This window comes from Tubulanus polymorphus, chromosome 10 (assembly GCF_964204645.1).
Source record: "Tubulanus polymorphus chromosome 10, tnTubPoly1.2, whole genome shotgun sequence".
In the NCBI taxonomy this organism is placed as follows: Eukaryota; Metazoa; Nemertea; class Palaeonemertea; order Tubulaniformes; family Tubulanidae; genus Tubulanus; species Tubulanus polymorphus.
The window spans coordinates 12080524-12206981 of NC_134034.1; the positions used below are offsets into that span (position 1 = coordinate 12080524).

A 126458-nucleotide genomic window follows, 5' to 3' on the forward strand; every position below is an offset into this window, starting at 1 on the left:
TGAACTATCGAAATTTCCTGATTGACATTAGCGCAGATTTTCTTACAATGAACCATATTTCACAAGCGCCATCTATCGACGATACGTTGAACTAAGGTTTCTGGGCATTAGACGCTGTTATCGAGTCGTTTCTAAATAAGTTCAAATACGTTAGAAAAATAATTACGTTGCCTAATTAACTAATTTTCGAGTAATTTGAACTGGTTTTGAATTCATAGATATATTTCAAACACTGTAAAGAAACATTTCGGGAGGTTTTAGTAACTTTTTATGGGGCCTAAAGTGTATTTCGATGTTTTGCGCCCTCTGTTGGATTTCTGCTGAACTAAAATCGCAATAGATACTTTGTTAAGATTTTGATAGAATTTTCAATACATTTTAGACTTGGTTTCTTCATTTTCTAGTTTTTCCCGTGTTTTAGTTGAAGTGATAAATTAGTAAATAAATCATCTGTAATCTTAAAAAATTCAGTGTTTGGTTTTTTTTCAACTGGATGCTCGTCAACTGGATACTGGATTACTGATGAAGATTATCGTTTTTACAGTACCCAAAACTCTGATACGAGCCTCTGTGATACTGGTTACAATGAATAAGTTGAGAGAAGCTGAAAAGGAAAGCAAATGAGGAAACTGCTTAGTGGAATACACTGGTACATTGCCTACGTATTACGACATGATCGCCATCTATTGGAATTTCCCTGAACTATCGAAATTTCCTGATTGACATTAGCGCAGATTTTCTTACAATGAACCATATTTCACAAGCGCCATCTATCGACGATACGTTGAACTAAGGTTTCTAGGCATTAGACGCGGTTATCGAGTCGTTTCTAAATAAGTTCAAATACGTTAGAAAAATAATTACGTTGCCTAATTAACTAATTTACGAGTAATTTGAACTGGTTTTAAAATCATAGATATATTTCAAACACTGTAAAGAAACATTTCGGGAGGTTTTAGTAACTTTTTCTGGGGCCTAAAGGGTATTTCGATGTTTTCCGCCCTCTGTTGGATTTCTGCTGAACTAAAATCGCAATAGATCCTTTGTTAAGATTTTGATAGAATTTTCAATACATTTTAGATTAAGTGAGTTAAACACTGTTTTAAACACTATATAACGCATTTTCCCCCGGGTTTAGATCCGGAATTACATCACCACTGATCCAGAGCCTTGTAGTGATGGGTAGATTGAGGTCCTAGGTTCGAACCCAACTGAAAACTGATTCAGAGCCACTTAGAGGCTGTTTCCGCGATCCGGATGCTGAATAGATGCTGTACAGGGGTGTCCCGGGTTCGAATCAAGTAATTACAGAAAGTGGTTGATAGTGATCCTGATGCTTAATACAGGATGTACAGGGGCGTCCCGGGTTCTAACCGGTAATCACTGATACTGATTCAGAGTGACACTGATGCTGAATAGAGGATGTACAGGGGTGCCCCGGGTTCGAACCCAGTAATCACTGATACTGATTCAGAGAAACACTGATGCTGAATAGAGGATGTGTTTAATTCACTTAAAATGTAGCGGAAATTCTACCAAAATCTTTACAAAGGATCTTTTGTGATTTTAGTTCAGCAAAAATCCAACAGAGGGCGCAAAACACCGAAATACCCTTCAGACCCCATAGAAAGTAACAAAAACCTCCCGAAATGGAACAATACAGCGTTTGAAATATATCTATGATTTCGAAACCAGTTCAAATTACCCGTAAATTAGTTAATTAGGCAACGTAATTATTTGTCTAACGTATTTGAGCTTATTTAGAAACGACTGAATTTTTCATTGTTAGTAGTTCCCTGAAATTCCGTGTGATGGCACCACCTTCTTTGACGGTCGTTTTCCTTCCCCGAAAAATTTCAGTCGTTTCTAAATAAGTTCAAATAAGTTAGACGAATAATTACGTTGCCTAATTAACTAATTTACGGGTAATTTGAACTGGTTTCGAAATCATAGATATATTTCAAACGCTGTAAAGTTCCATTTCGGGAGATTTTTGTAACTTTCTCTGGGGTCTGAAGGGTATTTCGATGTTTTGCGCCCTCTGTTAGATTTTCGCTGAACTAAAATCACAATAGATCATTTGTTAAGATTTTGATAGAATTTTCAACACATTTTAAATGGAGTGAATTATACACTGTTTTTAACACTATATAACGAATTCTTGCCCCGGGTTTAGATCCGGAATCAAATTACTACTCATCGCCAGTATTGTAGATGATGGATAGATGGAGGTCCCAGGTTCGCAACCAATCTCTGAAAACTGATTCTGAGCCTCTTAGAGGCTGTTTCCGTGATCTCGATGCTGAATAGAGGATGAACAGGGGTGTCCCGGGTTCGAACCTAGTAATCACTGATACTGATTCAGAGTGGTCCCGATGCTGAATAGAGGATGTGCAGGGGTGTCCCGTGTTCGAACCCGTTAATCACTGATACTGATTCACAATGTACTGATGCTGAATAGAGGATGTACAGGGGTTTCCTGGGTTCGAACCCGTTTTCATTTCTGATACAGATCCTCAGTGGTCCTGATGCCGAGTAGAGGATAAATAGAGGTGGCCTAGGTTCAAACTCAGGTATTTCTGAACCCGATTTTGTATGATCCTCGTGATGGATGAGAAATGAACCGGAGTGACCTAGTAACTTAAAGCTGAATAGATGATAAATTACAGATTTTCAGCCGTGCCCTCAGGTTCAAAACCGGTAAGGAATACATAAAAGGTGTTTAATTCACTTCATCTAAAATGTATTGAAAATTCTATCAAAATCTTAACAAAGGATCTATTGTTATTCTAGTTCAGCAGAAATCCAACAGAGGGCGGAAAACATCGAAATACCCTTTAATCCCCAGAAAAATTTTCAAAAACCTCCCGAAATGTTTCTTTACAGTGTTTGAAATTTATCTATGAAATCAAAACCAGTTCAAATTACTCGTAAATTAGTTAATCAGGCAACGTAATTATTTGTCTAACGTATTTGAGCTTATTTAGAAACGACTGAAATTTTTCGGGGACGGTAATACGACCGTCAAAGAAGGTGGTGCCATCACACGGAATTTCTGGGAACTATTAACAATGAACAATTCAGTCGTTTCTCGATAAGCTCAAATACGTTAGACAAATAATTACGTTGCCTCATTAACTAATTTACGAGTAATTTGAACTGGTTCCAAAATCATAGATATATTTCAAACACTGTAAAGTTTCATTTCGGGAGGTTTTTGTAACTTATTATGGGCCCTAAGAGGTATTTCGATGTTTTGCGCCCTCTGTTGGATTTTCGCTGAACTAAAATAATAATAGATCCTTTGTAAAGATTTTGATAGAATTTCCGCTACATTTTAAGTGAATTTAACACATCCTCTAGTCAGCATCGGTGTTTCTCTGAATCAGTATCAGTGATTACCAGGTTCGAACCCGGGGCACCCCTGTACATCCTCTATTCAGCATCCGTGTCACTCTGAATCAGTATCAGTGATTACCGGTTCGAACCAGGGACACCCCTGTACATCCTCCATTCAGCATCGGGATCACTCACAATCACTTTCTGTAATTACTTGATTCGAACCCGGGACACCCCTGTACATTATCTATTCAGCATCCAGATCACGGAAACACCCTCTAAGTGGCTCTGAATCAGTTTTCAGTTGGGATCGAAACTAGGACCTCAATCTATCGATCACTACAAGGCTCTGGATGGGTAGTGATTCAATTCCGGATCTAAACCCGAGGCAAGAATGCATTATATAGTGTTTAAAACAGTGTTTAATTCACTTCGTCTAAAATGTATTGAAAACTCTATCAAAATCTTAACAAGGGACATATTGTGATTTTAATTCAGCAGAAATCCAACAGAGGGCGCAAAATATCGAAATACCCTTTAGGCCCCAGAAAATGTTACAAAAACCTCCCGAAATGGCTCTTTACAGTGTTTGAAATATATCTATGAATTTAAACTCAGTTCAAATTACTCGTAAATTAATTAATTAGGCAACGTAATTATTTGTCTAACGTATTTGAACTTATTTAGAAACGACTCGATAACCGCGTCTAATGCCCAGAAACCTTAGTTCAACATATCGTCGATAGATGGCGCTTGTGAAATATGGTTCATTGTGAGAAAATCTGCGCTAATGTCAATCAGGAAATTTCGATAGTTCAGTGTAATACCAATAGATGGCGATCATGTGGTAATACGTAGACAATGTACCAGTCCACTAAGCAGTTTCCTCATTTGCTTTCCTTTTCAGCTTCTCTGAACTTATTCATTGTAACCAGTATCACAGAGGCTCGTATCAGAGTTTTGGGTACTGTAAAAACGATAATCTGCATCAGTAATCCAGTATCCAGTTGACGAGCATCCAGTTGAAAAAAACCAAACACTGAATCTTTTAAGATTACAGATGATTTATTTACTAATTTATCACTTCAGTTTCAACTAAAACACGGGAAAAACTAGAAAATGAAGAAACCAAGATTGCACAATAAACTCTATCTTTACAATTAAACCAATGACAGCAAGAAAGAAAGACCACGAATTTTATGGGAACTAAATAAATAAGTTCAAATACGTTAGACAAATAAATACGTTGCCTAATTAACTAATTTACGAGTAATTTCTGATTCTGAGTGGTTCTGATGCCGAGTAGAGGATAAATAGAGGTGTCCTAGGTTCAAACTCAGGTATTTCTGACTGATTTTGTACGATCCTCGTGATGGATGAGAAATGAACCGGAGTGACCTAGTAACTTAAAGCTGAATAGATGATAAATTACAGATTTTCAGCCGTGCCTCAGGTTCGAAACCAGTAAGGAATACCTCAAAGGTTTTTATCAAGCAAATGAATTATCGAGAGTAACAAAATAATGCTTTTAAGAGAAAAAAAATAAAAGCAGACATCAGATCGCAGATTCGAACCCGGGTCTACTTTTCGTGAGGCCACCATTCAACCAATGAGCCATGGCACTTCGAGACCAAACCAAGCGCATAGTCAATGTCGTTTCTAGGTTTCTGGGTATAGTCAAACTGCTCAGAAATATCGATCATTCAAGCTATTGTATTTTAGTTTTCAGAGATTTGTTTCGAACCTGGAACCTCAATCTATCCATTACTACAAGGCTCTGGTTGAGTGGTGATGTAATTCCGGATCTAAACCCGGGGCAAAAATGCGTTATATAGTGTTTAAAACAGTGTTTAATTCACTTCATGTAAAATGTATTGAAAATTCTATCAAAATCTTAACAAAGGATCTTTTGTGATTTTAGTTCAGCAAAAATCCAATAGAGGGCGCAAAACATCGAAATACCCTTTAGGCCCCTGAAAATGTTACAAAAACCTCCCGAAATGTTTCTTTACAGTGTTTGAAATATATCTATGAATTTAAAATAAGTTCAAATTACTCGTAAATTAGTTAATTAGGCACCGTAATTATTTGTCTAACGTATTTGAACTTATTTAGAAACGACTCGATAACCGCGTCTAATGCCTAGAAACCTTAGTTCAACATATCGTCGATAGATGGCGCTGTGAAATATGGTTCATTGTAAGAAAATCTGCGCTAATGTCGATCAGGAAATTTCGATAGTTCAGTGAAATTCCAATAGATGGCGATCATGTCGTAATACGTAGACAATGTACCAGTCCACTAAGCAGTTTCCTCATTTGCTTTCCTTTTCAGCTTCTCTGAACTTATTCATTGTAACCAGTATCACAGAGGCTCGTATCAGATTTTTGGGTACTGTAAAAACGATAATCTTCACCAGTAATCCAGTATCCAGTTGACGAGCATCCAGTTGAAAAAAAAAACCAAACACTGAATCTTTTAAGATGACAGATGATTTATTTACTAATTTATCACCTTAGTTTCAACTAAAACACAGAAAAAAAACTAGAAAATGAAGAAACCAAGATTGCACAATAAACTCTATCTTTACAATTAAACCAATGACAGCAAGAAAGAAAGACCACGAATTTTAAGGGAACTAAATAAATAAGTTCAAATACGTTAGACAAATAATTACGTTGCCTAATTAACTAATTTACGAGTAATTTCTGATTCTGAGTGGTCCTGATGCCGAGTAGAGGATAAATAGAGGTGGCCTAGGTTCAAACTCAGGTATTTCTGACTGATTTTGTACGATCCTCGTGATGGATGAGAAATGAACCGGAGTGACCTAGTAACTTAAAGCTGAATAGATGATAAATTACAGATTTTCAGCCGTGCCTCAGGTTCGAAACCAGTAAGGAATACCTCAAAGGTTTTTATCAAGCAAATGAATTATCGAGAGTAACAAAATAATGCTTTTAAGAGAAAAAAAATAAAAGCAGACATCAGATCGCAGATTCGAACCCGGGTCTACTTTTCGTGAGGCCACCATTCAACCGATGAGCCATGGCACTTCGCGACCAAACCAAGCGCATAGTAAATCTCGTTTTTAGGTTTCAGGGTATAGTCAAACTGCTCAGAAATTTCGGTCATTCAAGCTATTGTATTTTAGTTTTCAGAGATTTGTTTCGAACCTGGGACCTCAATCTATCCATTACTACAAGGCTCTGGTTGAGTGGTGATGTAATTCCGGATCTAAACCCGGGGCAAAAATGCGTTATATAGTGTTTAAAACAGTGTTTAATTCACTTCATGTAAAATGTATTGAAAATTCTATCAAAATCTTAACAAAGGATCTTTTGTGATTTTAGTTCAGCAAAAATCCAATAGAGGGCGCAAAACATCGAAATACCCTTTAGGCCCCTGAAAATGTTACAAAAACCTCCCGAAATGTTTCTTTACAGTGTTTGAAATATATCTATGAATTTAAAATAAGTTCAAATTACTCGTAAATTAGTTAATTAGGCAACGTAATTATTTGTCTAACGTATTTGAACTTATTTAGAAACGACTCGATAACCGCGTCTAATGCCTAGAAACCTTAGTTCAACATATCGTCGATAGATGGCGCTGTGAAATATGGTTCATTATAAGAAAATCTGCGCTAATGTCGATGAGGAAATTTCGATAGTTCAGTGAAATTCCAATAGATGGCGATCATGTCGTAATACGTAGACAATGTACCAATGTATTCCACAACAAGCAGTTTCCTCATTTGCTTTCCTTTTCAGCTTCCCTGAACTTATTCATTGTAACCAGTATCACAGAGGCTCGTATCAGAGTTTTGGGTACTGTAAAAACGATAATCTTCATCAGTAATCCAGTATCCAGTTGACGAGCATCCAGTTGAAAAAAACCAAACACTGAATTTTTTAAGATGACACAGGATTTATTTACTAATTAATCACTTCAGTTTCAACTAAAACACGGAAAAAAAACTAGAAAATGAAGAAACCAAGATTGCACAATAAACTCTATATCTTTACAATTAAACCAATGACAGCAAGAAAGAAAGACCACGAATTTTATGGGAACTAAATAAATAAGTTCAAATACGTTAGACAAATAATTACGTTGCCTAATTAACTAATTCACGCGTAATTGCTGATTCTGAGTGGTCCTGATGCCGAGTAGAGGATAAATAGAGGTGTCCTAGGTTCAAACTCAGGTATTTCTGACTGATTTTGTATGATCCTCGTTATGGATGAGAAATGAACCGGAGTGACCTAGGTAACTTAAAGCTGAATAGATGATAAATTACAGATTTTAAGCCGTGCCCTAGGTTCGAAACCAGTAAGGAGTACCTCAAAGGTTTTTAGTAAAGCAAATGAATTATCGAGAGTAACAAAATAACGTTTTTAAGAGAAAAAAAATAAAAGCAGATATCAGATCGCAGATTCAAACCCGGGTCTACTATTCGTGAGGCCACCATTCAACCAATGAGCCATGGCACTTCGCAACCAAACCAAGCGCATAGTCAATGTCGTTTCTAGGTTTCAGGGTGTAGTCAAACTGCTTAGAAATATCGATCATTCAAGCTATTGTATTTTAGTTTTCAGAGATTTGTTTCGAACCTGGAACCTCAATCTATCCATCACTACAAGGCTCTGGTTGAGTGGTGATGCAATTCCGGATCTAAACCCGGGGCAAAAATGCGTTATATAGTGTTTAAAACAGTGTTTAATTCACTTCATATAAAATGTATTGAAAATTCCATCAAAATCTTAACAAAGGATCTATTGTGATTTTAGTTCAGCAAAAATCCAATAGAGGGCGCAAAACATCGAAATACCTTTAAGCCCCAGAAAATGTTACAAAAACCTCCCGAAATGTCTCTTTACAGTGTTTGAAATATATCAATGAATTTAAAATAAGTTCAAATTACTCGTAAATTAGCTAATTAGGCAACGTAATTATTTGTCTAACGTATTTGAACTTATTTAGAAACGACTCGATAACCGCGTCTAATGCCTAGGAACCTTAGTTCAACATATCGTCGATAGATGGCGCTTGTGAAATATGGTTCATTGTGAGAAAATCTGCGCTAATATCGATCAGGAAATTTCGATAGTTCAGTGAAATTCCAATAGATGGCGATCATGTCGTAATACGTAGGCAATGTACCAGTGTATTCCACAATAGGCAGTTTCCTCATTTGCTTTCCTTTTCAGCTTCTCTCAACTTATTCATTGTAACCAGTATCACAGAGGCTCGTATCAGAGTTTTGGGTACTGTAAAAACGATAATCTTCATCAGTAATCCAGTATCCAGTTGACGAGCATCCAGTTGAAAAAAAACCAAACACTGAATCTTTTAAGATGACACAGGATTTATTTACTAATTTATCACTTCAATTTCAACGAAAAACACGAAAAAATCACTTTAATTACTGATACTGATTTAGAGTGGTCCCGATGCTGAATAGAGGGTGTGCAGGGGTGTCCTGTGTTCGAACCTAGTAATCACTGATACTGATTCACAATGTACTGATGCTGAATAGAGGATGTACAGGGGTTTCCTGGGTTCGAACCCGTTTTCATTTCTGATACAGATCCTCAGTGGTCCTGATGCCGAGTAGAGGATAAATAGAGGTGTCCTAGGTTCAAACTCAGGTATTTCTGAACCCGATTTTGTATGATCATCGTGATGGATGGGAAATGAACCGGAGTGACCTAGTAACTTAAAGCTGAATAGATGATAAATTACAGATTTTTAGCCGTGCCCTCAGGTTCAAAACCAGTATGGAATACCTAAAAGGTTTTGGTTTTTTTATCAAGCGAATGAATTATCGAAAGTAACAAAATAACGCTTTTAAGAGAAAATAAAAAGCAGACAAATTACCGCAGACTCGAACCCGGGTTTAATATCCGTGAAGCCACCATTTAACCAATGAGCTATGGCACTTCGCGAAGAAGCAAAGCGCATAGTGAATGTGGTTCCTAGGTTTCTAGGTATAGTCAAACTGCTCAGAAATATCGATCATTCAAGCTATTGTATTTTAGTTCCAAGTTTTTCCACCAGGGTTTCAAATCGACGGTTCTCACATTCAGATGCATCTAATCGATACAAAATTCCCCCGAAATGTTACAAAATCACGATTAGGTGATTCTGACGAAGTCTGATTACAGTGAAATCAGTTTTAAAGTGGTCAATTAGACAACGTAAAATTCGGACGATAGAAATTCGAAACGGCTGTAAAACTGTGATCAGTTACCTCTGGCGGGTAAACCCGGAACTAAAGGAAGAAACGATAATGGGATATACTGCACTTTTTTCGAAAGTTTAAGAAGTCGGTACATACCGCAACAAATAGTAACGTTTCCTAATATAAGAAAATTTATGAACCTTTTTACGTCAGAAAACCCAAACGTCCTAAGGAATCTTGCAGTTTTTATAAAAAAGGCACATAGCCTCATCTAGCCTCACCTCATCGCTGTTCCTGGTATACACGAACTTTTCAAAATAACTTTTCAATTGTAAATATAACTAGTTATTGTATGACTAGCAACTGTTATTGTATAACCGCAAACTGTTTATTTTGTATGTATCCTGTGCTCGCAAAAAATGTACAATTTTCTGGAGCAATAAATTTGAATCTAATCTAATCTAAAAACTGAGAGGACTTTTATACAGCAACATACCAGGGAAATAAAACTACGATAAGCTTTCGGACTATTTTCACTTGTAGGTTCGGGCTGGTTGGAAATTTGCTTGAATCTTGGAGTAATCATTTGCTGGAAACGGCATTTCCAATATTCTGTACTTCGATTTAATCGAAAGATTCTGTAAACTCGACCGCCGATCAGACCACTATATCTGTACTTTCAATACCAAACGCCCTGTTCGCTCCCGGCAGGTGTGGTGGGCTTTGTAAGCGACACCAAATAAAAACAAATCAAGCGAAATCTACCAATTGACTTTCAGATCAAAAAGAAAAGTTCGGAATTTTAAGAATCTTTTCACATTTATTCTTTAAATCGAAAAAAAAATCAAATTCTGAATGTTTTTACTGTGGTACACATGAAATACCAGTAAATTGCCATTCCTAGCAGAAGGTCCTTGCTTAGATCCACTTATGACGTCATCAATACGAAATCACCTTCCCGGTACTAGTGATATTGTAGGCAATTATTGATGATGTCATAAGGTGATTTTGAAGGAGATCATTAAATATTAGAAACATGATGATAAATCAATATCTAATCAATCTAATTCTTCACAAAATAATTAATCAGAGTAATTAGCATTTCTGACAACGAACCAATCAACCAAAAAATTCAATATATACATAGATACAAATTGATTAATTGCTTATTACAATTATAAACGGACTGCTCAATTAGTTCATACCTCCATTACAACTAAACTATGAGTCGTAGTTTCAATTCAAGGCTTAACTTAATTGTGAAGTTATGATTTCCCAACTAACTAAGGACCCAGTTCTACAGTTGTGAGTTAGGGTTAACTCCGAGTTCATTTTCAATTCGTTAACTCAGAGTCAAATCTTAACACAGAACTGTAGAACTGGGCCCAGGAGACTCTTATAGTTTATGTGATCCGCGTGAACTGAATACACGAAGGAGATCCGACAATATTTTCAGCCAAAGATGAAAAAACTCAAATATATATTCATTTTCTCGGTCCCTTGTTAGATTCGTCGTATCGATATCTCGTTAGTGTAATCTGTATCGGTACGCCCGATGATGGCTAAAAGTCTTTAGGCGAAACGTTGCTCAAACACTTTTAATCAAGAAATTTACATCTTTTGCTGAAATTATTGTGAGATTTCCTCGTTTATATGTATATATATATATATATATATATATATATATATATATATATATATATATATATATATATATATATATATATATATATATATATATATATATATATATATATATATATATATATATATATATATATATATATATATATATATATATATATATATATATATATATATATATATATATATATATATATATATATATATATATATATATATATATATATATATATATATATATATATATATATATATATATATATATATATATATATATATATATATATATATATATATATATATATATATATATATATATATATATATATATATATACATATTAATATCTTATTGATCTGTAAATACATAAATTCATTTTATTCAATATCACAAAAAATGTCTTATACCCGCCGCAATATAATCAATAACCGATCTAAGTCATAATCTATGGTATGATTTTTTCATAATTTCGACTCATTATGTCGAATTTCGACTTAATAAGTTGAATTTCGACATAATAAGTCGAAATTGCGAAAAAAATATCTCGCATGTCACCTAGGGGCTTCCGTACTGAAAGCTTTGAATTCTTCTAAAAACCCGTTATATATATACCCGCTATATATATATATATATATATATATATATATATATATATATATATATATATATATATATATATATATATATATATATATATATATATATATATATATATATATATATATATATATATATATATATATATATATATATATATATATATATATATATATATATATATATATATATATATATATATATATATATATATATATATATATATATATATATATATATATATATAGCGAATTCTAACAGAGTTTCCTAATATCATTTTAATGCTATGTTACCTTTAAAAACGATGCAGACCTATAAATTTCGATATATGATGAGATCCCACAATATAAAAGAGAGAATGTTTCCTTGAGCTCGTAGTTCATTTCTACGGTTCGACTACCGGTACATGTATATATGCTAATAGATCTCGTCCGTTGAAAACCGGTGTCATAGCATGAAATTCCTCTCCTAATTCATGTCCCCCTCCCTTAAAATAGATCTCAGGATTAAGGGTTAGGGTTGGGGTCAGCTGCCCCATTATAAGCCGTTTATTTATCTATAGTCGGGCCAAACGTGGCACGGACCCATTTGGCACCCGTGTGAACAGTTGTACCGGGCCAAAATTGGCACGGGCCAAATTTTTCCCCGGCCAAAAACGCTATTGTGAACGCGGCTATGAGCTATATGACTAATCTGTCATCATCTAATGCTGGGGCACCTGACCTCCGGGGACCCGATTCTTTGACACCTTGTATTATTATATTGTGGGGATACATCGTTACAACACAGATTCGCAGTGTTTCTTAAAGATCAAGTTATATTTTCAATTCCCTGAAATAATTCAACAAGCAAGTATCGCGAAGATATCTAGCGATTCGAGTTCGAAGGAGGTATTTCAAATTCCACGTATTTCTAAATATAACAACATTATTTATAAAATAAACAAACAAAAAATGATTAAAACCCGTACGCGAAAATTACATTTTAAAATTTCTTAGTATATATTCTAACGCTGATTTATAATGAACATACGTAAGCATGTCCGTTTTAATAGGCGCATGCGCATTAACCGTACTATTCTACGAAGATTGTCATCCATTCTTGAGGTGGTGATTTTTCAAATATAATCTAAATTTGAAGCTTTTTGTGCGCAATTTACAAGAAGATGGTGATGATATTCCGCAGCAATGCGTACATTATACCAAAAGCTGTTTTTGCTCAAAGCTGCCACAATACAGGTCTCTACGACAAACGGCTTCTTGGCCAGTTGAAGAAATACCTTGAAGACAAACTAAGACACTTAAGTGACATTTTGACCAAAGTCGGAGCCATTTCCGAAACTTATAGTTACAATTTTGAAAATTGCTCACAGATGCTAGCCGACAAGTCACTACTCTCTTAGTTTTTCATCATATTCAGTACACTTATAACCGGTCACTTGAGTTCGTAGCATTTCAATTCGTCTCCATATTCACCACTTAAACGCTTCTATCGTTCTAGCACATACAGTTTGCACTCACTATGATTGTACACCCAAAACCGGACAATAAATATTTCAGCATTCACCTCAGCTTCGTAATGAACCATAGAACCACAGACCCATAGAACCATGTCAATAAAACGTTAATGAAACGAAAATGAAATTCGGTAGCGTTTATGTCCGTTTTTCGTTTGTCTCTTTTCGAACTACTGGCCAAATCCCTGCGATCAGTCGATATTTAAAGTTCAGTATAGTTTAGAATCCACCTCGGCGCAAATTCTAAATTCAAAGTAAATGTTTCGATCGAACGAGAAAAGTTTCTCCTCCGAATTTGAATAGAATTCTCGCTATAATCGGTCAGTCCTCCGGGGGATGTTGCGTCGGCGTGGTGTAGTTAACGTTTTGACCTCAAGGTGGCAGTGTATCATGTCATTCCTCCCGACACGAACAGTCGGACACGATGAAGTTCTCCAACACGAAGACGCTCAGAACGGAGTTGTTGTACAACAGCACCGGCAGCGATTGCATTCTATGCGGCGAACAACAAGACGAATACTGAAATTTACATAAATTATAATATATTCAAATTAATCGATTATACGCACAGCGATTGGTCGGTCCAGAGAACTGGAACGCTAGCTCCTAAAAAATCCGCTAGGCACTGTTAATAATAACGTGTTTGGCAGAGCCTCTTCCAGGCCCGTAGGCAGAGGGGGTTACTGTGGTTACCGGTAATTTGCATTTGGCTGATAGTGCCCGTTTTCTGAGATGTACTTATGATGATTTAAACCACTTTACTTTTTTTTTTACCTAGGACACACTTTCCACGAAAGGGCACTTTCACATAGACACAGGGCACCTCTTTCATAAAAAGAGCATATTAGAGGGCACCTTTTCCACAAAAAGGGCACTTTCATTGACGTTAAAGGACAGTTTCCATGCATAAGATGGAACCAGAAAGCGCCCTTTTATATCAAAATAACCCCCACTCTCTAAATCCCGCCTATGGGCCTGTCTTCAGCGTTAGAGCGATAGACAATATATTTTCGATTTAGGAAGAGAACATTCAATCTGTTTAATTAACGCCGCTAACAAAAAGATCTACTCATATTATACCTGTTGTATGGTGTTGTAATTATGCGGCGAATCGTCTAATTTCCATCCGATTTTCGGACACGATCCCGTACAGAATCCGGTCTGAAATCCAGCAGGCGCCACGATCCAATCATCCCATTCTAAATCTACACGTCATCGATGAGAAATATACAACACAATTACATTCATAATTACCGCAATTCTGATGCAACGCACACTATGATGTCTTACTTTGTGTATTGTTATTCCAGAGAACATAGAAATGTGAAAGGCGATATAGCCTTAAACCAAAATATATTCATAAATAGATTTAAAACCCACTATATACAGAATTTAAAAAAATCAAAAACGAATTTTATTCATGTATCAAAAATTAAAATCAAAAGACACCTGGCGATGGATTCTAGAGTCCGAAACGTCGATTTTAATTTTCAATTTTTTTTTAATGCTTGTATCTTTCGTCAATGTCAATTTTAAAAATAATCTATATCTTTACCTGAAAATGTGATGTAAATTGGTCTCAACACGCAGGGTCGTCGTTTCAGTCTAGAGGACACTCCTCGCTTTGAACGCTGCTGTCGCTCAGTGACCGTTGACTGCGCAGCCGCAGTGAAAACCTCCAAATGCGGTATCATAGCCATATTAACGTCTGACGTCACGTTAGAACCAACATCTGAAGTAAATGAAATAGATGTAAGCGTCTAAGCCGTATAGTTTATTCCTGGTGAGGAGCCGGGCAGAGTGTCTGAGGTCTTCCAGCTAGTGCCAGACTTGCCATTTAATCAGGGGCCATTGTAAGGTTGTGGCTTTGAGTCCAAATGTGCTCTTTTGATAGAACCAAAAATAATGAGTTTAGACTGGTCTTAAGGTGTTAGATAGGCTATAGACCTAAAATCAGCTTAGACTGGTCTCAAGTTGTTAGATTGGTTATAGAACCAAAATGAGCTTAGACTGGTCCTGATATGTTAAATTGGTTATAGAACCAAAATGAGTTTAGACTGGTCTTAAGTTGTTAGATTGGTTTTAGAACCAAAATGAGTTTAGACTGATCTTAAGTTGTTAGATTGGTTATAGAACCAAAATGAGTTTAGACTCGTCTTAAGCTCTTAGATTGGTTATAGAACCAAAATGAGTTTAGACTGGTCTTAAGGTGTACGATTGTCTATAGAACATAGAACCAAGTTTTGGTTAGACAGATCCTGAAATCTAAGAAACATATGCCTGTGCAACCAGCCTTAAAATATCTACAAACCTCGATGGTCTGTCTTGTAAATCACTTATATTCCATTTAAAAGTGAATATGGCGTAGTCCAGTAGCAATACATCTCTAGGGCAGGTTTTAATCCCCCTCCAAAATTTCCAATTGCCAATTCATTCATTATTATGAACTCAGCTGGAAATTCAACGTTCAGACCACTACATAGATATGTAAGGCGCCACTGTGGGTGGCCCGTACACCGAAGATATTTCCCCTTTTTATAAGTTAAAGTTTTGATAATATAGAATTCTACCTGAATGTATATAACGCGTTTTGTATGATATATCAACACGTTGATATTGTAACAGGTAAACGCGTTGTTTATATAAAAATCATTACACTTCGGTAAAAACGCTAAATTCCTCGCGCTTGTCGAGCTTTTCGTAAAGCAGCGCTAAACATTAGTTCGACTGGCGTTCAAAAAATGTGTTTTAAGAACTTCATCTGAGACATTTTGAAAATGAACCACAAACACCTAACATTAGACATTTCATCAGCACACATTAAAAAACTGATCGTCCTCACTTCACATGTGTTCAGTGCTTCATCTGAGACATTTTTAATTGAAAATGAATTACAAACACCAGACATTAGACATTTTATCAGCAAGCTTTCAAAAACTGATCGTCCACACTTCACATGTGTTCAGTGCTTCATCTGAGACATTTTTAATTGAAAATGAATTACAAACACCAGACATTAGACATTTTATCAGCAAGCTTTCAAAAACTGATCGTCCACACTTCACATGTGTTCAGTGCTTCACCTGAGACATTTTTAATTGCAGATGAACTACAAACATCAGATATCAGACATTTTATCAGCAAGCTTTCAAAAACTGATCGTCAACACTCCATCACACGCGAATGTCTGAGAAGTGGTTCGAAGCCAGTAAGTTGATATAGTCCTATATATACCTGTATTAATAGGCCTCTTTTCGCTGGTACAATTAATCTGTTTGAAGTATCTATGCGGGTTGATGCCGTTATCGTGGCCATCTTGAATTCGTATTTCCAGGCCGTGGTTTCTCTTTGGGAAACGTATCCAATCTTTGACGACCGATTTCAGATCGATTACGATCCAACCTTCGTAGTCGCGTTTCGTTGTGATTTGACGCACTTTTTCTCGTTGTCTGCGACGAGCTGTAAAACGAACAAGACTTCGATCAAAGCATCATTTTAAATATGTCCTCGGGCTATTTGGGACGATAAGCGCCTCGAAAATGTATCCCAACGGGCCCAGGTTTCCCAAAAATGGTTACGTCCTAAACCGATTTAAGATAAACTGAATGAATGAAGAATTTGATTCGATTTCAGAGTTAAACCGTTTTGTGAAACTGAACTCAGGATCACAAGGCCCAGTCCTTCAGTCCAAAAGTGGTTTTAAATCTTCAGACTGATCTAGAGTTGTTAGATTGGTTATAGAACCAAAATAAGCATAGACTGGTCTTAAATTGTAAAATTGGCCACAGAACCAATCAGATGAGCTTAGAACTGGTCCTAAGTTGTTAGATTGATTATAGAACCAAAATCAGCTTAGAATGATCTTATATTGTTAGATTGATTATAGTGAATATAATAATGAACTTTGACTATGCAACAGATCCCAAGATACACCGTTGTCAGCTGACCTCTTCTCTTTCGTTTGATTGGTCGGTTGTATTTGTAAACGCTGATAAAAATGTCATTCGCGTATCGTCTGCTGCGCTGGTTACCTTGACAACCACAATCTATCGGATTAAATAAAGAACATGAAATTAAGAACATTGAATTTAATTGAATTGTTAAAATGAAATCGGGCCGTGGTTAATATATTCATCGGTAATCATAGACAAGTTTTCTGTCTGATGTCAGTAAGATGAAAAACTAGGAGAGAATCTGATGTTCCGATTCTAATCTATATGAGCCATTTTCAAAATCCCATTTTGATCCATTTTCAGCAATTTTCAAAGAGGTTCATAGATTTGACTCAACTCGTCAGGTATTCTCCTAGGTTTTTCATCTTAGTGGGTTTTTCACTTTTACTTCTCAATTATCTGGGAGTACCCGTGTTAGTTACCTTATCGTCGGTGGTAAACTTTCATAATCGGATGGGCTTTGTGAAAATATATGATCGTGAAACTAAACCACAGACAGGTTACTGACTTGGACTAGCCGAATATTTCGAATATAATCCTCATTTTGTTTTTTTTTTTCATTAACGGTTATTTCTTCATCAATATCAGACAGTCGCTTGTCTGGAAACCGATGATTGTTCTCTTTCGATGCCATCAGGTTCGAATCCCAGAACCGAAGAAGGATGATAAAAACAAATGCACACAAACCTGATTGATTTGATTTGTAAAGTCGTAGACTGGCGCTGGTCACTGTTTTATAGATCGTTTTATCGGCAGGAACATCAAAATACATCAAATACATTGATTTATCGGACCACACAGCTTCATTAGCTTTATCCCGGTCATCACCTACAAATACAAATCCACCAAACAACGAATTAGATTTAAACTTCACCAGTTCCACAGTTGTGTGGGTTTAATTTGAATCTGCATCCAGTTTCACAGTTGTGTGGGTTTAATTTGACTGTGGACCCAGTTCCACAGTTGTGTGGGTTTAATTTGAATCTGCATCCAGCTCCACAGTTGTGTGGGTCTAATTTGACTGTGGAACCAGTTCCACAGTTGTGTGGGTTTAATTTGAATCTGCATCCAGCTCCACAGTTGTGTGGGTCTAATTTGACCGTGGAACCAGTTTCACAGTTGTGTGGGTTTAATTTGACTGTGGACCCAGTTCCACAGTTGTGTGGGTTTAATTTGAATCTGCATCCAGTTCCACAGTTGTGTGGGTCTAATTTGACTGTGGACCCAGTTCCACAGTTGTGTGGGTTTAATTTGAATCTGCATCCAGCTCCACAGTTGTGTGGGTTTAATTTGAATCTGAATCCAGTTCCACAGCAGTGTAAGGATTCAATAGGTTTCATTTCAGACCAGTTCAACAGAGGCAGTAAAATCATCACTTACACGACGCCATATAAACTAGTAACCGTTTCGCTGAGTGAGAATGGTCTGATCTGGAATCGATCTCGCGAGATCTCGCGCGATCGTCTGCTTCGCTCTCCGCGGTAGTCAGATTGTAAAGTTGCAGAAATCGTTGTTTCTCCTCAGCCGGTATTTGTTGCAGCGATCTGCGATTGATGCTGGGTGCTCTAGCAAGTCCTAACTGCTGCAGAAAAGCGGCTCTTATTTGCATCAGACGCGACTGGCGATCCCTGCAAAATATATCGAATCTTACATCTTATATAAGCCATCGTAATATTGGCCGTCAATATGGCCGTCAAATGTGTCCAGGGCGAGGTCCAAATACGACGCGCTTTGGCACGTGTCTATATACACGGTCTAAACAAAGTAAGAATTATTTTTCAAAGGAAACTTTTTTCATTTTCTCGGAACTTTCATCGACTCAATCCCTCTCTGACTCTTCACTACCCTTTGGCTTTCCCTCCAACTACTTTAACGGCCATACTCTTCCCGCTTTTAAGCTCCCACTTCCGCCCACTCTTCCCGACAGCGTTCGGTTTCATTCTTCTTTTAACTATTATCGTGTTTATGATGGAAACTGTTTTCGATTATCAGCGGGATTAGTAAAAAAACAACACTCTCCCCGGACACAATTAGCCGCATTAAATGCAGCGCAAAAACTCATTGCAAGATGAAAGGTTTTCCGTAAGTACGCGGGGGTGGTGTACTTCATTCGCAGCCGAAAAACTAGTTAGTTTTAAACAATATTAAGCGGAACTAGACTCTCGGTTCGCAGAGCGGCGGCGGTCGTGTCCGATGACCTTGTCCGTCTGCGGTCGTCTGCTTTTAGACTCTTTACTTCCGCTACAGCTCACCCTCACGTGGTATTATAGACTAATAGACCCGCCGTGGTAAAATCGGATGCCAGCGAAATGTACACAAACACCTTTTTCATCTCTACGAAATACGGGAGGATTACTCCCCACGTCGATACAGGTCAACTCGGATATAGGAAAACTCATCCGATCCGATCCAGATTTTGATAAAATCTTTTTTCTCTGAACCAAATTCCACAGTTCTGCGTTACCTCCAGTGATGAGCATACTGCGTTAGCTGATGACTACGAAGAGTTATCATTAAAATGAAATGTCTAATGTCTGGCGTTTGTAGTTAATTTTCCAATCAAAAATGTCTTAGGTGAAGTACTGAACACACGTGAAGTGTGTGCACGATCAGTTTTGAAAAGCTGATAAACCGTCTAATTTCTGGTGTTTGTAGTTCATTTTCAATTAAGAATGCCTCAGGTGATGTACTGAACACATGTGAAGTGTGGACAATCAGTTCTTAAAAGCTGATAAAATGTCTAATGTCTGATGTCTAATGTCTGATGTTAGCAGTTCATTTTCAAATAAGAATGTCTCAGGTGAAACCTAGTCAACCAGTTTTTAAGCGAACCCATTTCGAAAAGAACACGTATTTTTTTTTTATTCCATGATTTTCTGCGTTTCTGAATTATTTTTTCCGACGCATTTCCATTTCTATTTTCCACCTTATTGCGGCCCGGATGATTATCGATTACAATCAAAATAATAAACAGCCGGGATGCAACGCGTATTGCTCCAATTCCTGCTCGTTTTCCCGGAATACTGAAACGGAATCGGCCCAGCCGCCATTTTGTTATGAACTACATCTATACTTCCGATGATCTAGATCACTGTGACGTCATAATATCGAACGGGATAACAACCCGTCGCGGATGAACACAATTTTCGTCTTCTCTCGGCTTGTACTGGTGCGGCCGTATAATAACAAGTCTAGTCAATATTTGAGGGTTTTGAACTAGTACATTTTTTCGCGCAGAAAACATTCACACGAACGTGACGTATTCATACGGATCTGAAAAACGTCCGGTTTAGAATTTGCAAATAACTTTTCAAGGAGAATGACTTCTCTAGACAGGCTTTCACGAACGCGGTTTCCAGACAGTGATATCCAGGCGAGAAATTTTGCAAAAGCTTTTTCTCGCTCGGGTTCAATTTACGGTGTGTTTTCTGCTGACATTGTCGAGGCTTTCAATGCCCTTGTCAGCAGGTTTTTGTTGTTCATAGTGTGGAAAAAAGTCCAAAAGATCCGAAAATGAGTCCGATTGTGGCGTCACTTTCCACGGTTACTTGTATTGCTAATTCCGAGAATATTAACACGATGAAGGAATTAGGGAATTTAACCGAAAATAGAAGAGCATATGCTTACTCGCGTCGTTACCGAAAAAAGGAAAATCTTGATTGGTTCAGTATTGAGCTGCGGGGTATGTGGCCTAAAAGGGATCGAAATATCTTTTGACATTCACATGTTCGACAGTGATGTCAATTTTTTTTTTCAGTTTAATTTGTTTTCCATGGTGTCAAGTTCAAGTGGTAAACACAAGAATGAACACGTTTTTCACTCTCTTAACCGACAAAGACTGTAGAGTTCGAACCGTCGCGTAATGTCTAGCGTTTGAAGAGTATATCGGCGAACTTTTCGTCCTCGGATCTCGGAGCGAGCGGCGTAGACGGTCGTACGAGCAAGAGACGGGCGAGCGACGCTCATCGACCCAGTTTCGGAAAGCAATACGTCTGCGAAGAAGATTTGTGTGTGTGTGTGTGTGTAATAGACCTAAAAATCGAAGACGAACTCAAAGCGGCGACGCAGGCGAGAGAGAGAAGAGAAGGATTGATTCGATACGGTTGGCGTCGTCTGTGCTGGTACTCCGGGTAGTTTCCTTCCAATTATCAACGGTCTACTGGATTAATGCTGTGTATATTATCAATAATGGTCGCGGCGCAGCAGAGACTCAGACTGCAGCAGCTCATCGCCGTCAAATACCCTCTCATAATACATTTACTTATATATACATCGAGGGACTTCCTGATTTTTCCGCCACTTAAAAAACGTCTGGTTTCAACCGCGGCTGGTCGTCAACAATGTCGCATCGCACTGAGGGTGTTTACACGCGTGGACGAGACGAGGTCTGCTGCACTCTGGACCTGTTCCATGTCACGTATCCAGAATGTGCACTTGTTAAAAATATTATTAAATATATAATATATAATATATATATATATATATATATATATATATATATAATATATTATTATTATTATTTAATTATTTGACTCGGAACCCAATCCGACCGTTTTGTAAATATCAATTTGACTCTGAATCCAGTTCCACAGTTGTGTAGGTTTAATTTGACTCTGAATCCAGTTCCACAGTTGTGTAGGTTGAATTTGACTCTGGATCCAATTCCACAGTGTTGTGAGGGTTTAATTTGACTCTGGATCCAGTTCCACAGTTGTGTAGGTTTAATTTGACCCAGGATCCAGTTCAACAATTGTGTAGGTTTAATTTGACTCTGAATCCAGTTCCACAGTTGTGTAGGTTGAATTTGACTCTAGAACCAGTTCCACAGTTGTGTGGGTTTAATTTGACTCTGGATCCAGTTCCACAGTTGTGAGGGTTTAATTTGACTCTGGATCCAGTTCCACAGTTGTGTAGGTTTAATTTGACCCAGGATCCAGTTCAACAATTGTGTAGGTTTAATTTGACTCTGGATCCCAGTTCTCGAGATTGACATCGGATCCAGTTCCACACGGCATTAATGCAAAGCATGTATAGGTCACAACGTCTAAACATAAACGCCATCTAGCGGCGATTACATGACCTTCTAAATCAATTAGCGCAAGATTTGCGAAGTGCAATTTCGTCGTCAATAGTTGTGGGACGAGTGGGTGGGTATAAACCGTGTCGTTAAAACGTCGCTATTCAGGTGCTACTTGTCACATTGGCGACATAAAAATCTCATTATCCGCGGGCTAAATCTGGCAATACGTCAAGCTTAATCGCCGTCTCAATCATTGAAACAAACCACGCGCCCGCATCCCCTGATGACTTTGATTTAATCTATACCTCCTGACGACGGAGGTGAATAAAGTACATTGAACTATTTCATTTTCGATTAAACCGGCTCACCCCGTCTTCGCCTGCCAGGGTCTGCCGCTGGTCTGCCGTGGAAGTTCACGCCAATAAGAAAGTCGCGAGGAACGGGTCTGTCTAAAGAGAACATACCTCTAACCGCCCTTTGATTTTTTCGTTTCGGGTGAAATATAAAACCCAGTCCGGGTTTTAGCTGATATCGAAGATTTCTGATTTCGAGCCCCAAAATGTACAATTGACAACTACATTATTTTAACCGAAGCCAGGACGGATGGATAGTGGGCCTAGGCCACGCATCCAAACCATAATTACTGGGCAGTTCTATTACACCCTCCATTTAAACCACTGCTATATCATGATATCATTCCAAAAGTTTCAATGAAATTTCAATTCTTCAACTGAGGAGAGGGATATAATAGATAATAAATTTTGAACTGTAGTTTTTAATCTTTAAATTGAAATCTTACTGTAAAAACCAGAAATGTGAAAAAAAATTTATAAAATCTTAGTCACATATTTTATTCATACAAAAACAGATCTCGACAATTGATCATTCCGTACCTTGTATATGTTTTGAAATACAATGTATTTTCATTTGAAGTGGTTAATGAAATAAGTGGTTAAGATACGTCATTTGTTTTTTTAGATAATCTCCCATTCTCTGAGTTGTTTAGTCGATAATGAATGCACTGAGAACCTTAGTGTCAGTGGTGCATCGCAAGACACACACGAACTTCAGTACACACAGTATATGACGGAGCGCAACGCTCAGGACTGGGTGAAGTCCTGAAATGAATCATTCAGGCTGCATCTAAAACACTAAAATCAAAATCGGAACGAAAGAACCAAAGGGTGGTTAGAGGTATATATAGAAAGACCCGCGAGGAACGAGACAAACAGACACTGGCACGTGGGGATGGGGTGAAATGTACTTTATCAGCGGAATGTTTTGTATTTCCTACACGTCAGGCTGTCAAGGATTAATAGCCGAAATAGTCTTTACGGCTATTAGATCCGCGCTTCTCAGAGGCTGTAGAGAATCAGTTTACAAGATCCCTTTGTCGAGAGAACAAAAATCAACGACCCGCACCGGGATTCGAACCCACTTGCAAGTTCTTTGATCCTGGACAAAAGGACAGGCGAACTGTTTAGATTGGCCTTGTGACTCTAAAACGAATTCGTTTTAGAGTCCATCGGACAATCCACTAAACTGACCGATGGAAACCGAGAACTTAAACAGAACTGATCCAAAATTTGTTCCCATATCCCATATTGTAAAACTGTTTCGGAATTATCTTTCTTATAAGTTTCGGATACTTTCAGTTCTAGACTATTCCGAATTCCGGATAGGACAAGTCATAAAAGCGCGCAGAGCATTAGTTTCTTTGCGGTAATTCCTAACCGTTTTTTTTTAAATATCCCGACAGCTCGGATTACGATATCAACCATGTTTACCGCCCAGCTCTGGTGCAGTCTACACAAATAAACTTATATACGTTTATTTTCTTTACCTTTTTTTGATTAGCATTTGCACCAATTAACTGGTTAACACGTGTATTTAACCTAAAACATGAACCGCCGTCTGTCGCGCCTGGATAAGAGTTCAAAATCCGACATTATTATTATTATTATTTTTATTAATATCATTATTATTATTATTATTATTATCATTATTATTATTATTATTATTATTATTATTATTATTATTATTATTATTATTATTATTATTATTATTATTATTATTATTATTAATAATATTATTATCATCATTTTTATTATCATTATTCTTATTATCATCATCATCATCATTATTATTATTATTATTATTATTATTATTATTATTATTATTAATATTATTATCATCATCATCATCATCATCATCATCATCATTATTATTATTATTATTATTATTATTATTATTATTATCTTTACTTTATTTCCTGCATAAATTATAACATAGTATAATCCTGTACAACAGTTTTCTAAAAATATGATTATATGATCATTATGAAATGTTACAATATATCAGCGGGACAACATAAAGAATCGCAAACGTAATGAAATCAAGTATTTTGAATGCATTAGGTAGGTCATTAATATAGATGAGAAAAAAGAATCGGACCCAAAATAGAACCTTGTGGGACTCCGCACGTGGATAAACAAGAGTTGGAATAAGAGTTGGCATGCACTTTAAGCCCCCCTCACTCCCATCTATGCCTACAATCCCCCAATCCCAGCGATATGTACCCACTCACACCGCAGTCCGGTGTTATCTACGTGCATTTATAAAACATACGCGGAGTTTGTTCGATATTCGGTTTTGGTTCGCTTTTTTCCCTACGGAAATCCTACCAGATTGCACTTTCTAAAGCAGACCATCAGCTTCGCGAGGGTAACCTTCAAGATCATTTTTGTAAATATCCAATAGACAAACTTTACCTGATTTTTTTTTTTGATGAAGTCGAAAAGTTGTTAACTCAATTTTCATTCCGGACCCACTCAATTAGTTTAAACTGACCCTCCCGGCGTGTATGGTTTGTTTCATTTTTTTTTTTGCATTTTATTTTCTCACGACTGTGTTGTAAAGCGAGAGGGTATCATTTTTATAGTTCTGCGCTATAATCTAAACGAATATATTATTATCATTATCATTATTATCATTATTATCAGTTCGTTTACAAAAAAATGCTAATCTACCTCAATTTCTAACTCAGAACTGTCATACTAATTCGTCATCTTTTGAAATTTTAATCACATTGTCATTGCATTTCTTGATATAGATTAACAGTGAAAGTCGCCGTATTTGCGATGATGTTTTTATCCAAATGACGAATTACACTTAGAAGTGGAAATACAAATTGAGACTCAAAAATAGAGACGATTTCAGTAATGCGACAGCTTTTAGATGCCGACTTGACGCGTTTTCTACGAATGGGAAATTCAATACATGGTTTCATCAGCATTCCTGTCCTTCGAATTTCATAAACGTAATGCGCTATTTTCAAAATAGGAGACAAATTCTATATCACGATCAAATATTCGTCATTAAAACATTCGAAACGTGCTTTACCGAGAGCATTACAGCCGTGCTGGCAATGCATATTAATGATCTAATGCGATTGAGATCGGTAATAACTAAGACGGTCTGACGTACCGCACAAAATCTGCGCCGTTGATTACCTACACAATTCTGCATTTCTCGCTCCAGACGGAGAGAATGCGAACGGATTATTGACACTTGTTGTGCCCTTTTTCTAGAACGACATACTTTTTACCGTTAAAAAGAATTACTGTTAATGCTATAAAGCCGTGCGCAGATTTGGAATACATTTTCCGAAGCTAGTTATAACACAGTCGATGCTTTAGATTTAAACCATAACTTAGATCATTCATGAACCTGGGATCTGGACTCAGAACTAACTACTGCTTTTGTCTACGACCAAAAATCCGGAGGGTCCCATTGCAAAGTCAGAATGATCTTCGATCTTAAGACTGTACTCAATTCGTTAGATTGGCTACTGAAGTTAAATGGTATTAGACTGATTCTAAATCGAAGCCGTAAAATCCCTCTATCGGATTTGTCAAAAGCTTTTGATACAGTCGATCACGAAAAATTATTGTCAAAATTGGATTCTTATGGAACTAAAGGTCAAGCTTAAATGCTGGTTTAGAAATAATTTGGAAAATAGACAACAAACATTTCAAATTGGCAATTTTGTCTAAACTCACTTTACATTTCGTCCTATTTTTGACTGGACTATATGATAAACGAACATAGATTTAAGCATTTCAACCCGCCATTGGTCAATACGCTTTGATCTGGCCGATAGATTTTCAGAAGAAAAACCCGTTTTCTTTTTTCAGGTCTGATTGCGTCTTACTCGAGTCGATGTCTAGAAACTAGTATGAGGACCTACACCGAACTAACCCGGGCGAAAAAAATGAATCCATAGTTCTGGCGCGCGCGGTCGTCGTCGGAAAGTTGGTTCAAGATCGAACATCAATTTTCCACGCATTACTAGACACTAATGCCAGAGTATTGATCGCCTATACATATTCATCTCCTACTTTTAAAATGCGTCTACGATCAACAGTATAATTACATACACTCAATCGGGTTCAGCGCGTTCACGTTCGAACTCAGATCATAATTTTACCTAATCTTTATTCGTTTTCATTCGTCGGTCTTAACTGTACATGATCATTCCGGCCGAATCGAGGAGAGTCCTGAGATAGATCCCCGTCCGACCCTGATTCCTGAGGCAGTAGAGCCCTCACGGACCGAATCGAGGATTCCTGAGAAAGATCCTCACCCGACCCTGGTTCCTGAGGAAGAAGAGCCCTCACGGACCGAATCGAGGATTTCCTGAGAAAGATCCTCACCCGACCCTGGTTCCTGAGGAAGAAGAGCCCTCACGGACCGAATCGAGGATTCCTGAGAAAGATCCTCACCCGACCCTGGTTGAGAGATCCCAAAAAGATCTTCAACCCACCGATCGAATTGAAGGTTCCTGGTGAAAACTCTTACGAGGTCCAGATTCAAATATAACCTTTCAATGACCATGAGTTTAACGAGTATCAAACTTGGATTGGTTAAACTCTTCTGCATCATATCTGGGAAATGAGTTATTCTTAACTCCTATTTTCCTGGCTCCACGTTATGTACGTCAAAAAACCATAACAAACATAAAACGTAGTTGTGATAATCGACTCAATATTATTACGGTTCTCGACGAGCGTCAGAAACGGGAATCCAGCCTTCCCGGGACGTAACGCGTAAAAAGGAACTTTTTATCGGTAGCCTTACTGCACTTTGTTCGCGCGTACTTTCAACCGGCGAATAACTCGTAGTCGGATGCGCCGTAATAAAAAGTAGATCTACAACCAGACTATAGACGCGGTGTGATTTTATCTACCGGATTTCTCCGCATCTAAAACAACGCAACGGAACTGTTAAAGCTATTTGCGTCGATAGTATAAGAGTCGATCGGTTTCATATGCTGTCGAAATGATGAGATCTAATCCCCTGAATTGTCGCTCAGACTAGTTGTATCGTAACCGTGGAACGTCCAACGATCATGTCGTCACGTCATCGCCCTGTCATTGTGCTGCGCATACACGAGATATAGGGTTCTCGGAGAACCCTCTCCCCTCGCAGCTATTGTGCAGGAGCAGTTGACTAGAACGGACCAATGGGTGTTTGGTGAACCCATCTCCTCACAGCTGTGGTATGGGAGAGCAGTGGGGTTCAGGGTGAACCTCTCATCTCACAGCTGGTGGTGGGAGAGCAGTGGGTTCACGGTGAACCCCTCCCTTCGCAGATGTGGTGGGGGAGCAACAATCAGAACAGTCATGTAGGTTCTTGGTGAACCCCTCTCCGCCAGTGGTGGGAGACCAACAAGTAGAACATTCACGTGGGTTCTTGGTAAACCCTCTCTGCTCACATCTGTGATGGCAGAGCAGCTATTAGACCACATTATTTTTGTACAGATAATTCAGAATTTTACCTACCTTTCACGGCCAACGATATTGTCAATAGCCGCCATCTTCCTTCGACGTTTCATTTGTCTTTTGATGCGATGCAGGGCCTCGACGGCGAATTTCCCGCTGCGATTTTCCCGCCAAAACGACGACGAGGCTGCAGCCGATGACGAGTCGGTGATGTCGTCATCGACGGCGGAGTGATTCGGTCGGCGAGCCAAAGTCACCGACGACGCGACCGATTCACGCCCTTTGAGGTTATTATCCCCGCAACCTCCGCAACAGAAAATGTTAACGACTGAAATCACGGTATAAATGAAAACCGAAGTCGACCGCGACCAAAACATAATTTTCGTCGTTTAGTATTTTTGCGTGTCACTAAATTTCGCTAAATTCCACCGAACAAAAGGAACTTTCAAACTATCTCTGTCCCTAACACTAGGAACGAATGCAGATTTTTTAAAAGTTATTGTTCCAGTTTTTTTTTCTAAAGTGAAAATCTAAAAGTATTCAAAAATGTCTTCTTTTCCGATTAAGCGTTAGATTCGTGAGTTTGACTAATAGAGAATTTATTTCGCGCAGTAGAGTCGGTCCGCAATACGCCAACGACGACTAACTTTCCCGAGAGTCCGGTAAGATCGCGCGGAAGCAGTCTGACGCGGTGTTGAGCCGGTGAAACAATAAATAAGATGTATTTTAACCAATCAGTGACGCCGATACGGGACAGCAGACGTTGTGCCCGATGTCTGCTCCGAGCACGTGCGCGCGCATCAGAGTTCAAACGGTTCGATCGATTAGAGGTTTCAGTTGTTGCGACAAGTTGCCTCGCGTTGCGCGGGTCCAGTCTATACGTTGCGCGGGTCCAGTCTATACGTTGGCCGTGCGACTTTTGCAAGGTTTCAGAAATACCGCATAATGGACATTCAAAATCGAGATTACTTGTCTCTGTTTATGGACTGTAGATAGCGGAAATTCTAGAGCAACACCAACAATCAAGTGGTCGCCCATGGCAATATATATTCATGAATATATATATATACCGATTAAGATAATCGATTATACGTAGTAAAAACCTTTAAAGTATTTTACTATCGCTTACTCCATTTACCTCTCGTAACGCTCAAATTACTTTAAATAAAAACGAATTCTGTTATTCCAATTTTTTTCACTATTCCTCCAAAGTACGTATTCGCGTTTATACAGGATGTCGAACAACGCGCATGCGCCGTACGTTTCTACTTTCGGTTTTTTTCGTCCAGTACCATTGACATCATCATCTAAATGACGTATTCAAGTTGTCGATTCCCGGCAAATCGATTTCGTCATCGTCTGGTAAAAAATGAACGAATATCCTTGTTCCGTTGGCGATAACAAGTTATAATTTCGATTGGCACCAAGTAATTCATGAATTCCAGGCGAAAACTACCGCTGCTCGTTGCCTTTAGAATTTCGATTCGCGGACGGACCTTCTCGTCTCTACTTAACCGACGATGAAGTATATTTCTAGAAAAAAAATGCTCTACTTTTTCGAGCGAAAATCGCTAAATTAACCCTTTCGTACAAAAACGTATATATATAATTAACATACGTGACCTCTCGCAACGTTATCCGGTGACCTTGACATTGCGATGAGTCGTTGAAGGTTAAAATAGTTAGAACAACACGCGGCTGAATAGAAACGATGATTATTGAACCATCCAGACTAACAAAATTCGATACCTTCTCCTCGTCGTCGCGCTCTCAATCCGGTCGTCTGCTGCGCGTTCTCCTGGTCGATTAGACGGCGGCGGCGAGTTCGTCACGCTCAGTAAGCGCTGATATGATATGGTACACACCGCGTAGATCGTTGCGGTGATTATAATAAAAATATCCTCCTTTCGATTGAAGTCGTTTTCGTCGTTTAGGGACGCGGTACCTAGACAGGCGATGAACTATCGAGATCACAAGAGTGCTGAATCGCGGACACACGCTGTGCTATGCCAGACGTCAGACACACATTCGATCGTGACGTTCTTTCACGTTACGCAAACACCTATTGAAACACCTATGTAAATGTGTATATATACATATAAACACGAATTTCTAGATCTGTCCGCTATGATGATCGATAGTTCGTTTTATCCAGTGCGTTCAAATATTGGGACGAAATTCTAGGTTTGGAAGATAGATCTTTAAATCCAAGGTCATTTACGAGGTTCCGCTATACATAAAACTATAAGTTCCGTTTTTTGGTGTAGATCTCTTAGCGGTACGCGCTTGGTTGTGTGTGTAATAGTACGCGGTCTCTATGTTACCCGTGTATAAACTCGCGTCGATCAGTCTGCTGTTACTAGAAAATGTATCAAGTATAAGTTTGCTTTTTCTCATCTTTACCTCCACGGTGCGGTGGTGTTTTGCGTTGTAGCGCGGAGGAGCTGATGCGGATGGCATGAGCGGCAACCCCCGAGAGTAGAACCTGCTTCTTAATCGTAAAAATAAATCTTTATCTCTTTGTTTACCCGCTGTAGCCGCCGTGCTTAAAGGTATCATCGCCCAACAGCCTACACTCACTGATTCAAGGTTGAGCCTTGATTTATGTGTATTCTAATATATAATTATAGGCGTTCTGTTGGCTGCCAATCTTATATTTTGTCAAACGGACGGATTAGGTCTCGATTTTCAGGTTCGCGTTGGTCACGATGGACCAAAATGATTGACCTTATCCACTTTCGTCACTTGTGCAGTGTTCACATTTTTACTTTTTACTTCAGTTAGCCGTTCGCGCTTGACAGCCGGGATGACACGCAGTCAATCCAAGTTTAAGCTCATTTTAAAATCTAACAAAATCAAAACCCAGTCTAATAAGCTCAATTCAGTCATACAGCCAATCTAACAACTTAAGACCAGTTCACACTCATTTTGATTCTATAGCCATTCTATAACAGCAAGACCAGTCTTATTGATTTTATAGACAATCTTATTACAATATCAAGCTAAGCTTATGACGGTGCAACATTTTGAAATCTTCTGTTTGATTGTTTTCTTAAATATTCTTTTGAGTCTACTACACAGAGCAACCAGCCAGTCGCGGCGGCAGGGGAGCGGATATGGGGAGGGGGGATAAAGGAAATATTTCCACCTCGGAGATCAAATCTCATTCCACGTATAACCGCAATCATTTTATCACGCCGATATTTTCTCCTGGCGGTCCAATCATTTCTAAGATATCTGTCTGCGTCTTGCGTATGTATATTTAGGCCTGTATATGTTTCGTAGTTAAATGTTAAAAAGTAAAATGGCCGCCGTCCAAAACCGCAAATCAACTTTACTATACAAAATGCGAATCATTGTTATTTTCCTTAAGGCTAAACAAAAATGATACCTTGTTTCTCCGCAGCGGCCGGGTCATTTTAGTAAAATATGATAAAATTTGTAAACAGTTCATTTCTATAGCGGCCGGGTCTGTTATGGTAAAATTGATCACGATTTAAAAAAAAGTAATGTATAGGGTAGATAGGCGGCCGGCCGCGTCAACATTTAAGCTCAGCAGAGCGGAGAAACAAGGTATCAATTTTTTTTTAGCCTAACATGTTTTTGTGTCGTTTTTTTTTTCTAGAATTTAAGAAACCAATCCCTCCACAGCGCGAAAACGAATCCTACAAACCAAAAAACTGACTCTCCCCTTGAACTGAACTCTGGAAATATAAACATCGTTAACGATATTTCCGGGACAAAGAAAAATCAGACACAGACAACTTTTCAAAACGCTTTTATTTTGATTCTTATTCTCGTTTTCTGTGAAGTTATAAAAAGATATCCGTCGTCGTTTCTCTTGTAACCTTTGCGTTACGACGACTGGCCAGACACCTCTTTATCAAACGGGGTCGAATTCGAGATGCCACGCCGCCATCCAGGCAGGCACACCCAGGCTATTGTCGTTCCCACGCAGAGACGAGTTGGCTAATATTGCAAACAAAATATCTATATGAGAAATGTCAGATTGATCAGATCGCACAAGAAGGTCGCACGTGGCGTTCCGAGAATTCATTTTCAAAACAAGGTGTATGTATAGAGACTCTCAAGGAAATGTATTTTTCTTTAAAAGTTTAAACTAAACGAGAAGTGTCTTATCGTTTATCATCGAAGAAAAATTCCGAAGTTGATCCATCAACGGAACGATGAACTGATAAACAATTTTTGATTCGTCGTTTTGCAGTCCATGGCCGAACTGACAGCGGAATGAATCTACGGGGCTTACTCCTGGGTCGAAGAACGAAACACAGTCACAAAATAAACGACAACAAATTCAGTTGAAATGATTTAGTAGGACGATACGGGAAGTTTCCCAAGTACGGCGATGGTTAGAACAAATGAATTGAATTATGAAAGTTTTGAAATAGTCGAAATTATTGTTGTTCTTGAATCCCAGTTTTTCTAACTGTAGTTTAAAGTAGCCAACTATATAATTCCCGGTCACCAAGTGCACATATACAAAGTCGCCACAATATACCATTGCTGTGATAATATAAGATTAGAGTCGTCTAAACAAGTTAAGTTATATTTTGTACATATATGATACCCGTTTTACAAAGTAGAATGTTATTTGCCGGTGAAAACTAGAATTCACAAATACAAGAGACAGCATTACGGCTGCAGCTGCTAAAACTATTGGGTTTTTGAGGTTTTAAAATATTCGATTTATGATCGTTAATCAATCTGTTCTTGATAGTCACTCACAGATAACGATGCTGGGTATCACAAGGTGAACTATGGCTCCCCTTCTTATCTTCTCTTACGACCCCAACCGAAACCGCGATCTGAAAACGAGATAATGAATCTTTAATAGGAGAAAATTTTCTTCTTGATGCAAGGTTGGGGATGATGATCCTGATAATAGTGTCCACCAGTCGTTTCTTTGATTAAAAAGATGCTCCGTTCGACAGTGGCAATCGAGGATTCCGCTTGTGGCAAGCGATGATCCACCAGGTGTCGCTAGTGTGCATCCAGAGAACTACTCCCGAATTTCTTATTAAATTCAATGAAAATCTGTCCATAATCTCTAAGAATGATGAACTGAATTCGTGCTATGGACCTTTAACAACCCCCCCCCCTCGCTGCTAGAATACTCACAGCCGAAGTATTGACAGTCTCTTCCTATATAACCAAAGTAGCATCTGCAGACCCTCGAATCATTGATCAAATTGACGCAGACGCCTTTTTTACACGGTCGAAGATCGCACGGTTTCTTCCCTGATGTAGAAAAAAGCATTAGAAGTCATACGGCACAAGATATACGACGTACGATATACGATTAAGGCTTTACAACACGTACTAGTTTCGCAGCTCGTTCCGGTGTAGTAATATGAACATGAGCACGTCCTGGATCCTCGCGATCCGTTCCTACACGAACCTCCGTTCTTGCAAGGACTCTTCTCACATGGCGATTTCTCTGAATAAAAAATATACAAATTTTTAGTTTTTACATGGTTAGCCTTCTCGTATATTGAAACTCGGAGTTATCTATTTATAGCACACTTCTATTCATTTGAATTGCTTTGATGCATTCATCTGTTCCCAAAACCCACCAGCCGCACACCTGCCAGGAATGAAATAAGGGGGTTGAAATTGAAATGGGAGTACAGATATATAATTGGTCGGTCGATTTACAGAATCTTTATTCAAATCGAAAGGCATAATTTGGAAGTTTCGTTTCCCCCTCCCTCGCATCCCCACCAGTAGTGGCTAGTGTGCAACCGTCGCGCACGGTTAGATCATCCCCATCATCATCAGTAAAGGTAACCGACCTGTCTCGCATCGCGGTCCACGGTAGCTCGGTGTACACGCACACTTGTATTGTCCTGCGCCCAGATTCGTGCACGTTCCACTATTCAAACACGGTTTCAACTGTTTACAAGGATCTTCAGCTGATGAGAGAATGAGAACAAAAATAAACTGTCGTTCACAAAATGGAGACTGAAGCCTATATGGATGACCCACAATATGACCCACATGATGATATATAGATGACCCACAATATTGAAGATAGAGCATATATAAATGACCCACAATATTGAAGATTGAGGATATATATAAATGGCCCACAATATTGAAGGTTGACAACGAAAATGAGTTAATCTCACGGTTCTGGGTGGTAGTATGCATCTACCCATAGTTAACCACCTTTAACCGTTGTTTTTATATGGACAATAATTCGTGGCTCTTTTATATGCACTACATATATTACAACTAGTTTCAATTTATAGTCTTATATTTACCTATCTGGCAGAATTCGCCGCTGTATTTCGCTTGGCATTTACACTGGAATTTACCACCAGGTTTTCGGATACAACTGGCGTTATTTTGACATTCGGTAGCGGCCAAATCACACGCATCTGTAACATAATATCGATTCATCAAGCGGGCTATAGAAGTTCTACGAGATATAAATATGGCTGCCTCTAGTCATAGTTTTAGAATCTTATTTACACTCAAAACTCATTACGGGTTTGCGGATGAGACTAACAATCAGAAATTAAAGATTACAAATTAGAAATTTAAAGTTTTGAAAATTATGAAACTCTTTCGTAATCGGTATTCATAAAGGTTATTTGTTCAGATGGCTGTTATTGTCAATTTTTTACGGATTAAAAATAGAAGGACAAATAGTACAGTAAATCTACTTGTTAGGATGGAATTCTATATTTCTCTCAGCTTTTTCTCAGCAAAGCCTTTTGTGCTAGTTGTCAAAGCTAAAAGGACATATATCTATTTGACAAAATAACGTAAGAGTTTTGGTCGATCGAGTGGTTCATTCTATCATTGTGTAATGACTGCTTTAAACTCGCATCGATGGCACACAATTCGATGACGTCATAGGGGGAGTCCGGAAGCAACGAAATCGCTATATTGTATACCTTCCTCGCAGTGAGCTCCTAAATAACCATCATTACAGGCACACCGGTATCCAGAGGTTTTATTCGAAGAGTCCATAACACAATCACCGCTGCCACAATCAACATTGTGACATTTGTCAACTAGAAATTAAAAATAAATCGAATCATTAGGAGAAGTTTGTTCGGTTTTTTGTTCATCTTGCTTTAAGTCGTTCAGCTCTTGGTTTCTCAAAACTTGCACTATTAAATCGTTTATTCAACCTCATGACGGGATCACGGCCGTCGAAGTGTTTGTTGCCCGCACACTGTAAGTAGCCAGCAGGACTATAACCCGGTTGGCACTGATCCTAAGGAGTTACTGAAGCTGGTCTGATAATTATCATTCTCAGGAGTTTTGAGACATGTTTTACCTGTTTGGCAATGTGTTCCCACGTATCCGCTTGCACAGTTACATCGGTATCCAGAACTTTGACTGGAGTCTCTCATACATTCACCACTGTTACAATTAATATTGTGACATTTATCAACTAGAAATTAGAAATATAAATAATTAGAAACAGTACGAGTATTTTATTTGCTTGTATTTGTTTATCTTGATTTGTCCTGTTCGGATCTTGATTTTTCAAGTTTAACCTTATTCTAAGTAATTTGCTAGGTTATTTGAGCATTCCTATTGGATTGTCCATTGAACCTCTCGACAGGACCACTGCCCGCAGTTTCAAACTTGTCTATCCAACTTTTTTGCCATCGGAATTTCTTATTCTAGATCTTTGCTCTATGTCGTTCCGACCTTGTTTTCTCAAAACTAACTCTATTAGATTTTTCATTTGACCCCATGACGGGACCACGACATTCGAGCTGTTGCCCGCACAGTGTAAGCAGTCAGCAGGCCCACTCAGCGTTGATCCCACGGCGCAACCGAGGACGATCTAGTTTTTTTCCAATCCCAGGCCCCAGTTCCCAGAGTTTTCAGACTCGCTTACCTTCCTGACAATGAGTTCCCACGTATCCGCTTGTACAGTCACATCGGTATCCAGAACTTTGACTCGAGTCTCTGATACATTCACCACTACCACAATCAACATTGTGACATTTATTACCTAAGATTAGAGGTGAGACAAAGATATAAATGTAGAAAAATATTTCACGAAATCAAACACCCGAAATCTACCATGAGAAGACTTTTCATGAGTGAATTTAAGGGAAGAATTTTTACGATAGCTTTTTTTAGCGTCGTAGCAACGCCGAAATACTGGCCCCGAGGGAAAAGCTATTGCAGCAGTTCTCAGCATTTGCTGGCCGGAAACCGCCCTCGAAAACAAGGCTTTAGTAGGAATGCTATGGTAAAGTTGAAAGTTAGGATTTTTAAAATGCCTACGTTGTCCACAGTGTCTTCCGATATAGCCATCATCACAGTCGCAACGATATCCGGATGGTTTCTTAGAGTCTCTCATACAGGTACCTTTGCGGCAGTTGATATTGTGACATTTATCAACTAGATAAAAAAAATGAAAAGAACAACTATAGACTATTGTTTGTTGAAAAGCAAAATTAAATCCGTTCGAAATTACGAAATAGAATGTAAACCCAGCAATGGTGTAACATATGAAAATCCCACTGAAAATTAAGTCGGAAACTTTCCCTTGAGCTGGTAGTTTATTCAACGTTTCTTTCGACGATACAGTCGAAACGTGGAATAAACTACTAGCTCAAGGAATACGGTATTCCTGAAGATGACTATTAGGATATAGTCGAAACGTTGAATAAACTACACTAGCTCAAGGAATACGGTATTCCTGAAGATGACTATTAGGATATAGTCGAAACGTTGAATAAACTACACTAGCTCAAGGAATACAGTATTCCTGAAGATGACTATTAGGATATAGTCGAAACGTTGAATAAACTACACTAGCTCAAGGAATACAATATTCCTGAAGATGACTATTAGGATATAGTCGAAACGTTGAATAAACTACACTAGCTCAAGGAATACAGTATTCCTGAAGATGGCTATTAGGATAAAGTCGAAACGTTGAATAAACTACACTAGCTCAAGGAATACAATATTCCTGAAGATGACTATTAGGATATAGTCGAAACGTTGAATAAACTACTAGCTCAAGGAATACAATATTCCTGAAGATGACTATTAGGATAAAGTCGAAACGTTGAATAAACTACTAGCTCAAGGAATACAATATTCCTGAAGATGACTATTAGGATATAGTCGAAACGTTGAATAAACTACTAGCTCAAGGAATACAACATCAGGGAAGTAGTTACTATACCTGTCTCACAGTTGTAGCCAATGAATCCAGGCTGGCATTTGCACCGGTATTGACTGGTGCTACGCCGGGAACGCCCAGAACCAGGCGGCAACATCAAGTTCAGCGAGCCCGCTTGATTACTGCCCATATTCAGGGAGCCTACTCGACTATTGCTCAACTTCAGGGAGCCCATTCTACTGTGTGATGTTGCTTGACAAGTGCCATTATTTTTACACTGGACTCCGTAACAGTGATCCACTGAAACAGAAAACAAATAAATCATAATCTAACACAAAAACATATCTGGAATAAAGCTATAGGTCTATGGAAACCAACTTTAAAACACCAATCTATAAGCCTATCTTAATTCTGTAACCACTGGCAGCTTAAGACCGGTTTTTTAAAGACTTCGCAACTTGGCCGGACTGTTGCTATAACCGGAACTGTACCTGTTTCACAGTTGTTTCCGATGAATCCGGGCTTGCAGCTGCAGCGGTACAGACTGGCGCTGCGGCGGCTCAGCTTTAACCCGGGCGGTAGTAACCAGTCTGGTTTATTGTTATCACCCAGGTCCAGAGAACCTGATCTACTACCGCTGACGACTCCTGTCGTCGCGCTGCAAGTTCCACCGTTCATGCATGGTGTTCCGTGACAGTGATCAACTACAGATAGAAAATAGGTATTCGAACATAAAAATAAATCAAGGATTCGAACCCAACTGAAAAATGTGGGCAAGCTGAAATTGCGTAACATGAAAATGTGCACAACATGGTGGTTGACCAAACAGAATCATATAGAATTAACCACTTTTGGGATATGATAGTAAAAGACGTGGGTGGAAATTGAGCTACATTGAAAATAATGGAAAAATATCAGTCGGAATTTGATAGAAAAATCCGTTGTTGGAAATAGATAGAAAATGCACTTCATGAAAATGTACAACGTGGAAAATGACCAACATAAATTTGAAAGAATAATTCAGTGCTAGAAAATAGCAGAAAAAAGCAAAATGGAAAATGCACAACATGTCAAATGATAGAATTCTATCATTTTCCGTGTTGTTAATTTTCTAATTCACTATCAACTAATTATTGTTGGCCATCGTTGGAATTAGCACAACATGATATTGGTAGAATAGCCATCGTCGTTACTATCACTGACAGTGTGTGGGAAATCCGGGATTCGAACCCAATCTTAAGGAACATGATGCGATTATCGTACGGAAATTTCGCGAAGAATTGCGAGAACCGACTTAATCTTATCGAATACGATCATTTGAGTGTCGTCTTATGAAAATTTCTCGCACTTACCCTGTCCGCAATCGAGTCCTTTAAAACCGGATTTACACTCGCAAGCGTAACCCTGCGCGTTCATATCGGCTAATTTACATACTCCGCCATTTAGACACGAGTTGCTCTTGCAAGGATTTCTCTCTGAAATAGATTGTTCATCAGTTATGTTGAAGGTAAATCTGTCCTACGGATTATCATTATCACAATCGATGAATGGTGAACGCATAGAGTGAAGCCGTGCCAATCACTGTGCAAAGAAAACTAACTTACATAACGCATACATTATTATAACCGTTTTACGGCATCAAAAATGAATTAATTTTGCCGGTATTAATGGTTTTTGATGTATTTCTTCTGGAGCCTAGAATTCATCTCTTTCAAAGATGATAAACTTATCTTAGAAAAGTCGTAAAGAATGACGACATGATGACCTACTTTCGCATTTCGTTCCGACAAACCCGTCCTTGCAAACACAAGTGTATTTCGAAGCTTTGCCGTCGTCATCATCGCAAGTTCCATTATTTTTACAGACGATTCCAGCGCAATGGTCGCCTGCAGATGAATAATGATTTGAAAGTGAATAGTTAATCAAGTTCTTCGATGTTGTTGTGTGTGTGTGTGTGTGGGGGGGGGGGGTAGGGTAGGGGGGGGGGGGGGGTAAAGGGTGTTGGGAGGTGAGAGGGGCGCTCACTTACTGTATTGGCAGAACGAACCCTTGTAACCGGGATCGCATTTACACGTGAACGCTATCTCTGATGATGGCACGCATTTTCCGTGACCCCATTCACAAATCGTTTTTTTGCAGATATCTATACGAATAAGAGTGAAAAAGATTCTTAAAAAATGATTGCCTCGTATGATTTACAGAGGCCAGTTGCACAAAAATGGCGCTTTCATTGTAGTGATAATTAAAAGTTCATTTTTACCACGGTACAAATCCGAAATTACTCTTCATTCACTTCAACAATTTTATTAAGAACTTCATGAATAAACTAATGAATAGTTTATCGATTTATATTTCGGTGATTTATCAAAACGATGCCGTGGCAAGCGAACATTTTCTGCGTGATAATGTTATATTGGGGTTCTTCATTGGACCTCTCGAAACCCGATTACTAAGACTGACAACCTATTTCAAAGTACAAGACCATTTTGATCATAATCCATCTTTATCCTGCTTCAAACGTGCATCCCACGTCACAGTCACGTGACCTTACATGATTTGTACGAACAATCACAAACAAACTGTGTTACAATAAGCAGGCAGCAGGTGACGCGTCGGTTGAAGAATATTTACCTTTTTCACAATGCTCTCCGCTGAATCCCAGTTTACAATGGCACTTGTATCCACCCTGGTTATCGAGTTTGCACGTTCCTCCCGCTCCACAATCCACATCGCTGCACGGGTGTCTCACTGCGATAAACAATAGTATTCAAAATTTCAGTTTCGACGATATTGAATTTGAGCTACCCGATTGAGGTACAGCACTTGAGCCGGTTAAATTAAGCAACGTTTTAATGGCATGATAATTGAGATGCAGGGAAATATTTCAATCAACTTGTTGGTTCTTCGTCGGTGATTTTCAGAAGGCATTCAGCAGACGAGGTTCCACCCCTAACCAATCAAATGGACCCACCTGACTGTGTTATCAAATAGGGGGATCTGGTAGATACGTAGTTGTTTGGTGGATGTCTTACCGTATTATCGAGTTCGTAGTCTGAATCAATTACCTTTTGGTATCTGGGTCTGACACAGCTTTCCCATGAAGCCTTCGGCACAGGCGCACGTGTACTCAGAGGCGCTGTTACCTTCCACGCACGTTCCTCCGTTTCTACATTTCACTAATTTGCATACCGACGAGCTCACTGCATTAGAAACAAATAAATACCCGGATACATTTCTCGGCAAGGTTTAGAATTTGGAATATATTGAACAAAAGTGTAAGATGAATTGGAAAATACAAAATTCGCTCATATGCAGAGACGCCACGACTTCAGTTATATGATGACTTATACAAACGAGTCGAATTACATTTAGTAAATTGAATTAGAATTACAAATTGGACTCGAAAATGGGACCAGCTACACACAGAAGTGGCTAGAGATTTAAGATCAGTCTTAGACCAACTTGTTCCTTTAGTCAATCTGACAACTTGGATGTAAGTCACGACTGAGACCTGCAGCCGGTTGGATAGTCACGGCTTAGACTATAGCAAATCTAACAACTTAAGACCACTTTTGGATTTAAGACCACTTTTGGACTTAAGTCTCGACTATGGAACCGGCCCCTGGAGCCGGTTGCATAGTCACGCCTTAGACTTAAGACCAGTCTAAGACCAATTTAGTTCCATAGCAAATCTAACAACTTAAGACCAGTCTTAAGATTTAAGACCACTTTTGGACTTAAGTCTCGACTATGGAACCGGCCCCTGGGTCCGGTTCCATAGACAGGGCTTAGACTTAAGACCAGTATAAGACATACTTAGTTCTATAGCCAATCTAACAACTTAAGACCAGTCTTAAGGTTTAAGACCACTTTTGGTCTTAAGTCTTGACTACGGAACCGACCCCTGGAGCCGGTCGCACAGTCACGGCTTAGACTTAAGACCAGTCTAAGACCAATTTAGTTCTAAAGCAAATCTAACAACTTAAGACCAGTCTTAAGATTTAAGACCACTTTTGGACTTAAGTCACGACTGTGCAACTGGCCCCTGGGTTTTGATTGCATACCTGCTTCCTGACAATGAATTCCGGTGTATCCATGCGGACATGTGCACTGATACGACGTGGGATCGACCTTCGTACAAGTTCCGCCGTTGACGCAAGGTTTCGCTTCACACGGGTCGACTAGAAAAAAAAAAACACAGAAAAAGTTCTGTTTAAACTACGTTCTGTTTGCATCCGTTCTGTTACCGGTGGCCTCCACGGGCACTAATTGAAGGACCCAGTCTTCGGGCAATCCATGATATCCAAAAACACGTGATATCTATACATTCTAAAATACTGACAATGAATTTATGGCCATTGAATCGAAAATGTAGAACTTCTGAAGGGCAAAAGCCCGTGGTTTCAAAGCTAATATCAAACATTTAATATCTGATCTATGTATACAGCATCTTCACCCGTCAAAGGATTCGAACCCACTACGCTAAAGCTGTTCCCCGAACCCCTTGACCTCACGAGTCGTTGGAGTCGTTACTAGCCGACCAGAATCCGGTCGTACCAATCACAGCGCTTGTAACAAACCGTCAGTAGACTTCTGTTTGTTTTCCCGTTAAATTGACCAATCAGCGAACGTTTTACCGAACAAGGAAGTATTTCGCAAATCGATATATGACGTCACGCGCAACAGCGCCAGTAATGAAATCACGCTTCGTGAGGCCAGGGGGCTGGTGGAAGCGAGTTCGGGAGTGATACCGGACCCCTGGCAAGCGAGGATGTGTATACAGTGTTCTTAAACAATCGATATCGTCCCTCACTTACCACAGTATCCCCAGTATCCGGGGGTATCGGTGAAACACCATTTGCGACCACCTTCGACGCAGGTGCCCATCACTTTACCGTTATGGATGTAAGGAAACATACATTCAGCACCTTCGTTTGCGTTGCCTCCCGTGGTCACTAGAATCAAAAATTAAAAACATTACAAATTTACTTTTGAACCCAGTTCAACAAGGTTGCGCGGGTTTAATTTGAATCTGGATCCAGTTCTACAGTTGAGTAAGTTTCATTTGACTCTGCATCCACCAGACCTATTGCGTGGGTTTCATTTGGTTCCGAATCCAATTTAATAGTCGCGTGGGTTTTAATTTGACTATGGACGGTTTTTATTTGAAGTAGGGGGCGTCGGCGTTGACCTACCTGTAGCCTCGTATTGACACTTCAAACCGCTGTATTTTATCGGACAGGTGCAGTGAAATCCAGTTTTAGTATCCGTACATTTACCGTTATTCTCGCACGGTAGCGATGCGCAGGTTCCTCGTACTTTATCCGCTACAAGAGTAGACGATACAAAATATTACTTTCCGTAAAATTCTTTTTCCATAATTATGACAAAATGTTCACTCAGACGTGGAGAATTAAATGAAACCTGCTACATACACATTTAGAGAAGATTAAAAATCAATTTTTTTTTTCATAAAAATAGCCTTAACTAAACTTATTCTCGCCTGTAATGATTATACCCCATTCCATTTCTTTTTACCTCAATTCATGATGAATAAATTTTGTTTTTTTAAAGCTTTAATCGAGAATTCATTCAGTTTTTTTCCTAGGGTTATTTGAATCAAAGTATCTATCATCGATACTTTGTGCTACTACCACAGTATTTAAGCATCCTTAATATAGACAATAAATCAAAAACATATTTCGAAGAAATTTATAATCTACCGGTAAATGTTTCTATTGAATACGATTTTGTAGTGATGAGAATGGTGACGGTTATTTTCGTACTTACGGCAATATTGCCACTTCCTGTCTTCGTCGTAGTTGGATGTGACGGCGCACCAGAAGCTCTCGCCGTACGGTTCGCATTTCGAGTATATCTCGGACTGATATTGGAATGGGAACACGCAAAACTTCCCCAGATCTTTCACTGTCAAAATTGGTAATCAAGAGTTTTAATATCAGTAATATGTTTACATATACTTTTGCCTCCGATTAGTAGCGCCACCTGGGAGCCGGAAGTGCTCCCCGTATGTTTTTGGAAGACATTAGATCCAATAAGACTTTCTTTGCGTCCGTCTTTTTTAACCTTTGTCGCGTGATCTGTTTAATGAGTAATGCAGTAATCTTTTCGAGGATTTCAAAGGAGAGGAAGGGGGCCTGCGACGATGATACAAAATAGTCTGGCACAATATGTCGTTTGGAGGATTTTCTAGGGAAAATTAATTACAAAAAGTTCGTACGATTTTGAACGATTTCAGACACACGGCAGGTTTGTTATCGCTAGCTGCCCAGAAGAGAGAAAGCGTAGGAATCTTAGAAATAACTATAGAATTCAGGATGTTCACTTACTGCAGTAACCCCAAGTTTTATCCTGGTCGTAATCTGTAGTGGTTGAGCACCAAAAGTTATTAGCATTCTTCCAAGTACAGTCGTTGTATTCGACGCCTTGGTAGGTGAACGGGAAAACACATGACGCACCGTGCGCGTTACCGCCACGAGTTTCTGTAAGAAAAGAGTTTAGAGAAGTCATAATGAGTTCGCAGGATTAAAAAACCTCCAATGTCTGCGAATCTGATATCATACAGAAATATGAACATGAAATTCATTCGTATGTAGATTTAAAATCAAAAGTTGAAAAGACGCGAAAATTTAAATTCATTTGAAATCCGTAACAGATCATTTAAAGTTCAAAAGTAAAGAGATCTTCACCTAGAACAGGGAATATTACTCAATAAGGCGATATTCTAAAGTTAAAAATAAAAAAATTTAACGAAGAAAGGAACTCATTTCGACCCAAATGCAGTGAGTTCTCTGAGTATTTTCAACGTTTTAAATCTAACTGTTTTTTCTGACGAATTTATTTCGATGATTTCTAATTTCGATTTTTCAGTTCTCGCTAAAAACTTACCTATTTGAACGGCAGAAACTAAACCTGCAAAACACGCCGCAAAAACTATCAACGACTTCATCGGGTTCATGATCGTCCGAACTTCTCGAGCGCGCAATCACAAACTGATCGCATTTCCTGCAGACACCTGGCGCTTATAAGGGAGATCGCAAGGGATCATCTGCTAAACGACCGTGGCGCAACAGCGGACCCTTGTTTGATACCGCTGATTGGTTAACGACGGACGTCGATCCGCCTATAATCACGAGGAATGAAGCCAGTGATTATGAAGGAAATACAGATGTGGCCCGGTGTTTGATTTTGAAGTGGGTCGTTCAATCTGTACACGGACTGATAGTTACAGTAGGAGTCTGACTATGCAGAACGAATGCGTGCCTGAGTAGAGTTAGACAACAGATTGACGGCCCCAAATACTTGAGAAATTGATTCGCCATCATTTGGGAGGCAAAATATTTCATACGATCGGATATAGAATAAAATATTAAATATTTTTTGTTACTAGTTTTGATTGCCAAGCTTCAGGCGTCGAGATAGAAATCCCTTTCGCCTCCTGTGAGGGTAGTATCCCCATCCCCCGATGCATGCATAACTACCTTTTCAGAACTTGACTGAAGAAACCAATGAAAGATATTCGTGATATCTGCTCTTCTCTCCAAGTCAAGGCGGCCACTTTCCCCCGTTTAAAAATTCCTTGGGTTTCCTAGATTTTTTTTCTAGATTTCTCTGATACCCTGGGTTTCCTTCCAGATTTTACAAATCAGCGTCACCTTGCATGCGATGGTTTCAAATAAACCTGATCTTTATTCGATACGTCTCACATTTCATATTCGACGTACGGTTGACAGAAACACGCATTGATTTCGATATGTGACTCATCCTTAAACAGATGATCCATACTTAATCAAACATTGACGAAATCGAAACTCATTTTCGCAATCTGGCCTTCTCCTGTTGAATGCAGTGATCTGCTGCAAATACTTCAATTCCGATGCTTTTATTTGGAAAGTTCAAACAATCGCCTTTTATCGCCGTCTGCGAAAATTGATCGAGGTCACATAAAGCTCACATAAGCTACTTCGCCTAAAAAGAGTCATATACACTGGTAAAATTCTACCCCGAGTTGGTGTCAAATACTGAGTAAGAGTTTGTGAAATACAGTAGACTCTGTGTCTTACTGCGGTAAAGTTGAGACTGATAAAATTCTACCCCGAGTTGGTGTCAAATACTTATATAAAAGAGTTTGTGAAATACAGTAGACCTTACTGCGGTAAAGTTGAGACTGGTAAAATTCTACCCCGAGTTGGTGTCAAATACTTATGGGTAAGAGTTTGTGAAATACAGTAGACTCTGTCTCTTACTGCGGTAAAGTTAAGACTGGTAAAATTCTACCCCGAGTTGGTGTCAAATACTGAGTAAGAGTTTGTGAAATACAGTAGACTCTGTCTCTTACAGCGGTAAAGTTAAGACTGGTAAAATTCTACCCCGAGTTTGTGTCAAATACTGAGTAAGAGTTTGTGAAATACAGTAGACTCTGTCTCTTACTGCGGTAAAGTTGAGACCGGTAAAATTCTACCCAGAGTTGGTGTCAAATACTGAGTAAGAGTTAGTGAAATACAGTAGACTCTGTCCCTTACTGTGGTTAAGTTGAGACCGGTAAAATTCTACCCAGAGTTGGTGTCAAATACTGAGTAAGAGTTAGTGAAATACAGTAGACTCTGTCCCTTACTGTGGTTAAGTTGAGACTGGTAAATTCTACCCCGAGTTGGTGTCAAATACTGAGTAAGAGTTTGTGAAATACAATAAACTCCGTCTCTAACTGCGGCAAAGATGATGAAACTGGTAAATTTCACCCCAAGTTGGTTGATAAAGGTTGGCATTTTGACATTCTGTTTGCCCGAAGTCGACCATTAATTAAACCATCAAAAATTCTCGCACAAGAGCCGATAATTAGTAAACAGATTCTTGCAATCTATTAACACGCATTTCCGATTAAATCATTGAAAAGCGCAAACAAAGCCAGAGTTTAATAGGGTAATATCCATTTCACGAATCGATCGCTCGAACAACCATCCACAAACACATATTAAACACACCACGACGCGTGGTCATCACGATATTTCACAAATAAACAAATCTTCGAGCGTATATATTTGTTGAATACAATGTTTGCTTGACTTTCGTTGTCTGTTTATGCGTAAACAAAACTTAGACCAGGTGACAACCTTCACTCTGGACGTGGTAAAGGCACTAACATAAGTATTCGGATATCTGTCTCTGGGCAGTTCTAAATCGAATTTAAAATACCACAGTAAAAATGAAAAATATAATCTGAATTGATTCTAGAGCTTAAATTGATTCTAGATTCTTGAGCCTAGTAGTTTATTTCCGGCTTTTGTCCTAATAGTCATCTTCAAAAAACGGCAATTTTTGCTCCATTTTTCATTCTTATTGTGGTATTCTTATATCATTCTTACTAAACAGCGTTTCATCATTAGTTCTACATCTGTTGGACAGGGGGCGGCAGCAGTTTGATGATGATGATGACGTGTTTGACTATCAGTTTGTTGATACTGGTGAAGATGCTGGCTGTGAACTCACAGACGATAGGTAAAGCATTAATTATTATTCTCTTGCAACAGACACGTTATATTTCTTTAAGAAGCGTCGGTGGTCAGTAGATCCACAGGTACTTGAGTCCCATTGGTCACTAGTGTTCTATTTTCTAGTAGCCCTCGGATGTCGATTGTCGAATCTTGCACATTGGTATATATTTTTTTTCAAGGTTCAATTCCTTTTAATAAAAAAATAACTACTCAAACAATTTTAGCTGCTTTGCTGCCATATTTATTGTTTATCTTTCGCCATCCATATAAAGTCGTGTGTATGTAAGTATTCGTAAAATCAATAAATTCAAAGTTTCTTGCAGTGACGTATGGCGGTAATTCCGGTGGCGCCACCTGTAATTTACCGTTCAGCTACAACAATAGACTGTACTCCGATTGTACGATGGTCAGCGCCTCCTATCCGTGGTGTTCAACAACTTTTGACTATAACGCCGATAGAAAGTGGGGCTATTGTCGTAAGTAGAATCCAAGGTGTCGTAACTGGCACGCGAGGATTTTAAATAGTAATTTCAACCGAGTACCACCGAACTTGCGGTTCATTAGAAAAGATGGCGTTCTCGACAAATCTTCCTATGACGTCACACTTGAAATCATTCAAAGATATTGAACAGATTTGTTTTTCTTTCTTCCAGCAATTCAGAAATGCACCGATTCACCTTGCATGAAGGGAGGAACTTGTACGGACGTCGGAAGTGGTAACGGGTTTAAGTGCACATGTTCAGGGGCATATTTCGGGGAGAGATGTCAGTACAAATCTGTAGGTAAATAGGTCACCTGTAACATAAGTAGGTCACTGGTATCTATAGGTAAACAGCTCAAACTGGAAACTAAAATAGGTCAACTGTACTTATAGTATGATAGGTCACCAAGGGCCGACTCTATCATCCAACCGGACGCGTCCGGACGTCTCCAATTTCACTCTTTTATCGATCACGCGATCATCCGGATATCTCCGGACTCTCGATTCTGGCGAGGTGGTTAAGTTGCGGAGTGGAGCCATACGGTTAAGAAGATACACGTTCAGCATAGCATTAACAGGCAACCAGTCTAGGCTCAGCAACCAGTCTATTAAGTGATAGCGCAGTCGTTCTCCGATTGTACTCTTTTTCACCGATATCAATCCGGACGTGATAATAGAGTCGGCCCGCACATCACCAATACGGGTCACTTGTAGAGCATATGTAGGTAAATAGGTCATCTGTGGTCTCTTCCATCGTAATTTATTATTTTCTAACACTCACGTCCTCTAATGTGTGCTACAAATATTGTTTCCACATCTTGTGTTCCAGTGGTTACTGGTGGAACCGCTTTACCAGGAGCTAAATGTATGTTCCCGTTTCTGTACGGTGGAACTCCTCGAACGACTTGTATTAATACTGGTACACGACAAGACTGGTGCTATACTGACAGTGCCAATAGATACGGATACTGCTGTGAGTAATAGACCACATTGAACCCATAAGTTGTGGAACTGAGCTCAGAGACAAATTAAACCCACGCAACTGTGGAATGGGGCTGAAAGACAAATAAAACCCACACAACTGTGGAATGGGGCTCAAAGACAAATTAAACCCACACAACTGGAGAACTGGGCTCAAAGACAAATCAAACCCACACAACTGTGGAACTGGGCTCAAAGACAAATCAAACCCACACAACTGTGGAACTTGGCTAAAAGACAGATAAAACCCACACAACTGTGGTACTGTGTTCAGATTCAGATAAATTCACGTAACTGTGGAACTAGATTCAGAGTCAAATTACACCCACACGACTGTGGAACTGGATCTACAGTCAGATTTAACCCACACAGCCCAGTGTAATTGGAACAAATGTGGAACTGTGATATAGCGCGCAACTGTGAGACATATTCCAACCAAAGCGACGATCTATCTTTCTCCTTTTCATTAGTAAGACCGTGTCAGTCAGGGCCGTGTAGAAATGGCGGACAATGTAAAATGGCTGATGCTGTTAACTACGAGTGTGAATGCACGCGCGGATGGTCAGGACGACAATGTCAAAACAGTAAGTGATTTTTATTTACAGCGAGTTGAACAAACTAGATAAAATTGAGTCATTGTCGAATGAGGACCGTCTTCATAATGAGAAGGGGCGAGTCTTAGAACAGTCACAAACTCTAGTAATGGAAATCGATGCCCCGATCAATCATATACGATTCGTTCAATCATTATCCGTTCGATTTCCAGGAAACTGTGATACGAACCCTTGTCAAAATGGTGGAACTTGCTCGGACACGCCGAGCGGGTATCAATGCGCATGTACAACCAAATATAGCGGTAGTACTTGTCAGTATTTGGCTGTAGGTAAGATTGAGGGTTACTTCCTTTGAGCCCTAACTAAACTTTAACTCAAAATTAAACAACTAACATTCAATTTGTGATAGTTATCTCTTATTTGTTTTGTCTTTCGTCTAAATCACAGAAACACAAGGCGGCAATGCGATACCTGGTACTCTATGTATGTTCCCGTTTACATCCGGAGGAACCCAGTATACTGTGTGCGCCCCGGGAGCTGCGAACAAATGGTGTTACACCGATGCCGCCAATACATGGGGATACTGTGGTAAGGCTCGATCACAATGGCCACCATCACTCATCACAATCCATGTCTGACGTCATTTAACGATACGTGAACTCAGGAGCAAAGCAAGACCTCGATTGGTGACGTCAAACTAACCGTTTGGCGATGTCATGGGGAGTCGGCCGCCTAATACTCCTGTACATTACTTTTAAAAATCATGATCAAGCTTCCCATAACAGACCCGGCCGCTAAAATAGAAATGAACTAATTACAAATTTTATTGCACTTAACAAAATGACCCAGCCGATTAGAAACAAGGCATTATTTTATTTTAGCCTTAGTTTTGATATTGTTTCTTTTCTTGTAAATCTTTCAGTGGATCCTTGTGAGCCGAACCCGTGTTTAAATATGGGCACGTGTAGCAAAACAGGTCCTAAGACGTATGAGTGCACGTGCACTAGAGGTTTCTCTGGCACTAACTGTGAAACACGTAAGTAACTTAACAACCTCCTGAGAAGAGTCGAGATTCTAAATCGAAAATCATGGCCCTTAGATTCTCAGGCGGGTTTCGATTGATCGGATTCCGGAATGCAATTCCGAATTAAAAATCATTCCGGAATCGGCAGAGACCAATCTAAAACTACATTCGGTAGATCTCTTTGTCTGACGTACTAATCTTTTTTTTTGAAGCGATCGATTTTTGTCAAGGTGTCGTTTGCCAAAACCGCGGCACATGCGCGGTAGATCTGGCCACAGCTAGCGGATACCAGTGTTCGTGTAGAACTGGTTTTTCAGGCAATCTCTGCCAAAACAAAGGTCTGTGTTTATAGGTTTAGGTGCCAACTCAAATTGACGAAATTCGACGAAATTGATAAAAATGTTTTTAAAATGTCTTCTATTCGTTTCAGTTCCGGTTACGTGTGCCAGTCTACCGTGTCAAAACGGTGGCCTGTGCGCTGACTTTCCGAATGGTGTGCGCATGTGCACGTGTGCGAGGGGTTTCTACGGAATCAGCTGCGAACGGGCGTTCGGCCGATAGATGTCCCGTTGAAAGCACTTGTGACTCAGTCAGTTGAGCCCCACGACTCATAAACAGTAGGCCATTCGAATCCCGCGTAGGGAATATCATATATAATGAAACATGTAATATAAGACGAATAAAAGTTTAGGTTATCTTAATGATTAAATTGTAAATCAATTGGTCATTCGGCAGGACATCGATGATAGTTCCTATAACACCCGCTAGATGGCAAACTAGTGAAATCAAGCGCTCGATACGCGATCAAAATGCAGCAGGCATGTTGACTCTATACGCCTATAGGTGGCAGGTTGCTATGTTTCGGTCAGACAGCTATGAAACCCCCTAAAAATCAATCAACGTTTGATTGTCTTTAGGTGATTGATTTGCACATGGAAAGAGTTAGTGAAGAACATCAATGACACATAGGTTAAGGAAACCACTTTGAGAGAATTTAGTATATAGCATAAGAGGACGAAACATTTCAAAATAAACGATACTATGTTTTATTTATACATCGGTCATTGATACAAATATAATAATTATCATAATGTTTATAATAATAATAATAATAATAGTAATAATAATAATAATAATAATAATAATAATAATAATAATAATGAAGAAAGGATTCACAGAGATTTAACACTTACGGAGACAACGATCCTGGACTCGAATCGCCAGTTTGTCTGCGAAGATTAGCTCAGACGAACTGTTGAACTGGGTCCAGAATCTCGTTTGATAGACTGGTACTAAACGTTTCACTACAATAGTTACAGTCAAACTGGGTAACGTCATCGTAGCTGAGAGACGATCATTACGTTGACGACGTTGACGCCATGGACGTATAAACTAGATCTAGTTTATACGTCCATGCTTACACTTAGTAAATTTAGTATGAAATACAAGTTGAAAAACAAATTGAGACTCAAAAATGGAGACGATTTTCAGCAACGATGACGTCTCAACCAAGTTCGACTGTATAGCATGTCATCTTAGTTACATAGTTGATTTTAATTGCTAATGTTGGTGTCAATCGAATGCCCGGACCTGCATCCCTCTCAGCCTGGACCCAACAGACCCCTCAGCCTGGACCCTGCATCCTCTCAGCCTGGACCCTATAGTCTCCCAGCCTGGACTTTACAGCCTCCTCAGTCCGGATCATACAAACCCCTCAGTCCGGATCCGGCATCCCTCGGACAGTCGATACTTATAAAAAAACGCCCCACAATATCAGCGAACAACGGCTAAAACTCAGTTCCACTTACGTTTCGGAAAGAATGCTGCTTTACAATTTCACATTCGCATTTGGAGTTCATTTAAGGTTTCATTTTAGATAAATCTCTGAACATAGATGTAATCAATCTGATCCAAACTCCAGCGAAACAGAATTTTGGGATGTTGTTCGTTAGTATTGTGGGGTGTTTTATGTACAACAAAGACTATACGGTGACTAGATCGCTACCTGCATTGAAAACAGGCAAGAGATATATATCTAGTCACAGGGAAACCGCGCAAAATGTATACATTGATACTGTTTATATCATAAAGACTCGTGTTCCTTGGTAGTAGATAAAATTTGTTCTTGTTTTGGTAATTTATCCTAGATATTATTGGTTTAGATATTTCATACATTGATAAAGTCACATTTACATTAGTTTTGAACAGTATATTAATAATAATGATAATAATCAATCGACAGGCGTTTCTACGGAAACCCGTCGCCAATACATAACGAAGTGCCGGCACTGTGGCAAATAACCACCAGGTGCGCTAGTGTGAAGTCGGACACAAACACCTTAGGATTTCTAATACAGCAGAATCTCGTTACAACGAACTTCAAGGTACCGGAAAATATTATTATAATCAATGGATAGTTCGTTATATACAGTGTGAAATTATCAAAATTTGGGATGAAATTCGACAATCACGCCATCTATAAGGTGCCCGTAAAACAAGCGCCAATAATGCAAGAAGCGTTAATATTGTTTAGGACCGCTAGGAGTCGCCTTATTACCAAATAATGTGCCGACGAACCTATGACACAATCATAGCTAAATTCAACGTAAGTTGTTGACGCTGAATAAATAGAAGGTCAACACTATTTACATTCAAAACATAATAATGCACAGTTACAGGTGACAATGACGTCATAGGTACGTCACTGACGTACAACCAATCGCCATCCAGTGTTATCTATTAAAAGTTAGCGACTAGATAAGTACACAATAATGTTAATAGGTGTCGCCACCGATGATGCACGACCGATGTTTTAGTCGCTATTGTGGCGACCACTGGGTAAACCGATCAGGATTAAGCACCACTGCTGACGTAGTAACCGTTATATTCAAATTCAAATACCGACAACGAAACGAAACACAAATTACAAGTTGATGGTTATACTGAACTACAACAAGTCGTAATAGTCGTCTTCGCTTTATGTTTACTGTAACGGTGACTGTTTTGGTTCGTATCCTCGCCGCCAGATAGCTGTAGCGATTGGGCACCACCGTCTGCGTAGTGACCGCTTTTAGAATAGTTTCTACACAGAATCCAGTTAGCGCACGACCGCGACAAACCACCACTTCCGCTCCCGCCTCCACCGCGCGAGCTAAAGTTCTTTTTACCGTTCAGAGGCTCTTTCTCGCGGTGTGTATGCGGCGCTGCGGTTGTTTGTAGATTAATATCCGGCGCGCTGGTCACTTGTGTAGTGCTGTAGGTCATGCCGTGTCGATTTGCCATAGCCGCAGCGGCCACGGGGTTCGAACCCCGCATTAATTGGTGTTGACCCCATTTACGCTGTATTAACGATATTACCTGAAACGAGACACAAACCGGAAAATATTCATTATCTCAATATACGAAACCGGTGACACGTGTCACATGCTTAACGAAGTTGGAAAGGAATAAAACACACTGATTATAATGGGGCACCGGCACACGAGCGATCCCGTAAGATGGCGCAACTAAGACTAACTCGATCAAAATTAGTTGATTTTCAATTAACTTTTTTCTCTATATCGGTATACCGATCCAAAAAGTAGGCATATATCGCGTTTAGATAAAATCAGATTAATCTTGAATTTATACGTGACACAAATTCCGTAGCATGGACGTCGTTTTGTACACTAGCGAACCTGGCGGAACATGGTGGAACTGTACTTGTCATAGAAGTGTAGCCGGTACCCCATTGAGCTGGATAATATTTTGCGTATAACTTTCGTTAAGTTGTCAATGAATTCGATTCATTGGCCTAGCGATTAAATATGTTGATTTATTCCTATCAATCCTCGACGTACCTTAACATAAAAAATACAACATAATTCTGAAGATGAGGGGGGTCGATAGTGGGGTATATACAATCGTAGGCTCTCATGCAATATATATGATATTTGCAATGGCATGCGGGTGCAAGGGATATAAGATAGATAGATGGATAAGCATAAAGTGGTAGGAAATTAAAAATGGCTTCTTTTAAAGAATGCGACTGCGCATGCGTAACGCATCCATCGACAGCTGGGTTTATCAATACATTTAGACTCGCGAGGGGGCGCTTAGTGGTTAATTAAGAAGTGCGCATGTGCAGAGTAGTGTTAAAAGCCTGTGCTGCGGTGAGACAACATCCCCGGCTGGGATTCGAACCTGAATCTCTTAGGCCTGAGATTAGACCACGTGTTCGAATGACGTATAACCGCATGGCCTACCCTAGCGAGGATTGCATGACCCGGCCGCGTGCGCTACGACGCAGTTCGGTTCGAATCCCGGAATACGGGGTTGATGCCTGGTGTGAGTTAGTGTAACACTTTGTGTGACGTAGTAGCTTACATAATGTCCGGTGGATGTCAGTAGTCGCCATCGCTCACCAACAGCAGCAAAATGCGTTCTCAAAAAAAACATGCCCCGATCCAAACGCGTGATGCCCAACAGTCCTGTGTATTCATCCTCAATAACTAATCCATTCGTTAATCCGTGTTAGACAAATATAAGTATACATATATATATATATTCCGATATATATTTCTATATGTTTATATCGATTGCACTGATACATATAATGAAGCGGTTATTGATAGAACGAGTGTTTTTCTATGTACAGCCGTCAAAAATATATTTCAACATTTTTCGCAAAACATTTTCCTACACAGACAGACGTGGCTTATATTCAGAGAGGTTAAAGTTAGATCAGGGTTTCATTGTTGTATTTACAGGTAAACTGGGTTCAAGTCTTGTTGTTTTTTCGTAAGGCCTCGCTTTCCGGAGGTGCCTTCATACAGCAAACATACAGATAGTAATATTTTTTTCTGTTTTAATTCATTCTTCTGAGATAATTCAAACTTGTTCGAAACAATGGTCGATGTCAAAATTCTGCTTGTTAGCTGTCAAAAAATTAATCCAATGTCCGCGATACTCCTCACTTTATCAAATGACACTTGATCGTATATGATTCATCAGCGGGCGCTTTGCGGCCATATTGAAATTGAGATATTTACATATTCATTTCAAGTTCCGCCTAAAGCACCACGATCGATATTTACAAACATGCGCATGTTCGATCGAACGTGTACACGTGTGAATTTCCTTTCGTTCGTACACAGAACAAACTACAAAGCATTGTATATACATTATATACATTCAACGTTCGTCAATAGACTTCAGTCATAAGTCACTATATTGATCAGTCACAGCCTAATTCCAGCACATGTCGCATAACCTCATTCCTACACAAGAAAAGTGACGTCACTTCCTGTCAAAATGGCCGCCATGTTTATATAGAAATTTTTTTTCTTAACTTTCATGTTTTGAAATAGAACTGACGCTAGGTGGCGCGCTAACACGGACTGACGTGGATTTTTGGTTTTCCGTTTTTCTTGCCGTTCAGACACGGTTTGATCGACGGTTCGTCCTGGTGACTCGTCGCCGTGTAAGAGTAATCCATGTTCGCCGTGGTCACCTGGGTCGCGAACGACATACCGCGTGACCGCGTCTTGCCCTGCATTAGCTGGTGCTGCCCCCACTTGCGCTTGACGATAGCGATCACCTATAGCGAGAAACAAAATAAAACAAACGGTACGAAAAAGTGTAAACAAAAAAGATCGTCTGCTTCGGAGAGGGCGCGAACATAAAAGGTGAAGGTCATTCGGTAGCGTACGGCGGAGTTTTGCAATAAATACATCATTGATATTGCATATCACAGACACTGGGTTCGTAACGTTAGTCTTTCTAGAATCTACTTTGCCCAACCCCCACCCCAACTACTCGACTTGCTCTAGTGGCCAAAGGCGCAAGAACTTTCATGCCTTCGATCCTTTCTTACTTTCGAGACTATTTCGAGTTCGATATTCCGAACCGAACGTGCGTAAGGAGAATTCTTATACTGCGTACCTTTTTTGATTTCTGTTTGCGTATTTTAAAGATTTGAATTTTCAAAACAATGTGTCGCAATTCAAGAACGTTCGAACTTCTCAAACTGCCCAGCTCAACCAACATTAATTATTCTAGAAGGGTAGCGGGCAGGGATATATTTAACTTAAAACACTACTTCACAGACACAAGCATGCCACGCCTATATATACAAACTACATCCAATAAAATAAAAGTGTCTATAAATTTCCTTAATTTGAATTTTGTGGGATTCGAACCCGACAGCTTGGCGTTAGTAATACGACGACATTCTCCAGAACTGGCCAATTCACCCGGTTCGAATCCCAGCAAGCAGTTTTAGATCACGATATCATTTAGCGCGCAGTGAAATTTAGAAGTCAGCCGACAAAATAGTTGTGTTACCATAACGACGTTAGCTTTAGAAATGTTGTTATCGTATGCGATATTCAATCTAGATTTTTCTAATTTGTATCCTTTTAATTAGAAATTCGCTCCTAAACCGATTTCAATAATCTCGTTTTAAGCTCCGTAAGATAAGTTGTTGATTGAAACTTTCCTTTCATCTCCTGATGAATTAACAGCGGATAATCTGAAGGATTCACTGAGTGAATACATCGAGAAGAAAATGTGACAATAAAAATCTAGATTTTTATTTCTGCAGGATTAATATCGAGGAATCGATGTTTTCAGGAAGAAAGTAAAAATTACGATCAGTTACTGACGACGACCTTCTCATTTCGAGGACTCCAACGATTTCTAGTAAAACCTACTCAATGACTTCATCGATTCAGTACAATTATGATTAGTTACTAATGACGACTTTCTCATTCTCGATGATTTCAACGATTCAGTAAAATTATGATTAGTTACTAATGACGACTTTCTCATTCTCCATGACATCAACAATTCAGTAAAATTATGATTAGTTACTAATGACGACTTTCTCATTCTCGATGACATCAACGATTCAGTAAAATTATGATTAGTTACTTATGACGACCTTCTCATTCTCAATAACTTCAACGATTCAGTAAAATTATTATTAGTTACTAATGACGACTTTCTCCTTTTCGTGATTTGATGGTTATTTGTAGTGATTTGAATGACAGGTTGATTTACCATGACCACCAGTAAATGACAACCAGTAAATGACCACCAGTAAATGACAACCAGTAAATGACCACTAGTAAATGAGGTTGATAGATAATTTATGTATCTAACGCGCAAACCAATAACAACACCGATTTGGGTCAAGAAGATCGGGATACCTCGGTAGTTTCCGTAAGAATGTTGAGATTGTATGATGCGATAGCCGATTGTGCGGATAGTCGGGATAATTCGGTATTTTCCGGAAAATGTCGATTAAATTCGTTTGAATTGAGTATCTCGTCGGTACGATTCGGCAGATTCCGGAAATGTCCGATTCGGGTGAGGGAAGGTGTGTCTTTATGTATTTAAATATACCACTTACCTCTCCGTTACAAAAACAGAAAATAACCGCGACGAACAAACCCTAAAAAGACAAATCAATTTATTCTCATTAGCAACATTTAACAAGTATTCCCGTTAATGACTGACGTAATAGGTGGATATATGGGGCCATAAATATATAGCATATCTACAGAATAGCCTAGGGAATATCTATCATTACGTCACGATTCTATTGACGTCATAGGTTGATACAGAGGTAACCATATATCTTGTATAAGGGTCTTGTGGTGACGTCATAGGTGGATGTAACGGAGGCAGCCACATTTTGTATAAGGGCATGATGACGTCAATGTTGGATTTTATGGAGAAGGGTCTGCAGACGTCGTAGGTTGATACAGAGGTAACCATATATCTTGTTTAAGGGTCTGGTGACGTCATAGATGGATGTAACGGAGGCAGCCACATTTTGTATAAGGGCATGGTGACGTCAATGTTGGATTTTATGGAGAAGGGTCTACAGACGTTGTAGGTTGATTCAGAGGTAAATTTGAATCTTGTTCAAGGGTCTTGTGCTGACGTCACAGTTGGAGAGTAACGGGGCAGCCGTACCTGGAACGACACTACGACAGCTGCGATGATCAGATAAATGGTCTGCGCTGCGGGTTCTGTTGGACGGAATGGTATGATCATGTACTGCAGGCCGAGTAGCGGTATCAGTATGATGATAGCACGCACTGCCTTCCTGCAATATAACAACACAACTAACTAATTATAAACTGATTAAAAATCATGACAAGGAAATAATCGTAATTCACCGTGAATGAAGAGTTTCTGCCACAATCACGGAGCCGAAAAATCGAAATAGAGAAAAGTTAAAATATATTCATAAAAATCCGAATTTTTTTATTTCCTCCGAAAACCAATATCAGGGAAGGATAATGGTGATTACCATAAAATCCACCATAAAAGTTGTATGACTTTGGTAATGAATAAATAGAATAGATTAAATTGATATAGTTTTTAGTGGTAATCTGAAAAACTACGAGTCCGCCTTTACACTACGAAATTCACGTTTCGCCTTGTGTCTTGATATCTACTCGCAGTTTAGTCTATAGACTGGCTACGAGCCTGAGTTCCCAATTCACTCGATACGTACTTAGTTTGGTTTGTGTCGGGCGAATTGACCGCACGCAGTTTGGTCACCAGAACTCGTACGATATTACATAGGAAGATTAGATTTAACTGCAATAGAAAAACGAAAAGGAAAACATTAATGATTTTTTTTTAAATAGAAATATTCATCTCAATCCGGGCTGCAGTTGCTGAAGTTGGTCGGAGTTAACCAGTGGATAGTTGACATAGTGACGATTAAAACTATATCTTTACCATAGTAGTCATCGGCCAACATTTGAGCAACTGGCCCGCTGTCAATCGCGTGAGTCAAACTTACGATTAGCGAAGCGCAGATCGGACCAGCGTTTATCCAGTGCAAACTGCTGTCTGAAATCCAACACCTTATCGTAGCCTCTCCGTTCATCACTCCCCGAACTGACGTATAGATAGTCACTATCAACAGAGGTATTACTGCAAAAATAATAATTATTATATTAAGAATAATGATATTGATAATAATCTATTACTTAAAAGCGCTTTACATTGAAAAAATGTCAAAGCTTTTTACAATATATATATATATAAATATATATAAATATATATATATATATATATATATATATATATATATATATATATATATATATATATATATATATATATATATATATATATATATATATATATATATATATATATATATATATATATATATATATATATATATATATATATATATATATATATATATCTGCTGTTTTTTAAACAAGGCCTCAAGGATAAATGTTTTTGAACGAAAATGTTTTTAAAGCAAAAAACTCAAGTGCTAGGTTGGATTTTACCCTGGGCCCTTAACAACACCCAATCAGACTGGATTCTTGAATTTTTCGAAAGAAAATATTTAAAATCTAAACTCCTAGATCACACTTTTTACGGGTCGAAACTGAACGTAGGGAAATCTTGAAATGACCGGAACGTTTTAGGGCATTAAGAGAGGGCTCTGGGAAGTAACCGGCGTCAATAAAAATGAACTACTCTATTTCGAAGGGCAATATACGAAGGGTACAAACAGAATTTTGGCAATAGAGTTGTTAGGCCAAAAGAAATGGATACCTTGTTTCTCCACTCTGCTGAGCTTAAATGTTGACCCGGCCGGCCGCCTATCTACCCTATACATTACTTTTTTTTTTAAATCGTGATCAATTTCACCATAACAGACCCGGCCGCTATAGAAATGAACTGTTTATAAATTTTATCATATTTTACAAAAATGACCCGGCCACTGCGGAGAAACAAGGTATCATTTTTGTTTAGCCTTATGTACGCCCGAATCCGCGCCTGAGATCCATGTTGTATACGACGCTACAGTAATAATGGCCACGTCCATTTTTTTCGCTGTCAACCGATATTGAATTAACTGTGAGACCGTATTGGCCGCAGTGTTGATTTATAGGCGCGCAGAATCGGTAGGAAATCGCATTTAGCCGAATCAATGAACGTCGCCGATAAATTTGTCGCGCAGTTTCCATCACGATCGAGTACCCGCGACTGCTGGCTAGATATCCGGCCTCGCTCGCCGGGGTCCGAATTCCGTTTCCTGGCTATGCGCGCAACTGCGGCAACAATCATCAATCTATCATCAATCAGACGGGCAAACCTCTTCGTCTGTCTCTGAATGGAACCCGAACTCGGCTGTCGACGATTTTTTCTACAGTTTCCAAAATTGATGACGAAATACAGAAAGCTGATATTTCAGTCAAATCGGAAGATGCCGTTCGATCTAGGGCTGGATCCACACGGGAGCACAAGGAAAACGTGCTCCCCTCCAAATTTTCCCGTACCCTCGAATATACAATGGCAATATTCCTTTCGGGCACTTTTTTCACCCTCGACTAATAATACAGCAGTCTTCAGCGCAAGATTTAGTTTATATTCTCTTAATTTACCTCAAGTGCCTAGAAATTGTATTGAAAAATGTACTGAAATTTGAGAAATTTACTAGACACGTCTTGTTTCGTCTTCGTGGATAATACAACTTGCCCTTATTCAGCGTTTGCCCTTTCTATTTCTTAGTGCTTCTGTCTAAGTCTGTCCCAGGATTCGCCCCTGCATTTCATCCCATATACGGGATATATTCGTACGCATTTGCATAAATCAACGAATGATTCTTTCATACCAGTTGTTACAATCTCCAGGCAGGCGTTAACTGCGTCACATTGGCCGTCAAATGGCCGTCAACCGTGACGCTATACTCCGTTTGAAATTAAAGGGGCCACCATCCAGTTCTAGAAGCTTGACGGTCAATATGACGCGCGTCACACCAATCGATCGGGTCGGTTTTTACGCAATAAACGGCCGGGTAATTCGATGCCGAGACGGATTCTTTACGTCCAGCCGCAATCCATCATTTCAATTATAAACTGTTATGAATTATTTAACAGGCGATACACACGACAGCGACGGCGACAGAGGCAGAGGCGTTTCGGGCGATCAATCCGCATACAAACAATACCGCGCGCTCTAATTCCGAGACCTGCCGTGCCTGCCACGTCGCGGCAGCGGTGTCCTCACGCGCACCGCTGGACACAAACAAAACCCGGCGCGCGGATACGGACCACGGCCGTAAGCCGTAAGATTTGCGGGGTGAAGCGTTCGCCGAGCTAAACGAATAAATCTTTCCGAGGAAAATTCTATTCATCAAGATCATCGCCGAGTAATTTGTTTATTCTCGGTCACGAATCGCGCTTGAATTATTTATTGTTGTGAGTCTGGTAGAGTGTGGAAAACGACGCTTCCGATATGCACTCTAGGCGATTTCCGACTTGTTTCCGAAGCCAGCGCTTGGAATCCCTCTACCATTTTTGACACCGTTAAAACCGTTACAATACTTTATTTATATACATTGATACCTAGTATGCGTTATGTAAGGGGTTCTGTAATAACTTTTTATTTTCCCTCGAATTACAACACGATTATACATACAAAATTATATAAAAGAATACAAGGGTTACAACTGTTATATATAAGTGTCATCATGGGCGCATAGACTAGTGTTAAGGTCTTGTCTGTGTAAGTATGTGCACTACGTCATGTGCATAATATTTTTGCGTTTCAAAATAACCATAACAGTAATGAAATTTGGCGTTAATTTTGTAATTAGATATATTTCATAACTAGTCTTTCATTTTTTTATAAATTTCGATATTTTTGAGAGGGTGCACTACGTCATCAAACCGGGCTAGACTGGTTGCCGTTCAATTCAATTAGCGAAATATTCAATTCGAAGCGTTCGGCGATTTCCGACCCGCTCCGAAGCGAACGACAATTTCCGACCTGCTCCGAAGCGATCGACAATTTCCGACTCGCTCCGTAGCATTCGGCGATTTCTGACTCGTTCCGTAGCGTTCGGCGATTTCCGACCCGCTCCGAAGCGATCGACAATTTCCGACTCGCTCCGTAGCATTCGGCGATTTCCGACTCGCTCCGTAGCGTTCGGCGATTTCCGACTCGCTCCGTAGCGTTCGGCGATTTCCGACTCGCTCCGTAGCGTTCGGCGATTTCCGACTTACCCCATCCGATGATGTAACAAGCTATGAGAAGTCTTTTCCCTGAAGTGAAGGCGAGGACGATTATCGTGTGCAAATAGAAACCTTCGTTGAACATCCAGAAGAAATTGCACACCGTAAAATAAGACGTGATCACGTGCATCACTTTACACCACAACTACAAAATAAAACACGTCACAATTAATGTTCAGTTTTACATTCTGAGCTGATAATATTGATGATAATAATACTGATAATAATGATAATAATAATAATTTATTTTCTTATACAGCGAACTCCTACTGAAATTGTTATTCGTGCACTTTACATCATGAGATTTTCTATGTTTTCGTAAAGACATGGATTCATCGATCCTTCGGGTCCATCGGGTGCTTGCGACAACCGCCTTAAGTCTTCGCCACAGAGAAAGATACTTTCCTTTATTTTTTTTTTTTTTATAATTGCGCATGTTGAAAAATTAATCGTTAATTTCATCGCTTATTTTTGTTTAGATGTACATAGTCTGTCATGGTTTCCGGGAGAAATTTCGAACTTGAACTTGATAAAAAAAAACGTTATGAAATCGTTCGAACCGGGTCGCGGGTCTGGCGGGTTAATCAGAGTCTCGCTACGGCTTATAAATCTAATGCGTAGTGTTTTGTTTTGGTAAAAATAAGTAAAAACTCGACTACACTGCTGATCGGCGCGCAAATAAATATCAGGATCAGCGCAGTTTGTAACAAATGAGCTATATAAATATCGACAGCCGACAAAACGGCAAAATTCTCTCAACCGTTTCGTCGCGGCGACCATTTCTCATGCGAAAAACGAAAAACTTTCGACCGCGTCGCGCTTACGTCATCGGCGTCGATGACGAGAGAGAAGAATGAAACATAACTGGTCGATAAATAAGAGGTGTTTCAAATCTCGATTTTCAAGACATCAAAAACCGATCGCCTCAAACGTTCATCATCTTTCGAGCAAAGTTCACGCGAAGGGAACGAACGCTGAAATAATAACGCGACTGATTTATACACTGCAGACGATCGCCGAGCTGATTACTGTTAGTCTGGGTGAACGGCGAGCAATATTCCTACAACCGAATGACAAATTGAAATGCCGATAATTTTTCTCTATGCCGCCGCACGCGCCGACGCGTTCAACTCGGTCCATAACTCAAACCTCAAACAAACCACCGAACACACACGAAATATAAATCATATACCGACTCACGACCGACGAGTCTTTAATTTCGACCCCACGTCGTCGTAAAACACGGGCGAAAATCACATTAGATTAAGCCGTAGCAACAATTTTCAATCGTCGACGCGACCATTAACAAGGTATCTCCGGGGAGAGAGTTATCGAATACGGATTATTAGCTTTCAATTTCAAAACGTGGTTTATTTTGTCAACTGAATCAATAACGGCGTCAGCGACGGTGGAAACGGTGGCGGCGGTGGCAGTGGCGGCGGTGGCGTTCGATTCCACATCAAAGCGACTCGACTTCAGAGTGGATCGCATGCAGCGAAGTCATACATCTTCGAAACATCTTTTAGCTACCCTCCCAAATATGGGCGTAGAGTCCCTGCACTCTTTAGTATGCTCAGGGAGCTAACTATTTGTAGGCACATGTATCACTTATTACGGCGATCAATTATCAAATTTCATAATTCATTATTGCATACTATCATTTATGTATGATTATAAGTTATATCATATATATGTTATATCAAATCGGCTACGGAACTTTCTGATCTTTTCATCAAAAATACTTACGGGATTCGTGGTTAAAACGTGCGCATTCGACGCGACTATTGTGTAGTATAGAATCCAAATCAAGCCGTTGAGAATGTACGAAATAAACAAGTTCTTGTGCAGGGTAATTCTGTCGCAGCTGAGCTGTCTGCAAAAATATACGATATCATTGATTAACTAACGATTTGCATCTCATTTGAATATGATTATTAGTTTGATATTGAGTTATTTCGCGAAAGACAAAAATCATCGATTATCCAGTGATTCGCATCTCATTTGAATATGGTAATTAATCTAACGAGATCTGTCTAAAAACGAAATTATTGATTATTTAGCAATTTACTTTTCATTTCAATATGGTAATTAGATGGGAAACTAACGGTTTCGAGTTCACCGCAGGGGCGGCTCTAGAGAGGTATTCAGGGAGGGGTGCACCCCAAAGCAGGGCATATATGTAACTAGATGGGCTGCCCCAAAAAAAAAATTAATCGGAAAACATTAACCCATTTTTGGAAACACAGAAGACGAGCTTATGAATGTAACTTTTTTGCTATCAGCTCATCATTTTTTTCCTTTAAAATTTCAGGGCAACTTGACTTTTTCTACGAGGCGATGCGCACTATCCCTAGACCCTCCCCTTGTACCGCAAGTGACACGAACAAGATTCGTGATTAAACGTACTCAAGTACTTACTTGAATAGGAAAAATATGAACAACGAGATGATGATAGCGGCCATTGAAATAGAATATCCGGCAATAAACACAGTTATAACCATTTGATCATCCTGAAAAAGATTGAAAGCATAGAATATAGATCGTTTCACATTTATACCGCTGTCGGGGGTGAGATCCGGAGTCTAAGAAACTTTTACTAAGAACCTCCTGATGTTAGCACTGATTTGGTGGTTTAGAACTTGCGTGGTAACGCACACGCTCCAGGACTGAGGAGTGAAAAGAATCTCAGCAATCCAATCCGCAAACTCTGGTTCGATGGGAATGAACTACCCTTTCAGATAAACATAAAGGCGTTCACACGTCTGAGTTTTATCAACGGATTTTTTTGGACGATATAGATAGTTATTGGTGCGGTTAGATCTTACTAGGATTATCGGAATTTGTGACATTAGGAGAACCATGATGACTCACAATGGCCAGTGTCTGTTCATGTTTTATATGATTTCCCACAAGTCATCATTCGTTCGATTGAAATGCTATCAACTAAAACGCTTTGACAGCAGTCAACGAGTACTGAGCCGTTTTAAATAAACCCCGTGTGGAACTGGGTCCAGGCACAAATTAAAACCATAGAACTGTGGAACTGGATCCAAAGACAAATTGAACCCACACAACTGTGGAACTGGGTCCGAAGTCGAATTAAACCCTCACAACTGTGGAACTGGGTCAGAAGTCGAATTAAACCCACACACCGGATCCAGTGTCAAATTAAACCCACCCAGTGGAACTGGGGCGAATTGCATCAAGACGACTGCACGCGATCTGTAACTGAGGGTTAGTTCATGTGCGGCAAGTGCTCCCGTCGCACTGTTGCAAATACAAGGGAAATACTTTTCAAGGCATTTTTTCCACCCGCGACTAATAGGACAGCAGTCCGCTGCGCATGATTTAACTTATAAATTGGCTATCAGGTGCCTTGAAATTGTATGAAAATGTACCAAGATTTTCCAGACCCCTGTTTTGATACATGTGGTATTTGTGTGAAAAGCTCTGTCGCAAAAACGTGTGTTTTGTAATCTGCCACACGGAACTGCGAACACCCCCTCCCTCATCCTATTTCTCTCGCTGTTATGAGGATTATGATGTATGTTAACTCGCATCTGCTCGAGGCAGAGAAACAACAGACACTTTGTCAAGTCTTTGTAAGTATATGTATGTTTGAACAAGGAATGAGACAGCCTGTTACTGACATATACAGAAAACAAGTTAACGTGGTCAGATAAACGGAAGTCATATAGACGGATATAGCCTATGGCCTATACTCTATGGCCCAACGCTCAGTTCATAAACCGGTCCGCAAATAATGTGTTTAGAAGTATAATCGACACGTTTGTACGATTTTACGCTGTTAATTCATAATTTTTCAGGACTTAAGGACCATAAATTGGCAATGTTTTTGATACAAACTGAGAAAGTATCAAAACATTTTGGAACGTGTTCCATACAGAATATATAATAGCCTCTAAAATACCAACCACCGTAGTTGTAAATAGTTGAGACTATTTCCAGTCGCGATTGTAATGGGTGGCGGCACCGCTGCTGTGGCAATCGAGGATTCCACGTTCATAGGCAGGCGAGGATCCGCCAGGTTCGCTAGTGGTTACTCGGGTACCGCGCTTTAATCTCTTCTACATTGCAATCAAATTCGAATAAACTTTTGTGATTAGTTGAAATCAATTTTCAGTGAAATCGATGCCTGATCGTTTTGTTTCGCCACCTGGTGTGTGCCGGTTACCTATGTAACTAGCGATTGCATTTGGAAATAGACTCGGAAGATGTGCGGAAGGATTCCACCCGAAACGCAAGGAAAGAAACAAGAGCAGTTGTTTTAGATTCACATTGTGAGGTATCGCTCAATTACCAACCACAGCTCTAGGGAAAAGACGATAGCGCAAACCCCTGATGACATTATCAAGTTTTTTAACGATGTTTGAAGTAGCTCCAAATACTATAATGTATTGCGTATAAAATGTAATGATTTCAGTTTGTCGTCTTCTAACGATACAGCGATCTTTACTGAAATAGCATATAAAGATGGCCGCTATATGAACTCCCCGACGTTATTAGGTCTAAGACCAAGAAGTAAGGTAGGCCTTATAATAAGTAATATCCTATGGGGATTTCATGGAAGATTATAAATCAAATCATTAGATTGTTTGATGATGATTGTCATAGGGCTGTTTCATGATGTCATAGGGGGATTTATAGGAGCAACCTTCTTTTTTGGCTGGTTATATGTTGATGCCATATGAGATTTCAGGAGGCAGGCATTGTTGAATGAATCGTTTGACATACTTACCCTTATACTGAGTAGATCTATGCATGTTGTATAATTGGACCACGTGCGACCTGAGTCCGGTTGTATCCACCAGGTGCCGTTGATAGTGCATATTTTACTGGCTTTTACTGAAACAAACAGAAACAGAAACGTCGTTGATTATAGAACAACATAAACTATCGTAGTGTCTGTATATAGAACCTATTTTTAGTATTGATACACGTAACCGCTCTCAAGTCATAACCTCTCTCATTTCCTAACCTCCCTCATAGAGCCTCCATAACCTTCCTCATAGGGCCATCATTACCTCTCTCATACATATTCTATAACCTCCCTCATACATAGAACCTCCTTAACCTCTATTATAGAGCCTCCACGGCCTTCCCTAAATCTCCCTCCATAACCTCCCTTAGAGAGAGCCTCCGTTACTCCTTTATAGAGCCGCCGTAACCTCTTTCGTAGCGACTCCGTAACCTCCCTCACACAGATCCGATAACCTCCCTCATAGAGCCTCCATAACCTCCCTCACATAGCCTCCATAACCTCCCTCATAGAGCCTCCATAACCTCCCTCACACAGATCCGATAACCTCCCTCATAGACCCTCCATAACCTCCCTCACATAGCCTCCATAACCTCCCTCACATAGCCTCCATAACCTCCCTCACACAGCCTCCATAACCTCCCTCACATAGCCTCCATAACCTCCCTCATAGACCCTCCATAACCTCCCTCACATAGCCTCCATAACCTCCCTCATAGAGCCTCCATAACCTCCCTCACACAGCCTCCATAACCTCCCTCACACAGATCCGATAACCTCCCTCATAGACCCTCCATAACCTCCCTCACATAGCCTCCATAACCTCCCTCATAGAGCCTCCATAACCTCCCTCACATAGCCTCCATAACTTCCCTCATAGAGCCTCCATAACCTCCCTCATAGAGCCTCCATAACCTCCCTCATAGACCCTCCATAACCTCCCTCACAGAGCCCCCATAACCCCCTCATAGAGCCTCCATAACCTCCCTCACACAGATCCGATAACCTCCCTCATAGACCCTCCATAACCTCCCTCACATAGCCTCCATAACCTCCCTCATAGAGCCTCCATAACCTCCCTCACATAGCCTCCATAACCTCCCTCATAGACCCTCCATAACCTCCCTCACAGAGCCCCCATAACCCCCTCATAGAGCCTCCATAACCTCCCTCACACAGATCCGATAACCTCCCTCATAGACCCTCCATAACCTCCCTCACATAGCCTCCATAACCTCCCTCATAGAGCCTCCATAACCTCCCTCACACAGATCCGATAACCTCCCTCATAGACCCTCCATAACCTCCCTCACAGAGCCCCCATAACCCCCTCATAGAGCCTCCATAACCTCCCTCACATAGCCTCCATAACCTCCCTTATAGATACTCCATAATCCCCCTCATAGAGATTCCATAACCTCCTTTTTAAAGCTACCCAACCACACTGACCATGACCGCAACCTCGACCCCGATTGCAGGCTGCCATATCACTGATTAATTGTCACTACCACAATATTCTGATTAAACGACTATGTACATTATCAGGTCTTCCATCTTATAACGCTTCAAACTGACCCGGCCAAATTACCGACAAACAAAACGACATGGCTGAAGAAACCACCGACAACAACCAGTAACCAGTTACAGTAAGAAGAAGACATACGATGTCTGAAGAGATGGAAAGAGACAGCGTAGAAAAAATAGAGATGAAACCTTGTAAACGACAACCGGGATTAGAAGACGTGGAGAGCGAGAAACGTGAATGTGACCGAGTTGTCGAGGATCAACCACAACTTATATAATCTTTCATCGCGTTACGAACATACGTCAGCAGTTTGTGAAAGATTAACGTCAAAAGAGACGATCGCTCGCAACCCGGTGCAACCAGAATATCCGACGGATTAACAACCCGGGCCGAGGCATCTTTTTCGCCGACACCTCCGACAATCTCCACGAAGCGTCGCGATTCATCTTCATCACCTGCGGCCACGCACACGCACACGCACACGCACACACACGGCAGCGGCGCGAGGATCGAGGAAGAAGGACACCGCTTGTCAAAAACGAGGTTCTAAGAAGCGCGGCGAAGATGAATGAGTAAGATGAAGAGATGGGTAAAGTTGGAGTGCACCGCAGTGCTATCAGTAACGGATTTATTCCGGATGACAATAGATTAACTATGAATGAACAGTTGGACCCTGTTTTCACACGCGGAACACGTAGAACCGGACGTCGACGATGATAGATTAAAGAAGGTCCGAGGCTTATCCTCTTATTCGCGGCTTTGGCGAAAAAGAAACCGAAACGATTGAAGGCGAGAAGGATCGCCGTCGAAAAAAGTCGTGCGGTCATCAATGAATAAGTAAGTCGACGACGATATAGCCGTGAACTCGCGGAGGAGGTCGCCGATAAAACTGTTCAAGTTTTAATTATTTAGACGGACGAGTTTTGACTGCGGATTACAATTCCAGTATACAAACACAGGAGTGGCCCTGATCCGATGCTGAGAGAGTTGACTTAGCTTGAGGTGCAGCGTTTTAGGCCAAAATAATTTTTACGTACTCTAGGCTTAAAGGTCGATCCATCATCGTTCTTGATCATAGACTCTTCTCTGGCCTCGTTTCTCCATAAATCGGGAAATAATGCCCCGAATTACGAATAGAAGGTCAATAAGCGATGAAACATATAAGACGAGATACACAATATCCTTCAAATAAGATGAATGAGTGTGAAATAAGTGTACGAACTTCACTGACCGCATTACGGCTTCACCCTCCCAGCCTTCTGGAGCGTTTGTTCTCTATATCCAGGTACCCGTGACCTGCGACAAGCTAACTATAATCTGATGATAAGGAAAATGCAAAAACGACCAAAAACCTTCCGTGAAACGTTCTCGTGAGAGGAAGAAAGTGAGAGAGAGGTGAGAGGGGGCGAGAGTGAGTGGGTGAGAGGGACAGAGGGAGAGAGAGAGGGACAGAGCGTGAGAGGGACAGAGGAAGAGGGTGAGAGAGGGGTGAGAGGGTCGGGGAGAGAGTGAGAGGGTGAGAGGGAGCGAGGGAGCGAGGGAGAGAGATAAAGAGAGCGCAGCTGCATCAAGCTGCTGTCTTTAGTGTCAGTGGTTATAGCTCCAGTCCCCTGGTGCGACTAGAATCAACCGCAACTTTTCGCCCAGGGTGATTAGAGCGACAGTGAGCAGCTCAGAGAGGCTCAGTAGTTGACTCGGTCTCGTAACGGTCATTTGGCGGTTATTGTTTTCGGTATTGCTACCAACGTTCTCCTGGGACGGCGGCAAACACAAGTCTGCGACCGGCACGCTCCGATCCGCTCTCGGTAATGAATCCGTCTATTTTCGACCGATTTAGTTAGAGAGAAGAAGATGTAAGGGCGGTACCCGGGAGACTGTTCGAGCGATGCAGCGATCGACACCGACGCACTCTCTATCACGCAATGAGCGCACTGCACGGTGAATAGTGGTATATTTAACACCCGTGACCCCAGTCTCACCTATAACGCACGGCCGCCTAAACGAAGATGGGAATGTTCATGCCAGAAATGCGTAGGCTTACCTCGTAGAGTAAAAAATTCGAACCTGATCGCATCGAGAGATTGCACGCACGAGCCCGCGTATTAGACTGGTTTGCCTGTCCAATTCTGCGCCATCTGCATTCGCAGTCAGGGTCAACTTCGGTAATCTGAGTAAGTCGACTATAAGTCGAACTAAGTGAAACCGAATGTCAGTAAGTCGGAACTATATTCCGGAAATAATTCGGAAATTGAGCGCATTCGGTAAATTGGTTCCAACCACTAGTCGACTAGATACGAAAACCGAATTTGGTCCAGAATGAGTCTAACTGGAGATAGAGACCGGCAACCAGTCTAGGGACCGTGGCATTTGCACGATGCCATCAGGTAAAGGTTACAAAGAACACGAGACACGACGGGGGTCCTTGGTGACAAACCTTAAGAATCTAATACACTGGTTATCGAGATGGAACTCGTTTTGAAGAGGTGACTTAAGCATCAGAACCGATAGCGTTTTAGTCTTCCGGCAGCTTTTGTAATAATGCGAATAGATTTTCAGCCGGATCCAAGCAAATATTAAAAGCCCTGACTCCTGATGATGATGCTGCTGCTGCTTTTTGCAATAAATACACTACTTTCAGACATCATACACTTGAATGAATTTCCACTTAGTGAAAATGGCTTCAATAAAATCTATTTATTAACGGTTGTACGCACTAGGCGTTCACTCGCATCCCTTGTACTCGCAATATTCCTGAATTCTACTTTATGACATTATTACTATATTCGTCTTCAAATATCATACAATGATCGACGAACGGGCGTCAGGCTTAGTAATAAATATCACTTTCACTCTATACGTGAGCGCGCTAGTCACTTTTTGAATGAATTTATAGTAGAAATATTGGGTGTTTTTATCACGAAATGGTTTAGAGAGATTTAAAGCCAATTTCGAGTCGGTTGTGGTGTTCCCCAAGGGTCTGTTCTAGCCACCGTTCCTAACACAGTAGTCAGGGGGTACTCCAAGGGTCAATTCTGGCCACCTTTCCTAAAACAGTAGTCAGGGGTACTTCAAGGGTCAGTTCTAGTCACAGCTCTCTTAACACACTAGTCAGGGGTATCTCAAGGGTCTGTCCTGGCCACAGCTCTCTTAACACAGTAGTCAGGGGTATTCCAAGGTTCTGTCCTGGCCACAGCTCTCTTAACACAGTGGTCAGGGGTATTCCAAGGTTCTGTTCTGGCTACAGCTCTCTTAACACAGTAGTCAGGGGTATTCCAAGGTTCTGTTCTGGCTACAGCTCTCTTAACACAGTAGTCAGGGGTATTCCAAGGTTCTGTTCTGGCTACAGCTCTCTTAACACAGTAGTCAGGGGTATCTCAAGGGTCTGTTCTGGCTACAGCTCTCTTAACACTAGTGGTAGGAAAGGTCCCTAGAAAAGGCCCTTGGAATACCCCTGACCACTGTGTTAAGAGAGCTGTAGCCAGAACAGACCCTTGAGATACCCCTGACCACTGTCATTTGTAATCCAAGGGTCTGTTCGAGTCAATGCTTTCTGTTCCAGTCGTTCAATGTAGAGCTGTACCAAGAACTAACGGTGTGAGGGGAAGTACTGTTTGTTCCGATAGACTGTGTCAGATCCGTTGTAATTCATTTTACAGACACACATCCCGTCAACGACGGTCGATTCTGAGCATCAGCTAATACCTGTCGATAAGCTGGCTGCGAGCGACTCAAAACCCAACCGACAAAACTGACAACCGATTACCGATCAGGCGATTACAACGCGGATTACTTACGGTTTGGATCGAACCCCTCGATTATTTCTGGACAGGGTATATGCGCAGTAGTGCCAGCTAACGTGTAGTTCCAACATCCCCAACTGTCCCACGTAGCATTACAGTACAACCGACCTGGAAAACAAATCACAATTAATTGAAATCCATCGATGATTTTCGATTAGATGATTAGATAATTTCTGATAGTTAGTTGGAAATTTTATGGGACCAGTTACATCGTCACGGGTTTCGATTGAACTTATTAATAATTACCATAGACCTATAACCAATCTAACAACTTGAGACCAGTCTAAGCCCATTTTAGTTCTAAAGCCAAACCTAACAACTTAAGGCCTGTCTTTAGATCTATAACCAATCTAACAATCTAATAGCAGTCTGACCTCAGATTCAACATGAACACAACCACAAATCATAACGAACGATTATTTGCTAAAAACCGCCTAATCGTTTCTGTTTTCTTTCCTTTGTTATATCGGCGTGGTTTCGCCTTTTGTCTTCGCGTCGACGGCGAGTTCTTACGACGAGGAATCAACCATCATCCAGCAGCCGAACGGCTCCGAGCGCAACAGAGAGACATGAGAGGAGAGAGAGAGAGGAAACGAACACAAATCAAAACAGTTTTCCGCTACACCAGTTTTCGATGTATGTATATATGTATATGGGCGATGTTTTTCTGCGCTAGGAAATAAGCGGATACCAATGATTGAGGTGCGAGCTATAGTCGCGCGATGCCTCGTGGGCTTCATTTTTCTGCGTTCGGTGGCTAACGACAGCGCACAATGAAGATAATTAGCATGAAGTCCTCTTTTATCGAATACAAAAGAATACTGTCTGTTTTCCATATATGTTTGTGGGTATGCAGTATTGCACAGAGATGCTAACTTTCTTTTTGAAGCTGTAAAAACCGTTACAATAATGTTCATATACATTGATCGATATCTATGTACGCATTATTCTTAAGGGGTTCTGTGTGAGTCGATGGATGTGCACTACGTCATCAATATTTGCGTTTCAAAATGACAATGTGAATTCTGGCGTGTATTTTGTAAAATTCATTGAGTGACATTGTATTCATTTCTCCGTGAAAGGATTTTGTGAAAAGTAAACAAAAGATGGAATTTACTTCGGTTTATTTCTAATGTTCATAATGCACACTTAAACACGACGTTTTCGATCCGCGGTGTTAAACAAAATCTGAATATTCCGGGACATCGAAGATAAGAAAAAAAAAACAAAGGCACAGAGAGAAGAGAGAGAGAGGGAGGAAGAGCCGATCGACCCAGAGAAAAAATGTCACATCGAATGGAATTACCATTCGAAAAAATTGCAAACCGACCCCAGGCACAAAGAAACTAAAAAGTTTCCAAAGCGAAAAAACGTCCCTATCTTTGGACAATATGATTTGCAATGTCCACTCTCGCCGTGTACAAAAAAGCCAATATCCCTTTACCATCATTAATTAACTTAAACATTATTCCATCGATTACCAGTGTACGTTTCTAATAGCGGGCTTTATTGCTTCTGCGCGTAATGAATATTGAAGACCAGGCGCTCGAGGTACACACATTGCGCAGATCGTCTATAATCATAACTACCCGCGTCTCGGTTATAACTTATTCAGAACAACCGGGCAATTATTACTATACCCCTCCTAAGTAGAAACCGTGCAGCAAATGATCAAAGCCACGTGTAGCAGGATAAAAATAAAAAAAAATCAAAGACACTAAAAAAAGAAATCTCCAGGGGCCGGTTGCATAGTCATGGCTTAGACTTAAGACCATTCTAAGACCAACTTAGTTCTATAGCCAATCTAACAACTTACGACCAGTCTTAAGATTTAAGATCGATTTTGCACTCAAGCCATGACTATGCAACCGGCCCCAGCTGGTTTTAAATTCAAATTTAGACGGCACTGGATTCGTTCTGACGGATGAGAAATAACAAATTAATGCTACTTGGTCGACGAAAAAAGGTCAACTCTTACGGCAGGATCTAATTTAAACTGAATGAATTAGAAAACTAAATCGCTTTAAGAGTTAGTAATGTGTTTCGTGAAACTTGACCCGAAGACAATTAGACCAATGCCGATCATAGCTTTGGATCTTGAGAATTGTCATTAGGAACCAGAATTGACTGGTCTTAAACAAAAGTCTTCACGCTGCGGCTTTTTGGACTAGCCGATCGGAATGTTATGTTAACTAGGTCACAAAAGAACGCCGTCCCAGAAATCGAGTCGACAGCTCGAATTTTTGAGAGAACGACTTTCATCTCAGGAAATGCCACGATGTAAAAAGGTCGCCGTTTATTTTTTCTTCACCGGTACGAGACGCGAGATCTATAAAATTGCCACTCGAATTATCGGCATGTCGCGCGAGCTGCAGAATTAGCATCAACTACGACGACGAGGACGCAATGTATGATCTTAAACCCTTGATAGTTACTTCCAAATATCGATGTATCAAATTAGTCACAGGGGCGAAACTAGGGACAGAGATTTCGACAAGGGCACACAGAATAAAGTCGATCCCCTTTTTCGTACCCGATAGGAGAAACTGTTGGGTTCGTAAGGGGGAATGCCAAATATGTAGAATCAATTGATTGAAAAAGAGGGACATTAAATTCATTATCTTTAGATTTGATATTGTAAAAAAATTCACACAAAACCCTGTTAATTTTTCTATTTTATAATTCGATTTTCGAAATTCAAAATAAATTCGTTCATTTTAAGATAGAAGATAGAAATACGATCAACGTGTAACAATGATGTATCAACTCTAATACTTCCATATCCGATTTCAAAATCAAACCACCTGTTACGTTCCCGGCAGGGGGTTTATAACGGACAGCAAAATCAAAACAAGACAAATAAATCATAAATGATAAGAAACTTTTTGACAATGATTTATAATATCTGTTTTTCCATTTCCGATTTCAAAGTCGAACCGCCCGCTCGTTTTCTTCCCGGATCAAATCGAAATCAATCATATAAATAGGAGGGGGACACTTCGCTATTTGAAAATCACAGGTGATGATAGTAGTTTGTGCTTGAAGCTCGTCAAGACGTGAGTCTTGCGTGTTCGTAGGGTTTAAATCACTGAGAAAATAAAGACCCATTAAAATGATCAAACATCCGTCACAATGATAGTAAATTACAATAAACGCCGACGATTAACTAATCAAGATGACAAGAATTAACTGCTGCTGCTACTGCTGCTGCTGCTGCTGCTACAGCAGCTGTTAAAAATAGTTTTGAATCGGTAGCTGGGATGGGAGGATGTTGTTGGAGGCAGGCAATTCAACAGTCCGGAACTAGCTAGTCTTATAGAACAGTGGAACTGGATCTCGAGTCAAATTAAACCCACACAACAGTACTGTGGAACTGGATCTCGAGTCAAATTAAACCCACGCAACTGTGGAACTGGGTCAGAGTCAAATTAAACCCATACAACTGTGGAACTGGGTCCAGAGTCAAATTAAACCCACTGTGATCGGGTGGTTGAACTAAACATTCATTTTAATTATTTCACGTGCGCACGCGCACTGCGTTAGCGCGCGTATTAAGATAAGATTGACAAGTGAGTCAGGAGCAGACGACAGGAAATATCTGGAAACTTGATGACGTTTTAATCTGAATCTATCAGAAATAAGAACACTTGACGGTGTATAGCAGTAATTACCTCAATACCTTACATCTCCTGTCAACCGAGCTCTCTATCCCCATCTCTCCTCTCTCTCTCTCTCACTCTCTCTCTCTCTCTCTCTCTCTCTGTTTCAACCGAGGATTTGAAATATTCATGACATTCGCTACCGATCTTTAACCCGTCAAGGATCTAACCACTCGACAATGGAGTACGACATCCAAACATCGTGTAGTGGAACGGCACGGCTATCGGACAAACATCAGGTAGCGAGCGGGGCGATCCGGAAGCGTCACGGGGACATATTTGCAAAAACACTGCAATTCATCACAAAATCCAAGGATATCTTACATTCTTTCACATTTCTTGCACAATTTAAAAGCAGAATCCATTTTTCACATCAATCTGGAACGATGCCTGTTAAACATCGAACAAAGGGATAGCTGTTGTTGCGGGTTCCCCATTTTTATCCACATTCTATGATGAATCATTAAAAAAAACAGAAAAACTCACCATCAGAAGGAAGCGGCTTCGATAAGACATTCGACACGCAGTTTTTATAAGCTTTGTAAGACGCTTCGTCACTATCTGTTACCCCTTGACCGCCCATACCGGTCCGATTATTACCGTTACTGCTGATATTCACAAACCGTTTCAATGTATTCGATTCCTGCGACGCAATCTGTAAAAACATAACGTAAGAAAATATTCGTGATTGTAAATCAGAAATTAGTTCGACGGTTATGCAAGACGGGGAGCAGGAGTAACGGGAATTCAATTAGCAATGCGTAGCGAATGGGAGAGAGGTCTAGAATCGAAACTTTCAATTGTGAATATTATAATACTGGAGGCTGTTGGTGTCACGTGACTGACTAGAGCGGGATGGACGTGATCGGCGGACACTGCGGGCGCAACCGGAAACGGCGTCAAAAACAAATTAACCGCCGCCTGATGAAAAATCAATGAAATCGATAGATCGATAAGACAGTAATCACCAGGGGGAGGACGATCAAAGATACGTGGCGGTATTGAATAGAGAGCAAGAGATAGAGATAGGGAGGGGAGAGGGGAGAGGGGAGAGGGGAGAGGGGAGAGGGGAGAGAGGAGAGGGGAGGGGGTGAGGTAAAGAGGTTATGAAAAATGCAGTGATAGAGGTAGGGAAAGGGAGAGTGGAGAGAGGTAGCGGAAGAGGGAGGGATAGAGAGAGCGGGAGGGAGGGACAGTGGGAGGGAGAGGATGAGAGAGGTAGGGAGAGGGGGAGGGAGAGTGGGAGAGGAGAGGGAGAGGGAGAGTGGGAGGTAGACGAGATGGAGAGTGGAGGAAGGAGAGATAGAGAGGTAGCGGAAGAGGGAGGGATAGAGAGAGCGGGAGGGAGGGACAGTGGGAGGGAGAGAAGGAGAGAGGTAGGGAGAGGGGGAGGGAGAATGGGAGAGGAGAGGGAGAGAGGGATAAAGTGGGCGGGAGGGAGAGCGGTGGGAGGGATATGAGGTAAACAGAGAGAAGGCCCGAGAAGTCAGGAAGCTAATAGTTCAAACACGCAGAGTTTTGTGATATTCGATTAGAAAAATCCATTAAACGAATTCCTGATGGTTGTAATTCAGAATCTCACTAAAAATCGTACTACACGAATGACTGGCGTTCACGCGACACCGGCGGAACGCGATCCGCACCGCCGGTTCAGGATCGTTACGTAAACGTTAAATGTTGACTTTGCTGATACATTGAACAACAGTGACGTTTAATTAATTACTGAAAAAAAAACGCATCGCTATCATTAAACGTGACATGTTTAATTGGACGCCAGGAGCTGAGCGAGTGAGTTTAATTGATCATGACGTCACTCGCTTAATGAGACCGTAAAGTGTATGTTTAATGTTCTACCCAAAGGGTTGTAACCTAGACTGTATTCACTTCCATAGTATTCCCCGGTTGAAATATCGCTATATACGGTTTAAATACATTGAAGACGATCCGTTCAACCATCGATATAACACTGAACTCGTGGTGTGATGATATAATCCCACAGCAGAATGCCACAAACCTCGTTATAACGAACCCGGATACAACGATTCATCGGATATAACCAATATAGAATTTCGTCCCGAGTTAGAAAATTTGATTCGTTTCATTCTGGATATAACGAACTATCGGTTATCAAACATTATGTTCTTGTCTCGTGAAGTCAATGAAATCAAGGTGCAAGTCTATAATATAATACTCTCCGGCCATCCCACCACTTGGGTCTTAGAATGCACCGATGCAAATGAATCGTTAATATTTCTACGAAAAAGGGGGGTTCGTTAGCGCTATCTTTCCTTTCCCATTTCTTAATGATATTTTTTCTAATTTTCGAGAATGACGATAACGAACAGCACTGACACTGAAAACACTCATTTTTTCAACGGAATCAGATATTCAATTTTTCATCGTTTCGGCGCGAGCTAGTTTACCATATCACACCGACGGCGGCCGCGGTGCACACGACGGCGTCGAAGTCCAACCACGATACACACGCCGCGCAGTAAAACATCTCTTACCTAACTCGTATTACTGATAAAACCGCCGCTGTTTTATTACGGGCACGAAGAACGTGAAGATAATACCGATGCTTCTGTGTTTAATGTTAAACACAATCCTCACGCTGTGTCCGTGCGTCTGTGTTTTTGCGTTGATTGCCCGTCGCTGCTCAGCTCCACGCCTCAAACCCGATGATGACTATTCATTTGGCCCAGCTGTAAAAAAAACCCGCCGTATATCGTCCACTGACGGCACTGATGAAGTGATTAGTTTTTTAGCTCGGGTTACCCGACTCCGCCGCCGCCGCCGCCGCCGCCGAGCTATCCGCGCATTTTTATTACGTAATATCATCTAATAGAGGTGTAGCAATACGTGTATATATACATGTAGTCACCGTTGCCAGAGACGCCTTCGTCGTTTTCTTCATGTATAAAGTACTAGCGGAGGATTTCATCTGAGAGAAGGGTGTAAACTTAACAGTAAATCTTAAAATTCGTATGACGATACAACGATAACCACACTCAAACGTGGTGAACGGATTATAAGATAAAAACCCACTATCTACAGATAAAAAGAATTTAAAAACTAGAATTTATTTATTCAATCTAAAATATATAGAATACACGACGTTTCGTATGATGATTTTTGGAGAGAGGGGCAGAGATGGGAGAATGAGCCAGGAGATGGGGGAGGGGGTTTCTCAAAGGTCACGAATTATTGGGGCTGCAGTGCTGTTATAGTGTTTTGGTTAAACGGGGGCGGTTACATCCATTCGTCTACACATGAACTGCGCCAGTTACGTCACGGCTCTTGGTCACAGTATTGTAGTTTGACTGCGTCAATGGAGGCCGGTGCGCGGTGCGTCAGCGCGGGTAGAGAAAGTGAGTGAGGGAGGGAGAGAATGCACCATCGCGTCGAATATCGAAAAAAAGATGATCGATCACCGACTATTTCTAAATCAACACGCAATTTTCGATATACAATTAAAAACCTACAACGCAACAGAACAACGTCCCGTTCCCGCTGGCAACCTGGCAACATCCGGCTGTGTTGTTGTAGAGAATATTTCAGAATGGATTCGAGCGATATTTTGAAGACTTCTCGATCGCTACTCGACCCAGAGGAGAAGGAGATGACGTGCCTGAATGATCTGATAGATACCGATAGACTATGAGTGACGGGATTGTCGATGAGGCCCGGGTCGGCCGTCGATAGCTCCGGGGCCGGGGGATTCGGTTCCTACATAAGTATGATATTGAAATTAATGCTCAAATCCGATGTTTGTATTTCGAAAGTTAGATTTCACCAGCACGTACAGTGAAACCGGGAACGGTTTTACGAAGAATCTGAACTCCTAAATCGACCTATACAGCACGAATCAAGTTCACGAATCGCTTCAATTGAGGAGTTTGACTTATTTTAGTGATTATCCACAAACGAGGGTGTAGGGGTGCGCACCAACCCTGAACATGATAAATGGTCCTCAAATTTCACTGAAAAATGAACAATATTTACATTAAACTGCTACCTGAAGAGAGTCAATTCATTGTCTTTGGTGTTTCCTAAAATGAGTTGATATTTTCCGACGAGCTTTTCGGGCAGCCCTTTTGGGGGTTGCATTCTCCCTGAATCAGACCGTATAGGCCCTAATTCCGTCCTTTCGGTCCCTATCAAATATGTGCCGATCTGGGGCCAATGGGCAAAAGTTGGTTACAGTTAACCATTGGAAGGCGTTACTTTAGTATTAATCCATCGGTTATCTTTAACCAACTGTCAATTCGCAAAAAGTCCTCCCCTTAGATACAATAATATTCTTAAATGTTTTATAGAATATTTCTCTCCCCCTCTCCCTCTCTCCCCCTCTCTCTCCCTAGCCTGCGTATTCGCAGCCACAAACAAAAAACAACCACGTGTAATATTTAATACGACACTATCGGCTGACAGCTGACAGCTATTACACGAGTTTATCTAATAGTAGTTCAAGCATTGTTTTATTATTGTTTGTCTCCAGCAGTAGAGGATGTATTACGGCGTATCGGTCGTTTAATGGCTAGCAACGTAATTATACGAACGCTTGTTTCAACATAGTAAAAAAAAGATGCCTGGGATATAAATAACGTATATATTCCAGTAATGTCACTGTAATCGCTAGGTTTTAATGGTGATAAGCTTCGTTTATCCGCGGTTTTATGAAGCCGGGTTTTTAATGATCAGGGTCTATATACGGTCTGATTAGCCGCAGGTGTACTGGTTAAATTGGGCGCGGCTCTGCATCTCAGTTATATAAGTTGTCGGTTATATTTAAATCTTTATTCTTTACTGAAGTGACGCTTTTTGGAGAAAAAAAACCCGCAATGATAAAGATAAGCTAAATGAGCATTTGACGATTCGACCCAATGGTATACACGGGCAACAACAGATTGTGCAACAAAACACTGAGTTCGCTCAAAGTGGTTCCTCCATAATGTTGGAATTATAAAAGGATTGCATTCATTGTTAAGTGTATGACATTGTGGGCTTTCAATCCACCCAAAAAATCTGAGCTTAATTTTGGTGCAATCATGTATATTTTTCACTTAAGCTCAATCTATTGCAAAGCATTGCTAGAATATTGACATTCACTCTGGTAGGGGTTTATAGGGAGAGGCTGATTTTCAGAGGAGTTGAGGTAAAAATGAAAGCCGTGGCCTCGCTCTAAAACCTGTTTTAGGGAACACCGAGACCGACGGTGGTAAAGACACAATACCGTGAAACTGGGTCCACGGGTTTTTTCAATAGTGTTTTGGTTAACCCTTATACCAGGAGTGGAGGCGGTCGAAATTATTCATCGAGAAACCGCAACGGGACCTTAACGATGTTAGACTCGAAACATCATAATAATTCAATTTTACAACTTTGTAATTAAGTTCGTATGTATTCAATACACATCCGCGGAGGTTTAATTCAACACCTCGGTTTCTATCGATTTCAGATTCTCATCATCAATTTTTTAATTAAGAAATTCCACGTTGAACATTTTACACCGAGTGACGATGCCTGTAACCGGCCATCCATATCAGCATATAGCAGCAGCAGCAGCAGCAGCAGCAGCAGCAGCAGCAGCAGCAGCAGCAGCAGCAGCAGCAGCAGCAGCAGCAGCAGCTGCTGCAGCGGCGGTATTCTTCCAGAATCGATGCCAAGGTTCTTTCACGCACGACGGCGACGGTATCGGTGCCAATAATAAATTGTAAGAATATTTCTCTATTTGCTGAACGAAAACAATGAAAACACGCACCACAAAAACGAACTGATTGATGAAATTCAAGACGATTTTGTTAAACCGAACTAAAGGCGAGGCCGGTGTCGCCGCCGCCGCCGCCATTTAAGTGATGATATTTTCTCGGAGTAAATAGTAATTCGTGCGATGAAAACGACGTCTCGGCCGCGTCGTGTTACATCAAACTCTGAACAGAAAACACAACCTGAGAATGTTATATACACATCATCTGTGTTTACCTTTCAAATGATGGCTACGATTCTAATTTAGTTATTTGTGGGTTTAATTCATGAATCCAGTTGCACAGTTGAGTGTGTTCGGACAATTTGTATCTGGATCCAGATCCACAGTTTTGCGTGTTCAATTTGACTCTGGGTCCGTTTCCGCAGTTGTGTGGGTTTAATTTGACTCTGGGTCCGTTTCCACAGTTGTGTGGGTTTAATTTGACTCGGAACTCATCAGCTCCACAGTTGTGCGGGTTTAATTTGACACTGTACCCAGTTCCACAGTGGTGCGGGTTTAATCTGACTCTGGGTCCGTTTCCACAGTTGTGTGGGTTTAATTTGACTCGGAACTCATCAGCTCCACAGTTGTGCGGGTTTAATTTGACACTGTACCCAGTTCCACAATGGTGCGGGTTTAATCTGACTCTGGGTCCGTTTCCACAGTTGTGTGGGTTTAATTTGACTCTGGTCCAGTTCCACAGTTGTGTGGGTTTAATTTGACTCTGGGTCCGTTTCCACAGCTGTGTGGGTTTAATTTGACTCTGGTCCAGTTGCACAGTTGTGTGGGTTTAATTTGTCTCTGTATTTAGTTCCCCGTTAATGAAGGAGATACTTCACACGGATATTTAAGCCCTGTTGATGTCTCCTACTGTGACACGCGACACGGATCTATGTCACTGTCACATATACACGGAGGATACATACACTGTTCCCCCAGTCAGATGGATAGTTAGATGGACAGATAGCGGGCAACAAGTTTATTCATCAATCATTATTGAGCTGTTAACGGTCAGCTGATGTTAATAGTCGGGTCTTGTCAGATCTGTTCGTATCATTAGATTAAACTCCCACTTTGAATACTGATGTCTTTAATCATACATATACACAATACCGGATGCACTGATATATAAACAGAACTGACTGCGGGCTGTGGGCTTCAGACAGTAGGCCCTGGGTGCCCGACTGCAGGAATGTAGACCCTTAGGCTTCCAGCCGGACCTGAGTGTCAGACTGCTTGCCTGGGCATCAGAAAGCTGAGTTTGGGCTTCAGGCAGTAGGCCTTGTGTGTCCGACTGCAGGACTGTAGACTCTGGGCTTCAGACAGTAGGCCCTGGTGTCAAACTGCAGGAATGTAGGCCCAGCAGGTCCTGGGCGTCAGACTACAGGATTGTAGGCCCTCGGCTTTATCAAATAGGACCTGAGTGTCAGATTGCATGCCTGGGCATCAGAAAGCAGGGTTTCAACAGTAGCTGTGTGTCAAACTGATATATCCTGGGTGTCAGACTGTAGGCCCCTGGGGCCGGTTGCATAGTCATGGCTTAGACTTAAGACCAGTCTAAGACCAACTCAGTTATATAGCTAATCTAACAACTTAAGACCAGTCTTAAGATTTAAGACCACTTTTGGACTTAAGTCACGACTGTGCACCTGGTCCCTGGTGTCAGACTACTATGTCTTGAGCGCCAGACTTGTCTTGTAAGTTTATTGTTTCACAAAATCATTTTAGAAGTTTTCGACCAAATTCACTAAAACTCGCGTGTCCACATTGACCTCAACGATGGAAATGTATGTGATTTGAACTTCCCACGGGTTTTATATGGCCTGGGTTATTACATCATGAAACATGTATTTTTATTCCATAAATACACATCCACAGTCTGGCCTATATCAGCGGTTGTTATAATTACTGTTCGCGGCTTTACTCATAAAACCGTATCACTTTCCGTCATTTGTGTTGTTCAGTTTTTACGATGTCGATCTTTTTTGCAGATGGTTTTCCGCTGTTGGATGGTGTCTCTGGTCCCTGGTGTCGTATATAATCAGTTTATCCGCACATGGATCTGGTCACTTTCATCGCGATAAGTTAAGCAGTATGATCATCTGAACAAACAACGTGCAGGGCAGCGGCCCACTTTTAACGATTCATTGATAGATTAATCTGTAATTATCTGTTATACAATCATGATTATCCGTTATTATCTTATTATTTCTAATTCCCAATGATTTCGACGATTTGGTCACTATAAATGACGACCTTCTCATTCTCGATAACTTCAACGATTCAGTAAAAATATGATTAGTTACTTATGACGACCTTCTCATTCTCGATGACTTCAACGATTCAGTAAAATTATGAAACGTAAGTCACTAATGACGACCTTCTCATTATCAACAACTTCATCGATTCAGTAAAATTATGATTAGTCAATAATGACGACTTTCTCATACTCGATGAACGATTCAGTAAAATTATGATGACTTCAACGATTCAGTAAAATTGGAATTATGATTATACTATAAATGTCGACGGTTCTCAATCTTGGTGACTTGAACGAGTCAGAAGTTACTGATGTTTCATTCTGACAATATGCATATTACAGTGTTGCATGATAAACGTTATAACAAGATTGGTCCCGAAACAATTCAACTACAACCACAACACATTATAATATTCACAGCTTTATAGATCCCTTGCAAAAGTACAGTCCTCCTGCCCTCCCTGAAATTCAAAAGTTACCTGCATACTGCGCCTCACCGTCAGAAACTTGAAACTCAAAGTTTCAACTCAAGTCGATATTCGATTCGAAACCCTCGGCGAACAAAGTAATGGCAGACTAATACACAACGCCGACAGCAGTGAGGTGATAGCTATGCCTCATCTGATTATCATGACCTAGAATCCCTCCGCACTAAGCGCGCAAGATCCGGTTGACATCGAGCATTTTTTTTTTACAAATTGTTGTTGATCTTTTTGTCCTAGATGTTATGAAATCGGTCCAACGCGATGCAAAGAATGGATAGGAAACAGAAACCTACTTACTGTTCATCTGTCAGTCACGGAACGAAATGAAAACCGTGTCAACCAGCAAAAATGATTTTCACACCAGGAACCAGTTCTACGATTAATACGAGTTAGAAAAAAAAACTCAATTCAAATTAAAATATGGAACTGGATTCCACATTTCTGAGTCTAATTAATTTCATGCTTTAATAGTTAAAACATTATAAAGATAAGCTGCTGATATCTCGAAGGGTATCGCGCAGTGGCCGCGCAAACAAGAGAAGCCGATTGCGACAATAGAAACAATTTTGGGAGAGGGGAATAATATTGGCGCGGCTTCTCTCTCTCTCTCTCTGCGATGACGCCGGTATAAAAACGGTTTCCCGGTTGGTTCTAAAGAATCGAGTTTTCTTTGCGAATTCCTTTATTTACCTCGCTTTTATACGGGGATTAGATTCATAGTGAATTAAAACGCAAACAAAACCGCCGCCAGCAACTCGATGGAGACTGAAACGGAGGGAGGGAGGAGACGGAGAGGGCATGGGGGGAATTTTTACGCCCCATTCAAAAACGAGCATGATATCGTTCGAGGGCATGAGTCGTTTCGCGGCGGCGCAGTTGGGGTAATTTTTAATGGGCCTCGTCGTCGTTACGCCGGTAACGCGACGGGTTCGTGAAAGAACGCGCGCGCCGATCATCATAGCGCCTCATTCGGCGTTGTCGTTTCGAAAACAGAAATTCCTCAGCGGACGGTGACGACGAGACTCTTCCGAGAGACGATCTTAATTTCGACTGCCGCTCGCTGCGAACAACAAGAATTCGAGTCGGTGACACACGATTTAGTTCAAAGCAGTCGCGGAGAAAATATTCCGGCAGCCTTAGAACTTCAGAACCAGGCAACAAGCTAATTACCGATTGAGTGGAGAGAACGACCGTTAAGAAGGCTAACTGTATATCGAAACTAGTTGGGAACGCGTGGCCGGATTTGTTTCATCGGCGCAATCGAGGCAGCTAAGAAAAAAAAAATCTCAAAGGACATCAAAACGACAATTATGATTCTGTACGGGTTTTTTTTTCTGTAAAAGTAACATGACATTTAAAGATGGCCGACGGTCTTCAGAAGTTCTGTCGGTTTGAAAGTGAATGAAAGAAGGTTTTTACGTCGTTTATTAAGTAGGTTAATTTCGAAGAGCATTTCCCGGCGGGCTTTTGAAGGCAAACATGAAAATGAATTATTTTGTTTATCTCTCCTTTAAAACTACACTCTAGTTGTACTAAATCTTGTCTTCCCCGCGCAATGTCTTCTCAAATGTATTACCTTATATTTAGCCATTAATCTTTAAATCTCGTAAAAAGTTTCATACGAAAAATCGTATCGTCGTCGTTCTAGAAAATGTCATCGGGTTCGAATCCCGGATTATCGTACGCGATAACGAAAATAATTTTCTGACGCCGAAAAAAATAAATGCAATCTATTTTCTGAATGCGCTCATGACGTCTGACGTTCGGTAATCAATTCCAGTAGAAAGTAGAGCTGAGTATTCGCAGACAGCAGCGCGTCATCTGACATTTTGACGTAACAATATCGTCATTTTCAACCGGTACATATTCATGCCCGGATTGTGTGTATATTATACATCCTACGCAGAAATTAATTAGCGATAATCGATCTTTGATCGGACGCGATCGCTATTCCAAGCTCAATGACCCGGGGTTCGACCTCGATCTTCATTCGCCGCGCCGTGTACGGATAAGACCGCAAGCGGGATCGATTTGATCGGGTTCGAGTCCTTTAATTCGTTTGTTCTTGGTATTCGAAACTTCTTCATTTTCTGTTATACCACTGGGGCATGTCACTGATAAATTGGTTAGAGTTAACCAGTGGATAATTCATTGTTACTACGGTATCTATCCGCCGGTACGCGGTTATCTTTAACCAATTTTTGAACAAAAATAATAGGCCCAGAGTGTTTACCGACAGCTAAGTTCAATCGCAAACCTTCGGGAATCTCCGGAAAGCACGAATGATCTACGAACCGAGATTCTCGACATCGGAAAACGTCGTTAAACATCGGAAATATCCGAGACTTTCACATCCGTATCCTGTCTATATATTTCACTATTGTGATAATTTCTACAGATCATCAGCTCGAAAGACAATGTTTACCTATTCGTTATATCAATAACAGACGGACCTTCTAGACACTTTGAAGAATGGCGGGGAGGCGGGGAGGCGGGGAGGCGGGGAGTGTGATAAACTCGGGGAAAAGGGGGTTGGATGTGGCAGTTAATGTCACAAACACAGAACCGATGAATAATGTAGTCACAGGTGACTGGAGAGAGACTGATCACATCCGTACTCGGATTTATATAAGTCTCTCTGAAGCTGATATCAACATTTTCTACAGTCATAGAGCCGTCAATCATAGTTCTCTGAGATAATACACAACCAACCAGTTAATCATAATCCCTGACTGGCTGCTGGCTGAATGACTGGCTGGCTGACTGACTGACTGACCGACTGACTAGCTGGCTAGCTGACTGACTTACTGGGGGCTGGCTGGCTAGCTGATTGACTGGCTGGGGGCAGGCTGGCTGGCTGGCTAGCTTACTGACTGACTGACTGGAATATAGATCCGACTAATCAACATTCGGTTTTACTTGGTTCAGTCGACTAAACTCCGATAACCGAATATAGAGGGCGAGCCTAGTTACCCGGATGTCGCAGGAACGAATCCCACCAGCGAGTTCAGCTGAATTGACATTTTAGGTCGAATCCCATTATTCTCGTTTCCTATCGTACAGATCTTTCTTTACATAGATATCATATTAAGGTCTAAAGCCTATTCTCTGAACCGGAATAGATCGTCAGTACATTCGATACCTGGGCTCCATTAAACTCAGTTAACAAGCAATTTAGATATCACCCGCGGCATTCCGAATATCATTTGTTTGATGATAATACGCATTTAATTATTAACAGATCGTTTTCTAACCGACCCTAATCGATCATCGTCATCGGCAGAACATGGAGCACCAGTACCAGAATCAGCACCAGCACCACCGGTAACAGCCATTGGGTCGCATTACTGTGAGAACTGCAGTCGTATTAAACCCAAATAACTGTGGAACTGGATTCAGAATCAAATTAAACCCAAACAACTGTGGAACTGGATCCAGTTCCACAACTCTGAGTTAAAATTAGTTCATTTTCAATGAGTTAACTCAAAGTCAAATCTTAACTCACAACTGTGGAACTGGACCCTGGTTCCCAAGTCAAATCAAACCGACGTGAAACTGGTTCGAGAGTCAAATCAAACCTACCCCAGACTGTTGAACTGGGTCAAACTGTGTATTGAGTTCAAGGTTTCCACATCGTGACCGTTTATTTCGTTCGTAAAAGATTCAGCAGTAAATGTTTCCGCATTTCACGTATCGACAGACGGGGCTGAACGCGCAGTCCACTTAAGAAAAAACCGGTGGCGGGAAATTTAATACGTCTGCCGTTAATTGATGGAATGAAATCGTTATGTCTGCACCGAAACGTCGTAGAACAACCAGCAGCTAGCTTCTAATAGGTATTATACACCCTATATATATATATATATATATATATATATATATATATATATATATATATATATATATATATATATATATATATATATATATATATATATATATATATATATATATATATATATATATATATATATATATATATATATATATATATATATATATATATATATATATATATATATATATATATATATATATATATATATATATATATATATATATATATATATATATATATATATATATATATATATATATATATATATATATATATATATATATATATATATATATATATATATATATATATATATATATATATATATATATATATATATATATATATACAGCACAGGTTGTTTTTCGCATTTTTGTAATTGAATTGAGAAATACCAGTAAAATACATCTGTTACAACGCCACCAGTTTATGAAACCAACGAGTGACATTTATCTGAAAAACTCTACGCCGTTGTTATTCAATACTAAAAATGCGTCATCGGAACCGCTGCGAAGGCATAATAATAATATTACAACAGCAGTTTCTATTTCCTTCAGAGTTAACAACCATACGGTTTTGTTTCACTAACGAGAAAAAAAAACTGCGCCACGTTTTTGAAACCAGTTTGCAAATAGTATAAAATCTCCGCATATATTACATGGAATAAAAGGAGTCAGAAATGTTTCCATAAACATTAATCTATTCGGCGTTTCGAGTGTATCTTAGAAAGGTCAGGTTTAGATATACAGTACTCCATAAGATGACTATTAGATGTAGTCGAAACGTTTGAATAAACCGCAATAGCTAAAGGAAACATTTCAGACTCTTTTTAGTGTCGGATTTTAAATCATGTTTATAATACGGATTCAGAATATGTGATCTTTGATTCGAAGGATCGGTATAAGTTCGAAGAAAAGTAAGATCGATTCAAAGAGAACCCCCTCGAACCGGTTCTTTGAAGAACCTTCGGAAGATCTTCCATATATGAAAGCCGATGAAGAACCCAACATCTGTTCTAAGAGTGTGGAACCGAAATAGGTACCGACTGATCCCAGAACTTATGATAAAACTGATATAGCAATGATCGTCATGAATATTTCAAGACCAAATTTTTCTACATTTTAGTCTAGGATTGTAAGCCACATATACAGCGCAGCGTCACCGATAAGACTCAATCATTCATACGTAGATTCGTGATAGAAAATGTCAATACCTGCTTAATTGGAATGAGTATATAGATGTTAATCCTATAGAGGAGGCGTAGCGCAGACGGCATCAAACGTGTGCTGAATCTATATGAAATTACCACATGTTACCCTCACCTTGTTTATATGTATACATATATACAATATGATAATACAGAGACAGTATTAATATCTATATATATATATATGAATGCGTGGTTTGATCATGTAAAATCACATCTAGACAGCGAATTGACATCTAGACGGCGTCGGTGCTGGTAATATTATTTATATATGCAAACTACTCCAGACAGCAGAGCTTGTTTGCAGGTGAGAACAGCGGTAAAATACAAAAAAAAACTTTTTTTTTTTTAAATTTTTTAGTATGCACGCCAATTAAAACTGAAGTCTGACCTATCCTTTGAGCAACTGCCTCCGCCCCCGCCCCTCCTACTCCTTTTAAACAACACTGAATGAAAATGACGGTTAACATTAAAACATCTTTCGCCAATGACACCAATACAGCACCCCGTACAAGAGGTAAGCCCGCAAACTTTCAGTGAAAAAAAATCAATTATGACGTCATTAGGAGGATGCTATGGAAGCAGCCATCATAGACGATGAATTCGAGATATTTAATGCGACTGGTTTCGATCGAATGAAGTCGATCAGTGACGGAAATCAATATTTCGGTACTCGGGCGGCCGGAGAGACAGTAAGAGCGGAGTGAGTGCGGTCACTGGTCAAGATGACGGACGATCGCTCTTATAAATACTGACCATTAATGGACGGTCAACTTCTCACAGTCACTTAGTCTTACTTCAATATGAATACAATGAGTTTGACCTCTGTGCACTGTCGGGAAGCAACGATCAGCCGATATAGCACGATCATATAGCAACTAGACTTAACTATCAATTTACATCGGCAAGGACCAACATACACAGTGTTAGCGAGTCCAATGAATATCAATTCATTTCATAATCTATCAGTGAAATATAACAAAAACTCCCGAAAATTCTACCTATTTCTACTGTAGGATTCTCACTTGACGCGCGTGAAATCCTCTATTGCCGCAGTAGTTGGTGTCCTACTGTATGTACACTAGCGACTGCTAGTGGGTCCTCACTCGCCACAAGTGGAATCCTCTATTGCCGCAGTAGTTGGTGTTCTACTGTACACTAGCGACTCCTAGTGGATCCTCACTCGCCACAAGTGGAATCCTCTATTGCCGCAGAAGTTGGTGTCCTACGGTATGTACACTAGTGACCCCTAGTGGGTCCTCACTCGCCACAAGTGGAATCCTCTATTGCCGCAGTAGTTGGTGTTCTACTGTACACTAGCGACTCCTAGTGGATCCTCACTCGCCACAAGTGGAATCCTCTATTGCCGCAGAAGTTGGTGTCCTACTGTACACTAGCGACTCCTAGTGGATCCTCACTTGGATTTGTCATCTGGAATCATCTATTGCCGCAGTATAGTCGATGGTCCTATTGCACCCTAGAATGCCCTCTATTGCCACAGTAGCTTTGGAGGCGTTCCCCATTCCGGTCACGCAGGTTTCGACATTTTGAACTATCATTTATTTACGATCCATTAAAACCGGTCGAGGACGCGTGCGCCTGTACGCCTCACTAGAATCAACCACTCCAGCAGAGAATACTAAAAAATTTGAATATCGATCTCAATACACGTCCTCGCGCCAAAAGAAGTGGTTGAGCGAGGGGAGGGGGTGGGTTGGCGGGCGGGCGGTTATCGATCTTAAATCGAGAATCGGATTTCAAATTCGATTTTCTGGTCGCGCTGATTGAATGCTGGAATCTGCAGCCGGTTTTGTATTACGGGAGTGTAGTTTATTTACGACAGACGCCACAGTGTGAATTATGATTACCGAAACTCGTATTTCAAATTTTCTCGTCCGGATTTAAACGATTTCGAGAGTCGGATTTCTTCAGTTTGAAATTAAGAAGAATTTCATCGAATTTTATATCCTTTTTTTTTTTCATTTTTACGCAAACTCAAAATTTCGATTGTTTGTAGTTTCGTTTTATTTGAACAAGAATAACGAGGTGGATTTTTCATTCGCGATTTTGACAAATCGTTTAGGGAGTAATTTCTCAGATTTCGCAGCTCAGGTCCGAAAAAAAATCCTAATACGTTTAAAAAGTTAGAAAACCAAGTTCGATTTATTAAGTTTTGTCGAATTTAGGCATGTCTGGTGCTAGACGGTAAGCTTAGTAAAATCTTGGATCCATTTCCGCGGTTAATTAAGGACGTACTGACGGAACGAGTGTATAAGTGAATGAACAGGAACTCTAACCACGTTTCACTGAAGAAATGATTCACGAACCGAGAAAAAGACTTCAAACAGAATGAGATTCAGTCGTTTTCGCTGAACACGAAAACATACCGCACGGGAACCGCTTGTGTTTGTTACTTCACAAGTGTTAAAAAATTTGTCGTAATTTATGAATTCTTTTGATAAGATCATCGATACCGATAAACTGTTACTGTTCAGATAAAAGCGTCGCCCGCCAACAACAACACAGACCCGGTTACAACATGTCCAACCATCCGTCGATTTGCTGTTTTGTTTTTTTTTCTCGCGTTCTCTCGCCGAACCTCGCGAGATGGTCGGTTATCGATGATTTTCGTTGTAGCAAAACAGCGTGAAATTGACACCGTCGCAACGAATACAAAACTAAACGGATATTACATAGACTAACCCACGCCCGTTCACTCGGCTGAATTGATCCGATGAAATGTTAATACGGAATTTGTCGATGTCACATCAGAGAAATAATTATTTTTTTCTTATAGCAACTAGGGCTTATTCGAAACATGTAGAATTCGGACGTATTTCTTCTATTAAAGATGTCCGCCTCCTGAGAATCCTATTGACGTCGCAAAAAAACGTCAATGTCCTTACTTTGAACTGACGAATAGATCGATTTTGCACAAAACCCGAATGAACTGAATCTAATTTACCCTCCTTGTAAAGAAGGCTACCTCAACAAAATCCGACCCTTCAGACATCGGGAATAGCGCCAGCATAGATAATTTCCTGAATTATGAAATTTCCTTTCCAAGTTTTCAGATATTAAGCATGTACACATATTAATATCGTGAATGTATTCTCCTCTGAGGGCTGATTTTGTAAACTAAGCGATGTATTTTGCGAACTGCACTCGAGGCGTTGCGAAGTATGCGCTCCTTATTTACCGACAACAATAACCAGGAAATAAGTCCCGATCCGCGTTTTCTGCAGAACCGACGAGCGGCAGAAAACAGACTTTCCGCTCGGTAATGCACGCGTAAGTGTTTACTTCCGGTTAGTTTACCGAGCAGAGACCCGTCTCCGCTAACCATTTCACACCGGAACTCAATACCAGTACTCACAATTCGGTGACGTCATATTAAGTCGGCAAAGCGGAAATAGAACGACGTGCTTGTGTTGACGTCGGGTCAAGGTCACTCGTTCGAACAGTAAAATCTAAAAAGGCGTATGCATAGAAAAACCGGGTTTTAGTTTTTCAAACTGAGGTTTCAATCGACCGTATTCCAGTTCAGGAATAACAATTCCAACAGCAAACTCTCTACCGGCCGCTCTATCACGTTTACAGATTGCAAACTCTCTACCGGCCGCTTCTATCAGGTTTACAGATTACAAACTCTCTACCGACCGCTTCTATCGGGTTTACAGATTACAAACTCTCTACCGGGGCCGCTTCTATCAGGTTTACAGATTACAAACTCTCTACCGGCCGCTTCTATCAGGTTTACAGATTACAAACTCTCTACCGGGGCCGCTTCTATCAGGTTTACAGATTACAAACTCTCTACCGGGGCCGCTTCTATCAGGTTTACAGATTACAAACTCTCTACCGGCCGCTTCTGTCAGGTTTACAGATTACAAACTCTCTACCGGCCGCTTCTGTCAGGTTTACAGATTACAAACTCTCTACCGGGGCCGCTTCTATCAGGTTTACAGATTACAAACTCTCTACCGGCCGCTTCTATCGGGTTTACAGATTACAAACTCTCTACCGGCCGCTTCTATCAGGTTTACAGATTACAAACTCTCTACCGGCCGCTTCTATCAGGTTTACAGATTACAAACTCTCTACCGGCCGCTTCTATCAGGTTTACAGATTACAAACTCTCTACCGGCCGCTTCTATCAGGTTTACAGATTACAAACTCTCTACCGGCCGCTTCTATCAGGTTTACAGATTACAAACTCTCTACCGGCCGCTTCTATCAGGTTTACAGATTACAAACTCTCTACCGGCCGCTTCTATCAGGTTTACAGATTACAAACTCTCTACCGGCCGCTTCTATCAGGTTTACAGATTACAAACTCTCTACCGGCCGCTTCTATCGGGTTTACAGATTACAAACTCTCTACCGACCGCTTCTATCGGGTTTACAGATTACAAACTCTCTACCGACCGCTTCTATCACGTTTACAGATTGCACTAATTCCGGAATAGGTAGAAACAAACCCATCAGAGGACGCTCATGTGGACTATCGATCATTTTACACTGATTTCACTAAGAAAATGTGTATCATTTTAATACAATCACAATATCTATAGTGCTCTGTACAAAGTAAAATGTCGAGCTCAAAAGCAATGACTATCATTTCTTCTTTCGACTTTTGATGAAATTATACATTTTCTATAGAAACGTTTTAAATCCACCAGCACCTCCGGCGGTTATCACATTCGATATTCTAGTTGGTGATTACATATTTTTTTAGGCTGGAAAAAAAATGTCATCGAACTTTCAGCCCGATAATTTGTCTTGCTCGTAGATGTAAAGTAAACGTCGAAGATTCGCACGATCCCGATATCAATTTTCACACCACGCGTTATTTCTTAATACGGTCAATCGTCGCTTCAGCTGCTGCCACGCGATCGGTGAGATTATGATTTTAGCGGTAACCGGAACCACACGGGTGTGACGGTATGAAAAATCAATCGGCTCCGCGCATCAAACCCATAAAAAACATAATCGTACCAGATCTGACTAGATCATACCGGTTCTGACCAGTAAGCCGAAACACAATAATATGTAGTTAGATAAGGATAAATTCCCTGTAAAATATAGAATTCATTGCAATTTAGTTGTTTACCCTGATAATTAGGCGAGGCCCTGTTTCCAAAATTGTGCTGGTTTAATTTTGATTCTGGACCCAGTTCCACAGTTGTGCGGGTTTAACTTGATTCTGGACCCAGTTCCACAGATAACGTGTGGGTTTATTTTGACTCTGAACGCAGTTCAACATTTCGACCCTGACCCAGTTCCAAAGTTGAGGGGGGGGGGGTAATTTTGATTCTGGTCCATGTTCCACATTCTGCTTGAAGTAAGTTTCATAATTGCGTGGGGGATTGAATACTATATCATCGTCATCTAGTTGATAAAATAAACTTGTTCTATGCTGTAAATTATTTATATACACCTCTGCCGTCTATAAATAGCTCATCTCGCTTATCGCCTGTAACGCAATAAACTATTTACAAAATACATTTCCTTCATACGTCAGGTTTATATTCGCTTAGAGATATTTTCCATCATTTTTTGTGTCTGCGCATTTATCGATTGCACGCGCCGGCGATGAATTGCTTTCAGAAGTCATCTTACACCGAAACATGCGCGGATGATGGGTGTGTATATTGTAAAGAAGTCAAACGCAGGTCATTAGTTGAGTCGTGTATGATAAAAATACATTGTCGCTCGAACATCAAAGTTCCTGCCAATTATGTTATTTTCTTCACATCTACGATCTGAGAACTTTGTCGTCTAGACAATTCCGACTCTGGTACTCGAGGATCCGCTAGGTGCGCTTATAGTGATAAGCATTGTTATCGCCAAGTGTCAGTTGATGGTTCCTCCTCTGGCACTCGAGGGCCCGCTTGGTGCGCTAGTTGTAAGCATTGCTATCGTCAATGTCAGTCGAGGATTCCTTCTCAGATATTACCCCGAATTTTACCCTAAACATATTCAAAATGGCGATGAATAAGATACGGGTTACTGATGTAACGTAAGAGCAGCTGCTTTTGAAACACTGCGAGATGCCGCGAGATTATGCGAGACTTGCGCGAATATCTCTAACTTCAAAGCCGAGTAAAATTATCGTTAAAATCGCACTTTCGTTTCGTCGATTTATCAATACTTTCTGTCTGCCGTTATTATTAGCATTTTCGATTGGCCATTTTTAATTGGTCTCGCAGTTACTCGACATATGTCGTCGAAAAGGCGAATCAAGCCGCGCTTTGACATTTAACGGATATAAAACAAGTCTAAATATGTGTCATAGATACAGATAAAATGCCTCGATAAAACTGAGTATGGATTTGTTTAACAGAAGATCAGGGGGCGGATAATACCCCCTCCTCCTTCCTCCCAACTCATCCCTGATGATACCCGTATATGGATGATTACGAGGGATTTAAAATCTGATTTCATTTCTCATGAAATCGATGACTATGACGTCATAATCGTCTGGTATTTATTTGTGAAGGACGCGTGGAGTCGAAGCGACAATGTTTGTTGTAACCGCGTATTGACGCGGATGTTGTATCGCACTAACACCGCTTGGAATTTGCGCGATTTTACATTTCACTGGTCATCATTATTTCCGCGTATTATTGAAAATCAACACGCTATATAGCTATATATCAGCCTCCGTGGATATACAACACACAGGAGATCTTCCCTGGTCGGGTATAGACGCTCGTCACCGCGCGCAGAGCGACCATCACTGAGATCATCACGTTCTCCGGGAACCCTCAATTCGGGTCGAGTAAAGATCGTGATGGATAGAGCGCTCCTCACCACGCAGAGCGACCATCACTGAGATCATCACGTTCCCCGGGAACCCTCAATTCGGGTCGTGTGAAGATCGTGATGGATAGAGCGCTCCTAACCACGCAGAGCGACCATCACTGAGATCATCACGTTCTCCGGGAACCCTCAATTCGGGTCGAGTAAAGATCGTGATGGATAGAGCGCTCCTCACCACGCAGAGCGACCATCACTGAGATCATCACGTTCCCCGGGAACCCTCAATTCGGGTCGTGTGAAGATCGTGATGGATAGAGCGCTCCTAACCACGCAGAGCGACCATCACTGAGATCATCACGTTCTCCGGGAACCCTCAATTCGGGTCGTGTGAAGATCGTGATGGATAGAGCGCTCCTCACCGCGCAGAGCGACCATCACTGAGATCATCACGTTCCCCGGGAACCCTCCAATTCGGGTCGTGTAAAGATCGTGATGGATAGAGCGCTCCTCACCAGGCAGAGCGACCATCACTGAGATCATCGCGTTCGGCCGGGACCCTCAATTCATGGATCTTCCGCGGGATCTTACGCTTTCGATTCCCGGGTGACTGAACGACCGATTCCTTTCATTTTCTGAAAAATAGAAAATGCGCGCACGGTCGCAGCCGTCCGAATAGAATATTCCTGCGACAGATAATATGAAATTCGTTCTTTTCTTCTTATTGTTGTTTTTTTGTCTGGAATGATGAGAGACAGCTGGTAAAACACATCGACGCGCAGTATGCGACACAGATGCCGCTTTCATACACTCGATACGATTGAATAGTTATTGTGACAGTCGACTGACAGTAGAACAGCGCTGATACACGCGCCGCAAAAAAACAAAAAAAAATATCTAATTCTCACCAGTAAATATGAATAGTTACTGAAATACGAGTGAATGAAGACATGAATACAGTTTCATGAAAATCGATCATATCAGAATTTCGTGTCTACATCACATCCGGAAACAGTGCGTCCGTACGGAAGGGGCGGATTCGAAGGGAGTATGCAGGGCTGTGATCCCAAAATGTCAAACCGCACGTGAATATGAAAAAAATATTAAACTGATTCCTAAAAAAGTTTTAATTCATAAGTTTGTCCCGTATTTAAAAAAAATGAGTTAATGTTTTTTCAGATGAGCCTTTTTTCGGGGTGCCCTATGGTGCGCACTATTTTGGGAATCGAACCTTCCCCGAGTCAGAACCTAGATCCGCTCCTGGCTTCAGGAAATAGGATCTAATGCCGTCCGAACAGCCTCGGGCGCGCGGTTAGCTGCGATAAAAAAAAAACATGTGATTGAATTTTCTAAGCGAATGCGGCGATTCCGATAACGAATCGAATCAGCGGGCAATTCAGAGATATTATCAGTTTATTTATGTGGTCATCTTCTCTGAGATTAACGCTTATGATCGAATCAATCACCGACATAATAAGATGAAATGGTTTGTTGTGTGAGCATCTAACTCGATTATAGGTGTATTGCCTATATTCTAGATCTGGTTTAGTCGTAATGTATAAATTGTTGAAATTTATATCTGAAATAGATAAATCGATCAATGAAAATGGTAAGAATTATAGTTCGTTTTCATTGCCTTAAGATAAAAATAACCGTCAAGTCAAATTGTATATATCGGGATGGCACGGAGACGATTTGGCCTGGGCCAAATTGGCACGGATCGGGCTCGAGTCAAATTCGGCGCGTGTCCATAAAGCGCGTTCACACGTAAACCACTCACTCGGTACTAAACAATGCTTTGAAGAAGCGAAGTACGTCATTTCCGGAACCAATTGCAATTCACACTTTGTACTTTGACCCATGCTGACATTGTGTTCGAGCCTGGTCCGACGTATTTGGTCGGGCCAAACAGGCACGGGCACATCAGTTGTTTCGAGGCAAAAATGCTCGTGCGATCGTGGCTCATAGCAACTGCGGAACTGGGTGTATTGAAAGTCAGATCGCCGTATGGATGGAACCACGTATCTGCGACATAATTACGTGAAATCTCGCCGTTTCGCGCTTAATAACGTGTTAATCTCGTAATACGATTAGCACAGGGAAATCACAGTAACGTCGTCAATCAGTAGACACTGAGTCGGATTAGAACCTACGCAAGTTGGGCTGTGGTGCGCACCTGTCTAGTCAAACATAGCCGCAGGAACAACCTTAATGTAATTCGTATTCGCGCTACTTAGATTCGCTCTAGAACATTCCAAATGCATTTTTTTATAAATGTTTTTTTTTGACGCTGTAAAAACCGTTACAATAATGTTTATATACATTGATACCTAGTACGCGTTATATAAGGTTCGGTATGATTCGATCTGTGCACTACGTCATCGATATTGGCGTTTTGAAATAACAATTACAATATTGTGAATTTTGCCGTTAATTTTGTGATCAAATATATTTCTTAATTCTTATTTCATTTTTGATAGATTATAGTAATTGTTTTTGAGAGGAAGTGCACTTCGACATCAGTATATCGAAGCTAGACTGGTTGCCGGTCAATTCAATTCAATTATCTATATATTCAAATCCGAAATAACTTTATTGATACTTATTAAATATCGCCGACAATATCAGGCAATATATGTGTTATTTTTCGAGGCATTATTTTTCTTTTGATACCATGGACTCTTTTCGTCTTATAAGAGTCCGTTGTTATACCAACAGCTTTTGAGCAACAGGGTCTTGTATCCCGAAAATTTTAACCTCAAATTTTTAGTTCAATTTATATTGTTGTAAACTTCATGTTTTCAACGTCGACCAACTATTCGAACTTAACCGTTTCCAAGTTGAAACTTTTTCGCGAATCTGCACCTACGGGGCCGCTCAACAGATGACTTCAAATGCACTTAAAAAGTATCTTGTATTTTGTTTATGTCGTATACGATTCTTCAGTTCCCCCCGGTCTCCGTCATTAGTTACAATTTAATTTCTTCATGGCCAACCCGTTTACCACATTTTTATTATCCGCTCTTGCCCAGTCCTGTCCAATTATTTGCACCTACGTTCATTTTATCAACATAAATATGGATTAAAGGATTATCTAGTTGTTAATCCTATCAAAATAAGAATTAAGTTGTCGGGATTTTACGACGGCCTTAAATTATTAGTATAATAGCCATTTTTATTGCCTGGTATTCTGAATCTCTCGGCTTCCGAACGATTAAAGTCGGATTAGATTTGGCTTTATTAGTCATTGTGAAATCATAAGATTTAATTGGACGCCTAATATCAACAGTTTTCGTGAAATTATTTAAACTCTAATATCGCCCTCGAGTTGGAGTTGGTCCTCGGATACTTGAGCGGTGGCTTTTTGATCCTTCAAATTCGGAAAATACGTCATTACGCAACGTTTTCCACAGGGTAACACTTAACCTTTTTTCAAAACCTACTCGATGGTCACATCGTCTTTACCGAGTAAGGAATGAGCGACCGTAGACATACCCCCGAAACAGAAGAAAACAATTCGAAGATTTGACCGGTCTCAACAAAATTCCATCGTGCCATCGTGAAAACTTTTCGGTATGCAAATTAAGGCGCAAAATACGACCTTGAAAATATGACCGGAATATTACCGAGAAATATTCGAAATAACGGTTCATAACAATGTCAAGGACGAATGACGAGCTGTTTCCGATGCGCGAAGAAAAACAAAAAAGCAAATCACCGGAAAAAATCGGCGCGGTTTTATCAGCGGACGTAACGATTTCGCGAAGATAACGAAATTATCGGAACCTACATCGATTTATTGATCGGTTATCGATTCGCAGCTAGGGATGTAATGAATTTACCGTTGAACGAATGAAGGTAATATTTCTGCGAGTATCAGGCAGCGAGTATTTTACCTACAAACGGGAAATTCACAAAGACTAGTCTTTACTGTAAGTTAGAAAGTGGACTCGACGCGCGTAACGCATCCTACAAGCAGAGGTTAATGGCTCGAAAGTTTGTTAGATTAAACTTAAACTTGTGGGTAAAATAGTAACAACGCAGACATTCACCCGCTATTCAAATAAGCCAACCCACATTTGATATTCTAACCATCTATTTTCTGACAGTTCCGAAGTTTTCACTTCTTTATCATCAGAGAAACAAAATCGCTCATTTACTCAACTGGTATTAATCTCAGTTTACCAGTCACGCGACTGCGGTGTTGTCGAAAATCCAATATCGCTGCTTTGCGGTCGTGTTTAATTTAAAAAAATTTTTTTTATCGATAAAACATGTACGAAATACGAAAGAAAAGTTAATATCGAACGAAAAAAGAGCAGAATTTTCTTCCGATAAAGAAACCTTTTTTTTCTAAGACGGCCGAGAGATTTTGCCGAACACTCGTCACGGAGTTGTTCATTGCTACGAGAAATATTTCAACGTACGTCGGAAAGCTTTCGTTTCACCTCCAGGGGTATAGAAATAACAACGATTATGAAATAACAGAAAATTCAGCTGCGAGTCAACGCAAATAAACTCGACGGCATTTTATTGCAATATCCGAATGTTCCCGAAATTCCACGGTTTTATCGTGTTAGCCGTTATGAAATATTCCAACTATGAGATCACTGGATAGCTGCTTAACGGAAGGGTTCGGAAATAAGAAATCAGAGATTTCGAGCCTCGGGGCCGTTCCCGAAAAACAATCACTAGCAGGTTTATTTTACTTTCCTATCCTTGTATAGCTAGCGACTTTTTGCTCTCCTCCTCCCCCAATTTACCCCCTCCCCAATTCCCCGAGTGTCCCGTGTTAAAAGACAAATTCCCTGTGAGAGATTTTGTGAGTTAGGCCAATACACCTCGCAATCAGAAACCCAATGACAAACTCTAAAGTGCTATTGAACTCAGCGGAACAGTAACAGTAGGCAGCGAAAGAACTAACAGGTGGTAATTCAAATTTGGATTGATTTCAAAATGCAAATTTCATTCTAACCCATAATTTAGTATTAACAACAACTTTTAAAACCTTCACGCAGTGAACTAACTATCTATAAGAGAGACATTAGTTATTGGTAACGTTTTTTTTTTCTTTCTTGATGTGAAAGTCAGAAATGGGCGTAGATTTGTTTATTTGTTTCGCGGAAAACTGGGGCGTGGATCGATGTACCGTTTGACCGCCGAGCGCGCAAGAATTTCCGTCCGGGATGGCCTGTTCGCGCGCAGCGGCTTAATTAAGTAGTTCCGATGGGCGCGAGTGAGATTTTTGTGTATCGGTGAGCGCCGATTGTGGACGGGTTTTATGGCGATGTATGGTGACAGCTGCGCATCGGAACGAATTGATATCGATCGCGCACGACGCGTTACACACACACACACACGACCGCAGACGACAGAGAGAAGGAGAAAGTCGAATCGTAGTCGATAAAATGATAAATCGTTTTTATGTTGTTGAGGAACTTTTAGCGCAAACAAGTGCAAAACATGCAGCACTGAAGCAGACTTGAATAAATATGTATTTACATATATTCCAAATGATTGTTTAGCTAATGTGACTAAGACGTCTTCTTTTTCTCGTCGTCTGCAAGTCACTGGGTCGATATATTGAACATTTAGGGACGCCTTTTAAGCAACCTTTTGGATATTGATATCAGGAGACAGTTTTCGCAGCAGCAGCAGCAGCAGCAGCAGCAGCAGCAGCAGCAGCAGCAGCAGCAGCAGCAGCAGCAGCAGCAGCAGCAGCAGCAGCAGCAGCAGCAGCAGCAGCAGCAGCAGCAGCAGCAGCAGCAGCAGCAGCAGCAGCAGCAGCAGCAGCAGCAGCAGCAGCAGCAGCTGGCGAGTATAGTAGGAATGATTTTCAGTACTGTAACACAGAACAGGATTTGAACATTAGGATTTAGTTCCACAGTTTTGAGATACGACCGAGGGTTAATTAACTCAGTTAACTGTGAGTTGACGCTCAAATACCGTGTTTTGTTCTTCATGTACTTTCTATGTATATAGACTAGGCCAGTAATACTAAGTATATAAATACTTCGAAAAACAGAAAAAAAAGAAATAAATTGATTTCTATTTTTTGTTTCCGACAGACCAGCTGTTTGCTATTAGATATATCATCTTATACCGTGCCGTTATTGTGTGGAGTGGCAAGTTCTTGATATTGGAAGCCGGCCGCTCGAGAGTGAGAGAGAGAGAGAGAGGGAGAGAGGGAGAGAGGGAGAGGGAGAGAGAGAGGCGAACTAAAAAACCTCTAGTTTCAGTTACTGAGCTGTAGTTGATATAAATGGCTTGTGCAGTGTAGTATTATCACTTAACGATTATACTATATCTCTCCTCTCTCCCACTCTCTCCTCTTCCCTCTCTCCTCTCTCCTCTCTCCCACTCTCTCCTCTTTCCTCTCTCTCCTCTCTCTCACCTCCCCCCACTCTCTACTCTCTCTCTCTCTCTCTCCTCGCTCCTCTCTCCCCCTTTCTCTCTATCTCCCCTCTCTCTCCCCACTCTTTCCTCTCTCTCCCCTCTCTCCCCTCTCTCTCCTCTCTCTTCCTCTCTCTCTTCCTCCCAATGGAGTATTCGATTGCACTTTCAGAGCACTCGAACGCACCGCAAATAAAAACGATTCTTCCCGTATTAATTCACATCTGCGGATTAATATTCAACAACAACAAAAAATAGAAAAGGGAAACCACGTGATAACTGTATTTTCAGTTGTAGTGCGTAATAGTGCGCGGTTAGTGTCAGTGAAGAGACCATTCGACAACCAGTCATTACACCCATAACTGGCTGGTCACCAGTAACCACACCTGACTGGTCACTGCGGTTTGATGGTCCATCGACCAGATATTCAGAAACAACTGTAGTTCGGGCTCCTCTTGTGGCTAGCATGCCGGCCTTGGATGCCACAGGTTCTGGGTTCGAGTCCCGCTAAGCGTATTTCGATATCTATTTTTCATTTCTGTCGATCGATTTTTCGCTTAAGCCGACGAACACAATTCAAAGATTATTTTCCTATTTTACCCGAAGTGGTGTCTAACATTTTAACCTCAACGGGTCTCGGGTTATGCCGAGTTTACAAAAACGTCGTATATAACATACAAATTGCCTTGTGGTCAAAACGACGAATCAATTTACAAGCGGATTTCGAATTTCAAACGCGATGACGGTTAAAACGGTTGAACGAAAATAATTCCCGATGATGATAAAAAAAAGCCCGGCGGATATGTTAAATACATCGAAACCGCCTATAAAAGGAACTAATGATTGAAATATCGCTATTTATAAGCATGTTTTAAGTAAAGACGGTTCGTTTCCATGCCCCCACCCCCGGGGGTGGAATTCTAACCGTGGAAAATAGAAAAAGACGTTTCTTCCCCATACTTCCACTCCACAGCAAAAGGACAAGTTTTCGGTTCATGAAACGCACTCAGGGGCCAATTGTTGAACAATCGTGGCTAACATGTAAGACCAGTTTAAGACCATATAGATTTTTACAGCCAAATCTAAAGACTGGTGTAACTGGAATCAGAGCGGGACGAGGATCTTTTGCTCGTACGAAAATGTCAGAAAATAATGGAAAATTATTTCGTATATGATAACAATTTTGAATACACTTCGTTGAGTAGCATGGCGACAAAATTCTGTCGTTGATGTGCTCCCTCGAGCTAATAGCGTTCATTCGACATGTTTCGACTATGTCTTATTAGTCATCTTCAGTAATGCCGAGAAATATACGGCTTCAAAATGCCGTCGTCACTCGAATATTTCGGGTACAGGGGCTGGGTTCGGGAGTTAATGAGTTCGTTGTAAATATGGCGTCCGTGACGCGCCGGTATAAATGAATGGCCACTTTGATCGATCAAGCGCGCCGGTTGTAACCTGATATATCTCTCTCTAATGTTAACATTTAATGAAGATGTTGCTCATTAGGAAGCGGAAACGATACAAGATATATGATATATGATATATGATATGAGGTGCCGTTTTGCCAACACGGCCGCCATCACTGATTACTGTACGCGAAATATATCGTTCTTTGATGAGTAATTTTGTTTATGCGCTCATCAACGGCAAACTTCATAAAACATAAAATTCATTAGGTCGAAAGCGTCAAAAGACTCATCTCCGACACCCTACTCCCCCTCCCGCCCCCTCTCTATGCTAGACAGCGACAATCTTTTCTTGATTCTAAGTAATTAAGACTAAAACATTTAGCGGACGCTCACTCTCGTTCAATTTTTCAAATTCATTTTCAAATAAATCTCCGAAAATGGCTGCTGGAAGTAATCCTCCAGAAAAGTCTGATCAAAAATGATAAAAAATGTTTTTTTAATTTACATTGTGGGTGAAACAACTATAATCCAGACTGAAAATAGTCACAACTATCTACAAAATCTAGCGGACGTAGGTAAACCCGAAAAGTGCAGTTCTATAGGCTAATATTTTCCAAAAGGGTAATTCCTGCCGCTATATATGGTCCTGTCATCTTTATGGAACTGTTTGAGAGATTGGTGCTCTGAGCGCCGGTGAACATTTCTTGGATGCAACCGGTGCGATGCAAATATCTAGATTATCATCCGGGCATTTTTTAAGAATTTGCGAGCTAGGGATATTTTACTCATACTTTGTAGTAAACTTTAGATCTCTATTTGTGAATCGGGTTCGACATTCCTCGGTGAAGTTTGAGATTAGATAACTAGCTTGGGATTGAATTATTTTCGATGTGTCCACCATTTAGAGGCAAATTTGAATCAGAATCGAAATACACGGTCCTACATTTTTCGTTTTAGTTCGACTCATGATTGAAAATGGGTTCGTTTTTAAACGATTTTCTAAACGTTTCAACCTATAGGGAACTGTGGATCTGGATCCTGTTTTCTGTTCCGATAAATCAATAAGAGCTACTAAAAGAAAATAGCGCCGCGGATGGAAAAAACCTACTGAAGATATCCGAAAACGAATCGCGAAAAATGAAGAAAAAAGTTGTGAACTCACCGAAATTATCGATACGTTTTCATTCACTGAAAGCCGAAGTCGGATGTCTGATGTCGAATGGCGCGAGTAGAAAGTGGCTGATCGTATATTCCGGTTTAAATCCGAATCCGACGATTTTACTAATTAAGACCGGTATCGTATTACACGCACTCGTCCGTCAAACCGACCAGCTAAGCGAGCGTCTTTCCCCGCGCGCTACTGACGTTTACGTCAACGAACGTCAACTCGGGATATGACGTTACGTATTCGAGAACGTATGATAGTAACGATAAACGCTGCTAGCGCGCGCGTTCACGTTTCAGCGTAGACTAACGCTAAAGATAATAAGTACCGTAATAAACTTTGCGTCACGTGAAGCGAACGCCCGATTAATTGCTATTTAACGTTTTAAATAGTCGACGTCGTTACGTAATTGAATTAAAAGACAACGCTCGCGATAATTCAGCGTTTACGTAACGTAATTAACGCGAGAATTAAGTAACGTTTCGACGGCGTTGGTAAGTATGGAGTCGCGTCGTACCGGGCTGTGGAGGTGTAGGTACTGCTGGGTGTTGCTGCTGCTGCTGCTGCTGCGACGCGCGTGTGCGGTGCGATTCAGCGTCATTCCACGTCCCCGTGAATGCGATCATTCGATAAAATGGAAATAGAAATGTGCACGTCCGCTTCGCTGGCAATCACTGGTTACCGTGTAATTTAAGTATCCATGCACCAGCAGCAGCAGCAGCAGCAGCAGCAGCAGCAGCAGCAGCAGCAGCAGCAGCAGCAGCAGCAGCAGCAGCAGCAGCAGCAGCAGCAGCAGCAGCAGCAGCAGCAGCAGCAGCAGCAGCAGCAGCAGCAGCGGCCGTAAACGAATCGGAATCAGTTTCCGAACCGTTTAGTTTCCGATTTCCTGACGGATAGAGATATTTCTCTCGACCGGACGGTGCAGTGCGGTTACGTCTTCTTGTTCCGCACCCCGTAGAAGTAGTAGCGCCTTGTTTTATGGTTAGACATAAATCTACGTTTTATAAGTGGTCGGTGTGTGCGTGTGGTGTGCGTGTGGTGTGCGTGGCGGGAACGAGTACATGAGAGACGAGAAAAACATCATAAACTAGATAATAATTGATCTGATGCTTGATCGTAATTTAACCAGTGAGATTCCAAACTCAAAACCGCTCCCAATATTCACTTACTGGTTTTAGTTAATGGTTTTACGGGTCAGACGAGCGAGTTTGCTTTTTTCAATTTTTTTCGCAACAAAATACCAGATTTTTTTACACACTTTCCACAAGTCAAGACACAATCACGTTATAAGCAGTGCTGATCTTAATCTGAATATACGGAGTGATTTCCAGGGGCCAATTGGACAACCAAGGGCTTAAGACCAGTTTAAGACCATCTTTAGATCGTTCTATAGCCGAATCTAAAAACTCAAGATCAGACTTGAGATTTAAGACAGAATGTTGTCTTCGGTCAAGATTGGTGCAACTGTTGCTGATCACAATCTAAACGGGTACAAGTTAAATTTCTTAAACAGTTTTAACGCAGCTAACGTGCATTCTGAGCTTCGTTTTTTAAATGGTGCTTTGTGAAAATTATAACTTCCGAAGCTACCAAACTCCTCGTGATAAAGTTTGAATTGTGCTCTAAACTTTCCACGCGTCGCCGGTAAGTAAATTTCCATTGAATCGCCTTCCCCTAATCAACTTCATTGTGTTTTTATCGTTTCTTGGTCGCCGGGTTATTTTTGAAATATATAATTCGCAATTAAACGATGGTAGGTGGCACGTGAGACCGTGCGAAGCGTTTTGTCCGGCGCGCTCGAGTTTGGGCGACAAATCCGTACGGTCGATAAATCATGCGAAATACGTATATGATCTATTGAGCAACAGTTTTTATTACAGCGAGTTGTTGTAGTTTAATGGGACGAAGCAAGAATTCATTTATACAACTATTTGTTGAAACGAGTTTTATGTACCGTGATATCTTATATAAGAACTATAGCTTCGAAGAAGCGATAACGGGTTTTCCGCCTAGTAGCATCATTAACGTGCAAATCTTTGGAAGTTAGAAATAGAAAATATAGCCGCAAAGTAATGATAAAGGGTTTCCTGCCTAGCAGCATCATTAATAAGCAAATCCTTGAAAATTAGAAATAGAAAATATAGCCGCAAAGCAGCGATAACGGGTTTTCTGCCTAGCAGTATCATTGATATGCAAATCGTTGAGAATAATATACATGTAGCTGCAAAGCAGCGATAACGGGTTTTCTGCTTTCGGTTTTCTTTTCTGCTTTGGGAGTTATGAATAGAAATGAAGAAAATATTGTTTATTGTCGGCAATTCATACCTGATGCGACTGGTACAACTACGTGAATGTATGTAAGACGCTACCCCTGCAGCACCGCGATACTGATATAGAAAAACATGTATGAATATGAACCCTGATGAACCCTGAACTGTGTTACTGCTTTTCTATGAATAAAAATCTCGAATAGAAATGAATTGAGATGGTTTTATGTCGATTCATTCAGTGCAGATTTAGGCGTCAATTTTATGGTGTCAAAATTCAATAAATCTCAATAGAACTCGTGATAAAATCTGTGTCAATCGGTAAATAGTATACGCGCTCCACTCGCGGTTAAACGCAATCGGGCACACCCCGACAATCGTCATCGGCATCAAATATCGGCGTCGACCGAATATCGAAAGTCGTCGGTCGCACGTGTGACGTTCACACACGCGCGACCGACATCAGATTTATCAACGATCGATTTTCGACATTCGATTCATTTTGATTTCGACGACGAAACCGGGATTTCTCTCAGTTCGTGTCGGTTCACAGAGAAATTGTCGAATCTGATCGAGTTTTCCTCTCGCGTCACACCTCAATAGTAAGCATCGCATTATTCTCGCAGCTTCTCGTAATTTCGCGTCATGTCTCGCGTAGCCGTCCGAGAATATTTTCAATTGAGTTTTGATTTTTCGATTGAATTTTGTTTAGCGAGATTTCAATATTTTCACGCGAAAATTAAACGAGCATTTGCGGCGTGTTTTTTTTTTAATATCTTTAAATTGAAATTCATCCGAATTCACAAAAACGTGCTGAGACTACTGACATCAACAAATTGTATTGATCTTAATCCAACTAGCTCCAACCGCATATAGCCCTGTCATCGAATAGTCCGTACAAAGCATTCTAGATCAGGCGTCTGCCTCGATCTACACTCCCCCTATGACATCATAAATATCTGCTCCCATAGAATCACTATGACATTATAAATTGCTCACAAATTGTTCAAAAAATAGAAATGACTCCGGAGTAGGCCACCACCGACCCCCTATGACATCATAAGGTTGGCTACAAACTCATTTAGAAGTTAGTGTCTGCCTCCCCACTTATCCCCCTATGACATCATAAGGTTGGCTACAAACTCATTTAGAAGTTAGTGTCTGCCTCCCTACTGATCCCCCTATGACATCATCTCCATGGAATATGTGTTCTTCCATGAATAGTTGAAATAGAAGTGACACCTCTAACGTAACCACTCGGGAAGGGAAGGGGAGTGGGGAGAAGAGAAGGGGCGGCTTCAACCCGTATGAATCCGGTTTATTTCTAAACGCGCATCACGACACGACGCGTGATGCCGGAATAAACATTAATATACATGGGCGCGCGCCGCGTAAAAAATATCTCATTATCATAAATAATACGTCATCGTCGACATCAACTTCCGGCAGCGCAAAAAGAATCATAATTAATACGACACATGGCGTCAGCGGCGTGAAAAGACTAATGCGTTTTAAATCGTTCTCTGGCGGTTCATAGCGGGACTCGATTTATAAAATTTACTCTCGCCGGTCGGCGCGCGCTCTGTGATTCGGTTTTGGACGCGCGGTTTAAATTGATGAGGATTAAGCGAAGTTAAAGGAGGTCGTACCGTATGTGGAGACTGTTCTTCATTCAATCCCCACCGCCACCCCCCCCCCCCACCATATGGCATTAAAAATAGTTTGATTCAGACTGAACCTTGCTTGGAACCCGTGCTGAGCTGTGTTGTGTACAAGGAGAAGGCGACCAGTTTGGCTGCTTGCTTCATACCCCCCCCCCCACCTCCATCCCTTCACAACCGAGGCAGGTTGGAGGCAGGGGTATGCTTATGATATGGGTAGATAAGCCAGCTGCCTGCGAGGTGAGATGAAAAAGCCATTAAACTGAAGCAGCCAGCAGACCGATACCTGTGCATATATAAGAAATCAGCAACCCGCTAGCTGTGGACAAGAAACCAGCAGAGGCTGCTAGCTGTGGATAAGAAACCAGCAGAGACCGCTAGCTGTGGATAAGAAACCAGCAGAGACCGCTAGCTGTGGACAAGAAACCAGCAGAGACCGCTAGCTGTGGATAAGAAACCAGCAGAGACCGCTAGCTGTGGATAAGAAACCAGCAGAGACCGCTAGCTGTGGATAAGAAGCCATCATCCGAGACCGCAAACTGTGGATAAAAGCCGATACACCTGTACTTCAGTCTGTAAATCGAATCAGCCACAGCCCTGTACTGATAGGTGACAGAGGCGGGAAGGCGTATATCACTGATAAATCGTTAATCCAACATTATGGTCATATTAGGACAGGTATTATTATTTTACTGCCCGCATTTTATGTCCATAACTCGCCGTATCTGACGCACGCACGGAATGAGCGCGGTGGATTGAGACAGTGATAATCAACAGACGCGTGAACGTCAGTATCAGTTATTTTTCGCAACACCTGTGCGCGTTGGTTGTTACCCTGAAACCAGTCATTTCAATCACGTTTTATTATTTTTTTCTAGACCGTGCGCGAATACGACGACTAATGACTAATTTCGGTATCCAAGTCTTCGGTATTTTGCTCGGTATAAAACAAGGCAGAATTTCACCCTGGTTTCAACGACGCAATGTAAGGGACAGAGTCTACTGTATTTCACAAACTCATACTCAGTATTTGACACCAACTCGGGGTAGAATTTTACCAGTCTCAACTTTACCGCAGTAAGAGACAGAGTCTACTGTATTTCACAAGCTCTTACTCAGTATTTGACACCAACTCGGGGTAGAATTTTACCAGTTTCAACTTAACCGCAGTAAGAGACAGAGTCTACTGTATTTCACAAACTCTTACTCAGTATTTGACACCAACTCGGGGTAGAATTTTACCAGTTTCAATTTTACCTCAGTAAGAGACTGAGTGTACTGTGTTTTAGAAAGCACCGAATAAAAACAGCATACCCTAGTGCACGTACTGTGTTGCACCCTTGCAATTCTTGAATATCATTTACTGTTTCGTCTTCTCGTTCTGAGAAAATTGCTGTTAAATTGGCCGTAAAAAAGGCTGTTTCAAGTATATCCGGCGCGCTAGTAGTTTTTTATGGTCTCCGCAGTGCATTTTTCATCGCTGTTTCCAGGAAACCGCCTCAGATAAAAAAAATCAAGTTTATCACACGAAGATGCATCTTTAAGAGGAAAACAAAATGTTTTCTTCGAAGCAAAAATTCGCGTAATCTTTAACAGCATGGGTTGATGGATTTCAACTGGGAGCTATAGCTGTGGAGTCGTGACGTCGGTCCATAAGTAATGTCGCAAATCTTATGGCTGGTCATGAGTTATTAGATTGGCTATAAAACGAAAATGAGCTTAGACTGGTCTTAAGTTGTTAGATTGGCTATAGAACTAAAATGAGCTTAGACTTGTCTTAAGTTGCCTTAGATTGGCTATAAAACTAAAATGAGCTTAGACTGGTCTTAAGTTGTTAGATTGGCTATAGAACCAAAATGAGCTTAGACTGGTCTTAAGTTGTTAGATTGGCTATAGAACCAAAATGAGCTTAGACTGGTCTTAAGTTGTTAGATTGGCTATAGAACCAAAATGAGCTTAGACTGGTCTTAAGTTGTTACATTGGATATAGAACTAAAATGGTCTTAGTCTGATCGTTATTCTAAGCCATCGACTAGAGGCAACCGGTCGCTACAGGCCGCACAGGTTTTTAAAAGATGTCGACAGTAAAACACTGCCTCCTAGTGGGCGTTTATCCAGTTAAACGGGACCGGAAGGACGAAACGACGAGAGAAAACTAGAAAACAACTGCTCGTCGCTGTATCGAGAACAAAATTACGAATAATGATAATAATTGAATGCAGAAGATGAGATAGAGAGGAAAGGAGAGGGATGGAAGAGAGAGATTGGGGATTTTACGGTAAGATACCTCTCCTCATACGAAACTGTAGATAGATCGCGAGCGAACGCGGTGGCAAATTGACCAGTAAATTAGTCTCGGCTACTAATGGAACCTAAAATACCATCAGTAAAAGTATAGCGGATGAGGGCTATAAAAATGGGCTCTTACAGTTGTTGTCTCTGACATATACACTGACAGTAGGAAAACAAACTTAACTCGATATATATATACAGACTTTAGAAGATCGATATGATTTTAATAGTTCGCGTCTGCGTCTAGTCTTCATAGTTGTTTGGAATTTTATCATTAGCGGACGAGACGGATTCAGATGAAAGGGCAAGGGGAAAGAGCGAGGGGAGAGGGGAGAGGGGAGAGGGAAGAGGGGAGAGGGGAGAGGGGAGAGGAGAGAGGACAGAGGAGAGAGGGGAGAGGAGAGAGGAGAGAGGAGAAAGGAGAGAGGAGAGGCGGGAGATGAGAGAGGAGAGAAGAGAGACGAGAGAGGAGAGAGGAGAGTGGAGAGACAAGAGAGGAGAGAGGAGAGAGGAGAGAGGAGAGAGGAGAGAGGAGAGAGGAGAGAGGAGAGAGGAGAGAGGAGAGAGGAGAGAGGAGAGTGGAGAGACAAGAGAGGAGAGAGGAGCGAGGAGAGGGGAGAGCGGAGAGAGGAGAGAGGAGAGCGGAGAGATGAGAGAGGAGAGAGGAGAGAGGAGAGCGGAGAGAGGAGAGCGGAGAGATGAGAGAGGAGAGAGGGGAGAGGAGAGAGGAGAGAGGAGAGATGAGAGAGGAGAGAGGAGAGAGGAGAGAGGAGAGTGGAGAGAGGAGAATTCCTAGAATCGACACTTGTTCATTTCGCTGCACTATTCGATAATGAAGTGAACGGTGAATTGGTTGCGAGTAGCTCTTAATGAGAATCCGCGGATAAAATCATTAATTACTGATGACTTCAGGTGCGCGCCAGATGCTCTCACATATCGAATAACGATTTCATAACAGTTGATTCTATTCAAAACCGAATCCAAGTTACTTAATACTCTGAACGTCTAAATTCCGCAGGGCAGTTGAGACTTTTGAATTGTAAACATTTCTCTGTATGTTCTGGGGACTTATTAGAAAAAAAACTTAAGAAATTTACTCCGAGTTTGAGCTAAGACGGAATGAAATTCCAAAGATCTTCCATTTTCTAGTAAAAATATATTTGTTCCCAAGACGGTTCTCTGGTAGCCTGTTTCGTTACAGCCATTGCAATAACTACGTAATGATCATTTATCGAAACCACGGACTCTAAAACGAATTTAGATTCCATGTCGGAACATTTAATTGGTTACGTATCAGAAATGAAAAAAAATAGTAATCATTTACTTACCTTTTTCGTTATTCAAACTAAACCGTTGAAAAGCTTTGGTTGTGATCCCCGAGGATATATAGGCTCGTTAACCGATATAGGGGTTTGGAAGTATAGCGATAAGTGGATATTCTGTAGATCCGCTTTGTTTATACCGTTAAACTGTTGGACAAAACGGTTTTAATGTTAAGAAGTCCGCGTTTAGAAATGCCAATTTAGCCTCCGGGTGATTACAAGGCTTTTAAGTGTTCTACCGGCTCCTACTAATTGTTTATGAATCAGTAATACCAGCGAAATACAATCAGTACAATCAGCGCGAACTACTGAATTCATTGCATTCAAACGAATCTGATTGTAGAGAGGATTGCGCTGCAATGTGTGACCTCAGGCGTCGGGGAACGCGGTCGTTTCTGAAACCGACCGACCGCGCGTCAGGTCAAGTTATCCGAACCGAATAAACTCCACTTCATCGCGCCATATTAACAAAACGTATTTTCTTAACGGAGAATTCTTCACAAGTACTTGAAATATTGCTTTCAGTAAGAGCTAGAATAATTGTTTCGAAGTTTGAATAGGACGTCCGTGCCTAGCTGTAAGAAATAACCGCCCGGAAAACGGCCAAGAGAGTCCAACAATAAGGGTGTCAATCATAGAGGTATTTAGAATGACAGATTTTCGTGTCAGAGTCAGATAGATGTAGATTAGAAAGGCAGAAGTATAAATCTACAAGGGATTAACGTTAGACAATAATCTGACGAATGAACTAATTCCTGCAATTCAGTCCTCGAGTCAATTTTAAAGCGAGATTGATAAACATTGATGATGAAATACTCTCGAGTCCGTGTAACACGTTAAGAAAGAAAAGACGGTGCGAAATGTTTCCGCGCTTTACGACTATATCCTATAACAGTCGTTTTCGGGAAATGGGCAAAACCCACAGTAATGATAATTTAACAATTTGCTTTCTGAGAGTTTCAAAGACTAAACCTCGATATCAGAAGAAAAACGAAAAAATCATGGTATATACAGTTATCAATGACATAGATAATTGACTTTGAAATACTGAGATTGATCTCCATGAAAATCGGCAAAACTGAGTTGATGAAATAACAGTTTATTTTGACAGTTTCGCAGTTTTGATTGAACTTCACCATCAGAAAAATCAGAATAACACGATAGTTATAATATACAGTGATTTGAAAAAGAGATTATCATCTCTGAAATATACTGAGATTAATATCAGTCCACCAGTCAACTTCAGAAACACATTTCGGACTGTTTTCGGACTCCATTTTTGTTTTTTGTCGGTGGGGATTTTATATTATCCTCACAACACGGACTCAGAGTCTTTCATCAAAGGCTTTCGCGATCTCAGAGATTATTTTTTGTTTTGTAAGTTTTAAGCGAAACAGGATTTTAGTGGTCGCGGAGAGAAAGAGACAACGGAAGAGAGAGTGAGAGAGAGAGAAGTGGGAGGGAGGAAGAGGATAGATAGGAGAGAGAAGAGAGGGAGAGGGAGAGGGAGAGGGAGGGGGAGAGAGAGGGAGGAGCGAGAGATGAGAGAGAGGGACACGGGAGGAGAGGAATAAGGGAAGATGGAGAGAGAGACAGAGAGAGGGGGAGAGAGAGTGAAGGAGAGGGAGAGAGGAGGGAGAGAGAGGGGGAGAGAGGGGGAGAGGAGAGAAATAAGGGAAGAGGGAGAGAGATAGACAAGAGGTATGTAAAGCTTGGATCGAGAGATGTAAGAAGTACCGCGTGCGTTCAGTGCTGCATCAGAGTCGAATAAAATCAGCGGTATCAAAGCCGTTCATTTCTCAACACGAATTCACCCCTTTTTAGGCTTATACCGAGAAAATCCTCGCCACGGTTTGAACATCACAAAAAGACCGTTTTTCGATTCGATCAAAGGTGGAATTATTTTTTTTTTGGCATTCACACACGCGTCGCGACGAGGGCGCTAGGGAGATAGGGGTTTATAGCCGGCGATATGAAAGCGGTTTATTATTCGAACGCATCCAAAGACATCTGCGGCCTGGAGAATACAATATCTCCGGATTCATAATAAAAGAAAACTAGAAAAGCGTTCTGCGAGTCGCGAACTTCTGTAAGGATTAATGATACAGCCAGTTCCCAACTCGAGAATAGGAAACTTCGGTTGAGACTCGGTTGAGATCATCCAACAATAAGTGACCACACAGAATAGTCTGAAGAAAAAAAACAGTCTGGACAGACATGAGACGTGAGTTTAATACCCATGAAGGCTATGCCATAGTTAAATCTAAAACCATAGCCAGAAAGCTATACAGACATATCGTCAGTGCTGACGATGACCAGTTCGCTCGCAGGACTTCGATGGATCAGGTCATGTGTCACGAGCGCTTGTCTTACGGGACAGTATTCTCTATAGATATCTTCTAATACGTTATCATTAGGTTTTTCTAGCACCATGTTGCAAGTTTTTAGCTTTTCTTAGAATCAGGACCAGATTTAACAGTGGCGCCCCCTGCTGGGGTTGCTCCCAATTAACACGTTGCTGATGATTCGCCATTTTTTTTGTTTCCGAAATCATCTTAGAAAGAGGGAAAGGGTGATGAGGGAGAAAAAGGGGTAGAGGAAGAGAGAGAGGGGGTAGGGCAAAAGCCATCACCACAATGCGTTTTGATAAAATACAATATTGCCTGATGGAAATCTGGGTGGAAACCTGGGTGGAAACCTGGGTGGAAACCTGGGTGTGACTGCGTAAGCATCTGATACGGATGACCCGGTTGATACGAGGACGTCCTTACTGTCAAAGTCGTGTTGGAATGAAGCTAATTTGAACGCCGTAATTCGGATACGAAGCCACGTCTCACACGCCCGGTGATGATCATTTCATTCAATATGTTCGCGGATATAGACAGATAGATGACCGAGGTGTATCTAGCTTTAGCTCGCGCCGGATTGCGCTGTTATTTTGATAAGGTCATCACGATTCTGGTAACTCATTATCAACCAGACAATTCGACAGTCATTATTAGCACGTTGTAATCTCTAAACGACATGTGTATCCGGCTGCATATAAAAGATACATCAAACTGATCTTTTATTCTGCATTTCAGTAACTACCTCCCTTTATGTGTTCTTTGTCTCTCCAAGCCGTGATATCGTAAACATCCCGATCTCTGGTAAAACATTAGCCAAATTGGCACGGATCAGGCTCGAGCCAAATTTGGCCCGTGCCTAATTAGAGAGCGCGTTTACACGTAAACCACTCACTCGATACTAAACAACGTATATTAAACTTACTATGCATCAAAGCGAGTTGCTACCGGAACCAGTTACAATTCAAACGGCCGTGCTAAAAATTGCGCATCTGGCACCCGTGCTGATAGTTCAAGCATGGATCCTTCGTTTTGGAGACCATGGTTCAAGGTAACATTTCTAAATGTCAGAAATGTTTTAACTTCACTTTAAGCAGTACGGGTGCCAAATGGGCAAATTTGGCCAGGCCCAAGCCAAATTTTAGCACGGGGCCCGATTGAATTGCAACTGGTTCCGGTAGTGACTATCTATATAAAGTATATACGACTATTTTGTATAACCTGATCGCAAATCGTTATCGTAAATAATATGTATCAATTTATCATTCGAAATAAATCACTGATTAAATCTGGGCAGCAGTAGTGAATGTTGTCGTGAATGTTGACAGTCTATTTAATTAATTTCACGCTGACTCGCGCGTCTCCGGCGCAACGTGAATTCCACAATTAAACATCGATATAGCAGAAAATCCGATCATCATCGAGAACAAACAACAACTTCATAAATTCAAATTAGTAAATGTATCCGTCGAAATTGAAAGAATTCGTCGCCGAAGGTTGCGTCGTTTTAAAAGGCCACCAGTGCGCTGTATATCGCAGACGACATAGTGAATTAATATGCCCCCGGGGGGTCGCCGCGGCGCGTCGGGGTGATTTGTGACCCGATCCCGCTGCGAGCGCGCGCCGATAGATTTAATTGCGCGAGAAAGTTTTCGAATGATTTGTTTACATTTTGATTCAGTCGCAGACGCGGATAAAATTTGAAACTGAAAAATTTGTTTCAAGTTCAAACGTATAAATTACTTGGTCGACGATGGATGAGTCTTTATAGTTAGAATCGATTGAAATGGAGGCCATTTTGAGTGATTTGAGAACAATCTCCGACTATAATGTTAAGTATTATCTTAAGTAAGGAATTTCTAGCGCCGTTCATTCATTTTTTGTTGAAAAAAAGTTAATTTATCCACAAAAAATGTTTAAGCAAGGAACACGGATTTGTGATAATACCGCGGAACTAGCATCCACGAGGTCCAAGCTCGACACGTTGGCCACTCGACATAACCCTATAGCTACCAGAGTGTCGACTACTCCAGTTCAGAAAATCTTAAAATCTGTCCAACTACGCGAGACCTGTGGAACCGCCCCAAAATGGCGCCTTTGTAACTGGAAACTTCCCTATTAAGAGAATTTAACTATTGGCCCTAGATACAACATATGCAAAATAACGATAACCATCACACTCAAACGTGGTGAACGGATAATAAGATAAAAACCCAGTATCTACAGATTAAAAGAATTTAAAAACAAGAATCTATTTATTCAATCTAAAAATATATAGAATACACGACGTTTCGATCTCACCCTAGAGATCATCGTCCATTGATCGACCCTTTCACACCTTTGACGATGATCTCTACGGTGAGATCGAAACGTCGTGTATTCTATATATTTTAGATTGAATAAATAAATTCTTGTTTTTAAATTCTTTAATCTGTAGATAGTGGATTTTTATCTTATTAACTCTGGTAATTTCGCGGCAGTTCGTGTTCGGGTCTGCCATTGTCGCCTATGGCTTGTCTGAACTATTGATAGACTGTTTCGGGGGCGATTGATCGATATTCGACCCTCATAGACAATATTTCCTCCAGAATTACCAAATGTCCTTCGAGTAAGAATGACGTAAGTCAATATGATTAATCAGCAACAAGAATTCGGAGAAATTTGTCCGCCGTCGTCATAGAACGGCAGCAGACGATATAGAAGATAATGCCGATATACCGCATTATTCGTCCCTAAGGGCGGGGTTAATTTGACTGGATTTAAACTGAATGGCGATCAAATTTCCATCTACCGTGGATTATCTCTTCAATCGATCTAAACCGAACAGTGACGGGGCGACGCGTGACGGCATTTCCGTTTGGGGGGATCTTCTTCCTCAATCTGTCGCAGCTGTATAGAATCCTTCGAGGCAGTGTTTTGGGATTTCGAAAACGATTGGAACTTTCTTTATTTGGTTACGATACCGATTTGGTTTCCATCCCAATCTCCCCCTTCTCTCCTTCCTCCTTACAACATCCCTATACCCTCCCCCATTGATCGACCCTTTCCCACCTTTCTCTCTCTCCCCTCTTCCTAGCCCTTCTCCATTCTCTCCATCCTCTCACTCTCTCTCTCTACCCTCACTCTTTCTCTCCCTCCTCTCACTCTCTCTACCCTCACTCTTTCTCTCCCTCCTCTCACTCTCTCTCTCTCTCTTTCCCTCACTCTCTCTGCCTCTCTCTACCTCTCTCTCTCCCCTCACTCTCTCTACCTCTCTCTCTCACTCTCCCCTCACTTTCTCTAACCTCTTGTGTTGTGTTGGTCGCGCTACCGCGATGGAGATGAATGTATTCAGGATTTCATTAACGACGTCGTTTATTTACGTCCGTGATTTATCATTCGACAAATCCTGATTTGTCAAAAATCCAATCGAGTGCGAGCCGTCTGCGAGTAACAAACAACCAACGCACACGAGCAGCTCATAGACCACATTAAACCCGCACACGAGCAGCTCATAGACCACATCAAACCCGCACACGAGCAGCTCATAGACCACATAAAACCTGCACACGAGCAGCTCATAGACCACATAAAACCCGCACACGAGTAGCTCATAGACCGCATTAAACCCGCACACGAGGAGCTCATAGACCACATCAAACCCGCACACGAGCAGCTCATAGACCGCATTAAACCCGCACACGAGCAGCTCATAGACCACATCAAACCCGCACACGAGCAGCTCATAGACCGCATTAAACCCGCACACGAGCAGCTCATAGACCACATCAAACCCGCACACGAGCAGCTCATAGACAACATTAAAACCGCACACGAGCAGCTCATAGACCACATAAAACCCGCACACGAGCAGCTCATAGACCACATCAAACCCGCACACGAGCAGCTCATAGACCACATTAAACCCACACACGAGGAGTTCACAGTCAACCGGGCACGAGCAGCTCATGGACCACCGCACACTTCAATTCCAACCCGGCAGATTTATCTATTTCGTTTAGCTATTTCCAAATCTCGATACATCAATGTAGGCAGCGAACAATAATTATCACCCAATCAGTCGCTTTGCTAGATGGAAGATTGTTTATGAGGGAAACTATTCTTTGTTCTAAGACAAAAAAAGGACAAACCAAATCCTATATAGTAATTTTCATGAACGAATCACTAATGCGGGTTTAGTACGAGCTTCGTCATCTAAACACCGCGAAAGTCAAACGATAAAAATTGCCGATCAGATTTCTAAAGAATTCCTCGAACGAGCGATCATCTCCAACCGCTGAACGCCAGAGATTGTGGCAATTAATTATGAAATTTGACACCGAATGTTTTCACTTTGACAAATAATCATCTGCGGCGTGATTTGAAAGGCGATTCCGCGGTGTGGTTTCAACTAACAGCGACTGTTGTATTGTAGTAGCAATAACATCCAGTTAGAAATAATACCTGCTCAATAAACATCGCGGGGTCGTGTGGTAAAAGTGCGCGATTTCTTCATTGCGCATGATTTTCCATACAGATTCTCTACAGATTTTCTATATATTTATATATATATATATTCCTCCAAAGCAGGGATTCGAACCTGATGGCGTCGTGGGACTCGGCTAGTTCCGCTGAAGCACGGGTTCGAATCTGATGGTATTGTGAGACTATACCATCAAATTCCTCCCAAGCAGGGATTCGAACCTGATGGCGTAGTGGGACTCGGCTAGTTCCGCTGAAGCACGGGTTCGAATCTGATGGTATTGTGAGACTATACCATCAAATTCCTCCCAAGCAGGGATTCGAACCTGATGGCGTCGTTGGACTCGGCTAGTTCCGCTGAAGCACGGGTTCGAACCTGATGGTATTGTGAGACTATACCATCAAATTCCTCCCAAGCAGAGATTCGAACCTGATGGCATCGAGACTATATCATTAGATTCCCCCTAAGCAGAGATTGAAATCTGACAGATCATTAGACTCTACCAAGTTCCTCCCGAGCAGATATTCGAACCTGATGGCATCCAATTTCTCAAGTTTAAGTCAAACGAAACCGACGTTTACAGGCGATACAAGTTACAACATCTCATATACACAAACTCAGAACTACAGTGCAAGTGAAACGGATACAGTTCCCGTTACGAAAGACCTTGGAAGAGAAAAAGATCCTAAAAATACAATCTGCTGTAAGAAACAATGAGGAACTACTGTAGCGACCGTAAAGATAGGTTTATATCATAGTCGTGTTGCGTGTAGTTGTGTGAGCTCGTCAGAGATATCTTTCCGTTTCAACAGAGAATTTTCAACATAAATAAATGTTACAATGAAACTGGCGATCAGTAAACGTCAGGCGGCGGCCTCCACGAGTAATTACTCAACCTGTATACGATACGCCAAATACTATCTATTATACTCGATTTGAATATATGTTTTTGAACAGTAATACTGTCCTACTCGGGACCGCAAAAACATAGGGTAAAAAAGGCCGGGATAATCTTTAAAAATCTGTGAACGAATGTGGACTTTTTAAAGCTTGCTCGGTGTCAATCTCCGTATTGTGAATCAAGTATTCTATGTAGGCCTATTTTGTTATTAATAAAAAATTTTGTGGAGAAAATAAACAATATCATTTCATATCATCAGTGAATTTAACAGGAAGTAAACAGTTCCGCTCACAGTGGCGCCGCCCTGGTGAGATATTAACTGAGACGGCCCATCGGTCCGAGGTAAGCCAATTCTGAGATAAGGATATGAAAACACTTTAGGCACTTTTCGAACTTGGATATACAGTATAGGTGTGGAATACAGCGACACGTTGCTTCACTCGGACCGGCAAAATTCATACGTTACGATGTTACATTGTAACATCGTAATGAAAATAAATTTCAATTTCAATACGAAAGGATCGGAAAGATTGATGATAATTTCGTTCTTACACGAGTTAGTCAAATTCCGAGTTTTACTAAATCCTGTCTTCGGGGAAGATTCTCACCGGTTTTCGCTCGGTAGAAAACTTGTCGTTCGAATAAAGCTCGAATTGAACTAATTTCAACAAAACCCCGCCGAATTTCCGATTTATTGCCCTCTAGGGACCTAGATTTTTAATAAAATTGGACTCATTCTCAATTCTTACAACTGAAACGAAAAGAAAGAACAACTTGATCCTACAATGCGCGTAATTCTTTATAAGCGAATTAACGAACGAAACGTGATATTTGTTGGCGATATTTGACGAGATTTGACGAGATATGACGGCGTTATCGATTGACAGACAGCGGCGGGGAACATGATAAAACAAAACGACCCGGATGACTCGAACTACAGTTATCACCACCACCAGCAGACGACAGAGAGAGAGAGAGAGAGAGCGCGCGACGACGAATCAGCGAAAATGAAGCCAATTTGACAGTAACAGGAGGAACAGTCACGTTAAACACCTTCGAAAGGTCATAACAGCGAACACAGCCTAATTCACCAAGGTTCTCCCGTCGTATATATATATATATATATATATACATATCATATTCTCATTAATCTGAATCATTTGTTTGCGTCTTTTTGTTATTTTGTAGGGAAAGGACATCTTTACTATGAAGGGGCCCGGCCTCCATCGGGATCAGGCTATCCTTGTAGGTCTCCATGGGCACCGGACATCTTCAGACCAGGCCTCCATGGTCACAGGAGGGTCGGGTCTCCACGGGTACACGATTCTATCTAGTGGTATATCCATCTATCGCCAATTACTGCGCGTGACGTCACACGAAGGATGGGCCATTTTTGCGGAAGGATTCAACGCTAATGCCTACGACAGAAAACACTCTATTTCATACGGACGAAGCCATGTCGATTTTTATAATAAATTAGTCCCATTAGCGGCAGTCAGGATTTATGCGAAAACGTTAATCGTAACCTCTCAAAACTCACAAAGATCATCAATCAGTAAAAGAGCAAACAGATTTCTAATCGGTGCCCGAAACGACGCTCTATCTTTCAATTCGTGTTTTCGCCGTATGGAATGACTTGAGATTATCGTGTTTAGATTGAGAGCGATAATAATGATAATTCCCTCCCTCTCCCTCTCCCTCTCCCTTTCTCCCTCTCCCTCTCTCTATCCATCTGCAGTTGAATATCGAGATGTTTTTAATGATGAAATCTTTCTGTCACGGCGATGTATATCTCCAGTTGGTCTCGATGTGATGCTTAGTTTCCCGATTCCGCAAAAAAGGTCTCAACAGGATTTTGCATTATTGAATGACGCAAAAACCTATAATCGTGCTGAACTCGTTCGTGTTGCATCACGTTATACATGGATGATATTTCCAGACGCTGTAAAGTGATGCTAAATCTCTAAAGATAAGAATAAATATATGGATACTATAATTTCGGTTCCACAATTCTGAGTTAAGATTTGGCTCTGGGTTAACTCACTGAAAATGCACCAATTTTAACTCAGAGTTAACTCTAACTCACAACTGTGGAACTGGATTCTGGTCAACCTTTTTCGAAATTTGGATACAATTTTCATATTTCTATTCTTTGAAAAATAAAAAGAATCCTTAACATAAGAATTGATAAGATCGAATAATAATGAGACGTTGTTTGAAATTAGGTTATCGATGATATAATCATATTTAAGATCAGCCCTTTTTCACGAGGAAAGTGGCACCCGATCACGGTGAAAAAGTGCCGTCTTTCTTGAAATAGAACTAGCCCCTCGGAAAAGCTCGACACGGCCCTGAAAACTGTGGAACTGAGTTCAGATTTTCAGTCCCGGTTCCTTGAAGCCGGACTGTAAGTAGTTGATTTATGAATTGTAGGTTGTTGTAGCCTTGTTTCACTCTCCCGGCGCTGATGTCACACGCGATAGTAATGCGCGATACAGCAGCAGTTCCTTAACCGAATGACAAATGGCAATTTGACGTGACATAACCAATATGACATCGGGCCAAAGTTGATAATATATTCAATCTCTCGTCTGACCACAACAGCAAAATCGATCACAGAAAATATCATTGATAAGATTCGCGTGTTCGTAAGGAGAGGGGGAGCCAGGAGAGGGAGACCCGAGATAAGGAGAGGGAGAGCCAGGAGAGGGAGAGGGGAACCATGCGAGGGAGAGCGAGGAGAGGGGTAGATCCAGAAGTGGGAGAGCCAGATGAGGGAGAGCCAGGAGAGGGATAGCCATGAGAGAGGAGGTGAGAGAAAGCCATGGAAAGGGAGAGGGAGGCCCAGGTTAGGGAGAGGGAGAGCCATCAGAGGGAAATCCAGGACAAGGAGGGAGGAGGGACAGGGAGGGGAAGGGAAAGGCAGAGCAAGGAGAGAGAGAGAGAGGGAGAGCCAGGCATGGAAGAAGGAGAGAGGGAGTGGGGAGAGAGGGAGGGAAATGGAAATGGAAAGGGGGAGCCAGGGGAGGGAGAGGGAGAGTGACCTTGTACACAACACACACACATCTACAAAAACCAATCAACGAATTAATGAAATGAATGTTGTTTCGTGCATCAAGATTTGAACCGACAAATAAATCTTCTCACACTCCTCGCGGGATCCGCCATATCGATGATCAGATTATATTGTAGATTATGTTGTTGTGGTATACGGGAAGTTTAAGCCCGAGGAGCACGCCACGCAGTATATTAACAACTCGCTCTATACGGTTAGAGCTAGTTCTCCGCGGAGGACGGCAGGTTTTCAGGTAATTGCGGCCATTTGGAGATAATCGCACCCGGGAAATGTTGATGTAGTTTGTATTTAAATGAATACGTGTAACACGAACTGACGGCCCGTGACTCTTTTGACATTTTTATATTCTGACCACTGCGGAAGTTTCATATAGATACAAGCAGCAAATCGAGATTAATTCCAAAATTAGGTCCTCTGAAATTTGAATTTCCGGTGAAAGATTGAGACAGGAAATCCTGAGAAAACTAAGAAGTCTTCATCGCCTCAAAGCTATATTATATACAACGAAGTCAACATTAAATATTGTCTAATGTCCGTCTATAAAGTCTATGGATTGAAAATCGATGTTTTAGGTTAGCTGCCTATCTATGCTGGTCCTGTTAAGACCTGTGTGAGGTATTACTGAAACTGACTGAGTAAGGCTTGCCGATGTCCTCTCGTGGAAAATTGAAATCGACATCAGTATTGTCAGCGGAATAGATCATCGAACTTCGTCGCACCCGTTCCGCTGGCCCTGGGCCCGATTCCGCGTCGAGACTTAAGTCCAAAAGGGATCTTAAATCTTAAGACTAAGTCTTAGCTTGTTCGATTGGCTATATATCTTAGTTGGTCTTAGACTGGTCTTAAGTCTATGCCGGTCCGGTCTCTGGTATATAGGCTTAGCTTAAAAGTCTTATATATATATATATATATATATATATATATATATATATATATATATTTAAGAATTCAAAATTGCAGAGAAAAAATATGAATTCTCGATGGGAAAAGAATGAAGACATTTTTAAGTGACAACTACGAGAAAAAAAACACTTTCTATATGATTTTCGCCGACGTTAATTCCACTAGAAGTACAAATATACATATTTAGATATGTGCGCGGCGGCGGCAGCGGCGGCGAATGACGGACGGCGACGCGAGTGTTGTTGGTCAAAACCGGCTGGTAAATGACCATCGGAATATTGATGTTTAGTGTCGAGTGATATCGGCGACAAAAATCGGATTATACATAAACGAGTTATAAGCGTGTTTGCATCTCATGAATAAAAGAATTTCATGTGCGTCTCGACTCGACGACAAGTAGGACTACACAACACGTAAACCAGCGCTGCACCAGCGCTACAAGTATCCAGAAACTGTCGCAGTGGTAACAGCGCAATAATATCGCTCAGCTGACCAGTCGAACAGAGGGGGAGAGAGGGGGAAGGGGGTGGGGGGAGGTAAAGGGAAGGGATATGAGAGACAGGGAGAGAGTTTGGGGGGTGGAAGAGAGGGAGGCAAGGGAGATCTAGGATAGAGGAGGGAGAGAGGGGTGTATATGTCGGTGGAAGGGGAGAGGGATTGGGATATGAGAGGCAGGGAGAGAGTTAGAGGGGTTGAAGAGAGGGAGGCAAAGGAGATCTAGGATAGAGGAGAGAGAGAGGGGTATATGTATGGGTGGAAGGGGAGAGGGAAGGGATATGAGAGGCAGGGGGAGAGTTTGAGGGATGGGAAAGAGGCAAGCTATAAAAATTCATATGAAAATTGTTTAATAGTTTAATGCTGCAGTTGATGGATGCAGTATAGATTTTATCATTTTACGCACTAAAATGAGTAAATTTACTTAAGAAATTAATTCAATCTGATCATCGCTATATTAAACACAGCTCATCCCTCTCTCCTCCCCCTCTCGCTCTCTTTCTCTATCTCTTACTCGGTAGTTATTCAATTTAAACCGGTGAGATGCAAAATTTAATTTCATTAGAGCCGTATTACGGTGACACGAGCATTGAGGCGCGAAATACCGCCGCCGGGGACGCGTGGAGAAATCCAGCTTATACCGCCGCACTCTCTCTCTCTCTTTCCCTCTCTCTCTCTGTCTCTATCTTACTCTGCTCTCTTTCTCCGAGAAACAATTATTTATTGAGTTTTTGTCTGCTTCCAGATGAAATGACCGGTAGGAAACGACTGTTCGCTAGAATAACCCGCATCGTATAGTCTACTGGAATGCGTGACTGATTCATCCACGTTACGGATAGATAACTCGCTCTACCAACCGCCGCCACCGCTTACTGAGGGAGAGGCAGAGGGAGAGGCAGAGGCAGAGGAAGAGGCAGAGGGAGAGGCAGAGGCAGAGGCAGAGGCAGAGGCAGAGGCAGAGGCAGAGGCAGAGGCAGAGGCAGAGGCAGAGGGAGAGGGAGAGGGAGAGGGAGAGGGAGAGGGAGAGGGAGAGGGAGAGGGAGAGGGAGAGGGAGAGGCAGTGGGAAATGTAGAGGGAGAGGGAGAGGCAGAGGGAGAGGCAGAGGCAGAGGCAGAGGCAGAGGCAGAGGCAGAGGCAGAGGCAGAGGCAGAGGGGAGACGAAGAGGGAGAGGCAGAGGCAAGAGGGGAGACGAAGAGGGAGAGGCAGAGGCAAGGGCAGAGGCAGAGGCAGAGGCAGAGGCAGAGGCAGAGGCAGAGGCAGAGGCAGAGGCAGAGGCAGAGGCAGAGGCAGAGGCAGAGGCAGAGGCAGAGGCAGAGGCAGAGGCAGAGGCAGAGGCAGAGGCAGAGATCATGTAATACTACATTAGAGAGAAATGAAGGTCGATACGAGTTATTTTTTTCTTCATTCTCTGGTAAAATGCGGAAAAGCAATAGCTCAACAGTATAAGAGTAATCTATCATGACTGACGCAGCTATGTACCTCCCTAGAGTCAATGTAACAAACGCTAATTACAGACCTTTAGTTTTGTTCTATATGTGAGCTATGAAGCGATGGGGAGAACAGAGGGAGAGGGGGAGGGAGAGGGGGAGTTCTGTGCAGCTCACCGATCCAACCCAATTAAAGTGTAGAGTCTATAAAAATGTGACATTTTGTTTGCAACACTTTTCGTAACATTCTTTTCGGTTCAATATTAGCAGCGCTTGTATTTTTCAACGCCTTAAAATATACCTTATATTAACAAAAGATGAAGCTGATGGTTGTCGTAAACAATAAACAAGTGGAACAGAATAAACCCTCCTCAGGTATTCAGGAACAGAATAAACCCTCCTCAGGTATTCAGGGACAGAATAAACCCTCCTCAGGTATTCAGGAACAGAATAAACCCTCCTCAGGTATTCAGGAACAGAACAGAACCTCCTCAGGTATTCAGGG

General features: G+C 40.9%; 4 protein-coding genes across 5 annotated transcripts; 1 reads left to right on the top strand and 3 right to left on the bottom strand.

The window, feature by feature from the left end:
* Positions 1-13026: 13026 nt before the first annotated feature.
* LOC141911617 (bone morphogenetic protein 4-like) lies at positions 13027-28416 on the bottom strand. Its single transcript, XM_074802604.1, has 8 exons — positions 28100-28416; positions 18617-18864; positions 17924-18064; positions 17231-17329; positions 16518-16742; positions 14839-15015; positions 14364-14488; positions 13027-13802 (listed from the first exon to the last, which is right to left on the bottom strand). Exons 1-8 carry the CDS (start codon positions 28414-28416, stop codon positions 13677-13679), a joined length of 1458 nt encoding a protein of 485 aa, XP_074658705.1. The 3' UTR covers positions 13027-13676.
* Positions 28417-32531: 4115 nt separating this feature from the next.
* On the bottom strand, positions 32532-37359 carry LOC141911618 (uncharacterized). The gene is made up of 10 exons (XM_074802605.1): positions 37233-37359; positions 36320-36436; positions 35925-36041; positions 35352-35468; positions 34963-35082; positions 34324-34440; positions 33853-33972; positions 33381-33497; positions 33179-33298; positions 32532-32865 (listed from the first exon to the last, which is right to left on the bottom strand). The coding sequence occupies exons 1-10, from the start codon at positions 37357-37359 to the stop codon at positions 32831-32833; spliced, it is 1107 nt and encodes a 368-aa protein (XP_074658706.1). The 3' UTR covers positions 32532-32830.
* A 9259-nt stretch (positions 37360-46618) lies between these two features.
* LOC141911619 (hepatocyte growth factor activator serine protease-like) lies at positions 46619-50351 on the top strand. Its single transcript, XM_074802606.1, has 10 exons — positions 46619-46685; positions 47005-47157; positions 47335-47463; positions 47992-48135; positions 48614-48727; positions 48910-49026; positions 49145-49285; positions 49620-49733; positions 49934-50059; positions 50152-50351. The coding sequence occupies exons 1-10, from the start codon at positions 46619-46621 to the stop codon at positions 50280-50282; spliced, it is 1236 nt and encodes a 411-aa protein (XP_074658707.1). The 3' UTR covers positions 50283-50351.
* A 2587-nt stretch (positions 50352-52938) lies between these two features.
* Positions 52939-84154, bottom strand: LOC141911927 (calcitonin gene-related peptide type 1 receptor-like). 2 transcript variants are annotated; one of them, XR_012620102.1, is made up of 13 exons: positions 84018-84154; positions 76016-76184; positions 71865-71978; positions 66525-66631; positions 64184-64275; positions 63512-63638; positions 61757-61910; positions 58525-58658; positions 58231-58316; positions 57684-57816; positions 57115-57156; positions 54087-55299; positions 52939-53078 (listed from the first exon to the last, which is right to left on the bottom strand). XR_012620102.1 is itself a non-coding variant. In XM_074803036.1 (12 exons), the coding sequence occupies exons 1-12, from the start codon at positions 84021-84023 to the stop codon at positions 55090-55092; spliced, it is 1374 nt and encodes a 457-aa protein (XP_074659137.1). In that variant the 5' UTR covers positions 84024-84154; the 3' UTR covers positions 53776-55089. The 2 variants fall into 2 exon arrangements, 1 of the variants encoding a protein (XP_074659137.1); XM_074803036.1 differs by lacking the exon at positions 52939-53078 and having other exon boundaries at positions 53776-55299.
* Between the last annotated feature and the right edge of the window lie 42304 nt (positions 84155-126458).

Excerpts from the sequence above, each read along its gene's own strand:
- LOC141911617 (XM_074802604.1), bottom strand. The coding sequence starts at position 28,416 with ATGTTTTGGTCGCGGTCGACTTCGGTTTTCATTTATACCGTGATTTCA. Across the intron at positions 18,865-28,099 it reads AATATCGTTGGCCGTGAAAG|GGATCGCCAGTCGCGTCTGA; the intron begins GTAGGTAAAATT and ends TATATTTTGCAG. Across the intron at positions 14,489-14,838 it reads AATTTACATCACATTTTCAG|ATTTAGAATGGGATGATTGG; the intron begins GTAAAGATATAG and ends GATGACGTGTAG.
- LOC141911618 (XM_074802605.1), bottom strand. The coding sequence starts at position 37,359 with ATGGGCAGTAATCAAGCGGGCTCGCTGAACTTGATGTTGCCGCCTGGT. Across the intron at positions 36,437-37,232 it reads TGGCTACAACTGTGAGACAG|TTGATAAATGTCACAATATC; the intron begins GTATAGTAACTA and ends TTTTTTATCTAG. Across the intron at positions 35,469-35,924 it reads GGGAACTCATTGTCAGGAAG|TTGATAAATGTCACAATATT; the intron begins GTAAGCGAGTCT and ends TCTAATTTCTAG.
- LOC141911619 (XM_074802606.1), top strand. The coding sequence starts at position 46,619 with ATGACGTGTTTGACTATCAGTTTGTTGATACTGGTGAAGATGCTGGCT. Across the intron at positions 46,686-47,004 it reads TGTGAACTCACAGACGATAG|TGACGTATGGCGGTAATTCC; the intron begins GTAAAGCATTAA and ends AGTTTCTTGCAG. Across the intron at positions 49,027-49,144 it reads TTGTCAGTATTTGGCTGTAG|AAACACAAGGCGGCAATGCG; the intron begins GTAAGATTGAGG and ends TCTAAATCACAG.
- LOC141911927 (XM_074803036.1), bottom strand. Across the intron at positions 63,639-64,183 it reads TTCATATTTTTCCTATTCAA|ACAGCTCAGCTGCGACAGAA; the intron begins GTAAGTACTTGA and ends ATATTTTTGCAG. Across the intron at positions 58,317-58,524 it reads CGATCTGCGCTTCGCTAATC|TTAAATCTAATCTTCCTATG; the intron begins GTAAGTTTGACT and ends TTTCTATTGCAG.